The sequence below is a fragment of the Xyrauchen texanus genome, chromosome 18 (genome assembly GCF_025860055.1).
Source record: "Xyrauchen texanus isolate HMW12.3.18 chromosome 18, RBS_HiC_50CHRs, whole genome shotgun sequence".
NCBI classification, from domain to species: domain Eukaryota; kingdom Metazoa; phylum Chordata; class Actinopteri; order Cypriniformes; family Catostomidae; genus Xyrauchen; species Xyrauchen texanus.
This window is the reverse complement of record NC_068293.1, coordinates 27,143,384-27,253,440: the sequence shown is the minus strand read 5'-3', so window position 1 is coordinate 27,253,440 and position 110,057 is coordinate 27,143,384. Positions and strand designations below refer to the sequence as shown.

At 39.6% G+C, this 110,057-nt stretch overlaps 2 protein-coding genes across 2 annotated transcripts; one reads left to right on the top strand and one right to left on the bottom strand.

Annotated features, from left to right (window-relative positions):
* Positions 1-7,706: 7,706 nt before the first annotated feature.
* Positions 7,707-67,814, top strand: LOC127659198 (heparan-sulfate 6-O-sulfotransferase 3-B). Its single transcript, XM_052148898.1, has 2 exons — positions 7,707-8,608; positions 65,446-67,814. The coding sequence occupies exons 1-2, from the start codon at positions 8,064-8,066 to the stop codon at positions 66,158-66,160; spliced, it is 1,260 nt and encodes a 419-aa protein (XP_052004858.1). The 5' UTR covers positions 7,707-8,063; the 3' UTR covers positions 66,161-67,814.
* Positions 67,815-75,082: 7,268 nt separating this feature from the next.
* On the bottom strand, positions 75,083-80,689 carry LOC127659232 (2-oxoglutarate receptor 1). The gene is made up of 2 exons (XM_052148958.1): positions 80,525-80,689; positions 75,083-78,230 (listed from the first exon to the last, which is right to left on the bottom strand). Exons 1-2 carry the CDS (start codon positions 80,525-80,527, stop codon positions 77,241-77,243), a joined length of 993 nt encoding a protein of 330 aa, XP_052004918.1. The 5' UTR covers positions 80,528-80,689; the 3' UTR covers positions 75,083-77,240.
* Between the last annotated feature and the right edge of the window lie 29,368 nt (positions 80,690-110,057).

The window sequence follows — 110,057 nt, the reverse complement described above, 5'->3', positions numbered from 1 at the left end:
ATTCTTCTTTGCAGGACCTCTCAAGCTCCATCAGGTTGGATGGGGAGCATCAGTGCACAGCCATTTTCAGATCTCTCCAAAGATGTTCAATCGGGTTCAAGTCTGGGCTCTGCCTGGGCCACTCAAGGACATTCACAGAGTTGTCCCGCAGCCACTCCTTTATTATCTTGGCTGTGTGCTTAGGGTCGTTGTCCTGTTGGAAGATAAACCTTCGCCCCAGTCTGAGGTCCAGAGCAGGTTTTCATCAAGGATGTCTCTGTACATTGCTGCATTTATCTTTCCTTCAATCCTGACTAGCCTCCCAGTTCCTGCTGCTGAAAAACATCCCCACAGCATGATGCTGCCACCAACATGCTTCACTGTAGGGATGGTATTGGCCAGGTGATGAGCGGTGCCTGGTTCCTCCAGACATGATGCTTGCCATTCAGGCCAAAGAGTTCAGATTTTGTTTCTCATGGTCTGAGAGTCCTTCAGGTGCCTTTTGGCAAACTCCAGGTGGGCCGTCATGTGCCATCTACTGAGGAGTGTCTTCCATCTGGAAACTCTACAATACAGGCCTGATTGGTGGAGTGCTGCAGATATGGTTGTTCTTCTGGAAGTTTCTCCTCTCTCCACAGAGAAACACTGGAGCTCTGTCAGAGTGACCATCGGGATCTTGGTCACCTCCCTGACTAAGGCCCTTCTCCCTCGATCACTCAGTTTGGCCGGGCGGCCAGCTCTAGGAAGAGTCCTGGTGGTTCCAAACTTTGTCCATTTACAGATGATGGAGGCCACTGTGCTCATTGGGACCTTCAATGCTGCAGAGATTTTTCTGTGCCTCGATACAATCCTGTCTTGGAGGTTTACAGACAATTCCTTGGACTTTTTGATCTGACATGCATTGTTAACTGTGGGACCTTATTGTCACGAATGAGCAGCGAAGGCAGATGAGGAGATGCGGATCCAAATGCAGCTTAACTTTATTTAAGAAGACAACTGAATAAACACAAAGGAAAACCCTCAATGGGGAAATAAACATAAAACTGAAAACACGGGCAGGGAAAACATACCAGGCTTAGCAACATTCAACGATAGACCGCGACGAAACAAACAGACAGGGTTTAAATACATGGACATAGGAAGACAGGAACCAATGAACAAACAGAACTCAAACAAGATAATAAGGTGATAAACTAACGAGGGCAGGTGAAAAAAATGAACGGAGAACACGAAAGCTAACAGGGAGACTATGGAGCTAAAAAAGTGAAAACTAAGGAATTACAAAAGTGACAAAAATGATAAACAAAGGGCAATGGTGAAACAAGACAAGGTATACATAACAGAGTCCCCCCTTAAAGGATCAGATCCCAGACGATCCTAAAGAAAAAAAAAACCAAAGACAAAAAACCCACAGAAAACAAAATGATGGCACCAGGGGCAGACAGGCAGACCAGGGGGGGCACAAGAGCAAGAAGGCAGTCCAAGGGGCACAGAGGGCAGGCAGGAAGTCCAAGGGGGCACAGAGGGCAGGCAGGAAGTCCAAGGGGGGCAACGAGGGGAAATGAGACAGTCCACGGGGGCACAAAGGGAAATGAGACAGTCCACGGGGCCAATTAGGCAGTCCCTGGGGGCACAAAGGGACAGGTTTAGGGGGCCCGGGGGCTGGCCATGAGGCAAGGATAGGTTCAGAAGGTCTGGGAGCTGGCCACAGGGCAAGGATAGGTTCAGGTGGTCTGGGAGCTGGCCACAGGGCAAGGATAGGTTTGGGGAACCTGGGAGGAGGCCACTGGACAGGGACTGGGTCAGGGAGCCTGGGAAGAGGCCACAGGACAGGGACCAGGTCAGGAGGCCTGGGAGGAGGCCACAGGACAGGGACTGGGTCAGGAGGCCTGGGAGGAGGCCACAGGATGGGAACAGGGTCAGGAGGCCTGGGAGGAGGCCACAGGATAGGGGCCGGGTCAGGAGGCCTGGGAGGAGGCCACAGGTCAGGAACAGGGTCAGGGGCCCTGGGAGAAGGCCACCGGACAGGGGCAGGTTCAGGAGGCCTGGGAGGAGGCCTGGGAGGAGGCCACAGGTGAGGATCAGGGTCAGGGACCCTGGGAGGAGGCCACAGGACAGGGACCGGGTCAGGAGGCCTGGGAGGAGGCCACAGGACAGGGACTGGGTCAGGAGACCACAGGATGGGAACAGGGTCAGGAGGCCTGGGAGGAGGCCACAGGATGGGGGCCGGGTCAGGAGGCCTGGGAGGAGGCCACAGGTCAGGAACAGGGTCAGGGGCCCTGGGAGGAGGCCATTGGACAGGGGCAGGTTCAGGGGCCCTGGGAGGAGGCCACCGTACAGGGGCAGGTTCAGGAGGCCTGGGAGGCTCTGGAGGCAGAGCCGTAGGAGGCTCGAGAGGCTTGAGAGGTGGAGCCCTGGAAGGCCCGAGATGCTTGAGAGGCGGAGCCCTGGAAGGCTCGAGAGGCCTGAGAGGCGGAGCCCTAGAAGACTCGAGTGACTTGAGGGGCAGAGCCCTGGGAGGCTCGAGAGACTTGAGGTGCGGAACCCTAGAGGGCTCGGGAGGCGGAGCCGTAGGAGGCTCTGGGGGTGGAGCCGTAGAAAGCTCTGGAGGAGGAGCTGTAGGAGGCTCGAGAGGCGGAGCCCTAGAAAGCTCTGGAGTCTCTGGGAGCAGAGCCGTATGAGGCTCGGGAGGCAGAGCCGTAGGAGGCTCGAGAGGCGGAGCCCTAGAAACTTCAGGAGTCTCTGGGAGCAGAGCCGTAGGAGGCTCGGGAGGTGGAGCCGTAGGAGGCTCGAGAGGCGGAGCCCTAGAAAGCTCTGGAGGTGGAGCCGTAGGGGGCTCGGGGACAAGGGCCGTGGAAGGCTCAAGAGGCTTGAGGGGCGGAGCCCTGGAAGGCTCGAGGGGCTCCAGAGGCTGGAGGGGCGGAGTCCTGGAAGGCTCGGAAGGCGGAGCTCTGGAAAGCTCGGGAGGCGGAGCTCTGGAAAGCTCTGGAAGCTCGGAAGGCGGAGCTCTGGAAAGCTCGGAGACAGTCGAGGCTACAGGCGCTGGCTCATGGACATCTGAGGCTACAGGCACTGGCTCACTGACGTCTGAGGCTACAGGCGCTGGCTCACTGACGTCTGAGGCTACAGGCGCTGGCTCGGGGACGGTCGAGGGCTCAGGCTCACTCACTGTGGCTGACGAGGACTCAGGCTCGCTCACAGTGACATGCGTGGGCTCTGGCTCCCTCACCGTGACATGCGTGGGCTCTGGCTCGCAGACCGGGACAGGCGTAGGCGCTGGCTCGCTGACCGTGGCAGGCGTAGAGAGCCCAGAGGCGAGAGCCGGGATCGAGAGAGGAGGTTCCCCGGCAGCAAATTCCTCCACGACGAGACTCACGTATTCCTGCCAGGTCTAATCTCCAATCTCCGGCAAATCATAACACCGGTGTTTAGGTACACCAATCCTGTAGACGGTCTTCAGGAGGTTGTCATCCCAACCGGTGTGGCTGGCCATGAGGCAAGGATAGGTTCAGAAGGTCTGGGAGCTGGCCACAGGGCAAGGATAGGTTCAGGTGGTCTGGGAGCTGGCCACAGGGCAAGGATAGGTTTGGGGAACCTGGGAGGAGGCCACTGGACAGGGACTGGGTCAGGGAGCCTGGGAAGAGGCCACAGGACAGGGACCGGGTCAGTCGTTCTGTCACGAATGAGCAGCGAAGGCAGACGAGGAGATGCGGATCCAAATGCAGCTTAACTTTATTTAAGAAGACAACTGAATAAACACAAAGGAAAACCTCAATGGAGAAATAAACATAAAACTGAAAACACGGGCAGGGAAAACATACCAGGCTTAGCAAAATTCAATGATAGACCGCTATTTTTTATATTAAAGTGTAGGCTACCAGAAAAGAAAAAACACTGCATGTCTAAACTAACTAGCGAGCTGCTCTAATGTAACATACAAATGAATGTTACAGCTCCACAATTGTTACAATCATGAATTCTATCATACATCTCTTTCCGGTTTAAACAATTCTAATTTAAAGCAAAATTACCTGAAAGATGAAAGGCTATGATGGTGATCGGTTTGTATGAGGAATTAAGAATAGAAAATAAGATAGAAAGATAAGACATAAATATATACAGGACATAGCGCAAACTGTTTGAACGTATTGCAGGTTTTATTTTTCTTGCATAACGTCAACATTTTATTCAACAAATGCAACAACTCAACCTGACCATGAAACTATTAATATAAAAAAAAACACACCCAAAACATCCGATGGTGAGCCTCTGTATTACCCCGGTTTAACAGGACGCCGCCATTGAGGGGTCCTGCATCTTTAATTTCCTCATCAGCCAGGGTTAGCAAAATACTTCGTTTGCATACGTGTTATAAGGATGCAAGTTAACATTACAGCGTTGGTAACGTGTTATGGGAAGTTTAGTTCGATATGTAACGTTGGATAGTATGTTTTGGAAGGTTTACGCTACAGTCAGTTGTTCAGGCATTTTTGCGGACAGCTCTAATAAAATAGATGCAGTTGTAAAGTAACGGCCGAACTTCGTATGGCGCACATGTAGATGTTTCAAACACGTTAGTATGCGAGTGATAGTGATTTTGCACTGTTTTGTATTTGTAAAATTTGTATTTCACAACAAATTTTGTGCCGCCTTTTAGAATTAAATTTCATTTGTTGAAACAAATCTCAATCTCTGTCTTGAGAATGATGCATTTATGTTACTGTATAGTGATATAACATTTAGGGCCTACATTTTATTGCATTAGAAATTAACTTCATAATTTTATTATATTCATATAATGTATCTCTGAAAGTCAATTAAAATGAAGATAAATGTTTCAGTTGGGAGTGAGAACTCGGGCTTGCGCTCTCAACAATGGTGGCGCTACATAAGAAAAGAGTATAGACAATTTCAGAGGCTGCGTCCGAAAACATAGGTAGTTGTCTTGTTGCCTCACTGTCCTGTAAGTCAGTGACTCAACAGACAGCGTTTGCATACAAAGTTACCTTCAGAAACTGGTTTCGGACAGGCTGCTGAGGCAGCGTAACATCACATTGTTGCTAGGATACAAGCAACTGATTAACGCCATCTTGTCCTCTGCAGGTAACACGCCTGCTTTAATCATCCAACCGAACCACAATGCTCTAATAATCTAGAACACAATCAAGAGAGTTTGGCGATAACCAAGTGTAAATTTAATAATTACAATACCACTTTCTCGCTAGAAATGGAATCAAAAGTTGGAAAAAGTGCATAAAAACGAGCATTTACACACAAATTGGCTATCAATTGCCTCTACAGTCGCCATTTTTTTACTTGAGCTCAACCGCCATGGATTCACGTGCACAGGATTGTGGGATTTCATAGGCAGCGAAAGATACATCTATGCTGTCTTCAAAAATCAATCAGATGAAGGTATCTCAGTAAACAGGATGTGTGACACAAACATTGGATTCTGATGTGCCTTGGTCCCTTTCTACCATACAGCCTCCTGAGGCAGCATTTTCCTAGTTTCGGATGCAGCCAAGGACTGTTCATTGATGACGTCAACTGACGTCACTGTTCTGTGAACATTTTCTGCTGGTCAAAACACAGACCGTTTAGCAGTGACAGGCCACTTCTATTAAAATGAATGGAAGAAATTGGAACGCCCAATCACCGCTGCCTTTAAACACTGAGCACGCCTCTCCTCGGGAGATCGGTCTTTACCTGCTGGTGTCTTCACAGGTCCAGGAATGGAGCTGTGAGGGTCCACTGCAAGTTATATGCGTTGCCCTAGCACGAGTTAGATACGATGTCGGGGCCGGGCTGCTCGAGTGAATCCGGCTCCACACGTGCCTCGGAGCAATACAACTTTACTGCTTATTTCTTTTATCGTAATCTTGACCAACCATTTGATTTCCATCTTTCCCCATTCTAGTAGATAGGAGCTGCACTGTCAAGAAGCTTGTTTAGATAGAAAAATAGCTGCCCAAACTGCCCAAGATTGAGCGTTCCAAAAACGGCTGAGTGATCTGACTTACCTTGAAACAGAGACTTTGTTGAAAGGATCTGAAATTTGGACTGTTCTAATTAATTTGTTTTTGTTTACATTTTTGAAATGGTCTATAAGCATATTGCCCAAATTTATGAAACAGAAATGCCCGGTAACAACTAAAAAATTATTGTTAAACACACATGTAAAATATAACACAGATTGCAGTAATCTTTTAAAAGGAAAACAATTTAAGCTTTATTGACAATATAATCTTAAATGCCTGTGATACCTTTGTATGTAAATGTTTGAAAATAATGTTTGTAACATTAATGTAATATCCAGTTTGTACTTTATTAGTAGCCATTAGGTGATGTAGACAGTATATAGAATACAAAAAAAGATCAGTTATTATAATAAGCTATATTAGCCTACTATGTGAAATGCTATGGTATGAAACAAGAGTAATACAACTGGCAATACTGCTATCCTACTATTATCAGGAGATATCCAATATCTAATTGAACAGGACAACATTGTACAAATTTTCAGTTTTAAAGTAAAGTAGTTAATTGTCATGTCCTCCCTGGTAGAGACAATTAAATACAGTGTCAACATGAGCCTCATTCCAGAAGGTACAGTCTTTACAAGACACACAACACTCTGTCCAAAAGAATCAGGCAAAAAATACAAATGATTTCACAAATTAACAAAAAAAGAACTGACAGTGCATGCAAATATAGGCTATATACAAGTCTTTCTAGCAAGTCATTCCACTGTCGGCCATATTTGGAACTCTCTTGAGAGGCTATTTTCAGTCATGACAGTGCAGCTCCTATCTACTTGAATGGGGAAAGATAGAAATCTACAAAATGGTTGGTCAAGATTACGATCAAAATACATATTTCAAAAAAGCATTAAAATCTGACAAAACAGTTATCAAAATTTGTTCTTCTTTTATGCAAATAAAAAAGAAAATGGTCATGCACATGCGCATTCTCGAGTTGATTGACAGGCAATGTCTGTATCTAAACGGTGATTAGGCCTACCTCTTTTACCTGTAAGGCTGGACTTAAGGCTGTAAGGCTTCTTTGGTGTTCCAATTTCTCCCATTCATTTTAATAGAAGTGGCATGTCTGCTAAATACTCTCTGGCTATATGCATGCTTGATAATACTGAGGTAGATATCACAGGAACATAATAATGAACATCATAAAATAATAAAGGTAATGCAATTTCCATAAATTTGGAACCAATCCCAATGGGATCTAAAAATAATCCTGTAAACATAAATTAAGATCTTGGATAAAATAAATGTATTTATGTATTTAATTGTTTCAGAATTGCAGTTGATCTAGATTGTTATTTAAATCTTACAGGACTATAATAATAGAAATTCCATTAGAAATCCTTTAGGATTTTTACAAGCATTTATGATACAGAAGAAAAAAAACAGTAAAGTGCAAAGAATAGTGGGGAAAATGTGTTGACACTATATCCACTCAGTAAATTCTCTCAGTATGGTCGATATATATTGCTGAATATTCCAAAGCACTGGACGGTGGGTGCAGATGAAGTGTACCCGTGCAACAGAAGAGCTCGTGGTTACTGATGTAATGATGTGTCCATTCATTGATGCGCTCGTGCCTCATTGACATCATACGCACCATCCCGCTGATGCGCGTCGCGGGATGGATGGAGAACATAGCCCACTCTCTTCACAAGTGCATGCAGGTTCCGCTGAATAAAACTGACTACGAGGCTGTTTCAGTCATTCCATTTCCTCAGAACGAGAGACGTTAGTTTTTTCTATACTTTATAAATGCATTGACATGCTGCTCGGTTGTGGAACAGCATTGGGCAGGATCGCCTTAGTAATTTTATTAGCCTATGACTGGTGGCTTAATTAATGTAGCAATTTTTTTTTACAAATTAGTCGGACAAGTTTAATGAGAAGACTTCGAGGTATATGTCACTCTTCTGCATATCTTTTTTAGCATATCAACATGTGGCATGGGCTTTTGGTGTGGGTCACGGAAGATCGTCCTGGAAGAACTTGAGAAGAGATCATGATTCACACTAACTGCATGAAGAATTTCCTCATGTTAAAATGAATGAGAAACCCAATAAATGGATTTTCATCCCAATTTTAGCCATTCTTTTTGTCATGATTGGGTATCAATATATTTGCCCGGCAGGCAGTCAGTCTTGTCATTTTAGGACCGGCGATAAACTGGTGGGGAACGGTCCACTATCCACTCCGTACCCGACTACCGATGTCCTGGACCGGGACCAGGACCCGGAGGAAGACAATCCTCCTAAATATGTGTCCAAATTTAACTTCACAGAGCGAGATTTGACACGCGACGTTGATTTCAACATAAAGGGAGATGATGTGATTGTGTTTTTGCACATCCAAAAGACAGGAGGAACCACTTTTGGAAGACACCTAGTCAGGAATATCCGCTTAGAACAGCCTTGCGAGTGCAAACCGGGACAAAAGAAATGCACGTGCCACCGGCCCGGTAAACAGGAGTCCTGGCTCTTCTCGAGGTTTTCCACTGGCTGGAGCTGCGGTTTGCACGCAGATTGGACTGAACTGACCAACTGTGTGCCTGTGATTATGGACAAAAAGCAATCCCCAAAGCGAAGGAGGTAACACCATCTCTTCTATTCATAAACTAATTACGAGTATTAATTTGTCGCTCTGTTGCTTCTAATTAATGTAATGCTAAACAGTCCACTCAGACCAATACAGAATCAAGTGGCACAGAACAGAAAAGGATTTCGGTGCATTCACATGATAATATGATAGCTTGATGATAATAATAATAATAATAATGATAATAATATATATATATATATTATTATTATTATTATCTTCAAGCTATCATATTATATATATATATATATATATATATATATATATATATATATATATATATATATATATATATATATATATATATATATATATATATATATATATAATTATTGTTGTTATTCCTTATAAGTAAGGGTTTCCCTCTAAAACTATTTCAGACGGTGTACTATATATATTATTATCGCTGAAACAGTTAAATGATAAATTATTTTAACCTTATGCCAATCAATAAGTTATGATCATAGATAGATAAGTCATCTGTGATGGATGATGCAATATCCCCAAAGAGATTTGTGTATAAATTCCATGGTGTCATTCTTAAATTCAAGTCCCCTATCAGTCAGTTTTCTTGACCAAGTCCTTTATCATGCCTTTGTTCTCTATCACTTTTTGAAATGTATTTTGGCCCAACATATGTCTTCCATTATAGGCTATACCTGTAAAGATGGATCTTTCTCACTTTACAATATAATTTTAAATAGATATCTGGACCCATTCAGAAAAAAGTGTAATTGGGTATTTCATTTCCTGTGACCACGATGTGTGTCTAGACACATTGATATTATTACCCACATTCCAATAGTAAATCAAAGTTCACTTACCATCCAACACAAACACATTAAAATGCAAAACAAAATGACTGGAGTATAAGCCTATAAATGCTTAAGTTATGTGAAATACATGTGAAATACTTTGTTAAAGGGATAGTTCCCCCAAAAATGAAAATTCTCTGATCATGTACTCACCCTCATGTCATCCTAGATGTGTATGACTTACTTTCTTCAGCAGAACACTAACAAAGGTTTTTAGAAGAATATCTCTAGAAGAAATAGCTCTGTTGGTCCATCCAAAGCAAGTGAATGTGACCACTGGCCAAAACTCTGAAGGTCCAAAAAGCACATAAAGGCAGCATAGAAGTAACCCATATGACTCCAGTGGTTAAATCCATGTCTTCAGAAGCATTATGATTAGTGTGGATGGGAAATAGATAAATATTTAAGTCTTTTTGCACTTAAAATTTCTACTTTCACTTTCTCTTCCACATTCTTCTTCTTTTGTTTTTTGGTGATTCACATTCTTCATGCCACCTACTGGTTGTGGCTGGTCAAAGGTGGAGATTTACAGTAAAAAAAGGACTTAAATATTTATCTGTTTCTCACCCATACCTCTCATATTCATATATCGCTTCTGAAGATATAAATTTAACCACTGGAGTCATATGGATTACTTTTATGCTGCCTTCATGTGCTTTTTGGACCTTCAGAGTTTTGGCCAGTGGCCACCATTCACTTCCTTTGGATGGACCAACTGCGCTGAGATATTCTTCTGAAAACCTTTGTTTGTGTTCTACTGAAGAAAGGAAGTCATACATATCAGGGCTGGCATGAGGGTGAGTAAACGATGAGAGATTTGTCATTTTTGGGGAACTGTACCTTTAACAAATTATTTTGTATTTATGGCCATACTGGAGCTCTCTTCCTTCTGAATTTCCTTTTACACAGTTTCTGTTTAAATGATGGAGAGCCTCTGCAGTAATGAACTTTAAATGAGGTATCATAAAGCTGAGCCAAGCTGTTGAGCATGCCCATCTTTTAATTTGACAGTGCTAGTTTGGACAAGCAAGCCATTAAAAAGTTATTTTAGTTGTTTAATAAGTATATTTATGGCTTAATATGGCAAAAATATGCAGACTTTCACTTTTATAAGTGCCTTTGAATAAAAAAAACATGTGTTTTTAGTGCCTGTGAATGCAGTTGTTGTAAATGGCACATAAAACAGCTTTGTCATCATTCTCTGCTACTTGCTGGTCTAACATTTGTTCATGAATTAGGTTTGATTCAACTGGATGCATCCATATTTGTTTTGCTCTGTTCTTGTGAAAAACACTGTTTCTATTGTTTGTTTGTCATTCATTTTAACAATTGCGGAGCAAATGTTTCAAGTTACTTAGTTGCTCTGTCTGCAGCAATTTAACGTAATTCAAATTGTAATGAATGAAAAAGTCTGGTAATTTCAGTGTAAGCAGAATTAATAGCAAATGTTAAGTTGTTTTTTTTTTTTTAATTATATTAAATCACTCCCCAAAACTGAAAAGCTGTAGCTATACAATTCAACTCTGCTGTGTCAACTGGCTCTTTCTGGGAGCTGCCTGCATGCGACAGAGACCCAAAGCCCAAATGGAACAATAATTCATTGCTCGCTCGCTCGCTCTCTCTCTCTCTCTCTCTCTCTCTCTCTCTCTCTCTCTCACTCTCTCACACATTGCTTCTTTAAAGATACACCAGGAGACACAAATAAATCTCTTTTGACAACAGGCGCTTGTGCTCTCTGAACCGCATGTGCTAAGTGGTGTCTGTATGAAATTTTCATTCTGATATCCAGGTCTGTTTATCGGAGTCATGATGGATCACTTTGCATGCTGAAGGAGGCTTTTCACAGAAATGTAATATTCATTGGTTGTGTTAAAGGGTTAGTTAATCTAAAAATGAGAATTATTTTGTCATTTACTCACCCGTATGTTGTTCCAAAGCTGTATTATTTTCTGTCTTGTGTGTAGCACAAAATGAGGAGTCTGAAGCAGCCAGTCCCTAACATTCTGCCAAACATCTCCTTTTGTGTTCCATGGCAGAAATAAAAAAGTAATTTGCGTTTGGAGCATAAGGGTAAGTGATGACACAATTTACATTCTTGGGTGAACTATTCCTTTAAAATTGTACTTGAAACTTGCTTCATTTCACTTCAAACTATTTATTTATTTATTTATTTATTGTGAGTGTGCAAAACTGGTTGGCACTGATGGTGGGCTTGCAGTGTGGCTGCTTGGTTTCTATGGCATGATGTGGCCATTTCAACCTGGCATAGAGCAGCACAAGCTCAGCACAGGACCTGGAAAGATCAGCCATGTCAGAGTGAATCAAGAGCCACTCTAAGAGTCAGTGGGAAGGGAGAGTTGCAGTGAGCTTCTCAGGGAGAAAAGGGTCTCTTCTTGTGTCTCTCATACTTAGTTGTAAATTTGCCTTCTCTGTTGGGGCTTTACAAAGCATGTTATATTGAAAGTGAAGGGCTTGCATGATTTACCAGTGGAAGGACTTATTGAGAGGCCAACATACACACACTGAAACATACTCTTCTGTGCTACTATCAAGCTTATGCATTGTTGCACTGTGAAATGTGTCAGAACGCAATTCATAATGCAACTCACTAGTATGCACACTATAGTGGACATTAGTGTAAACTGCCTTCTGCAGTCAGTATTCTCTTTCAGGTAAACCACAGTCATCCCAGAGTAACAGTTTGGAGAATATCCAGCTGAGCAAGTTAAACTGTCCACACGTTTATAGTTACCCTAAATAGTAACACATCCAGTTTTATGGCACAGCCAATTTAGGGCAAATCTATCACCAATTTACTGTAATGAGGTTTATTAACACCACACTAACGCATTAACTCACATTAAAGGTATAGTTCACCCAAAAATGAAAATTCTATCATCATTTACTCACCCTTACATCATTCCAAACCTGTATGACTTTCTTTTCTTCTGTAGAACATAATATAACATGTTAGACAAAATGTTCAGTCCAAGTCACCATTCACTTTCAATGTGTGTAAAAAACAAAAAGAACAATAAAAAGTGATTAGTGACTAAGGCTGTCATTTTGCCTAACATTTCCTTTTGTGTTCCATGGAAGAAAGTAAGTCATACAGGTTTGAAATAACATGAAGGTGAGTAAATTACAGAATTGTAATTTTTGTGTAAACTATCCATTTAATTATGTAAAACGCAATCACACATTTGCAATGTATTTGCCAAGCGTTAACATCTGCTTTAAAAGGAAGTAACCATCCGATTGGAAATTTTGAAAAAGCAGATACATACACAATCACAATAACTTAACGAATCGTCTTCAGTGTGTCTGACATCAACATGCTGGGACACAGATGACAATCACACTCAAATAATTCTGCCCGAAATGTTGCATTTGTGCTTAGATCAAATTTCAACTGCATCTCGGAGAAACAATATGCCAGTTTTGTTTGCACTTTCTTTGTCTTATATGATTTGTTTTCCCAAACACAAGTGATCACAGAAGATGCATTGAAGTGACAAGGTATAAGCAGTGATCAGTCTCAACTGACCACATGTGATTGGATCACCCGAGATGCAGGTGTAAATGGGATCTATGTTTCTGATCTAATTCATTGAATTAAAGATGCTAATATAATGCTAATTGACTACAGTATAACACCACAATTAAGATTAATTTTTCATTCAACAGGAGATGGTTTTATTTGGGTAAAATCACATTTAATATCCATGGACTTATCTATTGTTACATCTTTTTTAATTATGTTGTTTAGATGATAAAGAAAAGAAGATACATAAAAATGTCTCTGAAACACCTCATTCTTTTCACCTCCCTTTCTAGTACTTTCACAGCTCTGCTCCTCTCCGAGACCTCTCTCTGGCTCTTTTTATTTTAGCACTAATTAAATTTGCCAAGTCCCCTGGCATTTTAACCAAATGGAGTTTCTGGGCAGTCACGAATGTGCAATCTGCTGAAATGAGATGCAATTAACTAAACCAATTGCACACAGGTTCTGAGATTAAAGGCACCACAAATGATGTGCACATTTTTACAGAAACAGTCTCTAAAACTTTGCAGTTATAAACAAAAACCAGCCATAATTTGAAACACAAAGCATTAAAACGTTTTTCTGAACAGCACTGATTTTGATGATGTTTTCACCTTACTGGAAAATGGGCCAAAAGCATTTTACAAAGAATAATTTTTAGTGCTGTTTTTAGTGCACTTTATCTGCTGACAGAGAGAGAGAGAGAAGCTATTTTGGCATTTTATGAATCCTTGTCTAGTCGTCAAGTCAAGTCATTTTTATTTGTATATCGCCTTTCACAACACACATTGTTTCAAAATTAACAAAAAAAATACACTGTTGTCACGATTCCTTGTTGTCTGTCCCGTGTTTTCTGTTTCACTCAGCACTTCACACTCCATGTCACGTTCCTTGTGGTCCGGCCCCTGTTTTCACCAGTCCCTGTCCAAGAAAACTACACTTCCCATCTTTCCTTGCACTCACCACCTGCCAGCACTCACTCATTGTTTTCACCTGCTTATCGTTGCTTATCGTTTAGTTCCATCACTTCGTGTATGTAAACCCTGTTTATTTCTCCATTCTCCTGTCGGTCTTTGATGTTTGTGGATGCCTGTTTCTGTGCTCATCGTGTGTGTATCTTGCCTGTTACATCTTCGTATGTCTTCCGTTTTTTTGTTTTATTTTCCCCATCGTGGGTATTTTCTTTGTTCTGGTTTTGTCTTATTGGTTTTCACCCTTTGTTAAATAAAGCCCTGCATGTAGATCCTTGCCTCACATCTACTTTCATCCACTATCGTGACAACTGTAATATCTATAATGTCTTAGAGTCATCATTGTGTAGTCATTGATTTAAAAAATTTAAAATTTTCAATGTCATTTTCAACATTACTTTCAAAGAACTAGATTTTGCAAGTTGTGATTGCTCATCAAAATGTCCTGCTGTAATTCTAGGGTGTTGTGGGTGGTTGCCAGGGCATTGCTATGCGTTTGCTAAAGGCCCACGTATACTTAATACTTGCGAACAAAATATGGCCAAAACAAAGGTGTTTTTGAGTTTGTTGAGAAGCAGCTCACCAGCGAGAACTTTAAGGAAACTTTGTACTGGCTGCTGACCACCTTCTACTGCAATGGTCCACGTCATCGGTGGGTGTAAATCTGAAGCCCCACCAACTTCAAGGCCGACAGCTAATACTGTATTTCAGCTCTGTAGAATATACAATGCAAGTGAATGGGTGCCAGAATTTTGACACTCCAAAAATTACATAAAGGTGTAAGTGTATATTTTCAGAGGTGATATATAGGTGTGGGTGAGAAACAGGTCAAAATACTGTATATAAGTCCTTTTTCTTGAAATTCCTTCTTCCTGCACAGTAAGGGGCAATATGCAAAGCATGTGAATCCCCAAAAACACAAGAAGAAAAATGTGAAAGTGATCTGTTTCTCACCCATACATGTGATATCGCTTTTGAAGATATTGATTTAACCACTGGAGTCTTATGGACTACTTTTATTATAACTTGAGTTATTTTTGGAACTTCAAAATAATGGCACCCATTCACTTGCATTGTATGGACCAAAAGAGCTGAGAAATTCTTCTAAAATCTTCATTTGAGTTCAGCAGATGAAAGATAGTCATACACATCTGGGATAGATAGAGGGTGAGTTAATGATCAGTTTTGGGTGAAATATCCCTTTAACATCAGTCAACATATACACACCGGCGTGCAGAGTTATTAGTGAGCTGATGCGAATATACCAACACATATCGTTCACATAGAGACATTAAATAAAATACTCTAAGTGCCTATTCACTTTATTGTTTGACATGTGCCTCCTGCAGCCAAAAGCCATTCGTGTGATATATCGTTGTGCCCCCCTCTAGATCTGCCCCCTGATTGTCATGGCAATGAAGTTGAAAAATTGGCTATAACTTTTCACAGAAAAGGTTACTACGTGATTTTATCACACTAAAATCATGTTAACATGCATCTTGTTTTTATCTTTTAGCTATACTTTTCTGAAAGTGAGTATTTATTTTAACGTTAAATTGATCCCCTGTACTTCAATTGTAAGTACCTCACTGTCACCTCGAGGATTGCTTTTATTAACGAAAAGAAGGGTCAAGTCAAAATACATTTTTATGGTTATCAATATTATGCCACAAATGCTGTAGACTGAGCTTAACTTGTATTGAACCTGGAATATTACTTTAAGGTATTTTTGTGTTCTGAGTTGTTGTTAGGGCATTCTAGGATACTTGCTTACTGGCCCAATCAAAAGAACCCAAATCTTTATGATATTCTTGCCCCCAGATTTGGTTTATGTCCCTCCTTTAATTCAAATCAATGGGATTATTTGGCCCATTTTAACGTACTCATATAAAAAAACATACAATAGCTAACAAAGGCATGGCTTTCCTCAGCAAATCTCACTATTTCAGGTGTCATTCATGTCCGTAGCACAAAGGTGCTGAACAAGTTAAGCAGTGAAGTTTAATACTGAAGGCTTAGGATGCTTCCAGCTGCTGTTTAGTTGGTTTTGTTGGTTATTTTACCCCTGCATACTATGGTGAAACAAATTCACATTATCTATTAACACATCCCCTCATCCATGTCATAACAAGCCTGTCTGCGTGTGTGCCTTAATGTGATACCCACTGTGTTAAGTTTTCAAGGCTTCTGAGATATACTGTAGTTTTCTGACAGAAGCTCACACTAATGTAATGAGACACAGACCTAGAAAAACTCCACAGTGTTCTCACAGAAGTCAAAACATTCAGTGCTACGTACAGCCAAAGTCCTACACTCCCCCTCAACAATTAGAGTACAAATAGATTCACAAGCTCCTCATTTCCCAAGCAATCACAGTAATTAGTAACCTGCAGCTGCACTAATGGGTCGTTATTACTCAAATGAAAAAAGTGATGACATTCTCTTGGCACAATATAACACTCTTTGTATTATATGTTACTCATTATAGTCAACACAGACACATACAATTACTGTTGATGTCTGCATGGGCACAGATCAATAATGAGATGACATCACCCATCTTTTGCAAATAAAGTAAAGATTTGTTTTTTCCGCCACCTTTTAGGCTTTTTGTCACCTGATTTGCCGTTACCAATCCCAATACTTTAACCAGTTTCAGAAATTTAGCAGGCCTCGGGGCAAAAATACTTAGAATAATGCCCTATCTATTTTGGACAAAACAATATGTCCCCAGAAGTTAATTTCTTTGTTTTTATCTGTTATCTAACAGTTCATAGATTTCTTAATTATCGATTGGCCTATCTTGTTAGGGGTTTAGTTAGAAGGTTTTATTATTTAATTTGAAGTATTTGACATAAATGGACAACTTTGTTTTATGAAAAACCTATGTTCTCATTAAAGTAAAAAAAATAAATAAATGAGGCAAATATTGCTCCTCATCAACAAAGTTCATTTATGACACTGGTAGAAAAATCATAAAAATAAGTACCATGAGCACTAACAGCAGCTGTTTACCACTGTAACAACTCAAGATGAGAAGATGCTAGTTTCATAGTTATTGTGTCCCAATCCCTTTGAATTTACCACAAAAACCTAACATGCATAGAATGACAATTGGAAATCTGACGTCTCTGTCCACACCACAAGCACCGAGTGTGCAAGCACCCTTAAATTATTTTTCCTGTTTTTCATTGACTGCTCCAAATGCCACTGAGCTTGTTAGGTGGCTGCTGTGTACGTGTTCAGCTCTTTACAGCTGGATCTGTTAGCACTTGCAGGCATGCATAAAGCTGCAGTAACTAAATTTGTGGGATTTACAACCTGGAAGGAACTGCCTGAGCACTGTGCATCCTCACTGTTATGGGATGTTTATTATGTGGTGGGCTGAGCATACCCCTGTTGGTTAGACATGGCAGGGTCTGGAGATTCACATGTCATTAATCCTGGTCACCAAATTCTCTGGAGCAAAATTTTTTAATCCAGTTGCTGTGATAATTAAGTGCTGCCTGGGAAGGGACTTTTAGTGCATCTTTCTGTCAAAAGCTTATTGTTGAGCTGGAGTCTAATGAGCAGGCCCAGACAGAATCTGCACATGCAGAACTCAGCAGAAAACTCTGCAGAGTTCTGCAGAATTGTGACATCTGTCGTTCATAGAAGTTTTACACATTCCCCAGCCCCGACAAATTTATTAATTAAGTATTTTTGCTGTTTTCATGATGCTTTTGGCCAGCAATAAAAGTGAAGTATTTTAAGCATTCTCAAATTGTACTATATTTAAATTCCATTCCACATAATTCTGCAGATTTTCCCTCAAAATCAGCACAGAAAATATCCCATCTGGGCCAGCTAAAGCTGCAGTCTAAGAAATTAGATAAAAGGTGCTGAATTCAAAACTGAAAAAAACCGTGCTGTATTCAAAACTGAAAATTGGTATAATGCTCTTGTTACATTTGAAAGAAATGCAGTATACAGATATACAGAATTTATTACATGACTCTCAGGAATACTTGATTCTGACTGGTGAATCACTGCATTCTGCAGTCAGATATATTTTTAGAATGACCACTAAACTGGATAAATAATTTCTGGTAGCAATTTATTTGACAGTACCCTTCTACATTTATGTTCTATATAATTACTAGGGCTGTCAATCGATTCAAATGTTTAATCAAATTAATTATATGGTGTCCCGATTAATCGCGATTAATCACACATACGAATATTTGCTTAGAAAGCCCCTCATATAAAAATAATTCAATATATAATGATGAAATAATTATACATAGTTATCTTTAAGTTTAAAAAAATTATATATATATAAAATAAAAAAATATTCAGATAATTAAAATGTATTACATTCTTGTGGCAGGAGAGTTAATCATTAATAAGACAATACAAAAAGTGACGTTAGAATACAATGTATTGTTTACTACCATATTATTGATCATAAGCCAATCATTGGCACTCAGTTCACAGCAATCCATTTCACAAGTGAATTTGTCAATCATTTGGAGATTTATTATGAGGGCTTGTTTAAGGACCCGTCAATGTACATCTGCATCAGACATTTTTTTTTTTAGAGACAAGCCAGGGGTATACATAGTACACAATACTACAGATATATTTTACAATAATGCCAAGACGTTATATTCATTACATAGTGCAATGGTTTTCAATGCTTTGGAGTTGTTGGAGGTACAAAGAGTATTTAAATAATATTTTAAGTCTTTACAAAAAAGTGCAAAGAGGGGCTTTTTAGACATACATTTACACTTATGTATAAAAAAAACTTGGCAAGAAAAATAAAGATGAATCAGAAAATATTAACTTAAGTTATCAAAACTGTGAAAACCAAATAAAACGTCTTTATAAAGCAAAGAAAAACTAGTTAAAATAGAGGTACATAAAGTCAGGTCCATAAATATTGGGACATTGACACAATTCTAATCTTTTTGGCTCTATACACCACCACAATGGATTTGAAATGAAACAATGTGTGCTTTAACTGCAGACCTTCAGCTTTAATTTGAGGGTATTTACATCCAAATCAGGTGAACAGTGTAGGAATTACAACGGTTTGTATATGTGCCTCCCACTTTTTAAGGGAACAAAAGTAATGGGACAGATTAACAATCATAAATCAAACTTTCACTTTTTAATACTTGGTTGCAAATCCTTTGCAGTCAATTACAGCCTGAAGTCTGGAACGCATAGACATCACCAGATGCTGGGTTTCATCCCTGGTGATGCTCTGCTAGGCCTCTACTGCAACTGTCTTCAGTTCCTGCTTGTTCTTGGGGCATTTTCCCTTCAGTTTTGTCTTCAGCAAGTGAAATGCATGCTCAATCGGATTCAGGTCAGGTGACTGACTTGGCCATTGCATAACATTCCACTTCTTTCCCTTAAAAAACTCTTTGGTTTCTTTCGCAGTATGCTTCGGGTCATTGTCCATCTGTACTGTGAAGCGCCGTCCAATGAGTTCTGAAGCATTTGGCTGAATATGAGCAGATAATATTGCCCGAAACACTTCAGAATTCATTTTGTCAGCAGTCACATCATCAATAAATACAAGAGAACCAGTTCCATTGGCAGCCATACATGCCCACGCCATGACACTACCACCACCATGCTTCACTGATGAGGTGGTATTCTTTGGCGCTTTCTGAGGCTCACCAATGGTATACATCTTGTGGTGAACCCTCTGTATTCACTCTGGTGAAGTCTTCTCTCGAAAATTACACCCGGATGACGCATAATATTTGCCTACATTTGCAGTATAGACAGCCAGACTTGGCAATGTTAACCATGCGGCAGGTTGAAAGTCAGGTTAGTAATTCCATTTCATGCTCAGAATGAGAAATACCTCAATTAAATTGACACAAATGGGTTCACTTGTTTAATTCACCTCATTATGTTCTGGTCCATTGTTTTACTGAATAAAGTGAATATTTAAAGTTGGTGCTTTCTGTCTGTGCAGATATATTGAACCAGCCACATTCCCCACTTAAAATAGTTACAGAACCATTGGTTAAATGTTTTGCTGTCTCCCAGTGCAGATCTGTAACCAGTCTTCAGGGACAGGTGGTATAGCTGTATGTCTTCATGTTGATAAAATTCTGTATAAATCTTGAGAGTTTGAGGTAAACATTGTGAAAGCTACTCAGTGTAATGAGACAGGCCTTGCCAGACGCTCAGCTCTTTTGACACTGCTGTCAGAAAATGTGCTGCTATAGCATATTTGAGTTTCCAATAGTCCAAACCAGTTCTTGGGCTCCTACTGGCTGTGGTCACAGCTTTGGCCCAGGCTTATTGCTGATGTGTATAGAAACATTACTGCAAAGTTTGGGATTCTGAGGTCTCTCTCTACAGTGTAAAACAGAACTTGCAAATGAAATACATGCATGATGACATGCGTACAATACAGTTTTTAATTCAGGAAACATTACTCTAAAATGCTTGCTTCTTTGAAAACCTTTGACTTTTATTTAAATGCAAATTTCTTTGTCTTCACTGCTTAGATTGGGTCACATCTTTTTGATTGAGCCTTGATTTATTCTTTAAGCAACATGCTACTATTTATTGAGTTGAGCTGTAATGGTATGAATGTTAAGCTGTTCTTATAATTACCGAAAGCTAATTCCAAAGCATAATGTCAAAAATTGGAGTTTCATTGAAGGCTTTCCTCAGGATCAGGCTAAACATCAAAGTGCAGAAATCGAGGACAATGCGATGATTTTAAACATAGAAGTTATTGATAAGAGATTGAGGTGTGGGTTTCTGGGAATCACACTGTGTTACTCCTGAACCCTTTGGAACATTAACTACTTTAAAAAAATTGTAATGCTATTTTCTAAGAATTGAATAAAGCTATAGTATATAGGTGTATACATACTGTAGTGTATATAATTAAATATGCAGTATAAATGTGTATGTACAGAATACACTGTACAAAACATGCTGTCTCTATATACCACTGTGAACAGTTATTGCTGTTTGTTAGAAGATGTATACTCCTCAAGAACTATACTCTGCTTACAGTTCTCCACAGGTTGTATTAAAAATGTTTGACAATCCTCTTGGTACTGTATATTAGGGATGCTCTGATCAGAATTTCTATAGCCGGTACTTTAACCAATCTTTTTGTCACCTGATTTGCATTTACCAATCCTGATACTGATCATTTCACCTTTTATCAGGATCTCTGTTATAAATGGCTAAATGTAAGCCTTTTGCACATTGTCACTATTAATTGAATTTTCCTCTTCTCAGTAATATCACTTTGCCTAGTTTTCTGACAAAATCTGTTTAAAAAGTTTAAAAGGCTTATTAAAAAAGCTTTAAATCAAGTATAGGCTAACAAAAATATTCTCTATATTAAGTTGCCAGACCATTTTTATTTGAACGTGCTATACCAGGGAATGACATCCTTTTTGATTTTGTTACAATTTTGAAATTTGGACAGTTCTTGTTCATTTTTAATGGTCTTTTCCCTGTTAATGCCATTTTTTTATTTTCCCTGTTAATCGCCGACTCTCTCCCCTAAATCCACGAGTCCTCTTGTGAAAATGCGTATTTTTTATTTGTATTTTTGCAATATAATTCTGTTTATTTTCATTCCAAATTACATAATAAGCATACCACTTTGATCAAAAGTTTGTGCAAAACCCAATTATTCATGTTATACTAGCATGACGTATGAGTGTTCCACAGAGGAACTTGTGTGCCTCTTCAAAGCAAACATTTGTATAGAAGTTAAGACACAAATTTGCTTGATTTTAGTGATCTACAAATTGTGGAATCCTAAATATTTCTAATGAATTTTAAGTCATACATTTTCCAGTATCCTGACATTGTATTTCCATGTTAGATTTAGATTTTGAATGAGACGCAGGCTTTTGTGTTTGCTTGTTTCCCATAATAGGCTAATGCATTTTTGAGACCCTATCATTGTGGTTTAAAAAGCATGAATGTGAATTTAAAATTCAAACACTGATAGCATTTGTTCTTGTTTGCATTGTCTACTACAAAGTCTGAAATGCGCTCAACCGCACTGCTTGACTGGCGCTAAGTGGACGCATTTACAGTGCGTCTTATGATTAGTCTTGTCACACTTTTATAGTTTAGCTTCTCATTCTGCACATAACTACATAAACATGCTGAGTGATCATGAGGAAGGATTTCACCAAGAGGTGGATGGACATGCTGGTGCGTGAGGGACTTTCACAATAGCTTGTTTGTCAGTAATTAACCCTCCATGTGCCAGCTGCTGTAGCGCAATGTCTCTGCACCCTTATCATAATCAAATTTGCCTTTATATGCACTCCTCCCGTGATGTTCGAAGATGGAGAAAATGGTGGTGGGGAACGTTGCAAATGGGGGCCCCCTGTGAGTTGGGGGCCCTTGTCTTAAACCCAGGTTAGCCCGTGCATTAATGTGGCCCAGCTCATGAGGGCAAGAGATGAAAGGAAGGTGTTGTCTTAAAACACTATGCCAGTATTACCCACACTCTGTGATGACATGACAGTGCTGCTGATGTCTTAAAGGAGCCGCGAGTCTTTTGCGACATGAGCGATCGGTTTACGCGATCAGCCAAATTACCGATCACCGATCGAGTTGTAGGATGTGAAAATCGGCCGATACCAATCGGTGGCCGATCGATCGGAGCATCCCTACTGTATGTACTGTAGTTTGGTGGATTTTCCAGGTTTAAAACAAGCTAAGCTCTACAGGAGAAAATAATTTAACTTATTACAATCCTAAATCTGATAAAAACGGGATATACCTTATAATCATAGATATATCTGTAATTATTTATTCACACATCATGCCCGTGGCCAGGGGGAGGGCTAAACTTTACCCAGCCTTACACATGTTTCGCCTGTGGGTTCAGTTACACTGTAGATACACTGGAAGTTCATGCAGTAGTCCAAAAGAGTAGTACGTGAGACAAGATATTTGAGATGTCTTTCCTGAGATTGTAAAGCAATAGAACAGATGACAAAATAACCAATACATTTTCAATGATTAAGATTTAATGTAAGAAACCTCTTGTACTACTTTCGTACATGCGTTTCACACGATACCTCATTCTGTGTGGTATCCCAGTCTATACCAACCTTATTTTTATCCTCTTTTATTTTGGATGGATGCCAGTGCCAATTTTGTGTTGCAGATGTCAGTGTTGCTGTAAACAGGGATTTACTCCCCTCTTGCTGCTCTCCTGAAGCCCTATTTATTTGACAGCTTGACATATCAAACAGTGTCAGAGAAAATGCTAGCTCAGAGGCTTCCTGCATGTTATTTTTCAATCGTGATCAGTCAGGCTTGACCAAAGGTATCTGTGCAAAATAAGTCAGTACAAGTGATTCATCACTGGCTCACAGTGAAATGTCATATTTCCTTATATGGCTTGGCCCTGCTGAAAGGTAAATGATGAGGTGAGTGTTCGGGCGACTGCAAGGAAGGGACCAAAATAGAGTCACCCTTATTATGCCTAATCTGATCAGTGGATCTGTGGCTGACCTACCTGATGACCACGGTATTGCTCAATTCCTCTGACAATTTTGCTATACCATACAGGCAAAGGCTATGAAAATACTGCAGCTCCCAAATATTTAAAATATAAAAATGTTGTTTGCAAACAGGACCCCTCCAGGACATATATACCAGGCGGTGTGTGAAAAAAGCTCGGAGGATGATCAGAGACTCCAGCCACCCGAGTCATGGTCTGTTCTCACTTCTACCATCAGGCAGGCGGTATCGTAGCATCAGGATCCGCACCAGCCGACTACATGACAGCTTCTTCCCCCAAGCAGTCAGACTGTTGAACAATTGATCTCCCATGATCAATAATTTGCACTGCACTTTATTAACCTATAATCTCACACTGGACTGTCAACATATTCTCCTCAATACAACTACTTATATATATATATATATATATATATATATATATATATATATATATATATATATATATATATATATATATAATGTATACTCTTTACTTATTGTATTGTATATTGTGTATTCTATATTGTGTGTATTGTTTACTGTACATTGTATATAATTATTGTGTTGTGTATGTATGTGTACATTTGATATGTAAATTGTGTTGTGCAAGTATGTTGTTTACTGTAATTGGTATATGTCTCGTCACTGTCATGACTGCTATGTTGCTCGGACCTGCACACAAGAATTTCACCTACTGTTGCACTTGTGTATATGGTAGTGTGACAATAAAGTGATTTGATTTGATTTGATTTAAAATGTTCTGATTGTGTAACAATAGTTTATCAATAGCGATTTAGGTCCTAAAATCCCTTAGGAGAAATAAAATAGACAAATGAGACAATTACTGACAAATAGCAAGAGTACAGAGTTCAAAATGTACATAGAAAGTTAAGTCAAGTCATTTTTATTCATGTAGCGTTCTTCACAACAAACATTGTTTCAAAGCAGCTTAACAGAAAAAAGCTGTAATGTCTTAGTCATCATTGTGCGGTTTGATTAAAAAGTGATGGTAGATTGGGCCTAAACAAGTAAATAATATTTGTATTTAGATCCCCAGTGAGCAAGCCAAAGACGACTTCGGCAAGGAAAGTAAAACAAAAAACTCCATAAGATGTTGGTTAATGGAGAAAAACTAACCTTTGGAGAAACAAGGCTCACTTTGGGGGCCAGTACCTTTCTGGATAAACAGCAGGAATATAATGCCAATATATAAGTTATTTGTGTGAGTACAAATTATGGTTTAAATAAGAAAACTAAGTAAATGTTAGCGGCCTACAAATGTTTTTGTATGAACTGTAAGATTAATGAATAAAAGTCTTTGAAGTCCATCTTGAAATAACTTTGGATACAGAAGTACAATTGTCTGATGAAGGCTTTAACTGGCAATTAATTTATTGTCTATGTATTCCATTTTAAGAGAGTGGAGTCCATCCTTTGACCAAGATGATACACATTTGCAATCAATTAGGGGCTTGTGGCTGTTAGTTTCAGGGAAGTCCATCCTGAGTTCAAGGTTCAGGCAGTGGCCAGTGAAGTATCCTTCTTGTCTTGAAGTTAGCATATTTCATATGCTGTGGAGTCCATCGAAGTAGAAAGCACAGCATAGCATATTTAGTCATGTGAAAATTGAATGAGAAATTGAATGTGAGTGTTCATATTAAAACCTCTGATTTCTGGTGGCAATCTGAGTAGTTTGTGACAGTGATCTGAGAGCGCTTCTGAAATTCCACATTTGAGATAGCTGATTTCTCTCTTCCTCTGCATTACATCTGGCAGCTCAATCACTTGAATGTGGAGCCGTAAATGTGGCTCTAAGTTGGTATTTGGTGTGTTTAGATATTTTCATGAAATGCTTTGAGTGGTTTTGAATGCTGGGAGCTCCAGTGCTTGAGAACAGGGTATGATCTCAGTGAACAGATTGCCGTCCAGATTGTGTCTTAAATTTGCATGTTTATAAATAGGCGGCTCTATGTGACACAGCTTACATTTGAATGATCATTTGATATGTCTGCCTGAAGCACAACTATCCTTATAAATGTTTGATTTTTATACTGTATCTTTGTGGTTGTGATTTTAGTTGTTAGTCGATTAAAAGTATGACCTAAGAAGTCCATTAATTTTAATCTGCATCATGGAGTTCCTCTACAAGAGGAAGTTAGAATTCATGGAAGGTCTAGCTTCATTGAAAATTAAAGACATTGCCTGTGCAGCAATGTTAAAAATTATTATTATTGTAGGTGTAAATAAGATAAAAGATTTTGAACAGTGGTGAAATAACATGTTCATGTGAAGCTAATGAAGAAAAATGAGTTTTCATTGTTCACAATAGGTGATATGGAGTTATTAGCAGTTACAGCATGGCACACTGCAAGAAATTGAAAAAATAACTAAATTGTTGCTCATGGTATCCTGGGATCTGTGTTTACTTTTATCTCTACATATAATAATTATTGGGAATGTTTGATTTTAAAAATAAAATGCCCTCATTTGGGAGCTTTAAAGGTTTGTTTGGAATTTTAGTTGGCCTAAAATATAAGTCTAATAATGCTATGAAGATGGTAAACATTTTGGGGTGTGATCAGTAGAAAAGAACCGATAGGATGACATCTGCCTACAATGTGCCACCTCAATATTTAAAAAAAAAATTGTTTTAAGAGAAACTGTGTGACTGAAGGAACGGCGTGTGGCTGTGGTATCTGAAGCTAAGGTTAGGCGACTTAGAAAACAACCCCCTGATGGATTGAACAGTACCATGGCCACTTTAGCATGGAATATGCTATGTTGTGTACATGTAAAAATCACAAAAGAAAGTCTGTTCAAGTCCTGAGTTCAGACATTCAGCTTTGTGTGTGTGGAAACCTCAGTGGTTAACTGTCAGCTTCCAGTAGAGAACAGCAATTAAAAGCTACCTTACTGCAGTGTGGTCAGTCATTTGAAAGGTGTTTAGTTTTCAATTCAGTGATGAATTCATTCTTTAGCTCTGGTGAATAAAATTGATTTGAATGAATGAACGTTACATTTATATAGCTTTTCTGACACTACACACAAAGTGCTTTACACGTTGAACTCTCTTCAACCATCACCAGTGTGCAGAATCCACCTGAATGATGTGACGGCAGACATAGTGTTCCAGTATGCTCACCACACACCAGTTATTGGTGGAGAGGAGAGAGTAGAGGTATAGAGCCAGTTAGTGGATGGGGATTATTAGGGAGCCATGAATGAGAAGGGCTAATGGGGAGAATTTAGCCAGAACACCGGGGTTACATCCCTACTCTTAACGAGAAGTGCCCTGAGATTTTTAATGACCACAGAGATTCAGGACCTCGGTTTAATGTCTCATCTGAAGGACGGTGCCTTTTTACAGTATATTTTACAGTATATTTGTTGTTAGACTCAAACACAAGTATTTTATCTTTGCTGAAGTTTATCAAAGACAGCATTAGACGTCCACCTGAATTCCTTCTGATTTGATGACAACATTTTTGAACTGGAGGTGTCAAAATCAGGCTTCTTTCTTTATCACTGGCATAAAAAAGAGGCCCTACAAACAGTGCTTAGTTAAACTATATTTTTCTAGATATCATATAGAACTTGCATGGGATCAGCAGATGACTAATAGATATGTAGCTGTGTAATTGGTATGCAACTGTCCTGCAGTATAGCAGGATGTGCACGGATAGTTGACATTTGGTTAACCGTTCGAAGTGCCACTATTTGAATACCAAAATCGCTATTTGGTTATTCTATAATTTTTTAATTTGAGGATCAATGTATTGTGCTATTTAGGCTCATAGATCACTGTGCACTTTATTTGCTGCTATTTTGAGTAGTGTTTGAGGAAATTCTATTACAAGAAACATTCTCTATTCCTGGCGTCCCGACTCCTGACAAAAACCCCAGAAAACCTTCTTTTCATTGTGAACGTAAACATCCCTAATATAGAGTACTCTATGAGTAAGTTATAACACTTTTATAGCTCAGAGATTGTTATTTCATAGCTCAGGATTATGAATTGAGTTCTCAGATGTATTTAAAGAGTTAGATCACACAAAAATAAAAATGTTCTCATCATTTACTCACCCTCATGATATCTCAGGTGTGCATGACTTTCTGTCTGCTGCTGAACACATTTGAAGAAAAATAGAAAAATATCTCATCACAGTAGGTCCCCTAAAATGCAAGTGGATGGTGATCCGAAGCTCCAAAATAGACTCCAGCGGCCTTCTAAAGCGACATGATCTCTTTTGGTGCAAAAAAGTACTTTTTATATACAATCCATCACATCCAGTCAGCAGTGGTATGCGTGTGTGAAGTAATCGCATTGGCATGTGAGACACATGAGAACTGACGCGATTGCAACACACCTGGAAAAGCAGCACTGTTTAAAAGTGAGAAGATGGAACGCTGTGCAGAAGCTTTGTTGGTTTTGGTTTAGATCTGTATTTGTATCTGTTTGTTTACTCACAATGGTGCTTTTGTGTGCTTATCCTGGATGTTTCAACCGAGAGAAGAATGAGAGATTACGTCCTGTAGGAACAGTATGTTTTTGGAATCAATTTAAACTGTCCTTATTCTATGTAATTATTATGTATGGACATTTATAATGTAATTAGTCGTGTTCGACAACCATTATAAGAAAGATAAATAACAAATAATTTGATTATTTGTCTGAATTGTGCTTTATATACACGAACATATCGCTTCAGAAGACATTAATTTATCCTGGAAAAATTAGTTAGTTCAGATTTAGGTATCTTGGCAAGTCTGAGCACAGTTTGAAAACTTTTTGAGATTTGCTCTGAAACTGTATTATGACACATATGTGAGATTACTGTGGTTTATTTCTCAGGAGATACAACTGAGAAGGAGAAGACTTAAAGAAATAATCCATGCAAATATGAAAATTCTTTCATCATTTATTCACCCCTATGCCATCCCAGATGTCTATGACTTTTTTTCTTCAGCAGAACACTAACAAAGTTTTTTAGAAGAATATCTCAGCTCTGTAGGTCCATAGTGCAAGTGGATGGTGATCAGTTCTTTAACGCTCAAAAAAGCAGAGTGCACTGGCATGTTTAAATTAAAGCAGAACCAATGAAGCTTGTGAACAGTGTTCTCTTGTAAACTAATCGAGCTACACTTCCAGTTGTATCGCATCATTTCTTGCGTGAACATGCCAGCACGCTTACGTCACGCGAGAGGCAGCGTGAACTGATTCCTCTCATGGATGCACATTGGAGAGCGACCGGAAGCAAACAATTATAGTGAAAAGGACTTAAATAGTGATCTTTTTCTCAACCAAAGCTTTAGAAGACATTAATTTAACCACTATCATATGGTTTTAGAGCTTTAAAGTGTTGATCACCATCCACTTGCATTGTATGGACCTACAGAGCTGAGATATTTATCTAAAAATCTTTGGTTGTGTTCTGCGGAAGAAAGAAAGTCATACACATCTGGGATGGCATGAGTAAATGATAGCAACATTTTAAGTTTTTGGGTGAACTATTCCTTTTAAGAAAGTTTCAATTTGCTCCCTTTTTAATCTCATTGCTGTCTAAGAGGAACAGTTGAGATCTTATTTGAGATTTTTTTCATATGGGTAAGTGATGCAAAGTGCCTATAAATCAAAGTCATATACAGTATAATAGGTGAATATTAAAATAAAGAAGATGCTGGCAGATGGTTTCTACAGGCTTTGCAGTCCTTCCTTGCTGCCCCATCAGTCCCCAACTGAGCTGTTTGTTTATGACAGTGTGACGAACTGCTGTTAGATAGCAGCTGGACATTAAAGAAACTTAAAGGTGAAGTGTATAATTTCTGAGCCATAAGACGCACCAAACGGAATTGCAAAACTATTGAGTTTCCAAACAGGTTTCCCAAACACACCTACTGTCCCACTCCCCACCCCCCACTCCTTCTTACGCCATTGATTAAGTCAAAAATGTAAACGTTGGCCTCTCAAACAAACAGCAATGTTTTGAAATCTCCACAGAACAAATTAAATCGGTAGAGGCTAATGTCAAAAGAAAATACAAACAGGGCATTAGCCTACCCATATGCTTCATCATGAATAACTTTAATACATGCTTATATCATTCACAGCATTTTATACATTCAAGTACTTGCTTAAATCACACAAAGCATTCTATACAGTTAACACATGCTTAAATCACTCAATGCATTTAATGCTTTTCCAACCAGGCTTTAAGGACATATACAACAATTTAAACAATAAAATTCTCATTACACATATTTTCACATATAACAAGTATTACACTTCACATTACATTCACTAAACTGAAAAACACTTTTTGGCTACAAATCATTAAATTAGATATGATTAATAGTACATTTACATACCCAGTCTTAACATGTATCCAAAAACGTGGTCAAACTAAACACATGAATTCAATATGCATCCTTCAAAAATAATCCATAACAAACACACAATTTTAACATATGAGCATTTATGAGCATTTCATGTAAAATTTTATATTTACCCAAACTTTCAACCTGTGAACAAAACGCAAGCTCTTTTGCACAATGCATGTTTTCACGTCTCTAACCAGTACATATGTGTGTAACACGAGAGAGTGGTGGAAAGTGCGTGTCTCAAAACTCTTAAAGGGGCCACATCTAATTTATGAGTTAAATTACATGAAATTTATCCACTTGGCTACATAAAGGAAAAAAAGTTCCTTTATAACAGACACTTGTTTCATCAGGACTTTGATATATGGTTTCTCACTCCACATAAAGAAGACAAACAACATGCAGAGGAGGGTAACACTACTGCTGTTTTTAATTACTGAACCGCACTTGCAATCACAGCAATAAACCTGTCGGCCGCTCCTGTTTAATGAAGGCAGATCAAAGTCAGATCTGTCCAGTGAGACTTTCATTCCGTCTGCTAATATGACTCATCTGGGAATCATGGGGAATATTTATTGCCTGTGTTCACTGTCACTTTGAATTTGGAGGTGTCAGCTTGGCCGGACAGAGATATTATGAAGGGACACACATGATGACTTTTTTATCCCAAAATTAGCAAGAGGTGGAGTCAGAGAAAAGTTGTTCAGATATGAATTATGCTTTTACGGATGGTTGGCAATTGGAAGAGAATTTAAAGGAGTAGTTCATCCAAAAATTTTAATCTATCAAAATGTACTCACCTTTATGTCATTCCAAACCTTTCTTATGTGAAACACAAAAGGAGAAATTTTAATGAATATCCCGATCCTGTCCTTTGATAGAGACTAGGGCTGCATGATATAGAGGAAATGTTTTGCTGGATAATGCAATATCCAATAATCAAAAGGAGAGGGGAACAATGCTCTCTCTCAATCCGACTTATATCGCCCAGTCTATTCTCTGCTGCATCGCCATAAACGTTACTTTTGAAATAATTAATATCATATATGCAGGGTTGGGAGGGTTACTTTTGAAACGTATTCCACTACAGATTACAGAATACATGCAGTGAAATGTAATTTGTAACACATTCCGTTAGATTACTCAAGGTCAGTAATGTATTCTAAATACTTTGGATTGCTTCTTCAGCACTGGTACATTTTTTCACTAGTTTGAGTATAAAAACTGCCAGTACAGTAAGACAAAATACACGTTAAAAATACATTCTCTGAAAAACCTAAAAATCTTCTGCAGTGTTGTTTCTAAAACAAGATAAAACAAATTGATCTTGTTATAAGGATTTTTAGATACTGGTTCTGCTTTTTATCATATATGAATATGATTATATAGGAATATGAAGGTTTTACTTGAAAAAATGAATTATGATCCCACGTGAATTTTCTTGATAACGTGCATGTAAAATGGCTCGAAATAGCATTTTATCTTAGTGTAAAGCTGACAATTTACCCAAGGTTTATTTCTATTTCTTCTGCTCCAAACTTACTTCAAACTCACTTCTCTGTCTGCTTGTATGAATGTAAAACATCATAAGAAATTGATTCACTGCTGTTCAAATGCACTTTGGATCACATTATTTTCATCTATAAATGTTTTCCATCTGAAAGGACTAAATATTAAAGAAACAAATGATAATAAAATGCAAAGTAATCTCTTCAGTAATCAAAATACTTTTTGAATGTAACTGTATTCTAATTACCAATGATTTAAATTGTAACTGTAGGGGAATACAGTTACTTATATTTTGTATTTTAAACACGTAATCTTGTTACATGTATTCCGTTACTCCCCAACCCTGCGTATATGCATTACTTGATATAAACATTTTCGATGTTTCAATAAAAAAGGGTTTTTCAAAATACTTTTTCCAAGTCTTCTGAAGGCATACAATAGGTTTTGATAATTTTTCAGTCATGCAGGATATCATATTGGCTACAAGAAAGAACTTTCTCGAATGAGCACATATGAGAATTTATGCTAGAGGATTTCTTAGAATTAACTACACTTTTCTAAGCCATTTGTGCAACTGCTCCCAAGGTCATTTTTAGTGAAGGTATAAAATCTGTTCCCCTCAAGTTCACACAGGTGTCCTAGCAGAGAAACCACAGGTGTAGTTCATCACAATTACTATGGACATGTTCTTCTAAGTGTGAAAAAAAAAATAACAGAAAGTGTCATTTTGTTGATTCTTTCTATATAATTTAAAACAGAACAAACTTTTTTTTTCTTTCTTTAAAACAAACACCACTTGGAATGTTAATGAATGTTATACATTTTTAAGTGAGTCTGTTTCAAAATACCATTTGGAGCTGTATGCACTATGCTGCTATTTTAGTTACAATTAGTTCTTGAAAATGTACTGATGTCTAGGCCATGTTTGTAGTAAACAGCTCACCCCTTACGAAAAAAGTACTGTAGCTGTACCATGGTAAAGTGATGGTATATCAGGTGGAACTACCATGGTATTTTGATGTATACCATGATTCTGAATGATTACAGTATCCATGTACCAAGGTTCTTCACAAACAACATGGCATTACCGTGTCATCATGGCATATGGTAAAATATGGTACTTTTTGGTTAGTGATAGCACTGATATGTGGAAAACAAGGTTGCACTGAAATTACAGATTAGCTGTGCTGAGGTTTTGTTGTGCACTGGGCTGGTGTATGAAGGGCATCTCTGAGTTCAAGCCCTGTTAAGAACAGCTTGATGAGAAAAAAATCGATACTCTCTCTCTGGTTGGTTTGTAACAGTGCCTCCATGAGTGGTGTCTTTCACACTGTGATCTCAGAGGAAGTGCTGACCACAGAGGTGTCACTACAGGCTGAAACAGTACAAGTAGAAACAAAGTCAGTCCCAGTCTCTCCAGCACTGTGGACAGGGACTTTGAATTTGAATTACATTGTACATACATGTTGTTTATAAATGTGTGCAGAAAAATTTCTCATGCAAAAAGGTGTGTATGCACTGACAGTTTTTTCACTGAGAAAGCTGACATCATCTCTGCTTAGGAGTGGTCTCTCTCTCTCTCTCTCTCTCTCTCACACACACACACACACACACACACGCACACGCTTATCCAATAACTTGTTAGAAACAGCACAAGCCGTGATACTACTCCTGAAGTGACATTTTTGAATTACTAATGAAGGCTTGGATGCATCATTTGTTTTGAACCAGCAACAGCAGATTCTGATCCATAGCGTAATAAAGTAGTTCCATGCACAAATGCGTTTGTATGACCTTTGTATTACACTGTTTGTATTACAGTGTAATGGCAGAATTACAGGTAGGATGTGTTGGATAATATGAAAAGACTAAGCTGTGAATTTCACATAAAAATTGCTCAATGGGGCAGGTTTAACTGTTCATGTGATGGATAGCCTGAGGGAAAAAACTGTTCCTGTGCCTGATGGTTCTGGTGCTCAGAGCTCTGTAGCATCGGCCAGAAGGCAACAGTTCATAAAGTTAATGGGCATGGTGAATGGGGTCCAGAATAATTTTTTCAGTCTTTATAATCAATCTGGAAGTGTGTAGTTCTGGAAGGGATGGCAGGAGGCAACCAATAATCCTCTCAGCATTCCAAACTGTCCTTTGTAGTCCTCCGATATCTGATTCCGTGGCTGCACCAAACCCTGACAGTTACTGAAGTGCAGAGGACAGACTCAATGACTGCTGAGTAGAACTGTAACAGCAGCGCTTGTGGTAGGTTGTGGTAATTTCCTCAACTGGCAAAGGAAGTACAACCTCTGCTGGGCCTTTTTCACAATGGAGTCAATGTGGGTCTCCCACTTCAGGCTCTGTAAGATGGTAGTGCCCAGGAACCTGAATGACTACACTGTTGCCACAGTGCTGAAATGGCGAGGGGGGTCATTGTTGGGATGTTCCTCCTAAAGTCCACAATCATCTCCACCATTTTGAGAGAGTTCAACTCCAGGTTGTTTTGACTACACCAGTGACCCAGCCGTTCAACCTCCCTTGAATGAGGCCGATGACACTAGTGTCATCTGCAAACTTCAGGGGCTTGACAGAGGGTCCCTGGCGGTACAGTCATTTGTGTACAGGGAGAAGAGTAGTGGGGAGAGCACACATCCCTAGGGGGCATCTGTGCTAATTGTACAGGTGCTGGAAGTAAATTTCCCCTGTCTCACTAACTGCTGCCTGCCAAGAAAGCTGGTGATCCACTGTCAGAGAGAGGTGGAAACAGAGAGTTGGTGTAATTTATTATGGAGAAAAGCTGGGATGAAGGTGTTGAAAGCTGAACTGAAGTCCACAAAAAGGATCCTTGCATATGTCCCTTGTCTGTCCAGATGTTGCAGGATATGATGCAATTCCATGTTGACTTCTTATTCCACAGACCTGTTTGCTCGATAAGCAAATTGAAGGGGATCTAGAAAGGGTCCAGTGATGTACTTCAGGTGGGCCAACACCAATCTCTCAAATGATTTCATGACCACAGACGTCAGGGCGAAAGGTCTGTAGTCATTAAGTCCTGTGATTTTGGGTTTCTTTGGGATGGGAATGATGATTGCGTGTTTGAAGCAGCATGGGACTTATCTTTTATTTTCAGAAGACACGGCACACCTCTTCTTCACAGATCTTAAGTGCAGGTTGAGTACAGGAGGGGGCAGCAGGGATTATGCCATTTGTGTCATAATGTTGATTAGTGATTAGCACAAAATATATGTAGACTAGACCATCCTTTTCTTTAAAAAAGCAATAACCAATGTTATAGTGAGGCACTTACAATAGAAGTGAGGGTTTAAAGGCAGAAATGTGATGCTTATAATTTTAAAAGTGTTATGATGTTACTGTCAAGTCTTAAAGGAGAAGCAGCACATCATTGTAACTTGTCCTGCTTGACCCGCTCTGAACGGGATTTGAACCAGTGTCTCTGGCATGGGAACCTATAACATCAGTCGCTAGTGCATCTTTTGAGGCTAGTGGAGTGAGGTTTACACGCACTGCACAGCTATCACGTACCAGCTGGCTCCCATATCATTATGGCCCCTTTGAAGAGAAGCAAGCTATTTTGATAATGATTATCCTTGCAAAGTTCTCTTATTTGCCAAGGGGTCAAATCATGAAAGACTGCTATTTTGCTAAAAGTGCTATTTCTTATTTCACATGTGATGAGTCTATTTACATAGAAGTGTTAAAGGGACAGCAGCAAAAAACACCCATTTAATAGTAAGATTTAAAAAAAGGGGTGAAAGGACATAAAAAGTAAATAAATTATGAATGTTTTAGCACTAAAATCACAGCGTGTTTCTCATGTTGTTAGCCTGTGATCAGTAACCTGCAGTGATGAGGATAGTAATTATGACACATCCCCTTTCTCATTTATCAATCTTTAAGCACACATAACTGCATGCAATTAAAAAAATCCATAAAGGGCCTGATGGCATCAGGTCTGATTACACCTGCCTGGATTTGCGGCCATGAAAACTGAGCTGATAAGATGGAACAGAAGCAGAGAATGGGATGGGGAGGACAGGTGAAAAACTGTAATATGGTAAGATAAGTCGAAAATGAGATATGATTAATTGTATCCCTGATCAGGCAATGGGCAATAACACTTTTCCCTGTTTCGCTCTATCTCTGTCTTAAGCCGAAAGCATACTTTGGTCAAACGCTGAGCATTTGTGCACAGGACACGTGATGCAATGCTCGTCATCAGCAGAGTGCTTGAGCACTGAATGTGAAGATGTAAAGAAGATGTAATTGCCGGTAAACAACAGGAGATGAAGGTAAAAACTTCACACATCAAGAACATATGTGTGAGGAGGTCTGGAGATACCTGTAATTGTATAACTCGAGTCTGAAGGACTATATAAACATCTTTATATGTCTGAACTCCTGAAGAGAAATAGTCCGGTGTCTCGTTCAGTTGTAGCGTGCATGCGCCAACCGCCTGCGTATGCGCGCACCGGCAAATGGAGTATCATTTCACAGCCTCGCATTCACCTGTATGCAAATGCTGTGTGTTCGTGCTAAAATTGAAGTATACTTTGGGCTTTATCGTCTTTTTTTCTTTTATACCCAAAGAGGGGGTGATATTGGTTTCTGATTAGTGTGTGTTTAAATACTTTTGCTAATCCCTGTTTAATACGCAGAGTCAACGGTAAGTAAGGCATTTGTAGGTTGATTTCCCAGAAAAGTGTTAACACTGTTGCACTGTAAATACATTGCTCTGTTTATATGGGTATCCTAACCAGTCTGACTCTGAAATATTAACTCAACCAATGGTGTGAGCTTGGGCAGGGGTTATCTTTTTGTCCAACTAATGGCAGAGAACACAAGTGTTTGGGAGATCTGTTTGAAAACAATCATTATTTTTTGCTAGTGATGCAGAAATTACATGCTTCACCTTTAAACACTTGAGCAAAAATCTTACAAGATGCTAGCTTTTCAGATTTTGTAGGTCTGGCTGGAGAGGTGTTCTGCTTGAGGAGATTGTTGTGCTCATCACATACCTGTACTCAAGTTTGCACTTCTGATAGGTGTAGCAAGACTTTTGATAAGCAGGATCTCAGAGACAAGTTCACTTCAGTGTTTTGCCATGTTGTTTCTCCCATCAACATTACTGACATCTTGTGAAAATGAACACGACACCCATCAATAATTTCCAGTCATGATGAGACCCATTAAAGAACAGAGATGTGCAAGGTTTTCCGGCTTCTCCAGTTTTTTGAGCCGTCATCTGCCTGTGTACGTCAGATCTGTCATATCAGGCCAAACAAGTCATCTAAATCTGGGTTCTGGACACATGAGTGTGATTAATGAGAGACCTCAGTGTGATGTTACGTCTAAAGCTCAATTGAGCAGAGGCACCAAATGCTGCAGGATCCATCTGTGTCCATCTGCTGTGATGGCTTACACTTGGCAGTTTAATTTGAATCAGAAAGAAAACTTTAAAATTGAATGAATTAGTGGCAACAACAAAATTTTAAAGATGCTTTTCTAAAATGATCAAATGTGACAGCTTCGTATGTCACTTAGATGCCTCAGTTTCTTTGACCTCTGAACTGTGTGCATCAACTTAATCACGAATCAGCCAAACCCGGATCACAAGTGCCAGTTAGTAATTGGCATTTTGAAGGGGCATTTCTACAGTTTCCATGGTTACAGTCTCTTACTGCATCCATTCAGTCATGTTTGTCCTGAGAAAAACATAAAGTTGTTTTTATTTATGTGGATTTCTCAATCATGACGATTGGAGATGTCTTTGTCCAGTGTTGCAATATTGTGATTGCACACTCATGCTGTTTTTTTGCTTGTTTATGTGTTTTTTCTTCTTCAGATGGATACAATGTATAGTAAATTTATGTTTAGGATAATTTAAATAGTTTAGCAGACAAATAAACAGTAAGTAGGCCATTTATAGGATGACTTCCTGAAAATTTTCAAAATTGTGACTGTTGAATAACAAGTTAACTAGCTATATTATGTAATTGTTTTATTGACTTATTGATGCAATAGGTTGTTCTGGTCTTCATATTCATTAATGTTCATTTAATCTGTTCAGGTCCTGTCTGTGAAATAACCTCTAATGCAACTGGAGGACTATTTATTCACATCCTACTCAAGATGTTTTATAGATTATTGGATTCAATTCCTCTCTTATATTGATTATGGTTTTTGAGGGCAGCAGTGACACATAATTTCTGGAGGGCATTATCACAAGGACAAAGCACGGATCAATTCACTGCAAGACATTGCGTTTCAAATCAATTACCAGAATATTTGAGGGAAGTAATCAGATTAAACTATTAATATCAGCAAGAGAGAGAGAGAGAGAAAGAAGAGAGAGAGAGAGAGAGTTTACACTCAGAACAGATAGTTCCTGAATTCAGCAGAATGAGCAATGTGGAGAAACTTATGTCATATGTTCTAGGGGAGAAAGCTGAATGTATAAATTTAGCAGCAGAGTATGTGTCTTCTTGTCATGATCTGAGGGAGAGAGGGTGATCCCTCACAAAATACTGAAAGTGTCAGTTTAATTTACTGTTATTCATTGTTCTCTGTTACTTCTGTACTCTCGGTGACTTAACTGTATGCTTATTATTGTTTTATGTATGTAATACATATTTTTTTAGTGAATGCTTTGGCAACATTGTATATTCTCAATGCTCCCGTATTAAGTTACTTGTTTTGAAAATATAAATTTCGGCCCCATATTTTCTGTTACTGCAGAAAAATCACAGTCATACCAAACAGATGTCAGTGAGGCAATAATATGAAAAGGAATAAATAAAGGAAGGATATATGCAAGATAAAAATCTAAAAGTCTAAAAATAGGCGAAAATAACAGCAGTGGTATTGTTGTCCTGTTAGCTGTTAGCTGAGAGATGTTTCTATGTAATGAAGAATAGAGGAACCATCACTGTTGGCTCTCTGCATCCTACACACACACAAAACTCTCTCATGAGGCTCACGCTGTGGCACCTCGTGTTGGCAATGGAAGCTCATGACAGATGCACAGACAGTTTTGTCATATTCCATTTTAAACTGAGAGCACAATAATTTGCCCTGACATAATTTGTAAAGGATTTTGGGTATGTGGGAGGGCAAGGCCATAACCATGTCTTGAACATTTGGGGGACCAAACCATTTTGGTAGTGCGGGGTCTCGGGTGTCCTCTGTCCTTTAAAACAGTAAATGCGGTAAATGCAATCATTTTCAGAATAAAGGCTTTAAATACGTTAAAGTTGTTTAAATGTGAGCAAAATGTTATCATTTAAAAAAAAAATTAAGTTCACTCAGTACAAGACAAACACTATGTCTGCATCGCTAGCAATTTGCCTATTTCAGTCATCTTTTCTTCTTTTTTGTGCTGTATCAAAGAAAAGTAAAATGACATGACTGTGTCAGCTGGCCAGCTAAAAGAAAATTCACAAAATTATTTACTGCCATCAAGTTGTCCCTCATTGTGTTTTTTCCCCCAGTAGAATCTTAACACAATATTTTATTTGACAACCTGAACGCTGCTCTTTTCCATACAAAAACAGTTCATAGTGAGCACTACTGTCAAGGTCCGAAGATAAACCAACATTATTAATAAACCAAAAAAGTATTCCATACAACACAAAGCTGTTGTGTGGCCCCAGAAAGCTTGGAATAGAATGCAAAGTCATATGGACTACTGTTATGATGTCTTTATATTGAACCTTTAATAACAAAATTGCTATAATTTATTTTAATAATAAATCTGCTTAAAATATCTATTTTATGTTCCAAGAAAAAGTAACAGCATGTGGGTTTTGAACAATATAAGGGTGAGCAAATGAATGAGTATAAGTACATTTTAAATTTAGGTGCACTAAACTCTGCACTGCCCAAGGCCATCAAACCTAGCACACAGCATGACATCCTCTGGGTCATAAATGTACATACATACAAAGATGAGAAGCAAATGATTTATATTTATGAATACTGCTTTCACACTTTGAAAGCAGAATGCATGTTTTCAACAAATAGGGTGAATGGCTAGAAGTGATCTGTTAGACAACACAAAATGAGTTTGAGGGAATGTTGAAACTTTGCAAAAGAAACATTGAGATGTTCACTTTTGGAATGGTGATGAGCCATAAACTCATATTTAAAATAAATAAAATAAAATAAAAATCCAGAAAAAGCCCTTGAAGCCTTAATTATGTTTGTCTGTTGCCAGCATACTGTATATTCTACATCAGTGGTTCTCAACCTTATTGACTCCAAGGCCCCCACACTGTCCAAGACAATATTTGAAGGCCCCCGTGCCCGAAACTAGACATGTCTTGTATTCTAGAAGTTTCAGATAGAGTCTGTTTATAATTTGTAGGCATATATCTCGAAATATTTTCAAGCTTTTTTATGAAGTTGGATTATTTTTACATTTCTTATTTTTAAGTATCATCTTGAGGCCCCTTTGAACGTGTGCTGAGGCCCCCTAGTGGGTCCCGACCCCCTTGTTGAGAACCACTCAAAAAATTCTAAAATATGAAGATATCCAAATTCTCTACAATGAGGTTAAAACCAGGGCTGTCATTTGATTAAGATATTTAATTGTGAATCTGTTTCTTCTTTAATTGAAACACCTTAGTCAAAATGTTATGAACCCACTGAAGCAGGTAAAGATGACAGCCATAAAAGCTAATCTTTGAAATAGAAAGAGGACTAAAAAATTCAGTCACATGCTGTTGTATTTTTAGATTAATTTATAGAAGTTATAAACAAAGTGACTACACTGAGTAAAGCCCTTAGGAAGTAATCAGAAGGCTGAATAAACAAAATTAACCCATCAGTTGAAATTGTCTGTGAGGAATTGGAACATCAGACATGTCAGCATCTTTTCAAGAATACAAAATATTTAATGACAGCCTCTTTAAATCTGCAACTCATAGATAAGTGACATCATATGAGGAAGGTGTTTTATTATTCACAAGAAAGCAATGTCACTTATTACATACACATCTGTGACATATGATAACAGGTGTTGTATTTTCTGATAGCATCTTAATTAGGAAGCGGAACAGGTTTGGGGAGTATTATTTGTTAGCTGAAGATTCCTGGGCAACACATATTTCGCTCACACACACACACTCACAAATGTTTGTTTGGTGGGGACATTCCATTGACTTCTTCTGTTTAATTTCTGAGCCAATAATATTTTCTATCCCCTGGCCCTACCCCTAAAACTATCATTCACAGAAACTTTTTTTGCAGTTTAGCTTTTCACTTACACATAATTATTTATGTTTATTAATCTGTTTTTCTTGACCGTTTGTCTGGTCACCACAATGTAGTTGATTGTAGCTTTTCCTATCCTTGTTCAGACACACACACATTTAAATCTGGCTACCTCATCTCTCTCTTGTCGGCTGGAGAGAGTTTACAACTGCAATAGGAAATAAAAAATGAGCTCTATATTGTCAGTTGAGTGGGGGGGGTGTGTAGAGAGACAATCTTGTTTGTGAGAGAGTGAATGAAAACGATTGTTCAGCTGCAGTCTTGGTAATCCCCTGAAATAACAAGCTTATGTACCAAAGCCTCCATCATTTTATCTGTAATCGTTCAAAAAGTGGCATTAGAATGACATCAAAGTTGGACCAGTAATTTGTGGCTCGCAAATCAATAGTCAGATGAACTGTATTAATTCTAACTATATGACAGAGTGCAGCATGGGCTGAAACGTCATGGTTACTATCGTAACCTCCATTCCCTGATGGAGGGAACGAGATTTTGTGTCGATGTAGTGACACTATGGGTCGCTCTTGAGAGCCCCAAACACCTCCCATTCTTTGAAAAAAGGCCAATGAGAATTGGCAAGTGGAATTTGCATGCCACTCCCCCGGACATATGGGTATAAAAGGAGCTGGAATGCCCACTCCATTCAAGATTTGTGCTAAGGAGCTGAGACAAGGTCTGGCCATTTCAGCGGCTAGTACAATGTTGTGACAAGAGAGACACAACGTCTCGTTCCCTCCATCAGGCAACAGAGGTTACGACAGTAACATGACGTTCCCCTCCTGTCACTCACTCGATGTTGTGTTGATGTAGTGACACTAGGGGTCCCTATAGAAAAATGCCACAACAGCTGAATCGTGTTACGTTAACTGCTGATGCAGGTGCAAGCAGGCTGCTGCGTGCGTAATAGCAGGTGCATCAGACTGCACATAACCTCCCCCAACGCCCCAAAAATGTCATGTAGTCGGCACCTGTGGAGCACCTGACCCCAGTACAGGGCATATTAGACCATGTAGCGGGACTGGCTACGAACTCCTCCTCCGAGTTTGCGAACCATAGGGCTAGGGAGGCAGGACATCCAGGGTCCATAACTTCTTGAACTCGACTGGTGGTAAAAGTGTTTTTAATTTAAGAAACATTAGCATTAATAAACGTTTTCGCCTCAGGGGAATATATACTCGCTATACGCAAGCTATACACCCGGTCAGCTGTTCCGTATTACCGAACACTACCTGTTCGTACCTGAAAGAACACGGGATGAAACCAGCTCAATCCAGAGATTGTAAAATCTTGTGAAGGTATTGGGTGTTGCCTAGCCTGCTGTTCTGCAGATGTGTGCTAGAGAGATGCCATTGGCCAGTGCCCACGAGGACACCACACTCCTTGTAGTGTGTGGGCATGGCACGGCCTGGGTCTGGTGGGCCAATGCAATGGCGTCCATGATCCAGTGGGCAAGCCTCTGTTTAAAGACAGCGTTCCCTTTCCGCTGTCCACCAAAGCAGACAAAGAGCTGCTCAGAGCGTCTAAAACTCTGCGTGCAATCCAAGTAGGTTCACAAATCACGCACACAGCAACGAAAGGGCTGGGCAGCGCTTGCAGGTTCACCACCTGATCCCTGACAGGGGTCGTGGGAACCTTGGGCACATAGCCCAGGCGGGGTCACTTGAGAATCTGCCAGACCGAACTTCAGGCAAGAATCGCTGACAGAGAACGCTTGTAGGTCCCCCACCCTCTTGATGGAGGTGTTCGCAATCAGGAGGGCCATCTTTAAGGAGAGGGCTTTCAGTTCGACAGACTAGCTGCTCAAATGGGGCTCTCTGAAGGCCCAAGAGGACCACGATCCTATGAGGGGAAGAGGCTTGGCCTGGGAAGATTCAGCTTCCGGAAGCCTCAGAGGAACCTGATGATAAGGTCAAGGTTTACTAGGAACTTACCATCCACTGCATTGTGGTGTGCAGCTATAGAGGCTACGTATACCTTCAAGGTGGAGAGGGACAGCCACTCCTCCAGCCTCTCCTGCAGGAAGGAAAGCACTGACCTGACTGCGCATCTCTGGAGGTCTTCGGCTTGGGTAAAGCACGAATTTGCGAACAAACACCACTTCAGGGCATAAAGCTGGCTGGTAGAGGGAGCTCTGGCTTGAGTGATTGTGTCTATGACTGCTGGCGTTAGGCCACTTAGATCATCCACATTCCGTCCAAGGGTCAGACGTGGAGTTCCAGAGGTCTGGGCGCAAAGAGTGTGCTAGAATCAGCCAGTCATCGAGGTAGTTGAGTTTGCGGATGCCCACTTCCCTTAACGGGGCAAGAGCTGCCTCTGCAACTTTCGTGAAGATGCGAGGGGACAGGCCGAAGGGGAGGACCTTGTACTGATATGCCTGGCCTTCGAATGCAAACCTGAATCACGTAGCCGAGCTGGATGGTCCTGGCCAGCAACCACAACAAGTTGGAAAGCATTAGCCACAAGTCCAAGTTCCGGGCGAGGGGCACTAAGGGGACAATTGGGTCTGACATACCTGGGTGTGGGGCCTCACGGCAGGGGGGAGCAGGCAACATGGCGTCGGGGAGTGTTGCTTCGACCCGAGGCGATTGTGCTGAGGGGGAGCTCAAAGCACTTTCCTTGCTCTGCAAACTGGCATAGGGCGGGTTAGCGACTGAGGAGGAGGGCCTCTAGGGCCTCCTTGAGACTCGTCACAACCAGCGGGCCATAGGTGTGTCGCAGCCAGGCGCACCAAGTCCATGTTCGGGTGCTCGGTGACTGCCGGCAACGGCGGCTGTGGACATGATTATGTGACCCAAGGAGTGAGTAAACCACTCTCTTTTGACACTGTGGGTACCACAGCCTGTTCGGGGTGTGGCGAACAAAAGAGAAAAGGAAACAAATGATTTACCTCCCGGCCCTCCAACGGGGGATGGAGTGGTCTGGATAACAGCTCCATAGCGTCTCGCTCCATGGGTCGTCCATCTCAAGGGTGCTTCGGAGCATTCTGGGTCCTTGTGCTGGCCTGAGAGACGGGGGGGGGGGGGTCAGCTTCCTGCGGGTGGCTCTACACTGGGACTGAGAACTGGGCTCGGACTGAGGCGTAGCCAGCTGGGATTTTTTCACCACAGGGGGATGCCCTCGGTGAGCAGAAGAGGTGTGGGATCTTGAGCCATGCCGGGGCAAGATGTGCTGGATGCAATGAGTCCTCAACAGTGCAACTACAATGAGTCCTCAACAGTGTCACCGAAAAGTCCGATCTGAGAAAGCGGGCTTTGTCAGCATCCCTCATCTTGACCAGCCACAGGTGGCGCTCCTGGACCACAAAGGTGTACATCGCCTGCCCGAGTGCTTGCGCTGTGACCTTCATTGTTCGGTCGCCGTGCGCAGCTCCTGCAGCACATCGGGATCAGGACTACCCACGTGCAGTTCTATTAGTGCCTTGGCCTGGTGTACCTGCAGGATGGCCATGTCATGCAGGGCAGAGGTGGCATGTCCAGCGGCACTGTAGTCTTTGCCATCAAGGGTAGTGAGAGCGGACAAACCCGGAAGTCTGTTTCGGCAGCAAAATGTGCCCTCCACGATCTCATCAGTTTGTCGTGCATCTCCGGAAAGAAAGGGACCAGGGAGGGCGTGGCCGTGAGTGGTGCCCCGAACCCAGGAACCAATCATCAAGCCACGAGCGTTCAGAGGAGTGTGGATGGTTCGGTGGCCCGGGCAAGCATGGTTGTCAGCTCTGTGTCAGCTTCAGACTGGGCGGGCAGACCCAGTCGAGCCATTGGCATCTGAAATCGCCTGAAACGGCCCCAAAAGAGATGTCATGTTGGCCGTGAGGTGGGCTGGTCTTATTTCGGAACCGGACGGGAACAAACGAGTGTGCTGAGAAAAGGGAGGTCTGTGGAGATTTACCCGGCGAGACTGCACCCATTGAACTCACCAAATCGCCTCCAGCACCAGCCGGGCCGGCCTCATACCCGTGGGTAGAAGGCGCAGTGCAGGGGATAGCTAGAGTGGGTTTCCTGCAACGTTGCCATGGTCATATTCTCGCAATGAGAACATGAACCATCCACAAACGCTACCTCGGTGTGATCGCTGCCCAGATATGTGAGGCAGCACCCGTGGCTGTCGGAAGCGGAGAGATAACGACCGGATCCAGGAGTCACACAAAGATGTAAAGGCATCTTTATAAAAATGCATCTTTAAATAGACGTTCAATGTCAATGTGGGTGCTCTAATTGAGAAAATATACTCTTTACAAGGAATATACACTCTTTAGCACTGTCAAAGTGCCCAGGGGCAAAATCTGCACCTTTTCGTGCAGAAAGAGAGAAAGCTGCTGGTAATGCGCCGTATATCCAACAGCATACGCTTCTTAAGAGGTGAATGGAACAGCAGTAGTATTCAGCTCGCTGATAGTACAACCGCTCGGCTCCAAAGAAAAAAATCTGAATAGAGTGGGCATTTTTGTACTTGTATGTCCGGGGGAGTGGCATGCAAACTGCAAACCTATTTTCAAAGAATGGGAGGTGTTCGGGGCTCTCAAGAGCGATCCTTATTGTCACTACATCGACACAACTTCGAGTGAGTGACAGATGGGGAACTGGTGTCTGTGGCTCAGGTACAGTTTGAATGAGACAGCTGCTGTTGTCTGTTGCTCTCTGCACTTTTCTGTAAGGTTTTATAACTACATGTTTATGCATTTATTGATTTAAAGGAATAGTCAGTTTCTCACCCTCATTTTGTTCCAAACCTGTATAATTTGTATTTTCCGGCAATGTGATCACATGGACTTGTTGATTCTGAATGTTCTGAATGTTCCAAAATGTTTTTAATTGATTTTTAGCAGATGACCTTTTGACCTTTTTTCCAAATCCACAATGTGATCCATCTGATTTTGCAGTGGAACACAAAAGGGTAAACTATGCTCAACTTTGTTGCATCAGCACAAGCATTTAAGTGTCACCTCAAATTGCTAACTCTCAATGCAAATGAATGACTTCGGGTCACTCACTGCAAATCACTGTGAAGATCCCTTAAGGGTAAGTAGATGAGGACAGAGTTGTGTTTTTGGGAAGCACAAACTTTTTGCCCATTGTTTTAAGTATACTGAAGTTTACAGACTGTTTTTGCATGAGGGAGCTAAAGACTGGTTTCCTGATTGAACTGTTGACTGTTTACTGAAAATGTGTCAGGGACGATAAAACTCATTTGGGGTTACAAGTGTTATAATTAAGTCTGTTGATGCTTCCGCAGTTATCCCACCATTAATAAAGTTCTTAATTATAGTTAACAGCTGAATTGGGTATATTCATTAAACCTTCTAAGGTGTTTTGTTTACTGAATCACAAGATTTTCCTCCAGAGCCTTAATTTAAAAAATAATTTCCTATATAATTAAAGGTACACTCAGTTAATTTTTACTCATTAAAAAGTTTTGCACACAAAGAAATGAATGGCACTTTTGACTTATGATTAAAACTATGTTTTTAATAGATTTTTGAGTCCAGACTCCAGTTTAGTCATATTTTTCTCATTCATGACTTAGAAATAGCTGTTTTATGGGTAAGAATGTTGAGATCATATGACCAGCCATCTCAGGTAAGAGATAAACAGACAGCGGTAGCAGTTTATAAAGAAACTTCATGAGTGCCATTAATAAAACATTAATTTGTCTTGCTCATTTTCGTAGTGACCCTCTACTGCTGAGGTGCTTCACTAAATTTGTTAAATGGTGATAATCTATGTTTACTGTTCCTTTAAGACTAGATTGCAGTAGGACTAGATTTCTTCATCAAGAAAAGATAAGAAAAGCAGGCAAACAGCAATGTTTAAGAGATAGGCACAGTGGAGGAGAGGCGGTGGTTAAACTGAATAGCTCTGCAGAATGGATGCTCTGAGGTAATTAGACTCTGAGGAGTCAGATCCAATCTGGCTCAAGGACACAACTGTGCAGCAGAGCCATCATTTCATCCTGCAATGCCACTGTAAGTTCTGCTTGCTAAGGAGAGGCAAGTGTTGAAGACATGTGTTGGTATGTAATGATATGTTCCTTTACTGTACATGGCTTTACATGTTCCTAATGTTGCTACTAAGATTAGCTCTGTCCTATCAAATAGAGCAACCAGACAAGAGGGGCAGTTGTGGCAGTGATTCAGATTTCGGCAACTACAGACTGATTTCAGTAGCAAAACTTTTGACCTACTGTCATAGAATTCACAGTGTGATCACTCTGGTACCTCACAGATTTGGCCTCTTTGAAAAGGAGGTCTCTTCTGCAAAGGACCCTTGAAATTGAAGTTTGAGTTTTGTGTCCATTTCAGTTAGCTTTAGCAGCTATAGCGACTATGAAAATGTTGCTGCTTCATATTGAAACTGTTACTTTTGATATACATTTTGGGATCTTGGCAAATCTGAGCACAGTTTGAGATGTTGATAAAATCTCTTATGAAACTCAAGAGAAGACATAGGTACACATACTTGGGACATTTTCTCAAGAAAAACTTCTGAGAAGCAGGAGACTTAAGCATTTGCTCTGAAATCTATGAGAAACAATTAAGATATTAAAAATGAAATGTCCCACATGTGCTAAAATGGCCAATAAAAATTCTACTAATTCTACTAATCTCCAATTTATAGCTTAGGCTGCATGCTTGAATAAAAAATGTTTCTCCAATATTTTGAGAATAATTTGCAGAGTTTAATTAGATTGATATCTCTAAAAAAACAATAATGTAATATTCCAATTGTGTTACCCTCTAAAGTAACATTACACAGTGGCTGTAAGTAAGGACAGATAAACTATTAAACACATCACCACATTAACCATTAATTACAAATGCACTTTGCCACAAGTCGTTTCGTCATTTGAATTCAGTCAAGAAGATGCGCATCTGAATTCAGAGAGTAAATGATAAAGGATGTCAGCAAACACCTTGAAGCCGGATTCATTTGTCAGAATCAAATTCTTGGACCCACTGATGCTTGTTTGTTTTCTGTGCAGTCAGAGCGACACTCTCGTAGGGACAAATTGTTTCTATCTGAAACCCAATAGCTCCCAACCCAACATCAATAACACCAGTGTTTAACATAGCCCCCTATTACACAGTCAAGACTCTTTATCCATGAGAGAACGTTTCACTTGTTTGAGGTCTTCTGGAATTTTCTCATGCTGTTACAAAGGCTTTGTTCAGACAGGCAGCAAAATTTGATTGTTTGCTGTATTCAACTCAACCATAATTAGTTTCTTGTAGTCCGAACAGCAAAAAATAAATAAATTATTAAGTCGGAAATGACAAACCCTTTCCAATCATATTCTTGTAAATGTCGGAGCGGTCCTATCAAACTAAAAGTAGATTTACATTTTTGGGGGGAATTGTGAATGAGTGAACAAATCGGTGGTTTTGAACAGCCGGCTGCCGATACCAGTTTTATACTTTAGGGAATCGATAACTACACTACCTCACTCATTGTGGTTGTGTCGCATCTGCTTTGATGTCTCAGGGTGGATTTAACCTCAGGGTGGAATCACTGAAGGGGTGTTGCTTAAACATTTAGCTACAGTCTTGTGATTTTTCAACACATTTATTTTATTATTGAAATTCACAAACAACTGTGTATGCCACTTTGATGTGCAGTATTGTCTCCCAAACCCTGCATCTCATACACATAAACCACCAACCAGGGGCATAGCTAACATATTAACTTAAAAAAAAATTATTATTTCTATGTAGGTAGATTGGTTCGCAGAGGTAGACCTGAAGGAAACGTACTTCATGTCTCCATTCTGCCTTGGCCTCGACCCTCCCTACAGCTCGCGTCCGACGGTCAGGCATATCAGTACAAGGACCTCCACTTTGGCCTGTTCCCTTGCGTCTTCACCAAGGTTGCAAAGGCAGCCCTTGCCCAGCTACGGGAAGTGGGCATCCACATACTCGATTACCTCGACAGCTGCCTCATCCTAGCACACACTCTCGAGAGTTACTATATGCCCACAGGTACCAGGTGCTCGTGCACCTCAGCCGTTTGGGGCTTCAGTTCAACTTCAGAGCATCTCTTTTCCCGGCTTGGAGTTAGACAGTCTCAATATCAGCGTGCCTCACAACTGAGCATGCGCAGTAAGCATTGCTTCAAGCCAGGCACAGCGGTTCCTCTTTAACAGTTCTAGAGGCTCCTGGGGCATATGGCATCCTTGGCAGCGGTTGCGCCGCTCGGGTTGATGCATATGAGACCGCTTCAGCGTTGGCTCCAGACTTGAGTCCCGAGATGGGCATGGCGGCATGGCACATACCGTGTGTTAATCACCCCTTCCTGCCGTCTGACTTTCAACCCTTGGACAGACCTCTGTTTTCTGTGGACAGGAGTCCCCCTAAAGCAGGTGTCCAGACGTGTCGTGGTCACCACAGATGCCTTCAACGAGGTTGGGGTGCCTTGTGCAACAGGCACTCAGCCACTCGCTCCTGGACAGGGCCCCGAATGTGTTGGCACATCAACTGCCTCAAGTTGTTGGCTGTATTCCTTGCCTTGCAGAGGTTTCTCCCGCTTGTTCGGGGCAAGCACGTCTTGATCCGTTCAGACAGCACCACAACAGTAGCGTACATAAATCCCAAGGCGACATGCACTTTCGTCATATGTCACGACTCGCCCGCCATCTCCTCCTTTGGAGTCAGCCGTGACTCAGGTCACTGCACGGCACTCATATCCCGAGTGACCACAACACGATGGAGGACACACTGAGATGCGCAGTTCGGTCAGTGCTTTTATTCCTGCAGGAGAGGTTGGAGGGGAGGCTGTCCTGCTCCACCTTGAAGGTGTATGTTGCTGCTATCTCAGCCCACCTCGAAGCATTGGACGGCAAATCCCTTGGTAAGCATGACTTGATTGTCAGAGGTGCCCAGAGGTTGAACCCTTCCCGTCCAAGCCTGTTCCCCTCTTGGGATCTCTCAGTGGTCCTCTCAGGCCTTCAGAGACCCCCCTTTGAGCTGCTTGACTCAGTCAAGCTCAAAGCCCTCTCTTTGAAGATAGCCCTCCTGATTGCGCTCGCTTCCATCAAGAGGGTTGGGGATCTGCAAGCGTTCTCTGTCAGCGACACTTGCCTTGAGTTCGGTCCTGCGGATGCTCACCTCATCCTAAGACCACGTCCGGTCTACGTGCCCAAGGTTCCTACCCTTCAGGGTTTGCGGCGCATTACAGTGGTAGGAAAAGTGATGTGGCAAGGGGAACACAACGTCTCGTTCCTTCCATCGGGGAACGGAGGTTACAACAGTAACCATGACGTTCATTCTAAATAGACTGTCAGTTGCAAAATTTTTGATGACTAATGTTTCTCTCATTCTAGGCTTTTTAGAAGCCCCCAGAGAGGAAAGGCTTAGCCCAGTGAGTGATCTCAAAAAATGATCAAGAACCATGTTCATTGGTTACCATGGAGAAAAAATGCTGCAAAAAAGAATTGCTGCCTATTGATTATTATATCTCATGCTTCCAGACAAAATTCACAAAATATTTGCACCACTTTTGCATACAAATGTTTTAGCATAAAAACCTGCATCACATTCACTAACCAGCCGAAATCCAGTTTAACCAGATATTAAATGCTCTAACATAGAACTGTGTCATGAGGATTTAAACTAGGTCATTTTTTCAGTCCAAACACACCTCTTTTTGTTTGTCGTATTATAGTGTAAATTGCGCCTTATTCACAAAATTGAGTGCTATTTGGCTGGCAAATTAATGTTGTGATATTACCACCCATGGATAAACAGCCAGTACATAGATTTTTTTATAGGTATAAACATTTTCTACTAATCATGGCAGCAGTAATTTATGAAATGACAGAGAAGAGGGTTATAACAATCTGCAAAATCTCATAAATGAGGCAAGGATGCAGCATTTAATGCACAAAATAACTTAATTTCATATATCTATTCTTAAAATTCATATACATCCCATATACATACAACTTCTTTAATGTGCTGTGCTTGTTTATATCACTGGTGCTTGAAGGAATTAACTACATATACAGTTGAAGTCAGAAGTTTACATACACTTAGGTTGAAGACATTTAAACTAATTTATTAACCACACCAAGTCACTATAGTTATGGCAAGTCATTTACATCTACTTTGTGCATAACACAAGTCATTTTTTCCAACAATTATTTACAGACAGATTGTTTCACTTTTAATTGACTATATCACAATTCTAGTGGGTCAGAAGTTTACATAGGCTACACTGTCACTACATTTCACTACACTGTAAACTGTGCCTAAGCAGCTTGGAAAATTTCAGAAAATTATGTCAAGCCTTTAGGCAATTAGCCAATTAGCTTCTGGTGTACTGAATTGGAGGTGTACCTCTGGATGTATTGTAATACCTACCTTCAAACTCCGGTCCTCTTTGCTTGATATCATGGGAAAATCAAAAGAGATCAGCCAAGAAATGTGGACCTCCACAAATCTGGTTCATCCTTGGGAGCAATTTCCAAACACCTGAAGGAACCATGCTCATCTGTACAAACAATAGTACGCAAGTATAAACACCATACATGCAGCCATCATACTGCTCAGAAAGTCTACTAGAGATTAATGTAGTTTGGTGCAAAAAGAACAACAGCAAAGGACCTTGTAAAGATGCTGGAGGAAACAGATAGACAAGTATCTATATCCACTGTAAAACGAGTCCTATAAAAGAGTCAACATAACCTGAAAGGCTACTCAGCAACGAAGAAGACATTGCTCCAAATCCGCCATTAAAAAAAGCCAGACAACAGTTTGAATGTGCACATGGGGACAAAGATCTTACTTTTTGGAGAAATGTCTTCTGGTCTAATGAAACAAAAATTGAACTGTTTGGCCATAATGACCATCGTTATATTTAGAGGAAAAAGGGTGAGGCTTGCAAGCCAAAGAACACCATCCCAACCATGAAGCATGTGGGTGGCAGCATCATGTTGTGGGAGTGCTTTGCTGCAGTCGGGGCTGGTGCACTTCACAAAATAGATGGCATAATGAGGAAGGACATTTATGTGGATATATTGAAGCAACATCTCAATACATCAGCCAGGAAGTTAAAGCTAAGTCGCAAATTGGTCTTCCAAATTGACAATGACCCCAAGCATCCCTCCAAAGTTGTGGCAAAGTGGCAAAAGAAGAGCCTCAGAATTTAATTGCATTTGTCCCAGCCCATTTGCACGTTGCTCGAACATTTTCGCCAAATCCACTTGCACCTGGACTGTGTCTTGACCCCAGTCTTATTGAAATGCTATGTCATGATCTAAAGCAGGCTGCTCAACCAAGGCACTCCAAAAATATAAGACATTAACTAAAAATGTTGTTTATTAAATGAGATTACTTTATGATTATTATTTACAAACGTGATCAGATTATGTTTTTAGTCTGTTTAGAAATTCAGAGTTCATAAATGTTATCCTTGTTGTATGTGTATACTCATTTACACTTTCTCTCTCTCACATACACACACTCACATCCCTACTTCTACCAATCCGAATAAGTGACTTGATAACACATAATAGGCAGTGTAATCAAAGATATTGATTTTCACACTGACAGAGTGGCTCTAATATAGTGGATGCAAATTCTCAAATTAAACTTACTCTAGAGGAATTGTCCACTGCTATGAAAAATGTGCATTCTTTTGACAGAGCCTAAATGGGTTGAAGACATCCTTAAAGAGCCCATGAAATTTAAATTGGAGTTTTGTGACTTTTTTTGAGGCAATTTATATGCTAGTGAAAATTGACTAATGTGAATTCATCTCACACTAAGAGGCTTATTCAGGCTTTTGTCCAATAAAATGTTCTCAAGAATAAGAATGTCCCTCCTCAGATTAGAAATAGCAAATAGCAAATCATGGCTCACAGCTGTGATGGAAAATAGTCAAATGAATATTTTGTATTTTATTTTAATTTTTTAAATAAAAAGTGTCCCATCCTGGCATCCTGTTTAAATATAAAATACATCAAGAGGGACAATACAACAATACTTTAGTCTTTAGTAGCATCTATAAATATCATGATGATTTTCGTAAAAATAGAAAGAAATAGGGACTCTTGCCTTTACTTTGGCTCCATTAAACCTCTGTCTAACCTCCCCTTTACCACTTCCGGCCCCTTTGAAAGATGATTTGATTATCTAAAAATGGATTTATGGCCTTCGGCATCATACAGATACAATGAAGAGAGTTTGTACCAAGCCAACAGTATGTTATCACAATGTATTAAGTGCTTTCCTGTGTTCATACAAATGCAGTCTTCCCATTTCCTCTCAAAAGGGCATATATAGGATAAGTGTCTAGCTTATACTGCAGGCTTTCAGATTGTAAGTTTCTCTATGCCTGCATTACATTCTGTGCCTATTGACAAATATACTTAAGACACAGAAGGATGGCTGGATCAATAGTCAAATCAGTTTAAGCACAAGAACAAGGACCCTCCAAGAGAACACAATTCGCTTTTGTTTGCCTCTGAACACTGATGTGGTTGTTGCAGTGTGCCTGGGTTGAAGGGCAGGCTTTTCTTGCAGCATCGTAACGGCCACTTTGTGCCATTTTCAGTATGCACACAGAGTCATGTGCCCCTAATGCCAGCTTCCTGACAAATAAATGAAGGCCCCATCGTTTCTTTTGTTTCTTCCCAGGTGACATGCCGTCCCCATTCCGTCACCATCAAAGAGACAGGAGATTTAGAGAGTCTGGAAAACAGTCCATTATGGGCTACCAGAGGGAGTACAGGCACCAATAGGGGATGATATTCGTTACAAATAATGTATGTTTCCAGGCTCTCACTCCATTCTGCCAAGAGCGACAACAGAGGAAGATTGCATTGAAGCAGAAATGAGCACATGACAGTTTGAGTGTTACATTAAAAAAAGAACATTTTGTGTATATATAATGGCTACATTTGTGTCAATAAACTCCAATCTACATGTGCCATCTTAGTTTCACGCAGTTAGTGATGCAGAGGTCTATAGATGACTAATTAAAAGTTGCTTTCTATTTCTAAAAAATCCTTTTGAAATATTTTGTAAATTATGCTTAAATGATAAATGACATATGTATATAACTAAGAATCCTCATCGTTTTAACCATGCATAAACTGTTAATGGCAGCAGTGAAACATAGAAGATTGAATACAGTATATCAGCTTATAGGCAAGGTTTCCATATTTTCTTATTGCCAATTGCCAGATGGCTCATTAGATTAGTTCAGTATTCCATATAAGGACGATGAGAATAAGTAGAAAATAACACAGCTTTAATGATCCTGAAGTTTATTAGCAAAATCAAACTCTCCTTCCCTGATAGCACATGTACATCACCCAGACATTTATTTGAGATTTGTGTTTGCTCATCTGCAATGATTGAGCAAATGATGAATTGAGCATTGATGTTTCCTCTCAGATGTCAATAAGACATTCATCAGATGTTTTTGAGACATTCATAATTTAAAATGTTTGTAAATCTGAACTTTTTAGATATTTAGCAGATGTTAAGCTTTCCAGATGAAAAGACTTAAAAGACATTTCAGAGATTTACATTTGTGTGCTATCTGGGTTGATTATTACATATCATACCATTTCTTTAATGGAGAATGTAATGGAGGAGCTAAATTGCTTTCAGATTAAGTGGTTTAGTGTAATAGGCAATTTCCTGGAAACTAGGGAAAGAAAGCAGTTTAATAAAACTAAAAAAATTCTCAGAAATCATCGGTAAATGTACTTAAAAATTTATAACACAACAGATGTAAGCTGAAATTAATCTGAGCGTATTCCATTTTTTATCTCAGCAATCACTTAAAAAAGTTGTCAGTTTCTGCAGCCTTGTAAAACTTTTCTAGTCACCATAATTAACAATTCACAATACATGCCATAAGTAAAACTTTATTTACCTTTAAATACAACGTTCACAAAGTGCTTTGCAGAAGACATACTAATATATATATATTTATATATATGAATGTAACCAAGTGGAGAAATTTGATATAATTGAACTCGTCATAAATTGGACGTGGCCTCTTTAATGTCTGGAGTTTTGTGTCACCTGCTTTCCGGCACTCTCTCATGTTAGAAATGTGAGAACATACATTGTGCAAGAGAGCTCCCTGTTTTGTTCATCGGTTGATAATGCTTTGGGATGCATATGGATTGCATGTGTGGAGTTTGACTAAGTTTTGGCACACGTGAAGACTGGCCTCTACCGTATTTCTTTGTACTTTATTTCATTCTTGTATTTAATTTTTGTATTACATTTTTTGTATTTCATTTCTGCCTTTCATTTGAACATTTTTTTTTTATATACGGCCACATCGACCACTGAGACCATTTTTTCTTCTCTTTTTTCGAACAGCCGTCAAAAATGTTTGTATCCTATGTTGTTTCTTTACAAATTACATGCAACATATAGTATATAAACACATTAACACAGACATGTCCAACAAGTGAGAACAAAGAGCATTTGGCCTGGTGCAATGCATCTAGAAGTTTGAATATGGGCATGCCTATGAAATTTGAGAGCATTGATGGAGCGAAATTATCAGTGATTAATGGACCTTTTTCACAGCAGTGCTATCTTTTATATTTTACTGGAATAATTTTTTTCGTTAGAGCAGCAACATTAGACAAAATTACTGGCCATATTGTGTTTAAAACATAAGTTACTCTAAACTGACATCTTATTTATAGGACTGTTGAATTAAAGCAATACCACACCTGCAGTGATGCTGTATTGGACTGTAATTACCTGTGGCCTCATGCTGAAATTCAGTTAAGATGGAGAATTCTTGCTTGTGTGATATTGCCTAAATATTACTGCAAAAGAGTCAAACTTGATAGAAGCTATCAGTTGTAGCAAAATACTGGCTCATTAAAATGCACTAAATAAATAATATGTTTCTCTTGAATCTTCAACATTTATCTGGTAATTGGAGCTTTCAGCAGACACTTACAATATTATTTTAACAAGGCAGACGAGGAATGAGAATCTAGATGCAGCTTTAATAACACGAAAATAACTCAGAACAAAACAAAACAAAACAAAGCAAAGCAAAACAAAACAAAACAAAACAAAACAAAACAAAACAAAACAAAACAAAACAAAACAAAACAAAACAAAACAGAGGGAATCCAAGTACAGAACATGACAGAATAATACATGTAAAGACTAAAAAAGAAACCAGGGGAAACAAAGAACACCTGTGGAAACAATCAGGGAATGAGGAACACCTGGGGAACCAACCAGGGTGAAATAATCATGAAATAAAACTACAAAGGACTACAAAACTAACAGGAAACTAAACAAGATTTACCACATAAAAGTCAGGACAAAAAAGGTATGACAATTACTTTATTAGGCAATGAAACAGTTATTTATTTTCTTTTACTCCCAGACAGAGCACTTTGAAACACTTAACGCATTATTTGAAAAACTATATATTTTAACGTATAATATAATAGCTTCCACAGTAGCTCACCTCGTAGAGTGTTAGACATTAGATTCTGAATTACAGTGGTTCAAGACAAGTCAAACATAAGCAAACTGACGGAGAGAAGACCAGAGCAGATCAGGCGGGCAGACAGGAGACCAAAGAGTACACCTCAGGGTAGGGACTGGGTCAGGAGTCCTGATAGGAGGCCGCAGGGCCGAGACTGGTTCAGGAGGTGGAGCCGTTGGAGAAGCGGGCGAGGCCGCTGGAGGAAGAATTTTTGGAGGTGCGTTCTGAGCTGCTAGAGGAGGAGTCTCTGGAGGAGTGGGCAGCACCTTGGAAGACTCTGTGGGCGGAGCCGTGGAAGGCAGAAGTGGGCATGAACAGAGTCTCGGGAGTGACCTCTGCGGTCGTCACTTAACACATTATTTGAAAAACTATATATTTTAACGCTGGTATTATAGACTCACCTACAATTAATCCAATGCAAATAGCTCTCACAGTAGCTCACCTCATAGAGTGTTGAACATTAGATTCTGAAATACAGTGGTTCAAGACAAGTCAAACTTAAGCAAACTGTCAAGTAACATGACAGTGTCATAGAACGGACACCAGATAGTGGTTAATTCAGAAAACGTGCCTTTCATTTAATTTCATTTCCTTTTTTTTCTTCTTTTTTTGGACACTATTGGTTAGGTTTAGGTGTTAGTTTAGGATTAGAGATCTGCAACCCGACCCGGACCCGACGACCTGAGAACCCAATCGGTTTGGGTCAGTTTTTCAAGTAGGGTTTGCAATTAATGAATGTAAGTCTACTGAATGTTTGTTGAAACACTGTTTACTAGCCATAGCAAGCCAGTTGATAAGTCACTTATTTTCAGTTAAATAGTCACTTATAGTCAGTTAAATATATACTTGGGACCATCAAAATAAAGTGTTACCAAAAATGTTTTGTAGTTTTGTTTTGGAGAAACCTTTGGTTATCAGATGTCTACATCAACTATTCACATCAATCATTTGAATGGATTTTTGCACACCATAATTTGCAGTGAAAGGACGGATCCCTCTCAATTTATTTTATTATTATTATTATTGGTAGATGACACAGGACAATTCGGAAATACGGCTCATGAACACAGCTCAATTTGTCAGAGCACACATGCTAACACTGACTAGACAAGATCATGGCTCCCTACTCAATTATTATAATTATTAATAATAATTATTATTATTCTTATTCTTATTCTTATTATTTTCAAATATGTACAGATTAAAGCTGCAGTAAATTACAATCAGCTGTCCTGCTAACTTCCATCAGACTCAAAGCCATTAACATAAAGCCTTTAAAACTGTACTCAAAACTGAGAATTTACTGAAAGTGAAAAAAGAACATGTACAGAAAATATAACAGAATGTAGAAAATATTTAAAAGATGTTTTCACAGTTCTTTTTAAAGTAAATGAGAGCTTTTACATAGGGCGATAAAACATGTAAAAAAATATTATGCAATTAATCATGTCCCCCACAACGCAACAAAAGTGAGATGCTCCAAAAGCATACGTATGATGCATGTGTACATTTATGCCTCCTTAGAAAATCCCTTTGAATAAATCTATCTTGGACAGATTGACAAATTCAGATGCTGTTGATTGTAGGCCAATAATAGGCTTATGTTCAATAATATGGAAATAAACACTATATTGCCTCCTAAACCAACTTTGTGTAGTCTTATCAATCCTTTTCCCATCTGCCACAATGATGTAATGCATTTAAATTATATGAATTATTCTATTTATAATATATGTTATATTTATAATTATTTAAATATAACTATTTATAATTATGTAATCATTATATAGTGAATTATTGTTATTTGCTGGCCTTTCTCAGCAAATATTTATATATATGCGATTAATTGCGGTTAATTTGATTAATTTGTTTCAAATGTTTAATTCATTGACAGCCCTACATTTAAACTTAAAGCGGGCCCAAGTTTTCAGCAAATGTATAGATAGAGGAACAGAATGAAATATATAACTGACAAAATAATGATACAGCTTTGTCTCATAATAACAGTATCTGTTTTTTCAACTGTCTCATCATGTGTAACAATTTCAAATGCAAATCACTTTTAGTTTCATTTCTGTTATTAGCATCCTCAGACAGCACAGAAAGATCCTTCTTATCCGCAGGTTTATCTCCCCAAGGATGATTCTGGTCCAATATAATTTCACCGAGAATATCCTTGTACTGAATCAAAATGTCATATCTGATACCAATAATTAAAGTTAAGAAAAGGAGACAGGGACAATGACAGAATAAGTGATAGACGGATGCACGCAGAGGAGAAAAGATAAAAAGAGTCAGAGGGAGGGCTCAGATTTGTGTGAAATTCAGTGGAATCAGAGGTGTGATTAATCCAGCAACCTTTAGAGAAAAGGTCTGAGGTTTCGCAGAGGAACTGATGGCTGTGAGGCACAGGAAAGAAACTGAATGAGGAAAGGGCAGATGTCAACAGAGGCGTGAGTGCATTCTCAACTTTTGTCATAATGCCGTCACTGGGCCAGATGAGCACTGTAAATACAGTACGTCAGCTTCTGAAGGTGACTGAAGAAATATCACCCTATCCACAAATCTTTACCGAGTTCATAATTACAACCGATGTATCAATTTCCTTTGTCCACAGAAAATTACTGACTGTTTTTGTGGACAATCTGTCTTTGAAGGTTTTGAATGATTGGGTTCATAATGCTTTACATTTGGAGTATCAGCACACACATTTGTATTTGTCTAAACAAAGACATACAGAGTACAGTATATAGTAAGGATGCACAATATATTGATGACTGCATTAGTATTGGCAGACTGTATTATAATTTTTGACATGGTGCCACACTGGTTGGATTGATATTGGAAGCCAGTAACATCAGTGTGATTTTTATTGATAGTAGACACTTTTTATGTGGCATTTTTTCCAAAGAAAATAAACAATAAATGTACTGTACACAAGAATATTTTGCTGCCTGATTTGACTTGTAACATGTTAAACTCTGCATATGTGAACAGATACATTACTGGTCAAATGTTTTGAAACACTTACTCATTCTTTATTATATATTTCCCCATATCTATGGAATAACATAAATGGAACTATGGGAATTATGTTGTGACTAAAAAAAAATCCAAAATAAATAAAAACTGTGTTATATTTCAGCATCTTCAAAGTAGTCACCCTTTGCCTAGAAATTACAGAAATGTACTCTTGATATTTTTTCATCCAACTTCTTGAGATATCACCCTGGGATGATTTTTAAACAGTATTGAAGGAGTTCCCATCTATGTTGGGCACTTATTGGCTACTTTTCTTTATAATTTGGTCCAAGTCATCAATTTCAAAAACTTTTATAATTAAATAAATTAATATGGTGGCACAATTATATTTTTGTCTACAAAATTAATTTCAAACATTTAAGTATACGCCTTCAGATTTTAAGATAATGACAAACATTTCAGTCAAGTGTTTCTAAACTTTTGACCGGTAGTGTATATGTAAACAGAACAAAAGCAGGCAAAACAACATTTATAATATCAGCCATTATATCAAATGATCAAATGGGAAGTCACCAAGTTTGTTTCCAAGTGTGCTGCTGACTCAATGAAAATCACCTTCTCCAATCAGACATTTCACATGGTTCCAGCATGTCCTCCATTTGTGGCATGACTGGAAACGTGTTGCATCAGCAGCGTGGAAGACCCGGGTTGGATCCCATGTTAAAAATAGGAAGTGTTTGCATAATCATTGACAAGTGTCATTTGGACTTTGTATTTCCCCCTCTAACATTACATTTCTTCTCCACTGATGGATAGGATTAGGTTTGGGTTTTGGGTTGAGGGGCAAAGCTTGTAAAAAATGCATTCCTCTTCACTTTATGACAGCCTGTACAGCTGAAAACAACTTGCTTTTGGTGCCCCTCTGTAGACATTTCACCTGGAAAATGGAGCTCAAATTTTTAGCTCATGGAGCTCACATATGGTGCGTTTGCCAATGGGGGCAGTGCTTTGAATTCGGTAAGCACCGATTTTAGCTAGTAAATAGTCTAAGTGTAAGTGTGAGTTCAGTCTTGGTTATTGGCCTTAACATAAGTAAGGAATAATTATAATGGACCATTGAATTATTAAAAAGTAATACATTAAGGATACATTACAAAAATCTGAATAATTCTGTGGTCTACAAAATCATTTTTTTTTCCTTGGCCAGTATCTTCATGGTATTACCATGGTACATGTCCAAATAAATAAATAAATAAATAAATAAAACATGGTTATATGGCCTCAGTACTTTTCCCAAAGGGGCACTTTAAACGTCTTGGATTTCTCTCCCCTCTTCCCTGAAATGGCCACTTAACAAGTCACAACACTTCAAGCAATACAAAAGACACTGGACAAAGTAAGCATTTGCTAAGCCATTTGATAACTTTTAACCATGAACCATGTAGTTTGGTTATATATATTTGGCTACTTGGTAGCATGTAATTGAATAGAAAACAGCAGAGGGTGATCGTGCCATTGTGGATAATTACAGGCTATTAAAACATACAGGGTTGAAACTGAGACAGCTAGAGAATGGAGAGCTCTTTCTGGAATCTGTTTCAGAGAGCATAATGCTATTACAAAGTACCTTTTTGCTTCTTTGTTGGTTGCTGTTGGGTGATACTTCATTTAGACGATTGCACATAGTACCCAGAGGAAAGTGGATGTTAGCTATGGTCTGTAAATCTACATTTCTCAGTTCTCATGTTTCTTCTAAAATGTCTTAGGAGAAATACAAAATAAAAGCAAATGAGACAATAGCTAAAATACATTTTAATATAATAGTTCAGATAATTATGTTAACTCTTAGAAAAATCAGATGAGAACTGTTTGTGGTGGTGGTTATGTGTCACTGTCCTCTTCTGCATATCGCGGCTCTATTTGGGGCCCTATTTAGCCTTCACGCCAGTTCAACATAACACGGCAGCCCATTTCAGCTTATTGCAGCCCGTTTGGCCCCGTTTCGCAGCCAGCCCACTGAGCTGGCTTGTTCTGACACCTCTTCCTGCATGTGTTTGTGTCCCTGGGACAGGCTAATGAGAGAGTGTTTGTACTCCTCCCACTCTGTAAGATGAGCCGGATACAGCTGCTGCCGGCAGGGTTCTAATAACACCCTACAGCCTGACACCCTCTGTACTGTATGTGTGTGTGTGTGTGTGTGTGTGTGTGTGCAATAAACCCACCCACACAACACAATCATATAGTAATGCATTGATGGAAATTACAGTGAGACAGTTACAAATATGAATGTCATCTTTCTATTAATACATGCTCACCGCTGGAGTCTTAGCAGTTTAATTTATTCCCACATAGCAATTTAAAGGTGATGTATGTATTTTTAACTTGACGTTGATTCGATATAGTGACACTAGGGGTCGCACTTGGGAGCTCCAAACACCTCTGATCTTTGAGAAAAGGCCAATGGGAATTGGCGAGTGGAATTTGCATGCCACTCCCCCCGGACATACGGGTATAAAAGGAGCTGGCTCACAACCACTCATTCAGATTTTTTCTTCAGAGCCGAGCTCGTCCCACCCCAGTTCCCTTCTTCCCAGAGGTGCACGAGGAGCTCATGAAGTCGTAGCAGGCACCTTTTTCTGCCCGGACCCGACATCTATGTTTCTCCACTCTCACTATCCCCGACGTTGGGATGGCCAGGGGGTACGCAGCGATTTCCCAAGTGGACAAGGCGGTTGCAGTGCACCTGTGCCCACAAAACGCCGCCATCTGGTGGAATCGCCCGAGACTCCCATTCGAGGCCTGTAAGTCCACGTCGTCCTTGGCAACCAAGGCTTACAGTGCCGCTGGACAGGCCGCCTCCGCTCTGCACACCATAGCCCTCCTGAATGTGCACCAGGCCAAGACATTGAAAGAGATGCACAAGGGTATTCCTGACCTGGGAGTGATGCAGGAGCTGCGCTCTGCAACCAATCTCGCCTTCCAGGTGGTGAAGGTCACGGTACGGGCTCTCGGGCAGGCGATGTCCACCTTGGTGGTCCAGGAGCACCACCTGTGGGTTAACCTGGTCGAGATGAAGGATGCGTACAAGGTACGCATGGAGTGGACATTACACCCCCAGGTGGTCCAGCTGATTTGAAGTCGATTCAGTGAAGCACAGGTAGACATGTTTGCTTTCCTGGAATCCTCCCACTGCCTGCTCTGGTACTCACTGGCTGAAGCTCCCCTCAGCACAGACGCGCTGGCACACAGCTGGCCCCACTGGAGTTCAGTCTGGCGTAATCTCACGTGATATTGAGACTGGGTTATGTGCCCACGGTTCCCATGACCCCTTTTAGGGATCAGGTGGTGAACCTGCAAGTGCTGCCTCAAGAGGAGGCAGACCCAGCCTGATCGTTACTGTGTCCGGTGCGTGCTTAGCGCATCTACGCAGTGCTTTACTCTGGTCACTCTGAGCAGCTCTTTGTCTGCTTTGGAGGACAGTGGAAAGGGAGGTCTGTCTCCAAACAGAGGATCGCCCACTGGGTCATGGATGCCATCACTTTGACGTACCAGGCCCAGGACATGCCATCCCTTTTGTGACTACGAGCACACTCCACTAGGAGTGTGGCAGCCTCCTGGCCCTTGACAAACAGTGCCTCTCTAGCAGACATATGTAGAGCAGCGGGCTGGGCAATACCCAATACCTTTGTGAGATTTTATATCTCCGGGTTGAGCCTGTTTCGTCCCATGTTGGCAGGTTTGAATAGGTAAGTATGTGGGGCAGCTGGCCGAGTATATCGCTTGCATACAGCATCTTTTCCCTTTCAGAGGGGAAGATGTTCTTTTTCCCCCCATTTGAGTTCATGAGATGGTGAACCCTGGATGTCTTTCCTCCTCAGCCCTGTGGCAGGTGAATTCGGTGGAGAAATTTGATGCCGGCCCAGTACGTGTGCTAGCATGCCCTGTACTGGGGTAGGTGCTCCACATGTGCTGGTGTATTGTTTCTCTTTTGGTAAATCCACATCTTCCTTGGGCAGAGCTCCCTCTGCCACCAGTTGCATTGTTTGTAGAGCTCCTGCCCTCCGGGTAGGACCTATGAGACATTGTGTCACTCTTGTAACAATGCTTGGCTACCCGCTGAAATGGCCGGACCTTGTCTCGGCTCATCAGTGCGTAACCGGAATGAGTGGTTGCGAGCCAGCTCCTTTTATACCTGTATGTCCAGGGGAGTGACATGCAAATTCCACTTGCCAGTTCCCATTGGCCAAGATCAGAGGTGTTTGGGGCTCCCAAGGGCAACCCCTAGTGTCACTACATCGACACAACGTCTCGTTCCCTCCATCAGGGAACTTAGGTTACGACAGTAACAAGATGTTTTCTCCTATAATAGTTTAATATGCAGAGACAAGTAAGCTATTCATAGTTTTGCTGTTTTTTCAAGCAGTTTGTTTGAGATGTAAACCTTTGGCTTAAGTAATGCAGTGAGTTTGGGGTGGGAATAACTGTGTGCCTGTTTCTCCTTTTAATAGCCATTCTAAGATATTCCTGAATTCTGACTAAATAAAACATTTTTGGAAGGACTTACTGTATATTTTCACCAGCCTGTTCCCTTTACGTCACAGTTCATGTACTGTCAGGATAGTTGCTAATAAAGGGCTTGGGAGGGCTTTTTCTTTTTCTTATAATGCTATCAGCCAATCGGCACTGTCATGACACCATTTTCCTGCAGCTTCAAAATAATTAGTCACATACCATGTACGGTTCAGGTGATTGGCTCAAAAAGAAATTATACACTCTTTTCTGAAGTGTTACTCAAAAAAGCATATTGCTGTCTTAAAATTATCAGTGTCTATTTTCACACCGGTGTAAATAGCATCTGCTACATAGTGCAGCTATTTGCACCCCAATAGTCTGGTGAAACCACAGAAGTATACAGCAAACTAGACATTAGGTTTTGGTGCTATGATGTGGGGTGTAAAGATGGTGTAAATATCAGAATCAGAATGAGATTTATTGCCAAGTATTCTCATGTACACAAGGAACTATTTTTGGTGCTAGGAGAAACAAGTGCAAACACAACATTACGGTGAGACAGAAGAAAAAACAAGATGGGAGTATAAAAATACAAACCAATAATAGGACATATAACAGAATGGCGTATTTACATGTGCAAGTGGTAATGTATGTGCAAGGTAGGGGTATGTACAGTACAGTTATAGAATTAAATATGTGAATTTACAGTAACACTTTAGAATACTGTTCCGTCATTAATGAATAACTACACAGGAACAAATGAGTAATGCACTATTAACATTCTAGTAACTACTATTAACTAACAGGAAATTCTGATCAATGAATTAGTTAGTATTAGCGCTCGGTTGAATGTTGAATAGTTCACTATTAGCTAATCAATAAAAAATGTGTCATACCTCCCAGAGAACTACTAAGGACTACTGTATACAGGTTTGTAATTAATGTGAATAATGTATAATATAAGCTAATGGTAACCCACAAGTATTGACTCAAGTATTACCAAATCCATCTGAAGGATGTTGTTACTTTTGTGAAACCAAGGTTACTTTACCATGGTTAGGTTTAGGGGTAGGGGTTAATGTAGTGTCTTTGGGACTCTAAATATACACAATAAACACACTGCAGTGATGCCTATATACTGTATGTTATTATTTAAATTTGGCTGCAAATAGTAACTGACGCTATTTGCACCAGGGTGCAGTTAGTATCTACCATTATTTGAGTTGGGGTGTAAATATCTAACATTAACTAACTAACGATTACTTGAAAACTAACCATTTTATTTTCATAAATGAACATTAACCAAGATTAATAAAAAGCTGTAAAATATATTATTCATTATTCAGACTGTTATTGGATGTTAAAATACTTACATTATCCTATCTCAGCCTAATAAATATCAGTAGAGTCAACTAAATGTTGTCAACATTTGTAGGTTAATCCCATGAAAGTGTTTAAACACTGTGGCACTACTGAAACATTGTTCTATATAATGCTTAAAATGCAAACTTACTGATAAGTAAGCCATTAGCAGAATGAGTTCCCCGACACAGTGTAAACACTGTGGCTCTGTGGTGCTATTAAACTATTATATGGTTTGTTTGAGCATCCCAACCTGTCAAACACAGAAACACTGACTCAACCAATGGTATGAGTTTGGGGCAGGACAATCTGTTTTTCCTAACCCATGGCAGATGAAGTGTGTTCAATAAATCTGTTTGAAAACAAACAATATTTTTGGAATTCCATTTGATGATTTTTACTGTGTAAATTTGTATTTTATATAATTTGTGTGTGTGTGTGTGTGTGTGTGTTTAAATGTAATTAACTTTGTGATTGCCATTGCAGGAACTTCTACTACATCACCATGCTACGAGACCCTGTATCACGTTACCTGAGTGAATGGAAGCACGTGCAGCGTGGTGCTACCTGGAAGACTTCCCTTCACATGTGTGATGGACGCTCACCCACACAGGACGAGCTGCCCACCTGCTATAGTGGAGATGACTGGTCGGGGGTCACTCTGCATGAGTTCATGGACTGCCCTTCCAACCTGGCCAACAACCGGCAGGTGCGTATGTTGGCCGATCTCAGTCTGGTGGGCTGCTACAACCTCTCCACCATGAATGAGAGTGAACGAAACCCTATTCTGCTAGCTAGCGCCATGAGCAACCTGAAGAACATGGCTTTTTATGGCCTGACTGAATTCCAGCGCAAGACACAGTTCCTGTTTGAGCGTACCTTTCGTTTGAGATTTATTTCCGCTTTCACGCAGCTCAACAGTACGCGCGCCGCCAATGTGGAGCTGCACGACGACATGCGACATCACATAGAACAACTGAATTTTCTGGATATGCAGTTGTATGACTTTGCCAAGGACTTGTTTGTGCAGAGATACCAGTTCATACGGCAGCGCGAGCGACAGGAGGAGAGATTGAAGAGGAGGGAGGAGCGGCGCTGGCTCAGGAAGCGGCGAGTTAACCAAAGCAAGCAACCAAGTGAGGAAGCCCAACCTCAGGTCACCACAACTGAGGACTATGCCAGCCAAGTGGTCCGTTGGTGATACCTCTTGGAAACAGGCACAATGACACAGAGAACATAACAGGACATGTGTAGAAGAGTAGGAAGAGTAAACATTCTCTAATGAGTTTCTTTTGTCATGAGGCTGGCAAGCATTTCACAGGCCTGTTGGTTTTTAAAAGATTTCTGCTGATTCACCTGCAATGAAATCTAGATGGCAATGTATACATAGAATGCAATCAAATTGCTAACCACTGTCACTAATTCAATTAAAGTCAAGTGTGACACTCCTGTACTACCCCATCCGTACGGGAGTCAAACTGGCATCTCCAGCATGGGAGGTGGGTGCGCTAACAAGGAGGCTAAAGGCTACAGCCCCTAGCATCAGTCGTTGAGGTCAGGAGAGTGAGGTTTATACATATTGCACAGCTATCTTTCAGCTGACTACCATTACACAAGCAATCCCCAAAATCTATGTGAAGGAACAACATACCTACTCAACAAAATTATACAAAGGTACAACAGTGAGGGGCAGTTCATTGCATTAAAAAGGCAAGACATGGTGCAATAAGCAGAAGAGAACGCAGGTGTCTCGGGACACGCTTTTAGCAGCTGAAGATATTTTAACTTGACACCTCCTCTAAAACAATGCAACACTCTTGTGTAAGATGCTGAAAAAACAGTGAGATGTGGCGCAATGGTAAAAGATGTCTGTCTAGCAAGAGTTTACATAGGCAAACTATTAAAAAACAGCACAGATGAATACAAAAATGCATTTGGTGTGAACTGCCCCAAAGGGGCATGCATGCAGGACACATTATTATACTTTTAAAAACAGCCTTAAATTTTTAAAAACAGACCTTATTCACTGTAGCGCCATCTTTGATTTTTAATGGGAATGACAATGTTGCTGTGAGGGATAGACTTGCTGGCTCTTGAGTGGCACACACACTATAAAGCTTCAAAAACTCCTAGATCACATCTGATTTTCCACAACTCATGTTGTCTGGAGTTTTTTGTCTACTGACTGTTCTTGAAAATATATTTTTTTCAATGCTTCGTTGGTGAACGATCCAAAAACACTTTAAACTGCAGTACAGCCCATTGAAGAGACTGTACATCTATCCTTCATAGTCTTGTTTTCAACATTCCTATTAAAAATGTAAAGATGCCACTTCTGTGAATGAGGTCTATGCAGACACGTTTTTAATGTTTTTAATTTAAGGATAGACTCACAGTTGAGGAGATATTTCTCTTCTTTTTTTGAAAGTAGCTTGTGTTAGTTTTTCCATGATACGCCATACAAATGAGGATTACTGGACACTGCCATTACAGGAGCCATGTCTAGCCTTGTGGCCAGTTGCTACTGTAAATACTATAATACACTATAAATCTGGGGGATAGACCTGTACCCAGCCCTTTCTGAATATTTAAATGTTTTAAAACAGACATTGATTTGCAATGTGTAAATAAAATTAACAATTTGTACACTAAAAATGCAACCGTTGTGCCATGAGATGTGATGTGCTAAGAGTCAGGGCTGGACGGGTAATCTGGCATACCGGGCATTTTCCTGGTATGCCGACGCTATTTGGGGCCGATCAGGGACGAACTGACCATCGGGAGAACCGAGCGGGCTTGAAACGTGGCGAATGGGCCGAGATAAGTTAAAATGAGCCAGCACGATATGAAGAACGGAGCACAACACGGCGACTCGATATGCAGAAAAGTACACCGACCCCCTCCCCAGACAAGTTTTGGGCCAGTTGCCATTTAAAATCCCAGGCCGAATTTCTCTTCCAAGTCCAGCCCAACAAGTCAAAAACATCCATCTGGTCTATGTATCGATTTACTAACAGCCAGGGCCGCCATCAGGATTTATGGACAGAGGACAACATTTTCCAAATTGGGCCCCCCCGGTGCGACAGACTTTGACTGTGCGGAGTGCTTGTAGACTGCTTGTACATTCTCATTGCCAACCTGAATATGAAAAACTAATATTCCAATAAAGAGCGTTTTCTTACTCTTAATGATTTTTGTTTTTATTTAGTTAAAAAAACAACAACAAAAAAACAGCAACCCCAGCAACCCCTACTTACCGCGGCACTGCCCTCATCCACACACACTCCAGCACCATCCACCACCACCCACCCATCCTTGTGTTACCCACTCACTCACTGTTTAGGGATGCCAGTCTCTCCCTCAGTGGACCTGCTCTGCATGGTGGGGATGCTCGTCTCTCCCTCAGTTTCTGATAGAGGGTGATATCATAGGAAGTGTCTGATTATTTTCTTGCTGACTTCAGGCCTAAAAATTAGCTAATTACAAGCTTTAGTTATTCCAGCACGTTGCAATATAATTGCCTTATAAGTAGGGATGGGTATCGTTAGGATTTTATCAATACTATTACTCTGATTGATACTCCTTATCAGTTTGTTTTTTTATCAATTATTAAATAATTGATAAAAATATATCATTTTTTAAAAGAATGTTGTTTCTAGAGTAGCAAAAGTAATGTTTACAACAGCAAAGTCACTAAATAAACTCAATTTCTCAACAAATCTGGAAACTAATCTAAAATATCAATAAAATAATTGTATCCAATGACTGTGAAGAAAGCAGGGAAGGCTGTCATCAAGGGGCTGTGTTTGATGTCAATCAAACTGCACACATGTGGGTCAAGTGCAGGTGGACCTGTCACCGTCTTTGCTGCCTACATAGCACCGGGGAAAATTGTGATGTTTATTTTTTAATTTAGATAGATGTCATATAAAAAAACTTTTGACTTCTCAGCATTGGTAACGTGTCCCACATTAACATAGCTACTCTTTATCCCACATTTGTTTTTTTGGGATCTGGTCACCCCTAGTGTGTGTGTGGAGCGCAGCTCCGAAACAGAGTAAAGAGGCTTCAGCAGCGTGATTAGAAATTACACCAAAACGTTAAAAAGAACCATAATGTCGAAGCTTATCAATACTATGGTCTTTAATAATTTAGCACCGGGGCCCATTTAATACTGGGTTTTGGTACCCATCCCTACTTATAAGGGCATTTATATATATCTATTATATTGATATCTTATCTAGTTAAGTGAAAAGCTAATGTTATTTAAAGGTTAAGCTAGCTAGCTGCAGTTTTATTTGCTAGTCTACACTAGCTCCTCGCTTTTGCCACGTTAAGTTTTGCCTGTTATACCTAGTGCTTCATGCTTGGCAAGAAATTTGGCCATCGCCTCTCGTTCACTTTTACTCTCTGTTTGCTTGTTTTTCTTTTTTGTGCCCCTGATTTTAGCCTTTGGTGAGACATTTTGATTCTCTAGTGCACAATGCACATTGTGTGTGTTCCGCACATTTGTTTGGCCAGGTGTTTCGACCGAAACATTTTCACAATAACAGTGGGGGGATGGGGTATCAGAATCAGATGACAAGTTGAAATGTATTTTGATGATAAAAATGTATCTATTTATCATGTAAATACATATGCATTCTATTTTCTGTGATATAAGTCAGTAAGTAAATTGTTGTACTTGATCCCATTAAGGGTCAACTATAGACCTTTGCATGGGCACCCCTGGGCGGGCCCCCTGATGGCAGGCCTGCAAACAGCTGAAAAATAATACAGACGGAACATCAGAACACGTCCTGTGTGTATGCCCCCTAAAGGTGAAAGGAAATACACATTACTATACACATTATAAAGATAAATCAATGGTTATAATCTTTCAGCTCACATTGAGAACTGACGTTTTGTACTGAACAGTACAAATCCTGGAATATATGTACACAGTATCAATCAAGTAAGAACTGCATTGAAGCAGCAAGAGAGAAGTGTGCATTCGTTTTAGAAGGACTGAATAAAGGGATGATTACTTGTTTCTCCTCCATTGCAGCCACATTTGTTTCATACATTTCTGTAGAACTAAAATTTGTATTGACCAGGAGAAGATTTGTAATGCAGAACTTGACCAAGGTACATGGAATGAAACACTTGTGGTCTTTACATCCATGTTACACTAGTGGAAAAATAAGCCCTTTCTGGTCAACTTCAGAGATGTGGTGTGCAAATAAATATGAAGCAATTAACAAAACCAAGAATAATTTTCTAAAAAAAAGGAACAAAAAAGTAAATAAACTAGCTCGTCGTGGCTAAAAAGAACATATGGATTCACTCGTTTTAAAGATTGGAATGCAGTATGAGAAAATTATCTGATTTGAGACCAAAAAATATTTTAGAAGTTTGTTGTTGTGTTTGTTTGTATATAGTGTTGTTGGATATGTTTTCCTTAACTTGAATCTGTGCAGCTATTTTGTTCTCTGGATTACTTAAGCTTGTACTGTGTGAGGCTGAGAGACATGCTGAAGATGTGTGCCAATGCGAGATTGTTTGCGTACTGAAATGAATATCAGTGTTGCGATGTATTTTAATTGCTTTGTTAATTTACTGTAAGTGCAATATTATATAAAAACCCTAGTGGGAAATACAGATGTTTGTTGAATACAGACAATTTACTGTTTTGGCTTGTTTGATAATTACAGTATTTTTATTTAGCCTTAATTATTGTTTTATTAACATTGTCATAAAGTAGTAACAAATTAAGTAATGCAACACTAATAATGAAAATATTCAGTTTTAAGCTGTGTTACAGTATTTAAAATAGCTTAAGAATATTTCTTATAAAGTGATGCTCTCATATTTTATATCATAGAAAAGGAAGTTTGTTTTCTTTTTTTTCTTAATAAAATTTCAGTAAAAAGTTAAGACACTCAAGGTATACAAAAAATGCATGAATTTCATTGCATTAGGTGACAAAATATGAAGCGAAGTGGCATTTATTTAAAAAAAGAAAAGTAAAGAAAAGAAATAAAAGAAAAGAAAAGAAAAGAAAAAATAGGTAAAAAAGAGGTCAAGTATGTTTTTCATGCAAAACATTTCACACAAAAAGTTTGTTTTTTGATGATAAAACAGCTGTGCTGTTCAAAATGAAAAATGTGGACATTTCAGATCAAACTGTAGATATGTCTATAGTTAATGTGATAAACTTCACATGTGGTTACTGTGCAAATACACCTATGTGAACTTTGTTAGGGTTATTCATACATCCACTAAAAACTATCTTGTGGCAATTCATTCCAAAACATGGCTGAGAAAAGGCACATTCATTCTGAGAAATGTGTACATCTGTTTGCAGATGTCAAATGTTTTTAGATTTAGTTAATTAATGTAATGATATTATAATATTTTCATGAGTGGCTTAAGTGTGTAAAACTGTTTGGATCCACTGTCTACAAAGGTGCTATGTTTGTGATTCAACCACTAGAGGGCAGAGATGCTCTATCAAGGTTGTTATGTTACCAAATTTTTTTATGTGGGAGTGCCTTCTGTTCAAATCGGTGCAAATCTATTTACTGAACCATGCTTCTGCAAACTGACTTCAACTTTTTACTTTCATAACACCCTGGAACATTCTTGAAATGGCCTCAACACAGTGTTCATGACACAACTGATTCCCCAAAAATTAAACGATTCATTATCTGGATCATCTTTATGTGTGTGGCCCACACTTGTGTGTGGCCCAATTCTAGCCAAAGCAATCAGAAGTAAATATTAACTATATTTTTGACAGTATTCTGTAAGTGGACAATGTAATTTGTTTTGCTTTATAAGGTTTTACAAATAGTACTCTTGACACATATTTCTGAAGTAAGCCTGAATGACAAATATGCCTTTAAATAGGGTATTACTAATATGGCACTGGTAACAATAACTTTTCCTTTCATGTGATGCTGCATCTGTACTGATAGGTTTCAGTTTAAAGGAGTCATGTCATGGATCCCCATACCCCTTAGGTCCACCTATTATGTCAGTGAAGTTTTCTTACACAAAAACAATTATGTAGTATCACATGACCCTTTTCACATGAGCCCTCTGTCTGAAATGCCCGGTTTTAACTGTAGTACAACTATAAGACACACCCACTGAGCTGGGCGCCTACACAGGGTTGCATTGATTTGAAAGATAATGGTGCGTCGGAAGGACAGTGAGGGAAAATGCAAGGGTATCGGATGGTCAAGCTCCGTCGTGCAACCAAAAGTTGAGAATGTTTCAACTTTGGCTGCAATGCACTCTGGTGTAGGCATCCGTTGATCAATGAGAATCTCAGAGAGGTGGGACTAGTTGCACTGTGAAATTGAAAAAAGATGGGGACAAACTCAAACATGCAGCATATTCATTCCCTGTCCTCTATTATCTTTCTCTGTCAGGCTAAAAAGACAGTAATTGTTTCTGCCTGACGAAGAGTTTCAATGTTTATAGGTACACTGCTGAAAATATATATTTTTAATATCAATCTCTATCTATGACCACCTCTTCAGGTCAACTTCTTCCAAATGGACCTATTGCAGTCCCATGCATAAAATGCTCTGTTGGAGCTTTCAGGTGCGTTTCAAATACGCTCAAAGCCGCTCACAACAGTTGCTCCGTACCGCTGTCAATCCCACAATCCACCTTGTGATCGTGGCACTTGGCTTTCATAGGAATGAATTGTAAATGCTCGCTCAGCTTCGCTTGCAATGCACCAGTGGAATTATATGGTCTATATACACTATGGTCTGTATACACTAGTTTGTAAGTGCCCTTAGATATTCGTGTTGACGCTTCCAGTGTAGACAGCCTCAAACCGTTGTGTCACATCAACATGCACGCCTGTTGTAGACAGAGACAGCATCACGGATGGACAATGGAATACAAACTCTTCAGACATGTCTAGTAAGTTCTGTTGTCTGGTTTGTGTTCTGTTATTACTATTGCTGTGGCGGACCTGTTTTTAGATAAACAAAATTAGTTTTCACTTGAATGCGCTTTCTCGTGAGTGGGTGCGGCGTACTTTATCTCTTGTGCAGAGGAGAGCAACGTTCAGTCAACAGTTTCACTAAATCATACATTAGATTTTGTGTTGTTTCTTACATCGTATGCTTTCAGAACAATCGTGAGTCTCATGAAATCATTTATTATAAGACTTCTGATGTAGTTTGAAGAGGTGGTCACCATAAACTGCCATTGTATGACATCACTTAGCACAAGCTATTTTCACAATTTCTCCCTTTGTGCCTCCTCGCAGTCTGCATGTTTGCAGTGGGACATTTTAAAGAGGTGTCAGAGATATGATGGAAATGCTTGCAGGATTTTCATAACACTTTATAGCTTATTGCAATAAAATGAGAATATAAAATGCATGTAAAAGCATTTTCAATAAAATGTCTTATGTTCCCTATATCTGATAAAAATATCACAGAATAAAATAAAGACACCTGGCATTTGTGCCATTTTGTTTGCTTTTACTCTGTGATAACAGGAGAAATGCAGATAATTTTACAATTTGTAAGACCTTTAACAATGTCAATAATTAACTACAATATTAATAGACATCTATGAACTTTGCCATTATCCCATCTGAGCAATTCTGAGATTTCCTTTAACCATCCCAACATGCATAGTTTTCCTTCTGGAATTTCTAATTGGTTTTTATAGTGGTTTTTAATTTATAAGTAAAATACTGGCTGTTTGTCTGTGGATATGTATAAAGTTTTGGGGTTAGAAAATTTGAAGTGTTATTCGGCTGATCATGTGATCACAGCTTGTCATGGCGGCCACCGTGATGGGAGACAACCCTCATGCAGACAAAACAGTTTTCTTCTAGACCACTTATGTGACTTGAGTCATTTAAAGTGGGTGTACATCATTTGAATTAGTTTTTTTAAAGTACTATTCATTTTTTGAGGTGTAAAGTCTCTAACATAGGATATTGTTGAACAAAAGTTTAAAGTTTAAAAGTTGTTTAAATGTGCACCTGTAAGTACATTTAGATTTCGGATTCACAGTTTCTAACCCAGTTGTGCTTTTACAACCCCATTTAGGAAAGTTGGTACAATATGGAAAATTATAATAAAACAAAAAGGAGTGTTTGTAAATTCTATTTACCCTGTGCTATATTGAAAGAATAACCCATTTTTAAATAAAATATTATCTGAATATTATTTATTTATTTGAATATACACTCATTTCAAATTGGGTGATTGCAATACTCTGCAAAAATGTGTGATAGTCAAGTTTTTACCACTGTGTAACATCACAATTTCTTCTAATTACACTTATGAAGCAATTTGTCCACCAGAGACACAAGTTTGTTAAGTTAAGCAATCAGAATTTCCCCCAATCATCCATTAAATACTTGACCTTCACTGCCATATTTTGTGCTTCATAATGTGTCACACATTCTCAATTGGACATTCTCAATTGGAGACATGTCAGGACTGCAGGCAGGCCAATCTAGCACCTGCATTCCCTGTTTATGCAGGAAACAGGTGGACTCGTCAAACCACAAAACAGGATTTATCTGTTCTACTCTCAGATGACACCAAGCCCAGAGAGGTCGGCAGTGCTTCTGGACAGTGTTGATGTATGGCTTTTGCTTTGCATGTTAAAGACTTAAATTGCATCTGTGGATAAAGTGGCAAATGGTGTTGACTGTCTAGGTTTACCAAAGTTTAACATCTGTTTAACATCTCCTGTTTCACATTATTTTGTAATTTCAACTGGGCTGGGCTGTGTTTCCCAAATGCGCCGTAAGCTTAAATATTGTAGAAACCACTGGGGAAAATGGTCTCTACGATCATCTTAAGCTTGCAATGTTTTATGGAAATGCTGATTGTATAACTGTGTATAGCTATTTAAAAACTATTAAATTCACAAGGTAAAATATCAAATAATGTGTTATTTTAGTGCTTTCAATAGAGTGAAGATAATTTACAAATCACTCCTTTTTGTTTTTATTAGCATTTTCTGTCCAAACTCTTTTGGAACTGGGGAATATATATATATATATATATATATATATATATATATATATATATATATATATATATATATATAGTTCTGCAAGTGTCTATAATTTGGGTGGGAAAGTAGAGGAGTCTTCTGAAAATCGAGCTCATTTAAAAGAAAGTTCTGACAGATCTCTTCACAAACAGTACAATGGGAAAACACACCTGAAGAACAAGAACATAGAGCAGTGTCCATTGTTGAAAAGAGAGATTCCTGAAATCTGAGTGAAGGAATGTAGGATGGCTTACAATAATACTTCCTTAAAGTAATATCTAATGGCTACTGATGTGTTTCTGTGATTTGAATGGCTGTCCATAAATAACAGTGTGCTTCCTTGTCAGTGAAGATTCTCAGTCATCCAGATAATCAAAGAATGACTTGTTTTGTGTTGCCTCTCATCCGTGTGGTTCCTTTATCAAATTTCCGAGCACACACAGATAAAGATCATGGATGAGTGGTGAAACATTTATAACAAATCTAACAGCATCTGACCCAAATTACTTGGAATGATTTCCACACAGTGTTTCCTTTAAAACATGTATACATTAAAGACTATATACGAATGAATACAAATAGCATTTCAATATATATTTTTTATCACATTTTCTAATACAACAGAAATACTTCAAATTAGGGGCACAGCACATTTCCAAATGTTTTGCTCAAATGCTTTTACATAGTGTACTCTTTATATGATGCCAATATATTAATTACATATACTGTATGTATCCTGCACTGCATCCATTTAAATTTTTTTATTGTCACTATTGGTTATTAAAAATAATATTATTTTACATATACAGTTTACACAGTATGGTGGCACCATAAAATATGTGGACACTTATGCCAACCATTGCAACAAAATATCAAACCAAGTGGTAAACCTTTTTTAGCGATTTTCACAATTATTTTAACCAACTGATCCCGAGGTAATTTTATAAAGTAAATTCCCCAAAAGTTCACAAAAAGATCATAGCAGATTAACCACAAGTGTAGTTCAATCCATTACCTATTGCCATGTTCAACTAAGCTTGACAACTACAACATTTACAATACTTTTTGAGAGGTATATTTATTGTTTATCATTTTATCATGTATGTGTTATCTTAATTGAAAATAAATAGCATTTGGTTTGATTGTTATTTAATGCAATGAAATTAACATATTTTATAGTGAACTATATATATATTAGGGCTGTCGATTTAACGCGTTAATTCAGTGCGATTAATTTGATTAAAAATAACGTGTTAAAAAAAATTACGCAATGCCCCCGGACTGTAATAAGGAAGATTCCTGAGAAACGCAAGCTTGAAGTACCACCTGTTTACTCCAGAGGGCAGTAATTTAAATTTCAGCTGTATGGGCAACGCGCAGTTTATACAGAGAACAAAACATCCATCCAGCAGACAGAACAATACAGACATGCGTTACGCTCTTGCGTTCAAAACACTTGATGGAGCGCAAATTTGAACTCAGAAGTGATCTCAAGATGTGTTCTAAGTATTAAACTATATTTAACTTGACACAATGACCTAAATATGTTATGTTTATGATACAACGCACCTGAGACGCTACACAAGCATGTCTGACACAGGTGTACATTGACGTGTCCTTAAAGAAGCCCTCATAATAAATCTCGAACTGATTGACAAATTCACTTGTGAAATGGATTGCTGTGAACTGTATGCCAATGACTGACTTATGTTCAATAATATGGTAGTAAAAAATATACTGTATTCTAAAGCCGCTTTTTGTATCGTCTTATCAATGATTAACTCTTCTGCTACAAGAATGTAATGCATTTTAATTATCTGAATATTTGATAATATGCGATTAATTGCGATTAATTAATCGGGACACCATATAATTCATTCAATTAAAAATTGTAATCGATTGACAGCCCTAATATATATATATATATTGATAGATAGATAGAGAGAGAGAGTGAGAGAGCAAGAGGGATCCTGTATATTTACTGTATATAGCCCCCACGGTTATGGTACAACAACCTGCCCTAGGATATTAGATCTGCTGTGTCTGTTTAGAATCTGTGTCTGTTTTTAAGTCTCATTGAAAAAATCTTTTGTATAGACTTTCTTTTATTACTATGTTCTTATTATATTACTATACGATTGTGTTGTGTTTTACAGAGTGTGTTTTTATTTTATGTTTTGTGAAGCACATATAATAAAGTTATTATATGGTATTATCCATGTAATGAAGCAGGTCAAATGGTACTGCATTCAGATATTCAGGAGGTCTAACTTTGACAGGTTGTTTGTTGTGTGGATCACAGCTGTCCTGCTGTTCGTGAACACCCTCCTGTTCACCAAGCTCCAGAAAGCCTGCTGAAACTGGTCTCCTGCCAGTGTACAAAGCACAAGGTTGAAGAAGGTGTTGAGGCCCGCCAGTGGTCGTGACAAGATGTAGACTGCATTAATGCCTCGCCTCTGCATGCATGTCACATTGTTCCTGCGCAGGCTATCCACCCTCAGCACGCGCAAGACATGATAGGGTAAGAAACACACTACAAACACAACAAGAATCAGAATTGAGAGCCTGCGTGCTCGAGAACGACTCGGTCTGTGGCTGGATATGCTGCTGCCCAGAGTACCTGCTATGTGGGCATAGCTCCAGCATACCACCATTAAAGGTATCACATATCCAAAAGCTGTGAGTATCCAACCGTAGCACCACACCACCCGAGGATCGTTACTAGCGAAGTCAACGCATTGTGTCATGTTGCCCTCCTGCTGTAGGGTAATCATGCCCAGCATTGGCCAAATCTCCAACAAGGAGATGATCCAGACAGCCAGGCAGGCTAAGATGCCCCATCTTTTTCTCTGAATCTCAGCAGCCTTCAGTGGGTGCACCACCGCAATGTAACGGAAGATACTGAGGCAAGTGAGGAAAAGGATACCACCGTAGAGGTTGTAGTGGAAGCAAAATCGAATGAAGCGGCACATGAACTCTCCCAGCATCCAGTTTTTGGTAATATAAAACTTGATCAGCATAGGTAAACTCAGTGCACAGAGCAGATCAGCCACTGCCAGGTTCACTATGATTATGCTGCTGCTTTTCCAGGGTCGGAGCTTTGCCAGGTAGATGACGATTGCCGTGAGGTTTCCTACAAGTCCAACTAAGCAGATGATACCATACATCACTGGAAGATAATAACTCTTTATGTATTCATCAACATGGAGACAGTCAGTTGAATTATTCTCCAGAGTTGCCTGTCATTTGAAAATAAAATACATAAGTGTTTTTAGATATTTTTTGCATTGAAACATTAATAATTCTGTATATTAACCTCTTCAGCGTTGCATCATTCCCCAGGAAATTGTGTGGGATTATGTTTTGCAGGAAAATAGATCATACAGAATCTAAATCACAGAATTTCATAGACAGGAGGATAAATACATAAATATATGTTCATCATTGGATTGTAAACATACACAACAATGTTTGTGAATTATTGGAAACGTTTTTAATTTTATATTGGGGTCTGGGGATATAAATATAAATAAGACTAATATTTAGCGATTAGGCCAATGTATGTGTGTAAGGAGAGATTTTAAATTTGGTTATGAAAAATGCAGAGCTAAAGAGGTTTAATGTAGAAATGTAGGCCTACATTATGAACACTGATGGCCAAAAGTTTGGAATAATGTACTGTACAGATTTTGCTCTTATGGAAAGAATTTGGTACTTGTATTCACCAAAATTGAATTCAACTGATCACAATGTATAGTCAGGACATTAACAATGTGAAAAATGAATATAACAATTTATAAAAAATGTTCTGAACTTCTTAAACTACTTCAAAAAGTTCTTATCGAAAAATCATCCATGTGCAGCAATGACATCTTTAGCAGATCCTTGGCATTCTAGCTGACAGTTTGTCCAGATACTCAGGTGACATCTGACCCCACGCTTCCTGTAGCACAGTGGTTCTAAGTTTTTTCGGGTCATGCCCCCCTTTGAAACAAGAAAAACTCCATATTGCAATACCTCCGCGCCCCCCCACGGGACGTGCCCCACACTTTGAGAACCACTTGCCATAGATGTGGCTGTCTTGTCGGGCACTTCTCACACCCCTTACAGCTGATCCCACAAAATCTCAATGGGGTTAAAATCCATAACACTCTTTTCCAATTGTCTGTTGTCCAATGTCTGTGTTTCTTTGCCCACTCTAACCTTTTCTTTTTGTTTTTCTGTTTCAAAATTGGCTTTTTCTTTGCAATTCTTCCCATAAGGCCTGCCAAATCTGAATCTACTCTTTACTGTTGTACATGAAACTTGTGTTGAGCAGGTAGAATTCAATGAAGCTGTCAGCTGAGGACATGTGAGGTGTCTATTTCTCAAACTAATACCCAGTAAATACACTCTGATGTATTTATCCTCTTGTTTAGTTGTACATCTGGCCATCCACATATCTTTCTGTTGTCCTTTGTCTTTGAAGACTGTAGTGTACACCTTTGTATGACATCTTCAGTTTTTTGGCAATTTCAAGCATTGTATAGCCTTCATTCCTAAAAATATTGATTGGCTGATGAGTTTCTAGAGAAAGTTGTTTCTTTTTTTGTTGTTGTCATTTTTGACCTAATATTAACCTTAAGACATGCAAGTCTATTTCATTCTGTGGCAGCTCAAAAACAAACACATGTTAAGCTTCATTAAATGAAACAAACAGCGTTCAGCAGTGTTTGATATAATGGTAAGTTATTTTCTATTATCAAATTATCAATTTACCATGATTGCTCAAGGAAAATGTGATGGCTGCTGGAAATGGGGCCTGTCTAGATTTGATCAAAACTGACTTTTTTCCAATTAGAGATGGTGCTGTATTTTACATCAGTAATGTCTTGACTATAATTTGTAATCAATTGAATTCCACTTTGTTGATTTAAAATATCAATTTCCCTCTGAAACGGCTAAATCTGTATATTATTCCAAACTTTTGCCTGCCAGTTTATATATTTTAAAAAGTATACAACATGAAATGTAAACATATTCTTCAAAACTATACTATACCACAAGAAAACAAAACATATAAAAAGAACCCTAAAAATGAATAAAACTAAACATATATTTTGTTAAATTGTGCTTCATGTGGTTGCATGACAATTAGCTGGTTTAATTCAAGTCTGAAAAACACTACTTAATACATTACGTTACGCCAACAACACACATTGTGAGGGTTATATCAGGTAGAAATTGCTCCTCAAGGTAACTATTGCATGTTGCCACTTTTTACAATGCCTGCTACAGTGATGGTATCAGATGGTAATAGTATGTATGGTATTTGATATGATGTACTAAATGATTATCTTATTTGTATATTTTACCATTTTTACAAGTTACTCCCAGACACTTTAGAGAATAAACTGGTATTACCATGGTACATGTCCCAAAATGTTTGGATATCTTTAACCATGTTTATTACTTTAACATATCATTTGCAAATAATTTTGTGTCAAGTACATAAAACATCTAAAACCAGAACAGAAAAAAAAAACTTGCTCACCATGATGGACGTAGTGTTGATTCCTTACTTTCTTCTCAGGTTAGTGTTAAATCATCAACATTTATATGGATGTAGTTTCATGGACCCATACACAGTCGTGACCAGAGATTCAGTAAATGTGAACCACTGACCGTCATTTGTGTTAAGTCTCATCTGTTTTTATGTTTTCTGTTTTTACTCCTTAGAGACAAATGCACATGGAATGAGTCATAAAGTTCTCTGCCAGAGAAGTCAGCATTTGCACTTGAGTTAATGTTTTACATTTCTTGCAACTTCCTACAACAATCATATTTCCTGAAACACCTTATGCGGAATTTTAAGGCTTTATAAGCTACAGATATTTGGAGAGGAAAGTCTCTATGCAATGACCCGCATAAAATTGAAGTTGTCGACTTCATCTCATACACAAGCACATGCATGTCTTGTCCAATGAATAAATTAGTTTGTCAAAAGATTCAAAACATATACAAATCTACAGAAATTGTCATATTTATTTATAATCTGATGCTTAGAGTATTGTGCAGATTTGTTTACTGAAATTTTGGTTTAATAAAATGTACTTACATTAAATTGCCCCACAACATATCATATCAACAAGGGTGTAACTGAAATCAAAAGGCACTTATGCAGTTATGATTATGAAGCACTATGGCATGTCTCAGTTGACTGATACAGTTGTATTTCCTCTAAGGGTGAAAGACTAACTCAAACTCTTTTCCAAAACAGAATCCAGAAAAAAAGAAAGAAAAATAATTGATCGCAAGCATCATCGATCTTGTTGTTGTTGTTGTTCAATGGAGGACATCATGTTTGGTTCAGAACTACCTTTACCACCTTTCTGATCTGTGTGTGTGAGACCATCTAGGGAGGCAAAAATCTCATGCGTATTACCCAGGGAACTTTAAGTGGTCTTCCTAAACTCACTGTTAGGGCCTGACCAGCAGACAAATACACATTGCTGATCTTACACTTTAAAAATGCATCTCAGAATATTAACATACTGGCCATTTGACTATAGATAAGATATAAATATGACAATAATGACATGAATAAAAGCATGCATATAGTCAAATTTTTTTATTTGTCCCCTTAACGTGAAGCTACAGTTTCTTATGACTCGTATAAACGATAACACAACATTTTGGATTGTAACTAAAGATAAAGTCTGCAACCAGGTTTCGCTGGAAAGCATGGCTAATCTGAGCACAATGAATTTAAAAAAAAAAATCTAACAAAGCATCATAGAATAAAACTAGAGTCTAGAGTTTCGAGCTTGTGTGAAGTAGTGCTGTTCAGCAGTGGGAGAGATTGTCAGACATAGAAAAATAGTCTCAGCCTCACGCATGAACAATGCAGTTTTGCTTTCTGACTTCTGTAAAAGACAAACGACTCTCTTATAGCTGTTTTTCCTCTGTTTAGCCCTTTCAAGAAGATCATACTGTTTAACATTACTCCTTTTGTTAAAGGTGCAATATGTAACATTTCTCATGTTATATTCGCCTTTTTTTCCAATGTGTGAAAGACTTGTAACGCAATAAAAAAAAATTAGCCCATCCCTAGGTTGCCTATTAACTCTTTCCCCGCCAGCGTTTTTTAAAAAAGTTGCCAACCACCGCCAGGGTTTTTGATGATTTTCGCTAAACTTTAATGGCCCGCAGAATATTTTCTTCCATGAATATATGAAGATGCTATATATCAAAATAAAGATCTGAGCCTCTGCTTTTAGGCAAAAAAAAAACCGATTTTATTTTATCTTCATTTGTTCTTTTTTTATTGCCACTTGAACAGAGGTAGGTTTTGTCAAAAACAACATTTCGGACAAAAAGCTGAGAAAAAGGCATTTTTATCAAACAAGTGCTTTAGTATTAGTATGGTGTTCCACTTCACGTTTGAGACGATCGCAGTCTGTTTCTCTGATCAAAGAGTTGCGTACTCTTTCAAAACATGCGTGCGGGTCTTCCTTACCGTATACCACCTAAAACACGGATACCCGGAAAATTCCGTGTTTGGCGGGGAAGCGTTTTTTCATAAAACCCGGAAAATTCCGTATTTGGCGGGGAAAGAGTTAAAGCCTGTAAACTGATTTTCATGAGAAGGGAGCGGGTCACTTTTGCTGGGAAAATGAAATGATGTGACATTAATGCACGCTCCCGAGAGCCTTGCCTCAGACAGTAGCTTCTCTTCCGCTATTCAGCAGTGTCAATAGACAGTCTGCAACATTAGGTAACATTATATTAGAAATTAAATCCAGCAAACGTCCGGCTCTCAGCACAATACCGACTCCTACACAAAATCAGTGTAAGCCAAAAAAAAAAAAAAAAAAAAAAAATCTACTTAATCCCTTGTGACTAAGCAGGAACGTGATCATGGTCGAGTGAAAACTAGAGTGAACATAGGCAGGGCATTTGATTCCTGGAGGCACCTTAATTCGGTTTTAGGAATCAAAACCAGTTTTGGGGATCAAAACTGACCCTGAATTGGTATTCTTCTTATTGGACAGGTAAGCTTACATAACTGCAAAGCATGTCAAATATAGTGCCATAAGGATTGATCTGTGTCATTAACTTGAACTTGCCTGCTAATGCAGACAAATTGCAAGCTACCTTGCTTTGTAATTTTCAAATAATTGCAACGATCTTATCTTTATACTGAAAGTCAGGTTAATGTCAATGTTAATCTGTAATTATTCGGCAATGTAAACTACATGAAATAAATGCTAGTTGTTCAAGATAATGTAAAAATCTCCATTCATTAGTGTAACGTAACTTGGTTATACAGAAAATATATGCATTCTATAATTATAATACATTAGCGCATAAATAAATCAAAATGACAGTTGTGATGGAAACACATCAATACTGAATTGTGCCAGCATATAAAGTGCAGTTTATATTATAAACAGCTACTGTAATCATCCACCAAATTTAGCTAACAGCTATAGATAAAGCTGGCTAGCTAGCTAATGCCGACCTATGCTATTGTTTAAATGCAGTCAATGTATCATGCAAAGAAAAGTGTTAACTTCAAACTATAGCCTTGTATAGTCAGACCTACATCCACACTTTGTTTTAGCCCTGTTCCAGCTCTGGAGAGTCAAATATAATATGCAGTCTCAAAGTTTGAAGTAAAACAATCATAACTGTGTAATTTTAATTATGCTACCTCATCTGACAGCATGATGTCGGTGAATCACTTTCAGCCTCTTTGTAAGTTACATCATTGTTTTGGTCGATGCTCTTGTCCCTATGGAGTGTGTTCACGAGTGCGAGCATGAGCAACAGGTAGCTGGCTGAAGTTCATTTAATGGCCACAGGTGTCATTAATAACAAGAGTTTCTGAATCTTACATACTGTAACTTTAAAGATGAAGTCCTTGGTAAATTAGAATCCTACTTAAAAAAAAAATCCCTCTTGGGTGCAGGTTGTTGGTAGTAAAGCATTTGGAATGGAGTAGATTAACCTGACCTGGTCATTTAGTTTAAATGGACTTAAGTTCAAATATATGGGCTTGATTAAAAAAAAAATGTTAAACTTATAATGTGGTGTTGTCCTGAAATCAGACTTCTCACTAGATTCGTACTCCCGCTACCAGACTGAGCCTTATCCCTAAAGCCCACCCCTACACCTTCCCCTAAACATAACCACAGGGAGTCAGAAATCAGCCAAAGGAGTTCTGTTTCCATGATACCTGTTAAGATAAAGAAAAAGAGTTTGTGGCAAGTTAGAAAAAGTGATAGTGAAACTTATATGGGTTCAGACAATGAGGAGTGCACAGCGGGATGGAAGAGGGGACAGAGAAGTGGCTAAAATGAGCTGAGAGTAACTCTAATTGACTATGTAATGAATCATGGTCTCTCTCTGAGAAAGCCTGGACAGAGAGTTCAGAACACAGTGGCTTCAATCTCAACCAAAAAATTAGAAGAGGGAGGAATGTCATTGGTCACCAGACCAAATCAATATAGCTGCTCAACAAGGACCAAACATCACATTTGCACTGTGCTTTCTTGGGGACATACAATATAGAATGACTAGTATTTCACTTTAAACTTCCTAATCCACCTTAGAAGAAGAGCAGGAAGAAAAGGAGAAAAGGTTTTATTGTGGTTTGGGACAGCAATGATGCATGAATGCTTAAAAATAACCAATTTTATGATGGTTCCTTCCATCAAATTTTACATCTCTGAATCCAGTTGTGGAGTTATTCTCTTCCTTGAGATAGAAAGTGTTAGATCTGTAACCTCTATGACAAAGTAACTAAAACAATAGAAGACGCTTGCAGACATATTAAGGCATATGCATGCCAGGCATGGATTCAACATTCACACCATTAATATTTTAGATGCACAGTTTGAGAAAACATACTGTTTGATGTGGATGGAATTCCCTGACAGAAATGAGATGCTTGTTGAAAAAATAAATATAATCTTTGAAAAAGGATTGTTATTGTGAAACCTTATGATAATGTATGATATCTGTATAGATGTGTGTTACGTGTAGACGTTTTGAAATCGATAGAGAACACTTCAGTAGTTGTGGTGTCTATATTTGCTTTTAATAAATGTGTTGCCTGAAATGTGCAGTGTGTGAATGGATTTAATTTGTTTTTATACAGACAGACAGACAGATAGATAGATAGCATGTCTAAAATGAGGAAAATAGTGCTATAAAATGAATATGGGAAATTTGTAAATTCATATTGAAATCTCTTACTTTTGATTACAGGTATTCTGGCAAATCAAAGCACAGTTTGGGATGTTGTTGAGCTCTTTTCTGAGAACTCTAGTGGAAACACATTCATATTACTTTTTTCTTTGGTGTTATATCTGAATTACTTCATCAAAAGTCTCCATTTGCTCTCCATTTAAAGAAATAGTTCACCTAAAAATGAAAATTCTCCAGTTGTGCTTGATTTTTTTCCTCTGCAGAATACAAATTAAGATTTTTAGAAGAATATCTAAGCTCTGTTGGTCCTCCTAATGCATGTGAATGGAGGCCTGAACTTTGAAGGTCGAAATATCAAAGAAAGGGAGCAAAAGTAGGCCTAATCCATACAACTCCAATGGTTTTATCAATATCTTCTGAAGTGATCCAATCGGTTTAGGGTGAGAACAAACCAGAATATGACACCTTTGTTCTCTGTACTTCTTTACATTGCAGTCTTAGGCATGATCATGATTTCAAGCTCGATTACACTTTCTAGGGCTAGATGCATGTGCAAAACACTAGATGCCACTATAGGATGTGTAATCGAGCTTGAAATCGCAATCGCCAAGAAGACTGCTGTCAAGATTTATAGTGTAAATGGAATTACATTTTGGCCTGTTCTCACCCAAAACTGATTGGATCGCTTCTGAAGACATTGATTAAACCACTTGTATTGTATTGGAGTTGTATGGATTAGTTATATAATACCATTAAGCAATATTTTGACCTTCTGAGTTCTGGCCACCATTCACTTGCACTGTATGGACCAATAGGCCTGAAATGTTATTCTAAAAATATTTGTTTGTTTTCTGCAGAAGAAAGTCATACAATTCTTCGATGGTATGAGGATGAATAAATGATAAAGAAAATTTTCATTTTTGGGTGCACTATCCCTTTACTGTAATCTAATTGCTGTCAGTTTGAAACAACTGAAATATTAAAGAGATTGCATGCGTGATATTTTCTTTCCTATGGGAACCAAACACCATAAAATGAAAGAAAGAACCCATTTTATTTCAGTTAGTGGTGATTTTATTCCAGAACACACTAATAAAAAAAAGACCATTCTCTTCTTTGATCTATGGAACTGCAAGACTGGTCCCTATCTTGCAGGAAAATCTTGTAGCCTCTGATTAAATAAAGGTTCAATAGCCATATGGACTGGACTGGTGTCAAGTTTGTTTCCAGGAGGACTGACACTTCATTAGTTGGGGTTGCCATGTAGTTGACAAGTTAATTTACTTTTCATTTGAGCTACTCTGCATTTGTTCTCTTCAGGCATGGTGTCTATGAGTAAATGATCGTGAAGATTAAGTAAAAAGTTATCCTTTTGTGACATTCCTATCAGACATTCTAATGGGCTTAGCAACTTTTGAAAAATTATTAAAGGTGCATTGCAGTAAGAAACTTTTACACTGAAAATAGTTTTTAAACAAAGTTATTACAATATGTTATATGTTTAAAATTATGTCAATTCACATGATATGAAGACTCCAGTATGGTGTCCATTGTACAGTCATATCAGTGGCCTAAAGAAAAAGCTGTTGGCTGTCATGTTGAGATCACTTTATCTCAATAACAGCCTATCATCGGACACTTTTGGTAGAGGAATAAATTGATCATGAATGACAAATACACTTGTGATTAGTGTATTTCTACAATGGAATATTTAAACAAAAAACGTTTTTGAAGCTGGGCCCACAGTGATGAGTGTCAATATACAGTATACTCCACGACTTCTGTCGTTTAGGCCAGTGAAACAAAAATGACTTAGCACACTTTTAACCGCTAATTACATTTCATTTTAACCATGCCCAATCCAACATGACTTACAACACAAACAAAATACAATTCTTTGACACAGTTAAAAGGTTGGCTTTATGATAAATTCTATCAAAAATATCCTTAGCTTTTATCACTTTATCACTGCTTAAACAAACTCTTAGCCAGAAATAGGGCTTGTTTTTTGTTTTGACATTTATTCATATGAAAATTTTGTGTCAAGACATTCACCTTTTTTGCTTGTTTGTTATCAGTTCTTCCTTCTGCCTTCTATCTTTCTCCTTCTCCAACTGCATGTGGTCTTCATGATGTACTGCAGGTCCTTTGGGAATTTAGTAATCTGTATCCTAGCATGTGCTTCACATAAAACATGCATGCTTATTCTCTTCAATAGGGTGATGCCTTTAAACGCAGCACATGCAGAAGACCATGCTATTTCCGTTCAATTATCCTGTAACCCACAGGTGCATCATGACATGATCCCACCCTGGCACAGAGATGCTGCATTTAAGGGCACAGCATCACCTGCACAACCCAAAATACAGCACTGCTAATGGCAAGGTAAATCATGGTCATTTTAGATGCATTTCAGGTCATTTGGATACAAAGCAACACAAAATAAACAAATAGATGAGTGAATTATTTTTTGTAATGGATGGAGATATTACTGATAGAAGGACATAATGTTGAATGTAGTTTGTACTTTGTAGTTTGTGCTTTAATGATCAAATGAGGAACTATTCAAATGTAGAGAATCTATCAACTTTGTTTATACTTTCTGTATACCATGTATCAACTACCAGTGTTTCAATATCTTGATTATGTTGCCTTTACAGCATCACATGTCATGTTATCTAGGGCACAGTAAAGGGGAAGGGTTTGCGTGATTCTAAGGGCCCTGGACAGACAGGTAGGCTAAAATGGAGACTGCTACTTGTCAGGGCTGTAGCAAGGTATTCTGGGCCCCCTGAATGTATTTTGCTCTGGGCCTCTTTCCTATTAAAATTATACAATTTAGAATTTGTTGTGGGGCCCCCCTAGACACGTGGGCCCTTAGAATTGGCCCTGCTACTTGATAATAAAAGGTGTTTGTGCCCTTCCTTAAGACATTCAGTGGTTTATCCCAAAAGTGCTTTTTATTTTAAATGCTAAATTCGTTTCCCATCTGTACTCATGCGCATCCTCCCGCATGTGTGGATGCGCCGTACACTCCGCCTGCTTGACTGGATCATGTGGAGCAGATTACCAGAGACAGTTTAGCACAAGATGCAGCACTTGTATTAAAATGAATAAGAAAAACTGGAACATCCATTATGGTGTGATTAGTAAAGAAACTGCCACCTTAAAGACGCTGACTACCACACCTGGAGTCGCAAGTTTGAATCCGGGGCATGCTGAGTGACTCCAGTCAGGCTTCCTGTGCAACCAATTGGCCCAGTTGCTAGGGTGGGTAGAGTCAAGTTGGGTTAACCTCATTGTGGTCACTGTAATGTGGTTCTCGCTCTCGGTGGGGCACGTGGCATGTTGTGCTGGATGCCACAGGGAATAGTGTGAGCCTCCACACATGCTTGGTCTCCATGGTAAAGCGCTCAACAAACCACGTGATAAGATGCGCAGATTGACAGTGTCAGATTCGGAGGCAACTGAGATTTGTCCTCCGCCACCCAGATTGAGTCACTACACCACCACAAGGATTTAGAGCATATTGGAAATTGGGCATACCTAATTGGGGAGAAAAGGGGAGAATTTTTTTTTTTATTAAAAAAATAAAAGAAACTCACAACTTAAAGAGCAACATGCAGGTTGGACACCCCTATATAGCATAGTGTATGTTGATGATAAAACAACTAGATTTTCTGAACTGGAGTAATATATATTTAGCCATTAACGATATTTTGAGATAAATTGTGATAAAATAACTTCCGCGTCTATAAAGCACTAACCGGAAGTGACGATGGGCGAGGGAGTCTGGACAAGTTCAAGCTCAGGTTACAATGAATGCGAATGAAGAAACCGAGTTCTCCGGTGTGGACGAACATGCCTATGATGGCCCACAGGCCTATAATTATGAGCAAATTAAGAGTTAAAATAATTAAAAGTAAGACTTACTCTGCTAAGTCCTCATTTTCGTTGCACAGAATGTCTGCTAACGTTAGCACTTTGTCCTCCAGTCCAGCCCGCGCCAAAATCCGGTGTACACTTTGACGGTGGACTTGATTCCATCGAGTGCACTGAGGGAACAGCATCAGTAATCAGCCTCACATGGTCCTTACTCCGAAATCCCATCCGAGACTCCAACAAATCTCCAGGTCGATAATTCTCCGGAGTGAAATGTGCGCCACAAACGACCGAGTGTGTGGTAACAGACGCGGCAGTGAAGTCTGCTCTCTTCACCTGCACAAAACGCACTCAAGACCGAAAAGCCTTGTTTTTTCTAGAAGGAAAATGATGGACACGATGTCCTGACAGGCTGGAATTCGTGCAACCAGCACAAACACAATAATTTACCATTATGGCTTCTCTAAAACTTTCTGTACTGCTCTAACTACATCAACACCCACAATGAGAGCTGACCGCGAGCTCTTTTGTTTGCCTCGCCCTACGTCATGTGACGCGTTGATAGCGGGAAAGGTGTATTCCAGAGCCTAGCACATTTTCATCAAAATCTCTACATCAAATGAGATTTCATTAGTAATTTCTACATATGTGTTTTTAAAAGACCTCTGCAGACAATATAAAGTATTAATTCAGTTATAAATTCAACCTGCATGTTGCTCTTTAAAGTTTAAAGTGCCAATCAACTTTTAGATACACACATTGCCTCAGGTTCGATTCACCTGTCTGTTATCTCGAATTAGCTAAAATGGCCTAAAAATTGCATGGACTAACTTGCTTTGAAAGCTTTGGGATTACACATAACAGAGCGGCAAAAACCTGTCTGACTCTTCAGAATTAAATCAATAATTTTCTGCTTTAAAGCATAATGGAGAGTGTCAAATATCTCATAAGGCCAGACAATACCGACATTCTAAACAGCATTGAAGAGGAAAAAACTTTCAAGTCATGGAGGTCCAGACTTGAAAGCTCTTGATTTTTGCTTTTTTAATTTGTGAGAATTACCACAGGTTAGACCATGGATGGCTTGTCATTGAGTAGGTCAATGTAATTATGGTTTTATGGAAGAAACAGTAGCCTAAACACAGTTAGAATTTATAAATATAACTGCTTTTATTATAATACAAATCGGGTAGATTTCTCATTCCTCTTATACTGTAGTTTTAATATGAATCTATAAGATTTCTGTCAAAATTCTTTCATACAGTTGGTGTTGCTTTAGAAATAGTGTACATTAAGGTCTGATCCAATGCTTTATGATTGTAAGAGAAAAACAATCTGGTTTTGTTTTCCATCAAATATACCAATAGATGACTTAAATCAACATTTAAAACATAAAAAGCCAACCTTTCTATTAGAAGCATCACTTAAGTAGTACAAAAAAATATTCAAAATTTTCTTTAATAGACATAATACAATAATAATAATAATAATAATAGAATTAATTTATTTTATAGGCTGTGATAAAATAGGGGGCCCTGGGTATAATGTTGTCAGAGGCCCCAACAATCCTAACGCCCCTAGCATCCCTGCATCACTGCTTTGCCTGGCCCTTGAAAATTTAAATATGAACTGTTCTGTCATGTGATTACAGTATTTACAAACCTTTTATTTATTCACCTTTAATTTAGCTTGAGCTTTTGCAAGATATCAAAGAGTTTCTTGAGAAATGTTGGAAAGATGCTTCAGCTTTGATTATCCTTTTGGGTTTTCTTAAATGTATTAGTTAAAGTTTTAGAGAATACATTTTATCTTATGCTTTTTAGATTTAACAATCAGCTATTGCAAACAGCATTTCCATCAACTTGTGAGGAAATTTCACGATAATTTATAAATATGTCATTGTCCATCTTGAAATAAATGTATTTGTGTCAGTGCCTCTGGCCTTATTTGGCACGATTCATCTATCCTTTCAACAGAAGCACACATTTTCATTAATAGTTACTCAACATAAATCTTTTAAACATGAAAACCATTAGTGACACTTGGTGGAGCACTTTTCCACCTGATTTGTTTGATCCTATACATTCTGTACTATTATTATTTGGACAGGCAGGTTCAAGGGCAGAAAGTTATTTTCTTGGCACAATTAGTTTCAAGGGTTTAATGATTTGAAAAACAGATTACAAAAGAACATCTCCACACAGATGATTATTATCATCACAACTCTATGCTAATTGCAAGAGCACAACACCAATTCAAAGCAACAAACACAAAAGAAAAGAGAGCGATATGGAAGTTCATCTCCCAAAAAACAACTTCTTGCACATGTGATTAATGGATTGTTGCTACAGCAAAAGAGGTAACAGCATTACCTGCAATTATCTTGCAGTCTGGAGGAAAAGTTTGCACTAAACTCTTTGGTTAAAGGACAGGACTTGCATTATTGCACAGAATGCTGCAAGCTTTCAAAATTTTAAATGACCTGTTAGGAAGTTCTTTCATGAAGCTTCTGTCCATTCTCTGTTTGTTTACTGCTGCAAGGGCTTTCGCACTCATATCAATGTATTGGAAGTGTGCCGTTCTGTTAGCAAACGGAAAATTATGCAGTTTAATCTCAGTACTTGAATAAATACATGGAGCTGAGGCTCTTATATTACATTACAGACATCTGTGCTGTGCAGTAATTGTGATCATCACATCACAGATCTATATTACATTGTCAAACATGACTTTTTTAGACATTAAAAAATTAGCCAGTCTCCATTCAGTCATTTGAAAAAATGGAGAGAATATCTGTGATATGATAAAGGCTCTAGTGACGAGTCATCGCTTACATAGTGCCAGTTGTAATTAAAAAGCTCTCATTAGCCACTTTCACACATGAAACCAGTTAAATTAAAGTAAAATTGAAGGATTGCATTTTCTGGTAAATGAACCACATTTGGTATTTACAGATGCACCCGCTTTAAACTCTGTGATGTCATTTGCTGCAAGGCTTTTGGTTGTGTGTATACCTTGTTCCCGAGTGAGGCTAGTTATTTTATCATAAGGAATAGAATCAGTTAATGTTTCTAAATAATATTTTTTTATGTTACTTAATACACTTAATAGATTATTTAATACTGTATCCTTTAAGGGATATTTCACCAAAAAAATTAAGAATCTCTCATCATTTACTCACCCTTATGATATATCAGGTGTGCTGCCCTTGCGTTGCGTTCTCTTGAGCAAAACTAGACAGCCAGTTAACACTAGAAAGTCCTCCAATAAACACACAAGGCTTGACTTTTCTTGTATTTTACTGAAGTTGTTTTCTCTTTTGTTTTCCTTTCTCTTCTTTGAGATTTGTAAAACTGAAACATAATTACAAATTATGCAAAATTCTATAACAAAATTATAGAAAGTCTCTAACATGACATGTCCTAAAAATGTGAGTGTTAGAAAATAATTTTCACATCACTTACAGACAAATAGTCTCCAAGGCAGAAGCGTATCAAAAATACATGAATCAGAAACATGAATCCAGCACTGTCTGTCTTGACTGTCTGTTTTCAACTGAAGAATGTTACACTGAAACTTCTGACCAGTAGAGGGCAACACATAAACATAAACCAATGCAATTTGACACAATGTTTTAACTTATTAACCTCACTTTCTAACTTATGTAATTAATAACTAATTTAGATTATTAACTTTAAAGACAGCACACTCCCCGCTTGATATAATAACCTTATATCACTACAGATGCGATCACACCTGAAGGGCAATGTCCTCTGTCAGCAACATAGAGTTCTTTCAAGTCTCTGAAAGAAGTACTATAGTCTCTGAGACTGGCCTAAGAAGTACCTTGGCTGTCCCGTCCTTCACAGTCCTGACTTCTACCTTGCGGACCCTATTGTCACTGCTTGGCAAAACCTTAACAATAAGTCCCATTGGCCATTCATTTCTGTGAGTCTGGCTGTCTTTTAATAAGACAACATCCCCTTCTTTGACGTTTGGCTTATCTGTTGTCCACTTTCGGCGGCTCTGCAGAGTGAACAGATACTCTCCTTTCCATCTTTTCCAAAAGGTGTCAGCAAGACACTGTACTTGCTTCCATTGGTTTCTATACAGCTGAGCTATACCAAAGTTTCCAGAAGGAGCTACAATTGCACTCATTTTCTGAGTAAGGAGCATAGCTGGGGTGAGTACTGCAGGCATTTCTGGGTCAATGGATACAGACACAAGGGGTCTTGCATTCATGATCGCCATCACCTCTGCCATGAAAGTGCTCAGGACTTCATATGTGAGATGTGTTGCTTTTCTCTGAAGCAGCATTGCATCCAGAATGCACCTGGCAACTCCGATAAGCCTCTCCCAGGAGCCACCCATATGGGAAGCATGAGGGGGGTTGAAAGACCAGGAGCATCCCTTCTCCTGGAGGTACTCCCGTACTGTTGTGTCATCTGTGTTTATACCCAACTCCTTACAAGCTCCCACAAAGTTAGTCCCTCTGTCAGACCTCAGAAGTTTTACTGGACCCCGAATTGAGAAAAACCTCCTCAGAGCATTGATAAAACTGTCTGCTGACATAGTTTCAACCAGTTCAATATGCACTGCTCTGGTTGACATGCATGTAAAGAGGACGGCCCAGCGTTTGCTGTCTGCACTTCCTCCTCTTGTGCGACGCGTCACAATAGGCCATGGCCCGAAGACATCAAGGCCAACACTAGTGAATGGAGGTTCAGGAGTGAGTCTGTCAGCAGGCAGATCTGCCATCTTCTGTTCTTCCAGCCTCCCTCGTAGTTTGCGGCAGGTAACACACTTGTGAATGACAGAAGACACCAGACGCTTACTACCAATTATCCAGTATCCAGCTGCTCGGATAGCTCCTTCCGTAATGTGACGTCCTTGGTGAGCTACTTGTTCATGAAAGTGTCTCACAATAAGTGTAGCAATATGATGTGTGTTAGGAATGATCAGTGGATGTTTTTCTTCTTTTGACAGGTCAGCAGAAGAAAGACGACCTCCGACACGGAGCAGGCCACTGTTATCTACAACCGGATTGAGCTTCTTGAGTGTGTTCTGCTTGGAACATGTCTGTCTGCCTTCAAGACATTTAAATTCTTCCTTGAAGACTTTGCGCTGGACAGATCTAATGATCACAACTTTGGCTTGTGAAAGCTCACTTAAGCTGGACGTTTCCTTAAAACATTTCCATCCTTTCTTTTCTGCATTGTCTGATTTTTCCTTGAAGGATGCAGCAACGTGAATGAGTCTAGCTATGATTTGATAGAGTGTTCTCCAGCTTGAGCAACGCTCAAAGTGTTGTGAGCCCAACTGGGACTCTGATGCTCTGGTTGCCAGAGTCATAACTTCAGGACGAATCTCATCATCAGCTTGGGGCTCAACGAGGTTGAAGAGATTAGATTCAGGAGTCTCTGCTGCTTTGTCACAATGCAGGAAGGCTGGTCCTGCTAGCCAGCTGCTGTGTTGGAGTTGGGTCGCTGGTATAGATCTAGTTGCATAGTCTGCAGGGTTCAGGTCTGTCGATACATAGTACCACTTTTCAGGGTGTGTAGATCTCCTAATCCGAGTTACTCGGTTGGAAACATACATATAAAACCTTCTTGTGGAGTTGTGGATATAACCAAGCACAATTCTACTGTCAATGAAAAACTTCACAGCGTCCACCTCAATGTCAATCTCATCCCTGATCAGCTCATATAGTTCCACAGCCAGCACGGCTGCACAGAGCTCAAGCTGTGGAATGGTGTGGGCAGGGCGAGGGGCTAATTTAGACTTCCCCATGACAAACCCAACATGGCATTGTCCCTCAGTGTCAACAGCTCTTAAGTAGGCCACAGCGCCGATAGCTACAATAGAAGCATCTGAAAAGATACACAGTTCTTTTCTCTGTGTCGCAGACAGAGAGACTGGAATGTAGCACCTCTGTATGTGTAGGTCTTCAAGAGCCTTTAAAGAGTGCTTCCATAGGTTCCATTCTGCTTCCTTTTTTGGAGTGAGAGGAGCATCCCACTCACTCTGTTCGGATGACAGTTCTCGGACTAATGCTTTCCCTTGCATTGTTATGGGAGCAACGAAGCCCAAGGGGTCATACAAACTGTTGACCGTTGACAACACACCTCTACGTGTGAACGGCTTCTCTTCACGGGACACCAGGTATGTAAAGCTGTCTGTTTCTAAGTTCCAGGTGAGCCCCAGGCTTCTTTGGAGTGGAAGAGGATCTACTCTGAGATCCAGATCCTTTAGCTCTTTGGCACGGTCCACTGCTGGGAAGGCTTCCATCACCTGGTTACTGTTTGATGCTACTTTGTGTAGTCGCAGGTTGGATTCTGCCAACATCTCTCTGGTTCGTGTGAGGAGATCTATTGCCTCTTCCGGTGTGACAGCTGAGGTGAGACCATCGTCAACATAAAACTGTCTCTCAACAAATTGTCTAGCCGCTGAACCGTGTTCTTGTTCACCTTTTTGAGCTGCCCTTCTCATGCAGTAGATAGCTACAGCAGGTGAAGGGCTGTTTCCAAATACGTGGACCTTCATCCTGTACTCTACCACAGTCTTGTTGATGTCATTGTCCTCATACCAGAGGTAACGGAGATAATCTCTGTGTCTTCTCGGACGACAAAGCAATAATACATTTGCTGCACATCTGCTGTAAGGGCAATGGGTTCTTTTCGGAACCTCAGAAGAACTCCCAATAGGGTATTGTTCAAGTCTGGTCCACTGAGCAGCACATCATTAAGAGATGTTCCCTCCCATTTAGCGCTTGAATCAAACACAACCCTTATCTGATCTGACTTTTGTGGGTGGTACACACCAAATGTTGGCAGGTACCAGTGCTCTTTACCTTTTTCTAAAGGTGGGGCAGGCTCAGCTTGATCTTTGTCTAGCATGTTTTGCATAAACCTGATATAGTGTTCTTTCATTTTTGGCTTTTTCTCCAGAGTTTTTCGTAGTGAGCAAAGGCGTTTCAAAGCTTGCTCCTTGTTGCTTGGAAGGCTCCGTCTAGGAATACGGAATGGTAAAGGTGCTACCCAGCTGTTTCCTTTATCTTGGTAGACCTCTGTCTCCATAATGGCCAAAAAAGCTTTTTCATCTATAGACGGTCCCGGTTTGTCATCATCCTTGGACCTATCAAACACCAAACACCCTAAGTTGTCGGCGAGACTTGTGTCCTCCTCACATGCAGGGAAGGTTGGACCGTGATGTTGTATCATGCCACTGTAGTCTTCCTTCACGTGGATACTATTTGGACATGGTCTCAGAAAGGATGTGCGACCGTTGTGTAGTACGTTTGTTTTGTGTACATTGACCTCTGATGGTTTGTGAACTGTTCCCAAGCACACTTCTCCCACAATGACCCAGCCAAGGTCTAGCCGCTGTGCATAAGGTGCATTATGGGGCCCGTTGATTTGCTCACGTACCTTATGCACCCTGAGGATGTCCCTTCCTAAGAGCAGGAGTATTGGCGCATCTTGATCTACAGGTTGGATCTTGGCAGCAACTGACTGTAGGTGGGGGTGATGGTGAGCAATCTCTGGGGAGGGAATTTCTGTCCTATCATCTGGCACCATGTCACACTCAATTAAGGTGGGTAAAGGACACTCTAGTTTCCCATCCATGGACTCAATAACAAAATTAGCAGCTCTCCTACCTGAAGTTTCTGATTTCCCAGAACATGTTTTCAGAGTGTATGGGGTGGAGCTGGCTTTTACCCCGAAGATGTTGAAAAACTCTGTCTTGGCAAGGGACTTATTACTTTGTTCATCTAGCACTGCATACATCTTAATTGCCTTCTCCTTTTTCCCTGCTGGATATGCTTTTACCAAGCAGATTTTGGAACATGAGCGTGAACTGTCTGCATTTCCACAAATCTCTGTACACTTGGATGTGACTGAAGAAGATGAGCTTTCAATTTGCTCCCCGCTGTAATCTTTGTCAACTATAGCATTCCGTGTGGTTACTGGAGGACCTGGATGCAGGGCTGCAATGTGTTTGTCGCTGTTGCACTCAAGGCACTTGACAGTCATTTTGCAGTCTTTTGCCATGTGTTGAGTAGACCCACAGCATCTATAGCAGATGCGATTGTCTCTGAGGTATGTTTTGCGCTCTTCTAGGGGTTTGTCTCTAAAAAGCTTACATTTTCTCAGTGGGTGGGGTTTCTTGTGTATTGGACACTGACGATCTGGTTCGTCCAAATTCTTTACAACAAAACTGGTTTGGTTGCCTGACGGTTCTGCAGAGATATCCGTTTTGTGTACAGTTACAGAGGCTTTATTACCGTACTTCACAGGCCTTTCTGTCTTGGTAGAGGCATGACTGCTGGTGGTAGGTATAGTGAAGCTCGGATCGTTTTTTATCTTTGCTTGTTGTCGGACGAACTTGGAGAAGACAAAGAAGGGAGGAAAAGACACTCGGTAATCTTCCTTGTATTTGCTTCCAATGTTTGTCCATTTTTCTCGGAGGTTATAGGGGAGCTTTTCCACTATTTGTTTTATCCCACGAGCCGTATCCATATATGAGAGCCCTGGTAGAGCACCGTCTTCTTTAGCACACTCCAGTTCAAGGAGAATGTCACCTAGCTCCCTCAGCCTAACATTATCTCTATTGGTCAGCTTTGGAAAGTTTTCAATCCTTTTGAGCAGTGCGTATTCAATGACATCTGGTGTCCCATAACACTCTTCGAGACGCTGCCAAACCATGTTGACACCTACAGCGGGATTCAGAACATGTACTGCACGTATTCTCTTTGCCTGTTCTGATGATTCAGTCCCTAGCCACTTAGTCATTAAGTCCAGTTGTTCCCTGGCTGAGAGGTTTAAGTCCTCAGTAGCACTTAGAAAGGAGGCTTTCCATGACCAATAATTTTCGGGTTTGTCGTCAAATTGCAGAAGACCGGAACTCACCAGTTCCTTCCGGATTAGGTATTTTGCAAAATCTTGTGCACCTTGAGACTCAGGATTGGCTGAGTGCTTTGAAGTATTATGGGGGTAAGTCTTTCTCTGACACGTGTTCACCTCATGTTTTATGTCTTTGTAAACTGACTGTGTGTTGCTTTGGATACCATGGTAAGTCACTGGTTTAGCGTCAGGTATTTCCAATGCATTTATTTTACTCTCGTGTGGCGCCACAAATAACTCAGATTGTTGTTGAATGTACTCACTGGTGCGTTGGACTGAAGTCATGGGCTCGTCTTTGATAGAGGTTTGTTGACGGAATTCCTCACATTCAACTTCGGCTTCCTCGTAGGCTGTGGCTTCAGCTTCGGCTGCAGCAGCAGCTCTTTGGCACTGGAGAAGGTGGAGACTAGCATCGCAGTCAGCTTTTTGCTTTAGCATGCTTGCTTCCATGTCTGCTCTCTGTTTCATCATGTCAGCTTCTCTTTCAGCATATGCTAGTTGTGCCCGGGCAGCTTTTGCTTTAGCATAGGCTTTAGTGGCTGAAGAGGTTGTTGATGATGATCCCTGAGAGGGTCTGGAGGATGCTCTAGATGACTGTGACTTAGCATCAAATGCTCTATGAGGCCAATGTGTCTTAGTTGTTTGATCTTCGACCTCTGCTTGTTGTTCTCCATTAGCTTCATGTTGCTGCATAATGGTGTCATCCGTTGTATAATGTCTTCCTGAGCGCAGACTCATGTTTGCTGAGTATTGTTTTCTTGTGCTTGAGCCCGCCGTGCTCTTGTCTTTTTACTGTGCTGCCCTTGCGTTGCGTTCTCTTGAGCAAAACTAGACAGCCAGTAAACACTAGAAAGTCCTCCAATAAACACACAAGGCTTGACTTTTCTTTTATTTTACTGAAGTTGTTATCTCTTTTGTTTTCCTTTCTCTTCTTTGAGATTTGTAAAACTGAAACATTACAGAAATAAGCAAATGTATCAGTACACAAACATTAACATATGCATATTGTAAATAAGTATTCTAGCCTACACATGACTATGTTATTCACAAAGTATAAAACAAGCACTGTCCAACAAAGCACAGCTCAACTAACACAACAGCTAGTACAAACTACAATGAAAATCAGAGCTAGCTACATATATAAGTGCTAGCTAACAGAGCACATGTTTACCAAAATTATAGAAAGTCTCTAACATGACATGTCCTAAAAATGTGAGTGTTAGAAAATAATTTTCACATCACTTACAGACAAATAGTCTCCAAGGCAGAAGCGTATCAAAAATACATGAATCCAGCACTGTCTGTCTTGACTGTCTGTTTTCAACTGAAGAAAGTTACACTGAAACTTCTGACCAGTAGAGGGCAACACATAAACATAAACCAATGCAATTTGACACAATGTTTTAACTTATTAACCTCACTTTCTAACTTATGTAATTAATAACTAATTTAGATTATTAACTTTAAAGACAGCACATCAGGTGTGCATGACTTTCTTTCTGTAGCAGAACACATTTGAAGAAAATAGAAAAAATATCTTAGCTCAGTAGGTCCTTAAATCTACGTATGTAACTTTTGGCCCCTAGCGGTTAAAAAATAAAACTGCATTTCTTGTGGAAGAAATAGTTTTTTGTTGTGGTTCTGCTCTACTCCTCCTGCTCCTCCTGCTCCTAAATGTGGTTTGAGGCACAGGTCTACACAGGACATCTTATCAGAGTGAATGGACAAATAAATAATGAAAGGAAAAGACGGATATCTGAAAACATGTCATCTGAGCAGGTAAGTGTCATATATTATGCTTTTTTTTTACTTATTGGAAAAATTGATGTTTCGAAATAAATTACGTTACAAAAGTCAGGCAATGTTTATTAACATAAACATGCTAGTCTGATAATGTTGTTAAGTTTTTATAACTACAGGATATTCTGGCCAAATATGCCATGGTGTTAACTACTTTATAGATTGTATTTGTTACCAACCACTGGTCAACATCATTTCAAGACTTGCGTGCCCTTGGTAAGCCTACGACTAAATGCTTTATTTATATAAATTACAGCTGTTATAAAGAAAAATACACATGCGTGTTCGCAAGTGAAAAGTTTTGCAGTATAATTACTGTATTTCACTACACACACATACACACACACACACGTAGCTTCACACTACTGTCACACTATAAACGTGCTACATTAGCTGGATCTTATTTTCTTTGTGAATGGGTATGACGTCAACATGCATATGTATGCAATGTTCCGCAAAATCCGTCTTGACAGCTCTATAATATTTATAATATAATATAATTATTGTAGGTTTATCAAAGTGTATTGGGTAAAGTAAATACATGGTTTGGAAGATGGATTTCTTGCAGACTGGCTCGTTCACAGATGAGAAGTAGGTGTGAAATATGAAGCTGAACAGCCTCTAGATGTGGCACAGGAGCAAGTGAACTTTAGGGTTGGTGCCCCACAGAAGAGGCAGGAAAAATTATTAATGTCAGTGTTAGTGATAATTACAAAGAAATAATCCGGAGATAATCTTGACATGTGGGTGTGATTCCAGCAGACCTAGTGCATTAGAACTAAAAGTTTTAGTTATTCTTTACATAAACTGTGAGACATAGGCAGTTATTAAAATTACTTATTAAAAACAACAAATGTATATGTTACTGCGTGAAGTCATTTTTTTAGGTTAACTGACAAAACATTTGTCAAATATTGTGCATAAACACAAAGCAGACACAACTACAGGCTGGTAGGTAAATGCCCTTTGTTCTGTAAGAACTAATATTAACTTGGAACAGTAGTTCAATAAGATATTCAGTGCTGTATTAAAATGCTTTCTTCTATTCCGTGAAAGATCGGATGAGGGTATTATTCAGTTCATGCTTTGTAAATTATCGATTTGAATAAAATTCAATAAGAAATATTAAGAGGCTGACAATGTTATCTGAATTCTGGTAGTAACAAAATGTAATGATTAAGCTGTCTGAGGTCATACTTTTTACAGGACACATGCTGTTAAAGCACAAGATCTTATATTAGTGTTCCATCACTGATTTTCCTTTATATTCTGTCATTCTCAGCCCAAACATACACTGTGTAACTTCATTACAACATATGGCTACATGTACAAATATCCCAGAAAACTCAGATAGAATAAAACTTTTTCTAATAGTAGCTTAAAGGTATATATTTTGAGATATTGTGAGATCATTTCTTATGTGAGATATAAATATTCTGATATGTTCAAAATATTTATGTTCAAACTAGCAAATTGAACAAAATCATTAAAAAATTATATATTCACCAATCCCAGTCAAATAGTAATCTGTAGTGTTGGTTTTACAGATGTAATCACACAATCAGCAGTACTTATGTTGCAATAAAAACACCTGCTAAATTATATTTAATAAAACAAATCTCTTTAATCATGCAATTAATCCCTGCTAATGACTCTAAACAACAGAGCTGCAATTTACTGGTCAACCTGTAATTCCTACATTTTATCAAAACAATAATCAAACAAACTTTAAACTCAAACTATGAATGATGCCAAGAAACTAAACTTGCAGTATATTTGAAGTGCTTTAAGGGGACATATTATGCAAAATCCACTTAAAATGTATGTGACCCCAGTGTGTGTAGACAACCACAAAATATGGTAATCCCATTGTTTCTTTCCATTCCCCATCAATAAAAGTCAGGGTCTCCAAATGAGCCATTCAGGTTTGCAGCCCTTTATGAAATCAAAAGGGAAAGGTACCTCCCATGGCTGGCGAAGAGAAACCTGAGCGAGCAGTGCACAGTCCGTCATATTTATCTCCTTGCTATAGCTGCTTGTGCTAACTCCAGAATGTCCCAGCTACGAGGTAAACATGCCAAATGTTCTGTTGTTGGCTGCAAGAGTAAATACAAGAGTCTTCGTGCACTCTCAGCATCTTAGCCAAGTAAGACCCAGTGGATTGGTTATTTTTGATGGCAATGTGCCCACAACTTAAGGCAAATCCCTATTTGTTTGGGCAAACCCTTTAACGTCGGACTGCTTCATCAGTCAACGAGGTCAACACAGTTTTTAGAAGGACTTTGATAATAAATACTCTGTAGTTTCTGGCAAATCTTGTCTTATGTGAATTTCATGGATGAATATGTAACTGAGCATGTAACTGAATTAATATGAAGCCTAAGATTTAAGATGAACTGAAATCAGAGATTTCAATTAAATTCACAAATCAGTAATATTTACTGCTCTATTCCACGTAGCCGCCATTCTTAGCTCTATAAATGTTGAATGCGTTCTGTAGAGAGAACACATTCAAACAAACATGCTTCATTCCAGGATGGAATTTCCTGAAGCTGTTGCATCCATCTTGTAAACTTTATTACCATAAATTGCATAAGGTAAGTGACAGACAGCTTAATCATTCCATTTTTGTTACTACCAGAATTCAGATAACATTGTCAGCCTCTTAATATTTCTTATAGAATTTTATTCAAATCATTAGTTTACAAGCAATGAACTGAATAATACCCTCATCTGATCTTTCACGGAATAGAAGAAAGCATTTTAATACAGCACTGAATAGCCTATTGAACTACTGTTCCAAGTTAATCATAAATACAACATTTTATTAGAGAATTATTAAAGTATGTAACCAAAACGGTCCCTGTACTATCTCCATCCTGCATATATCTCTGTCTCTGTAGGCATCGTTTCACAGTTTCCACATGAGTACTTGTATCACATTTACAAAATTAGCATTATACTAAACGTATCAAGCCACTATATTGCACTTAGCTAATGTCATTACAGTACTTAATGTGTGTTACTTATTGAACTTTTTCCTAAAATGGAAAGTGGAGAAGGCTAAAGTTAGCGTTAGACATCAAACAACACTTCATCCATTGTAGCAAAACGGCTGAAGTAACCCTACAAAAGTTACATAAATTCGTCAATGAACCATTCCAAAATGTCCTGGCACATTCTTCAAACCTGTACGGCTGAACTCCTGTGTTTTCAGTAGCAGCCATATTGGTTCTTCTGCATTTTGTCACCGGGGTGTCCATGGCACCAGCAGGAAAGGGACAGCCCCCTTCCAGAAAGGGGTGTGGGGAGCAGCAGCGCCTTTGCACTTAAAGCTACACACTAAAACAGCTAATTTAGAACAGGACTACAAAACAGGTATAAAGGGATGGTAGAATAAATGATCTGTGAGGTATTTTGGCTGAAACTTGACAGACACATTCTGGGGACACCTGAGACTTATATTAAATCATGTAAAAATGGGCATGATATGTCCTTTAATATAGACCATTTCAAGAATGTAAACAACAACAAAGGAATTAAAAGATTATGATAACAGAACATATTTTAAAAAAGCAGTCAAATCTGACAACACTGTGTGGCTTCACTCGAGCAGTCCGGCTTCCCTGGGCCTCAGCACTTGAAGGGTATAGCGGCCCGGCATCCTGGTCTGTAGGCCGCGACGCATGCTCCAACCCGCTCTGTTCCTGGACCTGTAAAGACACCAGAAGGTATAGACCGGTCTCCCAAAGAGAGGCATGATTTGTGTTTCAAGGCAGGGGTGATGAGACTCTTCATTGGGATCACATAAGCCAGGGCGACAATGATCCAAGGAAAGGCGTGTCATTCCGTCACAACTGGATTTAATAAATTGTGTTTCTTTACTTCAGATTATGCTAAAAATGCAGTTATACCATCTTGTATAGCTAATGCGCATGCATGTTCTCGAGTTGATTGACAGGCGATTTCTGTATCTAAAGGGTAATTGGCTATTTTAATTGTACGGTGGGTTGAGCGTTGGCTGCGGTTGGGTGTCCAATTTCTCCCATTAATTTTAATAGAAGTGACAGTCTCTGTTAAATTTTACATTTACATTTATGCATTTGGCAGACGCTTTTATCGAAAGTGACTTACAGAGCCCTTATTACAGGGACAATCCCCCTGGAGCAACCAGGAGTTAAGTGCCTTGCTCAAGGACACAATGGTGGTGGCTGTGGGGATTGAACCAGCGACCTTCTGATTACCAGATTACCAGTTATGTGCTTTAGACCACTACACCACCACCACCACCAATAGTCTCTGTTTTGACAAGAAGGAAATGTTCATGGAACAATGACGTCACTTGATATCACCAACAAACAGTCCTTAAAATGGTCTATATACTGTATGATTGGACTTGGCCCCTTACAGAATCAGAGTTTTCCAACACCTGAGTTTTGCGACACCTGCTTTCCGGCACTCACTCGTGTTGGTGACGTGAGATTGTGCATTGTGCCAGAGAGCTTCTGATTTTTTTTCATTGGTTGAGAATTATTTAGGTAAGTATCAAATTGTATGCAAAATGCTCATAAATTTGATTAAATATGTGTTCACAAGAGTTGTCTGTTAAAATTGAGTGTTTGTTATGGATCATTTTTGTAGGATGCATATGGATTGCATGTGTGGAGTTTGAACAAGTTTTGCCACACATGTGTGAATTGGGTATGTAAATATAGAATGAATCATACCTTATTTAATGATTTATAGCCCAGTGTTTTCCAATTATGTGAACACATGTGTAATGAGAATTCTGTTGATTTAAACTGTTATACATGTCCTTAAAGCCTGCATGGTTAAAAATGCATAAAATGCTTTGAGTGATTTAAGCAAGTACTTAAATGCATATAATGCTGTGAATGATATAAGCATGTAAGCTAATGCACTGTTTATATTTTATTTTGACATTAGCCTCTGCTGTATTTCAGTTTCTGTATTTTCTTTATCGATTTATTTTAATACAATATGGCTCCACCGACTGCAGTTTTTTTGACAGACATCCATCAGAATAAAACCCCAAATATATATTTTTGTATCCTGTGTTATTTCTTTACAACCCACCAACTACATATAGACTACTTTTAAAACACTTATTCACATTTTATAAAACAAACCCCCTACCTTTTCACAGATTTGAAATAAAGAGCAAATATATAGAAAAACTAAAAACAAAAGGGACAAAAAGAAAATAATTATCATAAATAGTTATTTCAAATGTTACTTTATAGCATTACATTTTTGCTTTACAATTACTCAGATAACTATATGCAAAAATGATTTGATCCAAGTATAAATAGCCCTGGCCAAACAGCTTGGCTTTATGCAAGCAAATAGTCCTGTCAAAACTATGAAAAAATATCATACAAATATTAAGGAACTGGCATGGTGACATAAGCGCATCACTTGCAATGACAATTTCTTATTTATTTGTGTTGGATTTAATTAAAGATTTTTATTAATTTATGCATATGAATTGTGTGTTTGATTAGTTCTAAAAAATAAGTTCTTGTATTTTTGCATGCATTTTGTAACTGGAAATGCAGGAAATGGAAGTGGAGTGTAGTTCTAGCGGGAAGACCAGCAGGTGTACATCATCACGTCATTAGCTGGGTAACTCCTAGCCAATCGCACGTAAGCCATTGCTTTATAAGTCCGCTCACAATCTATCACATTGCTGTTTCGGTGTGCTAACACTGCAACCTCCACCTCCCCACCACCACCAGTTGAGCCCTGTCCCACAGGGGGGTAGGCTCCTTGCCCCACTCAACACTTCACTCAAGCCTGAATGTCTTCCTGATAGAACTGATTTTAGACTTTGCACTGAGATGAGGTGTGCACTCTAAGAAATGAAAAGTTGTGAATACTCAAAATATCATGGCAACTGCCGGCAAAAGATTTATGACTTTTTTCAACTGTTTAATAATTAATTCTTGTCCTCAGTAACAGATTTGTTTAATCAATGTGAATTTGTTTGTTCAATTATAGTTTCTCTCAATCATTTTTATGCATTTCTCTAAACTCTGGTCACTGCTCTCAATAGAGTTAACAGAGCCATCTGAACACTTTGTTATTGTCCTAAACAGATTGTGCATTTTTCTTGATTTTCCTAATTTGATCTACATTTCATGCTTTAAAAACAATTAAGACAAACTACTAAATTAAAGTCGTATGCTCAAATGCACATGTCATGTTGTCAAATACCTTCATATTGATATCTGCTCTGTTAGAAATGCACACAGCAAAGAAAATGCAATTTACTAAATGTTTCACACAACTCTCATGACTTTGCCATCTATAAAAGTGGTCAAATATTACAATTTAGAGCAAACCAACAATAAGGAAGAAGAAGAAGAAGTAGGACGAGGAGGAAGAAGAACAACACGAAGAAGAGGTGCAAAATGAGTAGAGAGACTGGGTAAAGGAAGAGAAAATAGGAGGAAGAAGAGATGAGAAAAGGGAATATTTTCTCAGCTTTTTCAGGGGTGAGCACTGCATTGAAAGAGTTGAGAAAAGACCAAATGGAGATGGTGTAATGATGGTGAGCAGAGAGAAAGAGGACAGCAGGGTGGAGGAATAAAGAAGACACAGAAGAGGCTCAAATGATGTGATAGTTTCTCTACTTTATCTTATGAATCACAGACTCTCTGAGACACACAAAGTGTTCGGCGTAATGTGAGCAGTGACTTTAATCTCAACAAAAAAGAAGAGGGAGAAATGCAGTCCACAATTACTGTACCATCTGTGCTTATAGTGCTGCTTTAGGTCCATACAATTTAGCAAGACTGGTATTTTGTTGTTGTTTGTTTTTTTTGTTAGTTTTTTTTTTTTTTTTACAGTAAACTTCTTCATCATCCTTCCAGGGAAGAGCAGGAACAACAAGAAATTTAGAGGCATTTTATGAAAACAGATGGAAAAATGTCTTTTTTTTGTGATAAATGTTTATTTCAATCATAGAGTTGTGTGTCTATAGCTGAAAATGTAATGCATTCAATAGAGAACACAATAGAGAACTACAGTTTTGATGTTAGTATTTAGTTTTAATAAATGCATCATCAGAAAAGAATATTTTGCTTCATTATACAGTAAAATTGAATTGTTTTGCAAAACTGAGTGTCTGTTTCCTCCGCTGTGTGAATTGTTTTGAGAGCCCTGATTATAGTTTGGAGAAATTTATAAAATCGACTGAGAAAAGCTAATGCCAAATTGTTGTTGAGAACTACACATTTCAAAATTTACAATACAAGCACTTTCATTTTGCCACCATTTCAATATTTTTTTCACAAAGTTATCTGCAATCTTTGACTTTGAAGAAAGGTATGTTTTGCAAGGCAAGGCGATACTAGACACAATAAAAAAGCCTATAACACTGACCACATATTTTATATATACCGTTTGGTTACGTATGTAACCTCCGTTCCCCGAGGGAGGGAACGACACGTTGTGTCGGAGAAGCGACACTAGGGGTCTCTCTTGAGCGCCAATATTCACCTCTGACCTATTGAAAAGGGCCAATGAGAGTTAGCAGTCAGTATTTGCATACCCCGACCCCGCATACGGGTATTTAAGCGGGGCAAATATGGAAGTTTAGTCAGGATTTTTCTGAGGAGCCGGAAATGGTCCGGCCACAACAGTGGCTCGGTTCAGCGACATGGCGGAGGAAAGACACAAAGTGTCGTTCCCTCCCTCGGGGAACGGAGGTTACATACGTAACCAAACGTTCCCCTTCTGTTGCTCTCTCCACGTTGTTTCGGAGAAGCGACACTAGGGGACCCATTCCAGTCTTGCCATGCGCTGAACCGTGTACGTGAACCGCCGATACAGAGGCAGGCAGGGATTTCATCCAGCTGTAACTGCCTAAGGGAGACACGGTGGTCCGCTCGTAAGGGGACAGAACCGTGGAATTACACACAGGGGGAGTCCGAGCAGGAGGCCTTACCTGTGGAGCACCTATACCAGTACAGGGTAGCCATCAGGGTACCCGCAGTGGCTTGGGTCGGCGAGTTCCTTCACTGAACCGCGGACCCGGAGGGCTGGGGAGGAATCGACCAGGGTCCCGACTCGGAATGGGGCGCCCTGGGAAGAAGGCGCACTACTTTACCTTGACGTCAGGAAAAGGGCGCTGGGCGCAAGCGATCCACCCGGCCTGTCGGTCTACGTGTTACCGAGTTCTACGGGCTCGGACCTGACAAAACACGAGACGCAACCGACTCAACGCGGAGGTTGTAAAACCTCGTGAAGGTGTTGGGTGTTGCCCAACCCGCGGCTCTACAGATGTCTGCTAGGGAGGTGCCCTTGGCCAGTGCCCACGAGGACGCAACACCCCTTGTTGAGTGAGCTCGGACCCGCAAGGGTAGGGGCACGGCCTGGGTGAGATAAGCCAGTGTGATGGCGTCGACAACCCAGTGGGCGAGCCTCTGTTTGGAGATGACATTCCCTTTCTGCCGTCCCCCAAAGCAGACAAAGAGCTGCTCAGAGCGTCTATTGCTCTGTGTGCGGTCCAGGTAAATGTGCAGGACGCGCACTGGACATAGCAACGAAAGGGCTGGGTCTGCCTCCTCCCGGGGCAGCGCTTGCAGGTTCACTACCTGATCTCGGGCACATAGCCCGGTCGTGGTCTTAGGATCACAGACGTATCTGCCGGACCGAACTCCAGGCAAGTGTCGCTGACAGAGAACGCTTGCAGGTCCCCGACCCTCTTGATAGAGGCGAGCGCGATCAGCAGGGCCGTCTTAAGAGAGAGGGCCCTGAGTCCAATTGATTCAAGTGGCTCGAAGGGGGGTCTCTGGAGTCCTGCCAAGACTACCGAGAGATCCCAGGAGGGAACTAGGCCTGGCCGGGAGGGATTCAACCTCCGGGCGCCTCTCAGGAACCTGAGGATCAGGTCGTGCTTACCCAAAGACTTGCCGTCTACAGGATCGTGGTGGGCGACAATGGCGGCAACATACACCTTGAGGGTGGATGGGGACAGCCTTCTGTCCAGCCTCTCCTGTAGGAACAGGAGCACTGACCTAATCGCGCATCTCTGCGGGTCTTCAGTTCGGGAAGAACACCAATCTGCGAACAAGTGCCACTTTAGGGCGTAAAGGTGCCTGGTAGAGGGGGCTCTGGCTTGGTTAATTGTATTCACAACGTTCGCCGGTAAGCCGGCTAGCTCTTCCGCATCCCGTCTAGGGACCAGACGTGGAGGTTCCAGAGGTCTGGGCATGGGTGCCAGAGCGTGCCCCGTCCTTGAGAGAGGAGGTCCTTTCTCAGGGGAATTCACCAGGGAGGAGCTGTCGCGAGAAGTCTGAGTTCCGAGAACCAAGTCCGAGTGGGCCAGTAGGGGGCCACTAACGTGACTTGCTCCTCGTCCTCCCTGACCTTGCACAGCACCGGTGCAAGAAGGCTCACTGGGGGAAATGCGTACTTACCCAGCTCCGAGGGCCAGCTGTGTGCCAGCACGTCTGTCCCAAGGGGAGCCTCTGTTAGGGCGTACCAGAGCGGGCAGTGTTAGGTTTCCTGGGAGGCAAACAGGTCTACCTGGGCCTTGCCAAACCATTCCCAAATCAGCTGGACCGACTGGGGGTGAAGCCTCCACTCCCCGCCGGGCAGGCGTTGTCCTGATAGCGCGTCCGCTACGACGTTGAGCTTGCCGGGGATGTGAGTGGCACGCAGCGACCTGAGTCGCTGCTGGCTCCATAGGAGGAGACGGCGGGCGAGTTGTGACGTGGCGGGAGCGTACGCCGCCATGGCGATTTATGTACGCCACCACCGTGGTGCTGTCCGATCTCATGAGGACATGCTTGTCCCGAACTAACGGGAGGAACTTCCTGAGGGCGAGAAGGACGGTCAGCAACTCCAGGCAATTGATGTGCCAACGCAGCGGGGCCCCTTTCCAACGGCCCACTGCTGCGTGCCCGCTGCACACGGCACCCCACCCGGACCGGGAGGCGTCAGTTGTGACCAGAACGCGTCGGGACACCTGCTGCAGGGGCACTCCTGCCCGTAAAAGGCAGAGGTCTGTCCAGGGTCGGAGTGTTTTGAGGCAGGCGGGGGTGATCCTTACCCGATGCGTGCCGTGGTGCCATGCTTGTCTCGGGACTCGAGTCTGGAGCCAGTGCTGGAGGGGTCTCATATGCATCAACCCCAGTGGCGCGACCGCCGCGGAGGACGCCATATGCCCCAGAAGCCTCTGGAAAAGTTTTAGAGGGACCACTGTGCCTGGCTTGAAGGAAGCGAGCCAGTCCAGCACCGACTGAGCACGCTCGCTTG

Bases quoted from the DNA above. Each gene is read 5' to 3' on its own strand.
- LOC127659198 (XM_052148898.1), top strand. From the start codon at position 8,064: ATGAATGAGAAACCCAATAAATGGATTTTCATCCCAATTTTAGCCATT. The intron at 8,609-65,445 runs GTAACACCATCT...TTGCCATTGCAG, and splicing joins CAATCCCCAAAGCGAAGGAG to GAACTTCTACTACATCACCA.